We start from the raw sequence: 144,179 nt of genomic DNA, 5'->3' as shown, positions 1-144,179 counted from the left end.
TCATACTTCTTACACATTTCTTTTTGTTTATCAACGATACATCTCTTCAGCTCATTGTTTTTTAACATCACCTCCTTCTTTGTTGTCTCCTACAGCCACTAATTGCCACCACCAATGCCACTTGTAACAGAATCACTGCAACAATAGAAGATTAGGATAAATGTAAATTTGTACTTAAAGACTGCTTGGAAGTAATGAAGAAGATTGATTTGCACCTTGCGTTAAAGTTACACTATCAGATTAATCATTCTGCTGTAAATGAAAAGATCATTAAATCAATAATGTCAGCTTTTGTCCCTCCTGTAACCTTTGTCAATTCACAAACCCTAAATCTGACCCCATTTGAAATATGTTGTATCTGTGTGCAATAAAATCAGACTAAAAACAGAATATCACAGCTGTTATATCCTAATCAAAGAATATCTTTATTATTCTATTTTTACAAGTACGAAAAGTCAAAGAATTTTGATTAAAGTCAACCCTTTATAAAGTAGTACATGATGTGGGGCCAACCCTGCCCTAAGTGTTGCATATTTGTGGATCTGAATATAGATTAAAGAATAAGTTCACCTTCACAAAAAAAAAAAATGCACATATTTTTCCAAAAAAAAAATACACATTTATGATCTTTTTCCTGCAAGAGCCTGGAAAGCATTGCACTGGCGAATATGGGTGCAATGTGGGCTACTGCAAACCTTTCAGGCCATACCTCCTGTATGGGTTTTATGTTCAAAAGCCAGAAGACATGTCAAGGGACTACGAGAGTGCTCATTAGCGCTACCGCAGCCTATTGAAACTAAGAGTTTGTCTGTTTGACGGTACTTGTAATTTATTCATCCACAGGAATCCACAGCAATCTCTGCCCACACAGCTGCTCTTGTTTTTAGGAACAGGAGCAGGAGCTGGCTCCTTGGGAACAGAAGCTGGAACATGTTACAAGTTCCACCCTAATTACTTATGAGACGTGTAAAATAATAGCAAGAGAATGGTGCACCGACCTAGTGCATTACCAAAATAACTTTAATTTCAAATTAAAAGCAACAATTGTTATACTCACATACATATATCATATACACATAGGCATAGCATATCAAGTCTGCTATATTCAGGTCTGCTATAGTCAACCAATAGTGTGGAAGGACCAGACGGCGTCTCTGACGGCTGATGCATTTTGAGGGAGAACCCTCTTCTTCAGAGCCAAAGTAGTGAAGTAGTAGATTTTTACATTATGCACCTCCAAGCTTACCACTCAAGCGCAGGAGAATAGTTTTTGGGAGACATGTAACATGCTCCAAAGGTGAACTTATCCTTTAGGTGGGATAATCCTTGAAAAGTTGTACTGTTGTAATACATGTGAATACCAGCTGTCTGTGATAAGAAAAAGGTACAGCTTTTGGGCTAGTATCAATGAACTTTTGTTCACCCCAGAACTGCCTCTCTTTATACAAAATAATAGAAATGTGAAAGCGACTGGAAGCTGGTTAGTGCAGCTTAATAGAAGGGCCAACAAGGAGGTTAGCAGCAGGTCAAATACAACGGTAAATTAACTCTGAATGGTTATAAATATGTCTCAAACTGATCTCAAATGCAATGTAAATGCATCTGGAAGCAAGCTGCGTTTGCCCATCAACCCAAGCCATTTAGCACAAAGTACCAGTATGTAGTTATATAACCCATTTGTCAATTACCCAGTTTTGCAGGCAAGAATACAAATTGTATACAGAAACTGAGTGGTCAAACATACAAACTTTTTTTTTTTACCACTGTGTTAACATTTTAAATGGCTTTAAAAAAAAAAGTGTAATAACTAAGAAGTTGGATGCAGGGTTTAGTGTAGCTAAATCACTTTTGACAGTTTTAGCACATTTTTAAATGGGGTCTATACTGCAAACCAAACAAAGGTAGGATGAAGAGGAAAGGGGTATGGAGGGAAAAAATTGTCTAGATGGGACAGGTCTGAGCAACAAATGGATATCTGCACTCTGCAGCATAGTTTGCGAGCAAGCATGGATAGATGTGCCCTTGTGCCCTTAAAGTGCTAATATATGAGTTATTTTATGACCCGATCAGACATTATGACTGTAAGCATGAAAAAAGGGCAGTCCAGAAAGGCTGCAGTGCTTCCTTGGGAAACCTACTGAACATTAGACCAACATACAGTAAATATAAATTGGGAAAAAATGGGTAGAGGGAATTAGTGGGACTTTATATGAGGTATAGGGGTGCCGTTCAGGTCCCCCCCTCCATCCCGGTTGAATGAAGAATAATAATAAGAAAATAAAAAAGGTAGCGGGACTTTATATATAGACACTCGGGAGCGGGAATAAAATTAATAATTTTTAATGGAATCAAATGATTATAGAGTTTCTGTATTCGAATAATTCAATGCATAATGCTATATATAAAATCATTCGTACAACTATTACAATTCATTGAAACCAAAAAAGATATACATACATACATGTTCCAACAAGGAATCAATACATAATACATAATGTAAAAACATTTAGAGCATGATTACATGATTTCCCCTACAGATTTGGTCCCTTTGTTTCACCATCATCTACAATGACACTCCTGCGGGACGTCGTCCATTCCTGTGTCTTGCCCGTTGCTACATGTCCCCTCAGCTCCCGTGCATGGCATGATTGGCTTGGCCTGTGCTTTTCGTGGCCACACCGCCACTGTGTGGACCACACATGTAAGTGCACAGGCGGTTCGGGTCCATCAGGGAGGACCCTTCCTGCCTGTTCTGAGTTTTTTCCTTTTTTTTTTTTTTTTTTTTTTTTTTTTTCTTTTCCCCCTCTATACTTTCAATTAAACATTTTTCCTTTCAATTTTTAGATTATCACTATGGTTCCTTGCTCCTGATGATAGGTCAAATACCTTGAAACGCGTAGAGCCAATATCAACCTAGTGTACATATTGATGCATTCTACCAGGCCGTTCCATAATAATTTGTTTTTTGCCCCCTATGATCTGTAACCCTCCCTTTTCTTTTTGGTCTCCAACTTTTCCAATTAATCATGTAATCATGCTCTAAATGTTTTTACATTATGTATTATGTATTGATTCCTTGTTGGAACATGTATGTATGTATGTATATCTTTTTTGGTTTCAATGAATTGTAATAGTTGTACGAATGATTTTATATATAGCATTATGCATTGAATTATTCGAATACAGAAACTCTATAATCATTTGATTCCATTAAAAATTATTAATTTTATTCCCGCTCCCGAGTGTCTATATATAAAGTCCCGCTACCTTTTTTATTTTCTTATTATTATTCTTCATACAGTAAATATAGTTATACTTTTTAAGTGTAAAATATTGCTTCGACCAGCAAGAGTTTACTATTTTAAAACGTTTACAAATCTTTCAGTTAGTGTGACTATTTGCTTATCTGTAACTTCCAGAATTCTATTACCTATTATTTGAGAATGTTCAATTGTAAATAATTACTTCCATCATTCAGTCTTAAAGTAACGGTTGAAAATTCCTGATTCTGTGCTATTTTCTGCAGGTGTTGAAGATATAAACAGAAGATGTTCCCCCAATGGCCACAGTGAGATCAATGTTTACAAATGTATACTTTTTTTGATGCAATCTGCATTGTAATGCCTTCTGTTCCAACTATTCTCTGATGTGGTCTTTACTGTTTATATATCCCTTTTGCAAAATTAGAAACAATATTGAAATAGAAGAACTAAACATATGGCAATACAACTTCTAAATTCCACAACGATGATAATTATGTGACAATGACTGATAAAAAAAAAAGTAAAAACTGACATTGTTCTAGTCCTTACTTCACATGCATAAACATTTTTTAAGGCAGAACTCCAGCTAAAAAGAAAACAATGAAAATTATATATTTTTTAAGGCAAAACTCCAGCTAAAAAGAAATACTGTTTTGCTCACCTTCAATTTTCACCTTCAATCAGGAGCTGTCCCCCACAGTAATTTCTTTTCAGCACTTGATGTCACTAATCTTCTGGGTTGCATTACAGCCAGTGTAATTAAATTTACTTCCTCTATGCCCGGGCTGTAATGTTCATGCTCCTGGGAGTGCATTATCTAGAGCATGGGCTCACATCGTTGTGTAAGTGCTATTTAGTGAAGCAGTAAGATTTGCCCACTGGCAAGGTGAAGGACCAGTGGCAGTTGGTATTTGTTTGGTTGGGGAGGATGGCAAACAACCACCCCCCGTGCGGCACCTCACCCCCCCTGCTGTCTGCCGGTCCACTGGCACTTACCCCATCTAGGCGGCAGGCACATCAGGCAGCAGTGGGGATCGGGCATCTGTGGGTACCTCGTGCATCGGCAGGCACATCGGGCAGCGGCGGGGAATGAGGCATCGGCGGGCAGCGGCCCCTGTGTCTTCTCCTCGCTTCTGCCGTGCATCTCCTCCCCTCCTCCTAGGCATCCAATAGGATCGTCTGTCCTTTCAGCCAATCAGATCATGGGTATCAGACACGCTTCCCCATTGGCCAGGAGGAGGATCAGTGTTCATCCTATTCATTTGCTGTTGTAACACCTGGGTAGGCTCATGGCACAATGCTCTGCGCCATGTGCCCACCCTATTTTGAAGCCTATTGGAGCCTCTGGCTATAATCAGGTGCTTCAAAAAAAACACTCTGCCGCTGTATTTCATGCACCCAGGGTCCTGAAAGGGTCTGGACACATGAATAGAGGGCAGCGGCCATGGACTGGATAGAGCATGGGGGTGGCCACCATGAATAAAGGGGGCCACTGGGAAGGACCTGTGACAAAATACTTTGGAAAAAAGGTATGTGTGTGTGTGTGTTTGTGTTCAAAGCAACAGTATTTTGTTGTCAACATTTTTTTCATGTTGTCTACATTTTGACTGAGCTCAGTCCGTCTTTCTCAAAAACTGGTCTTGAGGGTCTTGACAAGTCTTGAGAAAGACAGAATGAGCTCCATCAAAACATTGACAATAAAGTTCTGTTGCTTTGGTATATATTTGCTCCAAGATCCGTGAGTGCCTTTATTCCTGTTTTGGATTTGTATAGATGTTTCTTTGTGGGTGAGCACATGGGCAATTACCCCACACATGCAGTGGCTAACCTTGGGCATATATATATATATATATATATATATATATATATATATATATATATATATATATATATATATATATATATATATATATATATATATATATATGTATATGTATATGGATGGGCAGGGTTTTTTTTTTTTTTTTTTTTTTTTAAGTGGGACAATGTTGATTATCTAGAAGAAACAAGTTTTCTGTTGGGTTGTTAAAAGTATCTCATCTCAAGCTTACTGACCTTCGAGTGTTATAGACCCCTTTCTAATAAATACATTTGGAAAAGTTTAAAGGACTCTTCATTGAAAGAGAATTACAATGTAACATGATGAGATTCAACATTAAGACCGCTGAAGACTGATTGAAATAATGTGTGTTAACGTAGAGAAGAATTTTATGATTCATCCTTTTTGAGGTATAAATTATTTCTGTAATCAGAAAAACACAGTACAATTAGTTCAGTGAATTCAACACACAACTAAACGTATGACCTTTTATGCTTCTAGCTAATTGGATATGTTTATTTCATTAGCAATAATAAAAACATAAACCTATTCATCTTGTGCATGATTTAATGTCTTCTGATGTTTCTCTTGGCTCCCTAGGTAGACATTATACAGCACTGACAAATGTTTGCATTCTCAAATACTTTTAGGTGACATTCAAGCTTGGCAAGAATACTATTTTAATAAACTGAACACCAGCACAAGCAAAAATTAAATACAAAGCTGTTTTATAATATCTATAGTTTCTGTTTCACAAACGTGGTTTATTGATCATCATAGGCATATGCTTTATATATATATATATATATATATATATTGGAGACAGAAAGTATTCAGATCCCCTTCAATTTTTCACTCTTTGTTATATTGCAGCCATTTGCTAAAATCATTCATTTTTTCCTCATTAATGTACACACAGCACCCCATATTGATAAAAAAACACAGAATTGTTGACATTTTTGCAGATTTATTGAAAAAGAAAAACTGAAATATCACATGATCCTAAGTATTCAGACCCTTTGCTGTGACACTCATATATTTAACTCAGGTGCTGTCCATTTCTTCTGATCATCCTTGAGATGGTTCTACACCTTCATTTGAGTCCAGCTGTGTTTGATTATACTGATTGGACTGGATTAGGAAAGCCACACACCTGTCTATATAAGACCTTACAGCTCACAGTGCATGTCAGAGCAAATGAGAATCATGAGGTCAAAGGAACTGCCTGAAGAGCTCAGAGACAGAATTGTGGCAAGGCACAGATCTGGCCAAGGTTACAAAAACATTTCTGCTGTACTTAAGGTTCCTAAGAGCACAGTGGCCTCCATAATCCTTAAATGGACAACGTTTGGGATGACCAGAACCCTTCCTAGAGCTGGCCGTCCGGCCAAACTGAGCAATCGGGGAGAAGAGCCTTGTTGAGAGAGGTAAAGAAGAACCCAAAGATCACTGTGGCTGAGCTCTAGAGATGCAGTCGGGAGATGGGTGAAAGTTATAGATAGTCAACCATCACTGCAGCCCTCCACTAGTCGCAGCTTTATGGCAGAGTGGCCCGACGGAAGCCTCTCCTCGGTGCAAGACACATGAGAGCCTGCATGGAGCTTGCTAAAAAAGGACTCTAAGATGGTGTGAAATAAGATTCTCTGGTCTGATGAGACCAAGATAGAACTTTTTGGCCTTAATTCTAAGCGGTATGTGTGGAAAAAAACAGGCACTGCTCATCACCTGTCCAATACAGTCCCAACAGTGAAGCATGGTGGTGGCAGCATCATGCTGTGGGGGTGTTTTTCAGCTGCAGGGACAGGACAACTGGTTGCAATCGAGGGAAAGATGAATGTGGCTAAGTACAGGGATATCCTGGACGAAAACCTTCTCCAGAGTGCTCAGGACCTCAGACTAGGCCAAAGGTTTACCTTCCAACAAGACAATGACCCTAAGCACACAGCTAAAATAACAAAGAAGTGGCTTCACAACAACTCCATGACTGTTCTTGAATGGCCCAGCCAGAGCCCTGACTTAAACCCAATTGAGCATCTCTGGAGAGACCTAAAAATGGCTGTCCACCAACGTTTACCATCCAACCTGACAGAACTGGAGAGGATCTGCAAGGAGGAATGACAGAGGATCCCCAAATTCAGATGTGAAAAACTTGTTGCATCTTTCCCAAAAAGACTCATGGCTGTATTAGCTCAAAAGGGTGCTTCTACTAAAAACTGAGCAAAGGGTCTGAATACTTAGGACCATGTGATATTTCAGTTTTTCTTTTTTAATAAATCTGCAAAAATGTCAACAATTCTGTGTTTTTCTGTCAATATGGGGTGCTGTGTGTACATTAATGAGGAAAAAAATGAACTTTAAATGATTTTAGCAAATGGCTGCAATATAAAAAGAAAAAGAAGTAGAGAAACAACAGAAGTGGTAAGAATAAGGTAAGCGTATCTCTGCGGTAGTCTTCCAGAACCTGCTCCCCACCACTGTCTCTGTATCAATCTGTACATCTGTGCAAATATCAAAGCCATGGGTCCCAGATCCTCGCAAATTTAGATTGTTTATCTAGTAAGATGCTAGCCAGTTTCTCATAGAATATAATCCATGAGAGTTTGTTCTTTGTGACCACCAGTTGAACTACTGGACATCTCCATGCCTTGGCAATTGTCATTTTTGAATATAAGAATATAGAGAATATTAAAGTCTGGGTATGTATAGGGGCAAAAACAGTAGAAATTGCTCCTGCGCTCAGGTGTCCAGTGACTATGTATGTGGTGCGACCAACTTTATAAAGTAATGCCTGACGTCTTGCAGCCCTCCTTAGAATAATGGGTATTCATAAACTAAAAAGAAACAAGAAAAGAAGGAGGGCGCACCGACCTAGTGCATTACCACTGGTAAAACTTTATTAAAGCATTAAAACAGCAAGATGTATACTCACAAACGAGCTATCAAAAAAGGCTTTGACAAGGGCGCAGATGCGCTGTTCTGAAGATCGACACACCAGGACCTAATGTCGAGAGGGTCAAACCGATAGGAATGGCTGATGGCTGATGCGTTTCGGGGGAGCACCCCTTTCTTCCGGGCCTGAGCGGGCAATGGCTGATCTCTCGTAGTTGCCTCTATATATATGTGTGTCTGTGTCTGCAAGGCCCAATTGATAGTGACGCCCACCAATAGGAAACGCCCACCCATATAGACTTCCCCTCCCTGGCCCCATTCCTCCTAGGTGTGACCCTTAGCCCACCAACTAGAAACCAATACTAATTATTGTTGTTGTTGTTTAATACATGCTGAACCAATACATGTGGTACCGTCAGCATAAATCATAAATCACAAATGCCCAGGACAAACAATTCCAAAGGGAGGTGATCCGACGTACCTTGCCTCCTGTATGTTGCCCCTATAATGGTCCTTTGTTGTGGGCTGGTGTGGGGAGATGATAGGGGGCATCGCAGGCTCCCGGGAGCCATAGAGACGCTGTTGGCAGCGTGTGGAACGCATGCCCATGCTCAAGGGACCAGGAAGTGCGGGTACTTCTGCGTTCCACCTGCAACTTCCGGCCAGTCACGGCGTAATTTCCCCTTCCACACGCGTCATAGGACGCTGTGTGTAAGGGGCGTGGCCCGGAAGCGCAGATGTGTTTGCGTTCCACCCGCTGCTTCCGGCTGCCGTGGGGTTGCCTTGGTGTAGCTTAGTTACTGATGAAGTGTGTGCGCGCGCCTCACGCTACCATCCCTGTCTGCTATCAGCTGTCCCCTCCATTGGAAAAACCCAATCTTGTACCAGGCACTGGTTATACAGGGGAGGCGGCATACTAACCAGGGCTGGAAACAGCTCACAGGCACACATAAACCATGGAATTTGCCCAAAAGAGAAGATAAAATTTAAAGCTAAAATTAAAATTAAAAATATAAATAATAGAAAATAGATAAATTGGTTAAAGATCAAATAATTATGCTCGATACAGTCCGCAGAAGCATCCATCCAAGGTGAAGTAAATTATATAATGTAATTCGATAGAATATCTTAAAATAAAGGATCGTAATATACAGGATCATACAATTTAGCCATATAAGTGAAACTAAAAAACAAAAAACACAATAGTACAAAGAGAATAGACCATAGAAATAGATTACAATAAATAGATAAAAGGTCTACATATGAATGCAGATTCTCTTAAGCCTATACCATTAATAACACCATTAAAGGACAGCGATAGGGTATAACCACTGAGGGGCTAGAAACGTATCATCTGTAATTGGCTCATTGAGGAGCACCTTTCTTGCATTATTGCTTAAATTGACAGGTGTCACGGTGGAGAGAAGTGTGAATATTCTAATCCAGAACTACCCTACCTTGGGGTAGGTACATGTATGGTACATGATGCCCTCCTGTCCACAAACCTGAAAACAGAGGAGGGGGATATCCTGGTATATATCCAGGTGAGTCTGAAAGGGACCAGGCACCACCTAAAGAGGACCTTATAATTCACCTCAACCAAAGCAGTGATGAGGATGCCTTTATGTATTCTTTCCACCCACTTCATCCAGTCACCTGCTGATATCTCCATACCAAAGTCTGCTTCTCATGCCAGTTAGTGTGACAATTATGTAGGTGATGTAAAAAAAAAATGATCTAGCTTCGAGTTGCCCCCCTTGGAACCTGCATCCTGTACACATCTTGATTTGGATATTGTACTCAAAGGGATATCGTCCATTTGGCTTTTGAGAGAACAGATAAAGGGAAGTATGTGATGCAGGTGGTATACTTCTGAGGGTGGCAGCTCGAGTGTCTGAAGAAAATCGTCTGGATGTCTGACCCCTATACAAACTAGAAAACGGTTGTTAATTCAATATATTCCCTTACATAATGTTACGTTACTATATGTTGTATATTTGGACCCAGTGGGAACAAGGGACTATTAAAGATGGGAAGGACTGGCATGAGATTGGACCTAAGTGGATATAATTTGCATGTCGTGTCCCAGAGTCAAAGGTAATAAGGCAGGGTGGGTCATATGGCTCTGTATTGTTTGGGATGAAGCCGCATAAGTAGATCTATAGGTTGTGGGAACCCGATTGTGATTCAAGCCCGACTTAGTCGGGTTTGTTAGATGAGGCATATATTTTGAGTAGTTGAGCCGCTTTGTAGTATTGCATCAAGTGCGGCACACCCAGGACCTCTGAGGATTTATCAGTGTATAATGTTTTGAAGGGCACCCTACAACCCCTAGACCCTCAAATAAAATAACATGCCCTGTCTAAACCCCACTCCATCCCAATTGGTCCGCAGCAATGAAATCATATTTAATGCCCTTCTGATTTGGTCCTGCTTGGCACCTCAGCACAAATCCCATTTGATCCATGTGGATGTAAGATTCTAGAAACCAATTAATTCTTCTGGCATACATTTTTTGCTAGCAGTTTTAAATCATTATATTTCAGAGAATCGGGTTTGTAGTTCATTACTAGGGATGAGCTTCGCGTTTGAGTCGAACCCATGTTCGACTCGAACATCGGGTGCTCGATCATTCGCCGAATTGCGAACGTTATGGACCGTTTGCACCAAATTCGTGTGGCGCGTCATGGCCCATAATTCACTGCAGCATCGCAGTGCATTGCTGGCTGATGATTGGCCAAGCATGCACTATGACCCGCATGCTTGGCCAATCACAGCGCCGTCAGTAGAGAGAGCTGTAATTGGCCAAAGCCAGGGTGGCTTTAGCCAATTATGGCTCAGGGGATTTATAACACGCCCCACACTATATAAGGCAGCCTACACGGCGGCCCTGTGTAGTGTGTTCCAGCGTGCTTAGATAAACAGAGAGACAGTGTCATTTCATTTGAGTTAGTTAGATTAGGCAGGACAGTGAGTGAGTCAGCTGCACTTACAATGTATTGTGTATGTATATGCATCACAGGTGTTGTGTATGTGTGTGTATGTATGTATGTATGTATATATATATATATATATATATATAATATATATTATACACTGTATTCAGTTTAGCTAGATCCGTTCCTGTTATCTTTCTACTGACAGGAAGGCTTGTCTTGTTACAGTATTTACAGCTACCTGAAGAAAATTGCTGGTGTTCTTTTGATCCTATTAGTACCACAGTCAGGCAGCTAGACTATTTAGAGTTAGTGTAGTGCGTCCTCCTCACAGTGTTTAGTTAAAGCTACAAGTTAGTTTAGTGTGACCTCTGCACAGTGTTCAGCTAAAGCTACAAGTTAGGGTAGTGCGTCCTCCTCACAGTGTTCAGCTAAAGTTACAAGTTAGTTTAGTGTGACCTCTGCACAGTGTTCAGCTAAAGCTACAAGTTAGTGTAGTGCATCCTTCTCACAGTGTTCAGCTAAAACTACAAGTTAGTGTAGTGCGAGCTCTGCACAGTGTTCAGCTAAAGCTACCTGTCGAAGGTTGGTGGTGTTTTCCTGATCCTATCACTACCGCAGGAAGCTAAATAAGCTACAAGTTAGTTTTTTGTGAGCTCTGCACAGTGTTCACCTAAAGCTACCTGTAGAAGGTTGGTGGTGTTTTCCTGATCCCATCACTACCGCAGGCAGCTAAATAAGCTACAAGTTAGTTTTTTGCGAGCTCTGCACAGTGTTCACCTAAAGCTACCTGTAAAAGGTTGGTGGTGTTCTCATACTACAGGCAGGCAGTTGATTTTGCTAATTGCAGTATTAGTATATAATATATATATATATATCTCCCAGCTTAGTGCAGCTACAGGCCATTAGTATATCTGGAAAGCCAACAAGTTGAGGCAGACTGTCACAAGCCAATAAAAGAGGGCAAGCAGGCTCTGTGTCTAGAGGCAACAGTGTTGGTCGTGGAGACGGTGCATCCTTATCAGCACGTGGCCGTGGGACACGCTTGGCCTTGTTGAGCCGCAACATGCGGAAGATTTGGTTGAGTAGATGACCAAGCCGTCCTCATCCTCTCTCACCCATGCTCAGGGTACTTTGGCAAAGCAGCTGCCAACGCGGCCTCTTCCCTCGGCTCAATGGCATCAGTGACTCCTTCCCTAGCCCCACCATGTTCTCCTGAGGAGTCCCTCGAACTGTTTGACCACAGTGTTGGGTACATGCTCCAGGAGGATGCCCAGCGTTTAGAAGACTCTGATGATGATACTGAGCTAGATGAAGGCAGTAACATGAGCATGGAAAGAGGGGGTGCCCAAGAAGGACAGCAATCTGGCAGTCATGCTCCCCCTGCTGCAGCATACTGCCAGGTTTGCTCCAGTGATGAGGAGGGAGGGGATGAGGTCACTGACTCAACGTGGGTGCCTAATAGGAGAGAGGAGGAGGAGGCACATCACCAACGAGGCAGGATGCCCACCAGGGGCCAGCCTAAGGGCAGCACACTGACTGCATCACACCCCAAAGCTCCGCATGTGCAGGGCGCTGCTGTCTCTGTGCGTTATTCCAAAAGTTATTTGGCGTGGGCCTTTTTTGATATGAGTGCATCAGATCGCACCGCTGCTATTTGCAACATATGTCTCAAGCGTATCTCGCGTGGCCAAAACATCTCCCGCTTGGGCACCACATGTTTGACCAGACATGTTGACCTGCCATGCAGTTCGTTGGCAAGCGTATCTAAAAGACCCACACCAAAGAACAAAGAGGACCTCTCCTTGCTCCTTATCAGCTGAGATCTCCAACCCCACTATACCTTCAGTCCTCTCTGAGACCTGCACTGAGAGGAATGAAGGTGTAGAATTAGGTGTGTCACAGCCAAGTACTTGTGGGCAATCTGCTTTCGGTACACCGACGTCAGATTGTACCAGACATATTTCCCATGCCCCAGCTGCTGCACTGCCGAAAGAAGTTCGCTCCCAGCCATCCACATGCCCAGTGGTTGAATGCTAGCTTGGCAAAATTGCTAGCACTTCAACTGCTGCCTTTTCAGTTGGTAGACTCTGCCCCCTTCCGTGAGTTTGTGGAATGTGCAGTTCCTCAGTGGCAGGTACCCAAACGCCACTTTTTCTCACGGAAGGCGATTCCGTCTCTCTACCGGCATGTGGAACGCAATGTCTTGGCCTTGCTGGACAGGGTGGTCAGCGGTAAGGTGCATATTACCGCTGACTCATGGTCCAGCAGGCATGGACAGGGATGTTACCTAAGTTTCACCGCACATTGGGTGATTCTGCTGGCAGCTGGGAAGGATGCAGGACAGAGTGCAGTAGTGTTGGAGGTTGTTCCGCCACCACGCCTCCAAAATGCCACTACTAATGATTGTGACACACCTCTCTCCTCCACCACCTCCTCTTCTTCTTCCTCCATGGCCTCTTCCTGTGCTTTGTCCTCAGAACCAGCGGTGCTCTGTAGCCGTTCAAGGGGCTAAGCAAGTATACAGGCCAAAAGATGCCATGCAGTGCTTGAGCTGGTGTGATTGGGGGACAGGAGCCACACTGGGGCAGAGGTTCTGTCAGCTCTGCAGGGGCAGGTTCAGAGGTGGTTGACGCCACGCCAACTTAAGGCAGGAATGGTGGTTTGCGACAATGGCACCAACCTCCTCTCTGCCCTCCGACGGACAAATGACCCATGTGCTCTGTTTGGCTCACCTCCTTAACTTGGTGGTGCAGTGGTTCTTGGGCAGGTACCCGGGCTTACAGGATGTCCTGAGGCAGGCCAGGAAAGTCTGTGTGCATTTCTGCCTATCATATAATGCCAGTGCTCTGCTGGCAGACCTCCAAAAGGAGTTTAACCTGCCCAAGAACAGCCTAATCTGTGACATGCCCACCAAGTGGAACTCAACGTTGGCCATGCTGCAGCGGCTGCACACGCAGCAGAGGGCCATCAATGAGTACCTGTGCGACTATGGCACCAGGACAGGGTCAGGGGAGCTTGTTTTTTTTTTCCCCACACCAGTGGGCCATGATCAGGGATGCATGCACTGTCCTGTCACCATTTGAGGAGGCCACGTGGATGGTAAGCAGTGACAGTGCATGTATCAGTGACACTGTCGCCCTTGTCCACCTGTTGGAGCACACGCTACGTGGAATAATGGACAGGGCACTTGAGGCAGAACAGAGGCAGGAAGAGGAGGACTTCCTTAGCTCTCAAGGCCCCCTTTATCCAGACAGTGTTCCTGCATGCCCGCCGATCACACAGGAAGAGGACGAGGACAAGGAGGAGGAGGAGGATTGTGTCAGTATGGAGGTGGAGCCTGGCACCCAGCATCAGCAGCAGTCTTTAAGGGATCAGTCCCAAGAAACACATGGACTTGTACGTGGCTGGAAGGAGGTGGCTGCGGACCATGTCGTCCTTAGTGACCCAGAGGACTCCGGATCGAATCCCTCAGCAAATCTACGCTGCATGGCCTCCCTGATCCTGCAAAGCCTGCGAATGGATCCTCGTATTCGTGGTATCAAGGAGAAGGACCAATACTGGCTGGCAACCCTCCTTGAGCCATGTTACAAGGGTAAGGTTGCGGACCTTATCTTGCCATCGCAGAGGGAACAGAGGATGAAACATCTTCGGGAGGCCTTGCAGAAAGGTCTGTGCAATGCGTTCCCAGAGACTGGGAGGTTACAAACTCCTGTTTCTGGACAACGTGTTGCTGAGGCTTCGGTCAGTCAAAGAAGGAGCGGTGGAAAAGGTGGCCGTCTGACCGATGCGTTCAGACAATTTTTTGGTTCGCAGCCCCAAGGTATGATTGATTCCAGCAACCATCGCCAGCACCTGTTTTACATGGTGCAGGAATACCTAGGGGCAAGATCTGACTTGGACACCTTTCCCACCGAAAATCCTCTGGGTTACTAGGTCTTGAGGATGGATCACTGGCCAGAGCTTGCACAGTATGCAATTGAGCTACTGGCCTGTCCTGCATCCAGCGTTCTTTCGGAACACACATTCAGTGCTGCTGGAGGCTTTGCAATTGATCACAGGGTGCGTCTGTCCACTGACTCGGTCGATCGACTGACCTTCATAAAAATGAATCAGTCTTGGATCACCACCAGCTACCAAGCACCTGATGCTGATCTAACCGAATAATTTTTTTTGAAATCTCAGATCCCTTCAAAGACTGCCTATGCTGATGCTGAGTGACTATCATGAGTAATTATCCTCTTCCTCCTCAATGATCACGCTGATAGCTTGTAAGAACATTTTTGGTTCTGGGCGCCACCACCAGTGCCTAAGGCCCAATTATTCAGCCCCTGTAAAACAGGGGCATGTAATTACAATTTTTGATGCAATACTTTGCAGTAGGGCTCGTTACTGCGTTCCAACTAGAGTATCTGTGAGGGGTTGCAGCGTTGTGGCATCAGCACCAGTGGCTAAGGCCCAATTTTTTAGCCCCTGGTTAACAGGGGCATGTAATTACAATTCTTGATCTAATATTTCACAGCAGGGCCCTGTGAGGGCTTACAGTGTTGTGGCCACAACAACACCTAAGGCCCAAATTTCTGCTGAGTATATAGGGCAGGCCCCTACTGTCAAACATTCAACTTACAAACGAGTCATACTTGCAAACGGAAGGAGACAACAGGAAGTGAGATGAAATCTACCCCTAGGAAGGTAAATTCTCTCCTGTAATACCCCGTACACACGATCGGACATTGATCAGACATTCCGACAACAAAATCCATGGATTTTTTCTGACGGATGTTGGCTCAAACTTGTTTTGCGTACACACTGTCGCACAAAGTTGTCAGAATTTCCGATCGCCAAGAACGCGGTGACGTACACCACATACGATGAGACTAGAAAAGGCCAGTTCAGAACCAAGCGCAGTGAAGGGTTAGTGTGTGAGTGTGGCGCTGTCCTAATTCATAGAAATACTTGGTAAATCGTGTGTAGCCAAATCCCATATGTAAAGTCGCATATATAGTATAGACCAAAATTGTAAATAAAAAATTCAACGAAAATAAAACCAAACATAAAACAGCAAAGTGACCCCCTTTGGAGTGTGTAGGTGTAACGTTGTCCTAGTTTAAAAAATACTTTATAAGTCGTGTGTAGCCAAATCCCACATATAAAGTCGCATGTGAATTATAAACAAAATATAAACAAAATCGCATATAGCAAATTTAACGGCTAGGTTGGCCCCCTTGAAATGGGGGAGTGGGAAGGGGAACAGGGGATGAAATCAAAAAATGACTTTAGCCAAAACTATTGTATCCACATAAAAACCCCATATAGTGATTGATTTAAAAGTCTTTGACAAACATAACATTGCTGAATAATTACATAGGTTAAATCGTGACTAGTGCTCAGTGCAACTTAAGTGAAAAACTTGACATCTTTGTAAAACAAGGCAGGTATTTGTATTTATCTTGGTGACCAGGTGCTCGTGTCTTGTGATCATGCGGGCACTCACCAGCTTCTTTAACCCCTGCGGGGGTAATGCGCAGTCATAGTGTATGCCACTGTGCGGCAATCCACAGGCTGTTTCTGGGTCACGGTGACGTTTTAGGCAGCTTCTTTAACCCCTGCTAAGACACGAGCACCTGGTCACCAAGATTAATACAAATACCTGCCTTGTTTTACAAAGATGTCAAGTTTTTCACTTAAGTTGCACTGAGCACTAGTCACGATTTAACCTAAGTAATTATTCAGCAATGTTATGTTTGTCAAAGACGTTTAAATCAATCACTATATGGGGTTTTTATGCGGATGGAATAGTTTTGGCTAAAGTCATTTTTTTATTTCATCCCCTGTTCCCCATCCCCCTCCCCCATTTCAAGGGGGCCAACCTAGCCGTTAAATTTGCTATATGCAATTTTGTTTATATTTTGTTTATAATTCACATGCGACTTTATATGTGGGATTTGGCTACACACGACTTATAAAGTATTTTTTAAACTAGGACAACATTACACCTACACACTCCAAAGGGGGTCACTTTGCTGTTTTATGTTTGGTTTTATTTTCGTTGAATTTTTTTATTTACAATTTTGGTCTATACTTTATATGCGACTTTACATATGGCATTTGGCTACACACGATTTACCAAGTATTTCTATGAATTGGGACAGCGCCACACCCACACACTAACCCTTCACTTACCTTCTGTTTTTTCCACCTTGGTGGAAATCACATCTGTAGAGGCAGCAGTCCTTTATGCAATTTCTTCCATTGTTTCCATTTTCTTCCATTTTCTCCACTTTTTTCTCCACTAGGACAACGTTACACCTATACACTCCAAAGGGGGTCACTTTGCTGTTTCATGTTTTGGTTTTATTTTCGTTGAATTTTTTATTTGCAATTTTGGTCTATACTTTATATGCGACTTTACATATGGGATTTGGCTACACACGATCTACCAAGTATTCTATGAATTAGGACAGCGCCACACCCACACACTAACCCTTCAGAACCAAGCGCGGCACCCTTTGGGCTCCTTTTGCTAATCTCGTGTTAGTAAAAGTTTGGTGAGAGACGATTCGCGCTTTTTCAGACTCGTGGTTCTTGTTCGTTCGTTACTGTTTTTCAGGTTGCTCTTCACAAGCCTTGCTGTTCTTCAGTGTGTTCTGTTACTTCGTTCTGAGCAGCCGACCGTTTTCTAGCCATGTTGCATATACGTACTCCTCGTAGAGTTCGTGCTGTGCGGGGGCTTGGTGTTGGGGTCCTGACCTTGACACAAGTCCAGTCCATGAACAGGGTGGGGAGGAGTTCAGGGACCAAGAATTGGTTGCTTCAGCGTGACCAGTTCTGTCACATGCCTTTGCTCCGTGAGATCCGTGAGAATAATCCTGATGATTTCAGGAACTTTCTCCGGATGATAGACCCCATATTTCACCGTTTGTTGGCTTTGCTGACCCCTTATATTAGCAGGCAGGATACCTGCATGAGGCAAGCCATCACTCCGGAGCAGAGGCTTGTCGCCACCCTGCGGTACTTGGCCACAGGGAGAAGCCTGCAGGACTTGAAGTTCTCGACAGGCATCTCCCCCCAGGCTCTGGGGATCATTATCCCAGAGACCTGTTCTGCCATCATACAGGTCCTGCAGAAGGAGTATATTAAGGTAAGATTTTTATCCTTTAATATCACATTTTATTGTATATAATGTTTGATAATATATTTTATTTCTTTCCTCATTCCCTAATTACCATGATTGTAATATGCTGTGAATGTCCCCTTTGTCCTCATGCATGCTGGATTTTTATGTAATTATTATTTTGCTCCTTCATACATATTTGCCTTCACTTACCTCCCCAGCATGGTCTACAGGCCCTATATTCACCTCATGTAGTCACCTAACAATGTATTTTGTCAGCTCCATAGTAGTGCTTTACCCCAAACACCCTAAAATTTAAGGAAATGTGATTGGTGCTTAAAATTCATGCCGAGTTCTAGAGGCTTTTTTTTTGGGGTCCCCAAATCATTTGGAACCCTCCCCCCAACTGCTAAGTCAGCTGATACCAATTCTCTATTTATCCTCAATCATCTATCTGCTGACTTTGCCAAACCCATACACACTATACCCACCTCTTTAGTGGTCAGATTTATGGATGAATTCCCCAAAGCATGTAGTGCAAGGGCCTGCCTGAATACTTTCAAATGGTACTGTTTAAGGTTTTTGTATACTATTATTATCTTGCTAGCTAATAGCAGAATGTCCGAATGCACTAAAATGTGTACAGCGTGTATTTATATCTTCTGTATTATGACACTTTTTACCTGTCCAGTGGGCTGCCAATAGTGTAACTAAGGAGGGGCTGTTCAAAGTAATACCCATTATTTAGGCATTCATCTCTCAATGAAGTGGAGAGGGTTACCTGTCCAAGAGTTCCCCCCCCTATAATGTTAGAAATAGGGGTTGTTAGTCGGCTTATTGACTGCAAGTTGTGCCACATCCAATAATAAGATATTCGAGCAAAAAGAAGAAAGTTCCCCTAATGGTGGACTTTAAAGGCACATATATATAAATATAGGAGAAAAAGTATAGTATATAAAAAAGTCATTTATTCATTTCAGAAACATCATAAAAACATCAATAACAATATAGATATAGTGACTCAATTAAAGGAATGCGATTTATGCATTTATACATATGTTGGATATTGGTACCAATGTATTTGCACCCGACGCATTTCGGAGTGTTTATCCTCCTTCTTCAGGGGTGGATGTAAGTTATAGCAAGGGTTTATTGGTAATATGTAGACTAACTTTGCATTCCAAAAAAGCAGTTTAAAAGCAAAGGCGCTGACACTGTCTGCCCATCCAGCGTGTTTCCCGATTGTGATAGATACGGGTTGATTATCATACCCAAAAACTTAGTATTTCATGCGTAGCAAGTAAAGATGACTAGGTATAGGTGTGTGTAGATAGTTTGATTCCTCATAAATCAGAGGAAAAAGAGCCCACATATATGGGGCATAAAGAAATTTTGGATCTGAGATTCCACTGAGGCCAGATGCGGGTCCTGGTCCAGCTATTGTAAGGGATACAAAAGAGAGTGATGAAGGTGACTGGTGTAAGTTATGTATCTTGAGTAGTTTTCGTGTAGGTTTGTTTGGCATCAGCTCAGACCGACAGCGTCCTGCACACAAGAGCGGACGCTACCCACATTTGTAACCTCACACATAGTCCTCCTCCTCCAGGTCCTACTACTCCTCCTCCTCCTCCTCCTCCTCCTCCAGGTCCTACTCCTCCTCCTGCCACATCTCCAACACCAGAGCCACAGCCAGGAAGGAAGTGTGGAAAGAAGACCAGAGAGTGATGACCCTGGGTCCAGTCTAGTCTGGCAAAAGATGCAGCCTCTTGTAGTACCACAGACTGGGGACACAGATGTCATCTGCTGCTTTCTGGATCTCTGGGACTTCTGGACCAGACTGCACTCCCTTAGATATGGACTCCTCAGGCCACCAATTTTGCAGGAAAAGATTTGATGTCTGCCCTGGGGGTCCAAGGCTTCGCCAATTTCTGATGTTTCTCCAGCGTTGCCTCCCTCTTTGTTTGGTTCTGAGCCCTTAATAAAGGATTTTTTGTTTCAATTATACTCGCCTATGTGTGTTTTTCTTAAAAAAGGACAGTTTGTGAGGATTCAGGTACATTTCAAAAATACAATGTGAAATTAACAAGGGACACCAACACCAAGCAACCTTCTTGAGATTAAATAATACAAGATAATAATGGTGTTGTGGTAACTTGACACACAAAACACACACAAAAATATTATGGAGTAAAACTAAAAATAAAATAAAACAAAGATCAGCCTTGAAAAAAAATACAAACCCAAAAACAAAAAAAAAAAACAGCCTTGAAAAAAATAAATAAATAGAACAACAAAAAATAAATTTTGTCAGATGTGACAAATCCAAATATATTGAGGGAATCACGATAAATAATAAAGAAAGAAGTTTGTGAGAAGTCTGTGTGAATATGAGCAGCAAAACTACTTCATTCTTCTCACTTTATAAAGAAGAAGAGAGTGTGCTGTATTAAACCATTTTTTACATTGCAGCGTGACGAAAGTGCTGTATCCATTGCAAACGCTAATTTTTCCAGGCCGAGCTGTTCTGTCTCGGAATTTCTTCTGAGCATGCGTGGCACTTTGTGCGTCGGAACTGGCCACACACGGTCGGAATTGACGCGATCGGATTTTGTTGTCGGAAAATTTTATAGCCTGCATCCCGAACTTTGTGTGTCGGAAAATGTCCGATGGAACCCACACACAGTCGGAATTTCCGACAACACGCTCTGATCGGACATTTTCCATCGGAAAATCTGACCGTCTGTACGGGGCATAAGAGTTAATATGGGAAAAACTTTTCTCCTTTCCACTGATGCTTTATCACCAATCCTTGTTTCACAAAAAAACCCAAATTTTCAAAAAACATTTGTCATTGGGACAAAAAGTGAGGTGAAATCTTCTGAAGAGGAGCACAGACAGCAAAACAAATGTCACAGGGGTGATAACCCTTCCCTATGTTTTCCAAAAAGCTTAAAATAGATTTTTTAGCTGGAGCTAAACACGTTAAAAATGTACCAGTTCAAAATTACAAACAGATTCTACTTAACAACAAACCTACAGTCCCTGTCTTGTTTGCACCGCCTGTATACTGCTGTTCAGAGTATATAGGGCCTGGTGGCCCCACGCCTTTCCTTTTTTTAATTTAGGTGCGGGGTTCCCCTTAATATCCATACAAGACCCAAAGGGCCTGGTAATGGACTGGGGGGTACCCATGCTGTTTGTCTCACTGATTTTCATCCATATTGCCAGGACCCGACATTACATTAAAGCCGCAAGCAGTTTTAAATGACTTTTTTTCCTTTAAAAATGACATTTTGTGCAGGGACTGTTCTAAGCACGGGAAACACGCGCCACTTTACAGGCATACTATAGACACCCCCCCAGGTACGATATTTAAAGGAATATTTCACTTTTTTTTTACTTTAAGCATCATGAAAATCACTGCTCCCGAAAAAACGGCCATTTTTAAAAGTTTTTTTTGCTTTGATACATGTCCCCTGGGGCAGGACCCGGGTCCCCAAACCCTTTTTAGGACAATACCATGCAAATTAGCCTTTAAAAGGAGCACTTTTGATTTCCAATGTTCAAGTCCCATAGACGTCAATGGGGTTCTAACGTTCGTGCAAATTTTCGGTCCGTTCGCAGGTTCTGATGCGAACCAAACCAGGGGTGTTCGGCTCATCCCTATTCATTACGTTACTATGATCCTTGTTAGGTTTAGGCAACACGCAAGCTTTGTTAGATTCTGTATCGAGTGACATGCCTTCTCGTAGAACATTATAGTATTTTTGTAAATGTGGAATCTAAAATAGGGGAAAATTTCTTGTAATATAATATGGAGAAGCTGTAGGAGCCCAGCACTTTAGCTGGTTGGGCCTGTTTGATAGCTTTCTGCCACAGTGACCTTTTCTGTGTCTGGGGAGTATAATGTTTTTAATAATATTGGGACAGTTGTAATACCAGGGTTTTGGGTGAAAGCGCAATTGGGCCTCCACAATTTTGGAATAGTCCTGTAATGTGGGCGTGGGGTGAGTTTCTTGGCTAGTAACATTCCAGGGCAGTCTGCCTGAGTATTTTATTTTATTATTTATTTCTACTTATAGTATATAGTGCTGTCAATTTACACAGCACTTCACACATACAGCATGTGTAGTATATACTGTATATCAGCAGAATCCTCAAAATTTAACTTTGTATCAGGCAATTATGCATGGGGTACAAAGGATCCCTTCACCAAACTATAGGTTGTAGAGCTACCCCCACCCCCTCCCCTGAAAATTCTGCCACATTATGTCAAGGCTGAAAGAGCTTCTGTTAATTTGTAGGGTGGATTTACTAAAGTCAAATAGACTGTGCACCTTGCAAAGTGCAGTTGCAGTCTACAAGTGCAGTTGCTCCAGAGCTTAGTTTAGGAGGTAAAGCTTCACTTTGCAAACAATACCCAATCACATGCAAGGAAAAAAAAACAGCATTTTTGCTTGCACATGATTGGATGAATGTCAGCAGAGCTTCTGCACATTTACTAAGCTTTGGAGCTTAGTAAACTGCACTTTGCAAAGTGCACAGTCTATTTGCCTTTAGTAAGTCAACCCCATAGTGTCATCAACCTGAAACCTGCTGCAGACAGGATCTCCAGCCAAGAATTTTTGCAACAGATTTATGAAAAAAAAGGGCATTTTGAGACAAAATACCAAATACCACCACTATTTGTACCCTTTTTAGAAAAGGTTACATCATTCACTGAAGCTGTCACTTAAAGTGGAAGTAAACTCTGCTGTAACTTTTTTCTTTTTTTCTTTTTTTTCTTTTTTTTTACCTGCAAAGTAAAGGCATAATGTGTATTGCATACTAGTACATTATGTGACACTTACCTGCAAATGAAGCCCTCTTCATCCCTGCTGACGGCCGCATCCATCTTCACCGGTCTTCCTTCCAGGTCTGTGGTCTCCGGCTCTGTGATTGGCCGGAGCCGGGTGATGTCACAGCACATAGCTCTGAAGAAACGGCACCAGTGGCCGTTCCTTCAGAGCGTGTGCGCCGATGATGTAATCGGCACAGTATTCAATACATATCTCCTGAACGATGCAAGTTTAGGAGATAGTTACAGTACCTATAGGTAGGCCTTATTATTGGTTTACCTATAGGTACAAACATTAGAGGGAGGTTTACTTCCTCTTTAAAAAAGAGCAAAATAACAAAATTAACAGTTCATCTAATATGCTTAAGTAGGAAATCTGGAATGTAACATTTTGTGGTCTGGGCTAAAGTGCATTGCCAAAAAAAAAAAAACATTATTTTTAATTTCCTCACTTTTCGAAAAATTGTGACAACAAATTACAACTTCAAAAAACTCACCATGCCTCTTACCTTGGACTGTCTACTATTCAAAAAAAGGTAATTTGGGGGATTTGGGGGAAATCAGATAGGCCAGCAGTATTAATAATTTTTCAGATATACTGAGTATATACATAGTTTATGGACTTTATAATTATGTGGACTTTCCTACAGACTAAATAATATACACTGATTTGGGTTATTTTTACCAAAGAAACGTGGCAGTATACATTTTGACCTAAATTTACGAAGAACAGTTATTTATTTGCAACATTTTATAATAATAAAAGAAGAAAATGCATTTTTTTTACAAAATGTTTGGTCTTTTATTTCTTCATTTAGCAAAAAATAAAAAACCCAGTGGTGATTAAATACCACCAAAAGAAATCTCTATTTGTGTGATTTTTTTTTTTTCTTATGGGTGCAGTGCTACATGACCTGCAATTGTCATATAAAGTGTGACAGCACTGAAAGCTGAAAATGGCCTGGGCAGGAAGGGGGTGAAAGTGCCCTGTACTGAAATTGTTAATGTATCACAAAAAAGTAACTGCCAATAAAATTCCCTGTAGACTGGAATTAATAATCAAACTTGTAGTTTATCTCACCAAATGAAATCAGAGATAAGAGACTGAAAATACAAAAATAGCATTTTCATGATTTTAAAAATAACAAATACACACTAACATAAATAGGGAAATACAAGATTTTTTAAGTTGTTAAAGTTACAATTAAGCAAATACAATTATTAAAACAAAGCTAGATAATTCTTATTGAAATTTCAGTTATGAAAAAATGTGTTCACAGAATAGAAAAAGAATGTATTGCAAAGCAAAACAGCGTCAGATAAAAGAGCGTTATGTAAGTCTGGATGGCAAACAAAGCATTAAAAGGTCAGTTTTATGTTGCAGGCCAGTTGGGAGTAGTTCATAATATAGCTGTAAAGCAAAGCTTCCCTATCTCTAAACCATGTCCTGAGACATGCAACAATAAAGAGCCATATCCTACAAGCTGTTCACAATTTTTGAAAACTGCTGGAGGCAAAATGGAAATTCCAGGCAAAAGAGCTATGGACAAACTGCAATGGAATAGAATAAAATATATCACTGTATTAAAAAACTCAAGGCATTTTTTGTCATGATTAATTAAACTAAGCTGAACAATGATTGTGTCTCACTGGTGACAATGGGTACATTAATTATGTCTCACTGGTGACAATAAATATCTTTTTTGTTGGACAAATTAAAAAAATGCTTCTAAATGAAAACACAGACAATTTGACAAATGCAGTATTAATCATTTATACCTGAGCTTAGATTGTTGTGTAGCAGAGGGCAATGTAAAGTGTAATTTCTCCTTTTGAGCACGAAAACACACTTGGAATAAAAATTTGCATATAAATAACATTAATAATAGTCAAGGCTGCTGATAGAACAGTCTACCTGATAGGACCCCCCCCCCCTTTCAAAAATATCAAAATGCTATTTTTGCTACAAATACATACAAATAAATCATTATTAGCGGGCAAAAGTACAACAAAACACAGTTCCACCTAAATCTAAACAGATAAAACTGTGTGTGAATGAGGTCTTGAGGCTCATTCACATGGATGCTGTAGCCTGTACAGTTTGAATTAGTGTTTTTTTTATGTGGCTGGAGTTGTGTGCAAGTAATCTATGTTACTTTATGGGAAAGCAGCAGCTGTATGAAAACAGCCGAGGGTCCTAATTTGACAGGAGTGTGAGTGCAGGTCTATGGCCCTGAAGACAGATAGTGTGCATTCAGGACCATTCACCTGCACACATGTCAAATTAGGACCTGCGACTGTGTTCATATAGCTGTTGTGTCCGCATAGAGTAACAGGCAGCTCCAGCTACACGACAAACTGTTCATTTATGCTGTATGGGCCAGAGAACCCAAGTGAATGAGCCCCTATTTATGTGTTTTTTTACAATTTTATGTATTTTTTTTTTTTACAATTTTATTTTGTATTATTTTTTACTTTTTTCAACAGCCCTGTTTGGGGGGGGCTTTGATAAAATATTAGGAGTCTCAACATTTATCAATCACATTCTTTGCAGCCTCAACTGCACAAAAAGAATGAAAATGAATATCTCTGTACATTGCTTCCTGTTCATTCACAGACTGAGGCATAGTTATCCCAGTTTACTATGCTTCTTTCATCAATGAACATGGTAAGTGATCGGTACCAATCACTCAGTGTATTCAATCGGAAAAGCAAGAGGTTGGTAAATATGACATATTTACCGGCCTCAACCCGTTCTACATCCTGAAACAATCCCCTGTGTCCTGCAGCAGCTGGCGGGAAGGAGAGAAGGAAAGCCGGCAGTTCTGCAGGGGGACCAGGGGGGCTTGGGCAGCAGAAGGAAGGGAAACCTGGACAGGAGAGGGTGACCAATGCAGCAGGTATGGCATGTACTACCGATCACCTGTAGCTTCCCCTTGCAGCAGCTGTAAGCAGATGGAAGGGAGAGGAGGGGGGCACTACGCCATTTAAAAAAAAAAATTGTATTGCCGCCAATAGTATTGTATTGCCAGCAATTTCAATGTCATTTTTTTTTCTTTAGAAATATCAGATTTGCTGTAGTAGGTTTCATACACTGTACAGATGCGCCGCTTTACAGGCAGATTCAGGCCCCATTCACACTAGCGCGTTTTTTGATGCATTTTGCATTTTGCAGAAATGCACGGGAATTTTTTAACATGGGTTCCTATGGAACATGTTCACATCAATGCTTTTTTGTATCTCTGCGTTTTTGGAAAGGGTCGGGGACTTTTTTTCATGCAAAAAGCAGCGTTTTGCATGTAATGGTTTTCAATGGACAAGCATCAAAAACGCAAGTGCACCGTTTTTGCAGCGTTTTTGATGCGTTTTTGGTGCGTTTTTGGTGCGTTTTTGGTGCGTTTTTGCCGTTTTTTTTTTTTATTTTTTTTTATTTTTTTTTAAGACTGTAAAAAAAAATGAAAAAAAAAAAAAAAAAAAAAAACGCAAAACGCAAATCGCGGCAAAAACGCCGCAAAAACGCGGCTCAAAAACGTGGCAAGCATGAAAAAAAAACCTTCAAAAACGCTCAAAAGCAACATGCATAGGTGTGAATCGAGCCTAAGGGGACACCCAGGCACTATATTTATCCGCTTCAATACCAGGCACTTTCACCCCCTTCCTGCCCAGGCCAATTTTCAGCTTTCAGCACTATCACACTTTGAATGACAATTGTGTGGTCATGCAACGTTGTACCCAAATGAAAGTTTTATCATTTTCTTCTCACAAACAGAGCTTTTGTTTTGTGATATTTAATCACCGCTGGGTTTTGCTAAAAAAACTAAAAAATAAAGAAAACGTTTTTCTTAGTTTATATCAGTAAATTTTGTAAATAAGTAATTTTTCTCCTTCACTGATGTGCGCTGATGAGGCTGCACTGATGGGCACGATAGCCTGAACTGATAGACACTGATGAGGCGACACTGAAGGGCACTGATTAGGTGACACTGAGGAGAAGGTATTACTATTCTGCACTGATGGGCATTGATAGGTGCCACTGATGGGCACTGAAAGATGGCACTTATAGCCAATGATAGGTGGCATGGATAGGTGCCACTGATGGGCACTAATGGGCGTCACTGATGGGCACTGATATCCTGCACTGATGGACACTGATGAGGCGGCACTGAAGGGCACTGATGAGGAGGCACTAATATGCTGCACTGATGGGAACTGATAGGTGGCACTGATGAGCACTGAAAGATGGCACTTATTGCCAATGATAGGTGACACGGATACAGTCTCCCCTGTGAGGAGATGCCACTGATTGGCTCTTCTTCCCTCACACTTTGTCAGTGTGAGAGGAGGAGAGATGAAAAATGGCACTTCCGTGTTTACATGTGATTGGCGACACGTCATATGGCGGCACCCCAGAACAAGAGAGGATCCTGCTCGCCATCATTTTACAATGCGGTAGGCGGGAGGTAGTTAAAGGAATTTTTCATTTTTACTGTTTCACTTCTCTGCTCCTGTAAAAATACAAAATTACAAAACTTGGGTAGGTAGAACAGTAAAGAAGTATACAGTATTTTAGGCTGTTTGCTTGGAGTTCAACTGTTATCTGATGCCTGACAGGTCTTTAATGATTTGTAAAAAGTGATTTGTTAAAAGTAACAGAATCAGCAGCTATCCTTTTACTTGTATCTTCGTAGATACCCTCAGACCACATCATTTCTATGATACTTACTTTTCCTATGAATTTTCAAACCATCTACTTACTACTATAAAGACAAAATGTTGTCTAGAGCAGTACAAGGTCATTCTGTTGTACTTCTGCAGGTAGAAGACAAACTAATCAAAGAATATATGTATATATAGATATATATATAGATATATATCTATATATATATCTATATTTATATGGTATATATATAAAATATGCAATATATATGTATTCATCCTAAAGATGGAATTCATAATCAAGTAATAATAAAGGTAAACTTTGAATGCTTTGCAATCCAAATGTCAGTTATTTACTGAGCATGGGTTGGATTGGGATCCCACCTGAAACCCACTCCTCTTTAGTTCACCACAAGTTTATTTTAAACAGCCAATTAAACCAATTAATGGCTCCAACCATTAATTGTCTTAATTGACCGTAGGCAATCAAAGGAGAAATAGCTGCAATACATGCTGGGTGATCCATGTGTATTCCCCAAAGTTTCACACACCTTGTGGTGATGATATGCACATATATTTACACACAAATATATCAATGCACATATACATAAGAGAAAACACCATACAATACAAAAACAGTAAATAAAAGCAGGTATGAAAATGACAATCCAGGTATGTGGGAAAAAACCCAGAAGAGAGGAAAAAAGAGATAAGGGAAAAAAGGCACTGGGAGAGGCATTCTAATGTAAATGCAAATCCAGATCCCACCTCAGTTTTAACCCCCAGCGATCTACTTTTTAATTTAAAGATCCACCATGCTTCTCTCCCCAGTAGCCTTCTCTCCCTGTCACCTTCTCTGGGTAAGTGAGACAAACGTTCTATTCCTCTCAAGCGAAATGAGGAGAGATCACCCTGATGACATTCTCTAAAGTGACGTGTTGCATTCGAGATATTTCTAGCATTTGGATTATTTGTGTCACAATAATGTTCCCCTATATGGGATCTCAAAGGACGTGTGGTACAGCCTACATATTAGAGGCTGCATGAAATACAGGTGATCAGTTAAATTACATAGTTTGTGCCACATTTAATATATTGCTGTATATTCAATTTTTCATCTGTAGCTGTGGCAATAAACGTTTTACCCAATACACACAAATCAGAGTACCTACAGGTTTTTGTGTTACACCACTAAAGTGCCACCAGACCAGTGTATGTCAGAAACAGAATCCCTTTTCGCTGCCACACCAGTCCCAGTGTTACCAGACAAGCGTAAGTCAGCAACTGTGTTTCTGATCGCTATAACGCCAGCCCCATGTCACCAGACCAGTGTAAGCCAGCAACAGTGTTCTTGATTGCTGCTACACCAGTCCCAGCATCACCAGACCAGTGTAAGTCAGCAATAGTGTACTTGACTGCTGCCACACCAATTCCAGTGTCACAAGAATAGTGTAAGTGAGTAACAATGTTCCTGTTTCCCACCACATCAGTCCCAGTTTCACCAGACCAGTGCAGCCAGCAACAGTGTTCTTGATCACCACTACAATAATTCTGGTGTACCCAGTCTAGTGTAAGCCAGCAACAGTGTACTTGCTTGCCACCACGAACATTTTATTGTCACCAGACCAGTGTAAGCAGGCAACAGCGTTCCCGATCGTTGCCACACCAGTCCCAGTCCCACACCAGTGTGGCCAAACTAGTGTAAGCCAGCAATAGTGCTGGATTGCTGCCACATCAATCCCAGTAACACCAGACCAATTTTAGCTAGTAAACAGTGTTCCTGACTGCTGCCACACCAGTTCCATTGTCGCCAGAACATTGTAAGCCAGCGACAGTGTTCCTGATCACTGCCAAACCACTACAGTGTCACCAGGCTAGTGTAAGTCAGAAACAGTGTTCCTGATCACCACCAACCTCCAGCTATAGGTGACCCTACACTAAGCTATATTCCCTAACCACTTGTACAGAGATAAGCATTACAGTACACTGTTTTTTATACAGTGTTGGTATTGAAAAAGTCTCACTGTTTTTATATCCCCATACTCCAGAGAAGGGAGAAGTAGAAGAATGTGTTTTGGGGTGTCATGTTAAGTATGCCCATGCTGTATGTAAGTAATATCTTATTCAATTTACAACTTTGTGTAAAAAAATATTTTCTGCTAGACTGCAACAAAGTCTCACGTATGTGGTATCCCCATACTAGCAAAAAACTACAATTTCAAAAAACTCAACATGCTTCTTTCTAAATACATTGAAGCATCTACTTTCCAGAATTAGGTCACTTTGGGGGTGTTTTTACTGTGCTGGCATTTTACAGCCTCAAAAAATAAGCTAGACAGTTGGGATATCAGGGTTGAAATATTTCAAATATATATAAATACTATAGTGTCACTATAGGTTTCTCACAAACTAAATAATATACACTTGGGTACAGTGTTGCATGTCAAACTATCACAGTGGTAAAAACTGAAAATTGGCCTAGACAGGAAGGAGTTTTAACATACCAGTTCTCAGATGGTTAAGGAGAAGTAAGTTCAGTTTCTAAAGGGGCACAGAATAATAGCGGGGCAAAACAGAATGAAAACTCAAAATCTTAACCAACTGGGACTCAAAGAAGCTATGTGTTTGGTGTACTGAAAGTTATGAGTTTGCTAAAGGTGTTCTCCAACATATCTAAAAGCTGTAGTTCAACTTAGGGCCAATTCAAATCACAAAACTAAAGAAAACTGTTTTTCTTTTAATTTTCTGTCTTTTTTTCTTTATATCAAAAAAAAAAAAAACAATGGTGAAGTATTTGTCTTGAAAAATTATGTAAAATTAATTTGGGTACAGTGAGGCATGAACAAGCTATTTTCTGTCAAAGTATCACAGTGCTGAAAGTTGTAAAAATGGACAGGAAGGAAATTTAACATGCCGGTCTTCAAGTGGTTAAGGAGAATTAGGTATAAGTGCAATTGCTAAAGGGGAATAGAATGACAAAGCAGAAAAAAACAAATTCTTAAATTCTTGTGCTGAAAGTTGTGAGTTTTCTAGAGGTGCCCACTAACATATCTAACAGCTGCAGTTCAGCTTAGGGCCCATTTACAAATATATTGTTTCCAATAGGCCTAGTTCACACTAACATGTTGTGGTAGTGTGCACTGCATGAAAATTGAACCTGCTTAATTTATTCAACTATGCTGCATTTGAACTTTACCCACAACAAATTGATAAACTATGTTCTTTAGCAAGGAACATACATTCCACATTAATAATCATGCTACCAAAGTTAGTGTGCGTCGTAAATTGCCTCCAGTATTCCTCCTTTTTCTTCTTGGTGGAGGCTGCCATTTGGTTCAAGACCAGAGCATCCACTTCCTTATTGAGAACTCTCCTTCTCTCCTTAGTTTCCAAAACTATATGTCGCTTTCTGTAATTATAATTTGTGCATTTCCAGCTTTGATTGTATGTCTTGGCTCAGCTGCAGAAGCTGACAGTGCTCAAGTTCACAGCTGCCCATGGCCATGCAGTGATAGAAAGGAGAGAATATCAGGACCCTATCCTTGTATGTTTAAAGCTGGGTACACACGCTCAGTTTTTTTCGTTCAGCCCAGCGGGCTGAATGGAAGAAAACTTGAGAGCTCGCCATACTAACACAAGCGATGTTAGTGCGGCAATCTTTCCTGCTGTGCTATTGTGTTCTGACAGGGGGATTGGTTGCTGATCAGATGCTGGTTTTCCAGAATGTCTGTTCGACAGAAGTGGGTTGTGAGACTGGCTTCTGTCGTCCGGTTCCTGCTGAATCTGAAGCTTAGTCTCTTTTTTGTCTCCCTGGCAGGAGAGTTTGTCCTTTCACCTCCAGTATTTTTTTTCTCATATAACACTTCATATAATGGCAATAGTAGTGCAGTTAACAACTATCATGCAACTAGCAAATGTGAATAACAATGTGATATGAAAATAATAGAAATCCCAGGAAATAACAACCCCCCCAGGATCTGTGCCAGTTTCTGCATTAACAATCACCAGCCTTACTGTCAGTTTCCGCAATAATAATCCCCAGCAATGGTGTCAGTAGCCGCAATAACCTCTCGCATTGGAGTCAATTTCTACAATAATAACCCCCAGCATTGGTGTTAGTATCATAACCAGTGAAAATTTCCAGAATAAAAACTCCCAGCATCTGTGCCAATTTATGTAATAATGATCCCCATCACTGGTGTCACTTTCCGCAATAATAACCCCCAGCATTGGTGTCAGTAGCTGCAAAAATAACCTCCAGCATTAGTGCCAGTTTCTGCAATAATAACCCCCAGCATTGGTGTCAGTTTCCACAATAATAACCCGCAGCATTGGTGTCATTTTCCACAATAATAACCGTCAGCATTTGTGCCAGTTTCTGCAATGATCCCCAGCACTGATGTCAGTTTCTGCAATAACCACTTAAGCACCGAGCCTCTTTCTGAGATTTGTTGTTTACAAGTTAAAAACATTTTTTTTGCTAGAAAATTACTGAGAACCCCCAAACATTATACATTTTGTTTTCTAACACCCTAGACAATAAAATGGCGGTCTTTGCAATACTTTCTGTCACACCGTATTTGCGCAGCGGTCTTACAAGCGCACCTTTTTTGGGAAAAATACACTTTTTTGAATTAAAAAATAAGACAACAGTAAAAAGTTAGCCCAATTGTTTTTATATTGTGAAAGATAATGTTGATACCCAACATGTCACGCTTCAAAATTGCACCCGCTCGTGGAATGGCATCTCCATAGGCGATGTTTAAAAAATTTTACAGGTTGCATGTTTTGAATTGGGTCTAGGGCTAGAATTATTGCTCTTGCTCTACTGATTGTGGCGATACCTCACATGTGTAGTTTTAACACAGTTTTCATATGCAGGAGCTACTCACGTATGTGTTCGCTTCTGCACACAAGCTCGTCGGGACTGGGCGCGTTTACATTTTTACTTTTCTTATTAATTTTTTACCTTTTATTTTTAGTTTTTTACACTTTTTAAAAAAAAAAAAATTGTCACTTTTATTCCGATTACAAGGAATGTAAACATCCCTTGTAATAGAAAAAAAGCATGACAGGACCTCTTGAATATGAAATCTGGGGTCAAAAAGACCTCAGATCTTATATTTACACTAAAATGCAATAAAAAAAATTGTCATTTAAAAAAAATCATTAAAAAAAATGGCCCTTTAAGTTTTGACGTTGCTTCCCCTCTGCATTGTTATGGAGACGGGTCGGGGTCATCTTCCCCTCACTCGTCTCCATACCTAACAGGAGACAGGACGCGATCGCCTCCGCCGCTGCCGATGGTGTGGAGGGCACCAGAGCATGGCGGGAGGCCCTCTCCCGCCGCCGATAAAAGTGATCTTGCGGTGAATCCGTCGTAGAGACCACTTTTATCTTGTAGCGGACCGCCCGCTGAAGCTAGCTGCTGCCATAACAACGATATCCTCCTTTAAACAGCCGACGTAAAACTGTGGCGGGCGCTCCGTAAGTGGATAATAACCGCCAGCATTGGTGCCAGTTTCTGCAATGATCTCCAGCATTGGTGCCAGATTCTGCAATGATCCCCAGCACTGGTGCAGTAGCTGCAATAATAGCCCCAGCATAGATGGCCAGTTTCCACAATAATAACCCCCAGCATTGGTGTCAGTTTCTGCAATAATAACCACCAGCATTGGTGCCAGTTTCTGCAATGATCCCTAGCATTGGTTCCAGTTTCTGCAATGATCCCCAGCATTGGTGCAGTAGCTGCAATTATAGCCCCAACCTAGGTGGCCAGTTTCCACAATAATAACCCCCAGCATTGGTGTCAGTTTCTGAAATGATCCCTAGCATTAGTTCCAGTATCTGCAATGATCCCCAGGATTGGTGCAGTAGCTGCGATAATAACTCCCAGCATAAGTGGTCATTGGCATTATGCTATTTTAAAACCCTGCAGAATAAAGGAGCTAGTAAACACTGACACTGGCCACCAGTTCAGCACAAGGGGTATTAACACTGCCATTGATCACTAATGCATTAGTGACCAGTGGAAGTTAAAGTGGAGTTCCACCCACTTTTACAACTCTTCAGCATCCCTCACTAAACTGTGCACTGTAAACGAATTGGATATTTTTTTTTTTTCTGAGCACCTACTGTATATCTGCTGTATTCATTTTTCACTTCCTCCTCCCTGGCCGTGGCCCATCGCATCATTTCCTGTTTGCAATGCCTTCTGGGAAGGGGCGGCAACTTCCTCTGACACTGCCGTTGCTATGGAAACCTGACCTGAAACCTATTACACTGCTTGCGCTGCACTGAGCATGTGCGAGATCTGCAAGGATGAGATACAGGAAGAAATACAATCTGGCTTCAGATGCCCACACTTAAGATGGCCACGGCCTGCTGTAAGTTTATAAAATAACAAACTACTGCTATAAACTAACAAAACAGACCTTAGTTTACAGACTAACTTTACTAGAATACATTAAGCTTGTGGATTATAGGGGTATTTTTATTTAAAAAGTGCAATTTCGGCTGGAACACCACTTTAATTAAACCCTTTGTGCTGCATTAGTGGCCAGTGTCAATTAACCCATTCAATGTAGCACAAGGGGTTAATTAACACTACCATTGATCACTTGTGCTAGTAGTGCCAGTGGCAGTGTTAATTAACCCCTTTGTGCTGTATTAGTGGTAAGTGTTAATTAACCCCTTTTGTGTTACAGCATGAATGGGTTATTTAACACTTGCACTGGCCACTAATGCAGCACAAAGGGGTTGATTAACACTGCCACTGATTACTAATGGCCAGTGTCAGTATATAAAATTAACCCCTTTGTGCTGCATATTACTGGCTAATGGCAGTGTTAGTTAATTAACCCCTTCACCCCAATCACAAAACCCACCACACAAGGCATTAAACAGTCCAGAGCACTGGAAAAACCTTATGGCTGAGTCACTGGAACATAACACTGTTAAGCAACATATAATCTCCTCTGTCTGTCATTGCTCACTTACCTAATCCAAGCAACATGCACGCTCCCTGGTGGTGCCTCTCTCTCTTCCTGTCCCAGCCTATGAATTACATCATGTCAGAGGCGGGGACTGACAGAGAAGTGTAACTGATGTCTACTAGTGCTGAGTGTACAAGCGCAGGGAGCGTTCCAGCACTCAGCACCCCACTGCAGCTCTTCGAGGACACTTTGCAGGGTCTGACTTTGGCAGTGATCTGTGTACCGATGTGCATGTTCAACCGCCATCGAGCAGACTTTAGCCCGCATTGCCTGCACTGTCATCACTTCACCCCCCCATCCCTGTCCTGGCCCTGGTGTCACCCCTCTGGCGGGTGTCACCCAGGTGTGGCTCACACCCCCTGCAGCCCCATAGCGACACCACTGGTCAGCTCTCCTGCTTTTCTTTTCTTCCCCCCTTATCTGTTGTTCCATCCCCCCTCAGGGGTTGAATAAAAAAACGTACTTGATTCCCCTATCCACACACTTGATGCGGATGAGGGAATCCTCCCATTGAGCTGTTGTTGTCTGACAGTGGGGAGACTTCCCTATGGTCAGAATACACTGATCAGCCTTGCTGGCTCTAGTCGGCAGCAGTGATTGAGTAGAAAAAAATCATCAGGGCAGTTATACAGAAGTTGTATAGTAGATTGACTTCTATACAACTTATTTGTCCTTACATTTATCAAAATTCCTCTGGTCCATGCTGAACTGGCCAAATTTCAATCCATATAATTGGCTATGGGTTAAATCTTACAGCTGCCAGCAGGTCGACCTCTAGTGGCTCACTGATTTTAGACACAGTGCCGAAAATAGAAAGCAATGTGGGGTTGTGAGGAGCAGGATGAGACACTGTCTTACTGGATTTGAAACGTCATAGGCGCATATTTTTAATGTTTTATAAAAGGGCCAGTCTGAAGTAATCTCTCAGGCCTTAATTTTCTGAATAAATTTCAATTTAAATGCAGCACTATGCTCTGCAATGCTCTGCAATGTGCTACTACAACACATTATGAGGAAAAAATATATTTTGGATTCTGCTGGGGACAAAACACCCACAGATCAATGCAACATCAACACAATACATTGCATTAAAAAAATGGATGTCATTGCACGTCACTCGAGTGCATTTAACGCACAGTTAAATGCTACGCTAAGTGCAATGTCTGTTGTATGAATCCAGCCTCAATAAAAAAAAAAAAAAACACAGATCTTGATCCTCTTTTTGCAACATGAAAGAAGTGATCAATCAGAACTCCAGCAGATAGTAAATGCTACTTTATTAAGCTACTGTAAAAACATTATCGACCGCTACATTGTTTGGCCAGACTCTGTCCTCAAGTAACAAATGATGACCCAAATTGGCCCCTATGTCGTTACCTATAGCAGAACATAGTAACATATAAAGCCTTGGACAGAAATAATATTTTACCAGCTTTCCTCAACTTTAAAGACTTATGCTGGCCATACACGCACAGAATTTCAGCCATTTGCAGATTGAACGATTATTCATCGGTCGAAAGTGAATTGCCCACTAACTGACAGAATAAACTTGTTTCCAAGATCATTTCCATGACTGTCGTTACCGTTGGATAACAATAAAAACATATATAAATTATAAAAGACAGAATATTCTTATCCTTTTGATTACAACATACACATATACACTTTAGTTGAAATGGTAAAAGTTTTCATTTCAGATCCATCGGCATTAGCCGGGCCCTTGGTTGAAATTGTTGGCAAAGTTGGGTCCACTAACGGCACAGTTGTTAAATGATCTTTCTGAAAATGACCAGTTTCGGATGAAATTCTGCGCGTGTATGGCCAGCATTATAATAAGAAATGTAGAAAAATATATAAGATAAATGCAACCAGCAATACAAATATAAATACAGATAAGCATAATAAATAACACTTGCATGTATAAACAAATCACAATCAAATAACCAGGAAATACAAAGTCTGCAGAATAAGCAAGTTCATGTCCCATCTAAATGTTAACCCAGTCAGGGAATGTGTGTCCAATATTGTAACCCAAGATGCCTCCCATTTAAACTTTTTTTTTTATGGTCACACCTTACCATCTCTGTCCTTGAAACAGAAAATATGTGGTATCTCCTCCAGGTATGGTTAAAAAGCACTTAATAACTTTGGATGGTTGTAAATCATCAGGATTACTCAAGGCCCATAAATGTTCCTAAATTCTTTTTTTCTTTTTCAAAGATTTGTACATCTCAAATATTGTATATTGCAACGCTGACATGTAATTAAAAAAAATGTAAAAAGTAAACTCTAAATTGACTTTTTAGGCACCACAGTGACACAATTATCTAAAAAATAAATATAGTAGTTTATTGACACAAAATTAGGTTCAAAATTAACAAACAAAAGTTTACAAATAAAATTGCTATCATTAGATGCTAACTCCATTGCGCATGCGTGGGTTTTTGGTGCATGCGCAGCATTGGCGGCCGGGCTGGATGACGGCACATTGGTGGCAGTCGGCGTTGGGCATCCCGACCAGGACACGGGCAGATATAAGGCGTGATGGCGCCTGTACAGCTCATGCTGCCTGGGAGAGCAGACAACAGGAGCGTGCTTCATACACATTGCGGGCTGGTATGTCGGATCTTTAAGATCTACCAATGAGATTGTAGGCCACACCCACCCACAGCAACTTTCCCCAGATACAATTTAACTAAATAATAACACAAACATCCTTTTCTTGGCAAAAAATTGGCCGCGACACCTTTATTGGTTTTAAACAATGTAATATTTCATAACTCTTTTATTATATCATAACTTCATAAATCCAGCAAACAGATTTCTATCTGCTCAGTTATTAGAACTCGAGCAGTAGCAGAATTTAAATATAAACAACAGTCATTCCCAGAATCCAGGGTGACCCTACCACATAAGAGGTGTTCGCGACTGGGGCGGGAGGGAGCTTCAATCTTCTTGCTTGGTCCAGTGGGAAAGAGGAAGAGCCCTTCTCTTGCTAACCCTTTATAGCCTATCCCCACATTCCAGCATTTTCCCTGCACTCTGATTGGTTCCTCCCAGATACCTCAGCTAAACTTCCTTAAAGGGGCAGCCACCCTAAACTACCTATAACTTTAATGCTGCTAACTTAAATGACCTAACTGTGGTGGGGAGGCTACAACCTCAAGAAAGTTGACCCATACTGTGCCCCCTTTTTCATGAGATTGTGGGCCACACCCACCCACCCAACAACTTTCCCCAGATGCAATTTAACTAAATAATAACACAAACATCCTTTTCTTGGCAAAAAATTGGCCGCGACACCTTTATTGGTTTTAAACAATGTAATATTTCATAACTCTTTTATTATATCATAACTTCATAAATCCACCAAACAGATTTCTATCTGCTCAGTTATTAGAACTCGAGCAGTAGCAGAATTTAAATATAAACAACAGTCCCCACAACGCGGGCTTGAGCATCAAGCCTGCCCCCCCCACTGCCGCTGCCACGGCTCTCTCTATACTGTACTGCAGACTCACATTGAATATATCCAGACCCACATCTGATAAATGAACTCCATCAGGCCTGTACAACCCTGGATAACCACCTTCGAGGTCCACATGCCAATAAGCCAATCCATTAATCAGGGGCATAAATTTTTCAAGAGCCCTTTTGACTCTTTTCCTAATTTTTTCCACAAAGAGCGCCACGAAAGCCAAGGGACTATCTCAGAAAAAACTAAAGTTGTACCTGGGGAAGTAATACAAAAGTGATGGAGATACCGTTTGATCATGAACAACAAATTTAAAGTCCTAAGGTTCCCCAAATCATTACCCCCTAAGTGAATAACCAGAATGGATGGCATAGGCCATATTTTACACAACCTCGTTAAGTGAAAGTTGAAAGTTGATACCACTGAAGGCCTCTTATGCCTTTCCAATGCAACGTAAAAGAGTCCGGCTGCAGGGACAAATTTGTTGAGTAACTGTGTTGAGCCACTCTCTTTCATGCCCAGTATATAAAGGAATGTCCCAGAATCCAAACTGTGTGGTGAATACCTGAAATTCAAACAAACAAATTAGGTCTAACATATAAACGGAAACAATGGGACTTCCACCTCCCCATTTCCTTAATGTCAAATTCCGGGAACCCTAACCAGGCCACCTCAGAAGCTGTGCCTATCCTAAATGAGTGGGAGGAAAATTTGAGGTGGGTTAAACCCATCTGTACCAAGCATTTCTTAAAAACTGCATCAAACTGGAATTTCATAAGCGGCATTGAATTAACAAGAATAAGAAAAAATATGTCATCATGCTCACGCAGGTTGACCCACCTGCCCTTGCCCCATTGATCAGTTTTGGAATGCTGCAGCCAAATATGCACTCTCGAGTGGTCAACCACCACTTGCTCATATCAAATTCCTGAAGCCCCTTGCTTATTAGCTGGTACTAACTCCGAGATACAGAAAGCACCAAAAAAGGCTAGCACAAAAGCCGTCTTGAAAAGTAATGCTTCATAAGTAGAAAAGCAAACAATTTCAGTAACCCTGCAATGGCCACTAAGGATGTCCAAGGAGATAGGTCATTGACTATCTGAGACAAAAGTCAACCTCTTGTACCCCTTCAGTGCCTGTTTAATGGAAAAATAATATGTACAAGGTTGCAAACCCAGTAGTCGAAAGAAAAATGAGATGCCAGCCAGCGTTTTTGTCACATGACTACATGAAAAGTGCTGCTGCATTAACTGGGATAAGAAAGCCAAAACAGTTTCTTCAGATGGTTCTCAGAAATGAAAACCTTCAGCGCTGGCAAAGGACAACCAGCTTCTCCAAGCCGCTGAGTAACTGGACCAAGTCTTGGGAGCCAAGGAACCCTGAATAGCTTCTGCTACCACAATCAAATCACATCCCATAGGTGGCCTGGGCACGGGATGCCTGTCACATCCGCCTCTAGAATCAAATCCGGAAACGGTCCATCTGCAACCAAGACAAAGAATCAGCAACATTATTCAGAATCCTGGGAGTATGCTTAGCTTTCAGCCAAACATTAAATTTGAGGCATCTAAAAACCACATGTCTTAGCAATTTGATCACTAACCATGAACTGGACGAAAGACAATTAACCACATAGAGCACGCCTTTGTTGTCAGTCTCCACCAGAATACGCCTATTTGCAAAATCCAGGCCCCAAAGTTCTAAAGCCACCAAAGTCGGGAATAACTCCAACAAAACCACATTCTAGGTGACACCCATCCGAACCCACGACTCAGGCCAAACTGCACAGCACCATGCGTTCTCCAGATAACGGCAAAGCCTTTAGATCCTGCAGCATCCTTAAACATTGGAAATCTGAGGCCATCACAAATTCAGACTGGAAAAAAGACCGTCCATTATAACATTCCAGGAAACTAGCCCAAACCATCAAATCCTCTTTAAGAGGGCTAGTCAATATAATGTGATTCAGCTGGGATTTCATACCAGAAATTGCCAAGTAGAAAAAATCCTGCCCATAATTCTACAGGCAAAGGTCAAGATCCCTAACAGCGATTGCATCTCCTTCAACCATATTTTCTTCCTTTTCAACACCCAAGCAATCAACACTTCAATTTTCTCAATTTCACCTCAGGCAAATTAAACTCCATCATACAAGTATCAATTTCGATGCCCAGAAATTCCATCGTCGTGCTGGGCAAGCATGTCTTTTCATCCGCTAGAGGAACACCAAATTCCCGAGACATAGCCTGAAATGACAATAACAGATGAAAACAACTTGAAGAGTCAGGCGGCCCGACAAATAAAAAATCGTCCAGATAGTGAACCACACTATCCATACCAGATTGAACACAAAGAACCCAGCGCAAAAATGTGGAGAACGCCTCAAAATAAGAACATGACAGCGAACATCCCATAGGGAGACACTTATCAAAAAAATATTGACCATCAAAGAAAAAAACTAAGGAATTAAAAGCTGATGGGGAAATAGGCAGGAGATGAAAAGCTGATTTTATGTCGGCTTTTGCCAACAATGTTCCAGGGCCGAATGACCTAAATTTCCTCACTGCATCCTCAAATGTCGCATACGAAACTGAACATAAACTCCCATCAATATCATCATTCAATGACTCCCATTTCGGAAAGGACAAATGGTGAATGATGCGGAATGTATTAGGTTCCCGCTTAGGAACCACTCCTAACGGGGAAATATGAAAATTACTAAAAGGCAGATGCTCAAAAGGCCCCTCAATTCGCCCTTCCGCAAGTTCCTTGACCAATTTATCTCTCACCACTTGTGAAAACAGTTGTACAGATTTAAAATTTTCAACCATTTTACACCCAGTTCCCAAAAATGAAGGTAAAGGAAAACCGTTAGAAAATCTTTCAATGTGCAAACATGCCGTCTCCTTGTTTGGGTAGCTGTCCAGCCACGGGCGCATTTTTCCCAGCCTCACAGGCGTGCAGGCTTTTGGGAAAAATATCCCTCTGTGCTGGACCAGAACTCACAGCAGCCTTCCGCTTAAAACACTTTGCTGCTGGATGTGCTCCAGCACGAAGTGAACATTTGTGCTTGTACTTGCACAATGCATTCCAGCGGCATTGACCTTCATTGAATGCAACAATTGAATTCCTAAAGGCTGTATTGGAAGGGTTAACCGTGGACTGTTTAGGAGTCACTGGCTTCTGGGGCAGTATCAAATTGAGCCAGAGCCCCACGTCCTTCATTCCCCACCTAAGTGACGGGTGTATGGACAATTTTTGACAGAATGACTCGTCATAATAAAACCAGCCCAGGCCACCAAAATTCTTATAAGCCTCTAAAATATGGTCTAGATGCTGAAAAAGGCCCCCATCACGATTCTGGGTGCTTTGCTGCCATTATGCTCAAATAGATGCAGTAAGCTTGCAACCAATTATTAAATGACCTGGTCATCCTCGCTCCTCTCTTTCCCCCTCTTCTCTGATCTAACCGTAAACTCTTTATGAGCCGGCAGGAGAGAAAGAATAACCGTCACACTCAAATGATACCCCAGGGGAGACATCTCGCAGGGCATAGCGTCTTTCATACAGGACTCAGGGACATTAACCCTGACAGGCGCAGCTGTGTGCAGTGGCTCAGGGACTACATTTGCATTCTGCATACCAACACTAAAATCAGACTTAGAACGGTGCTGAGCTGCTTAACTGACAGGAGGATTAGAAAGTACAGCAGTGTGAGGGTTAACTGGCATAGAAGTCAGCAAACAGAATAAGGGACTAGAGGTCATAGGCCTAAAAAAGAAATATTAAAAATCAATCAAAGAACCTTACCTGGGTTGCTATTAATTTGGATAGGACTAGTAGGTCTGAGGTTTGAGTTATAAGCCCCAAATTTTGCATGTACAAAATGCCTCTTCACCTTGGATCCACAGCAGGGTATGCAGAGAGTGACAAAAAATGTGTGGAGCTTTTCCAAAATGAAAAAATAGAAAAATAGAAAAAACACACAACACGGGCATTTTTTTGCAGAATAGCAGGACATGGCAAGGTGAGGACAAAGCATGGGTGTGGGGACACAGGCAGACGCAGACACCCACCACCACAGTTAGACATAGCAACCCGAGTTACTAGCCAAATAGTGGCCTACAGCCTATCTGGGCAACCACCCATCAGATAGTGTACCACCCAGTGTGCTAGAGAAGGTCCCCAGGGTAACAGAAACCAAAGCCCCATAAGCAATATGCTTACATAAGAAGTAATTGCATGCCTTGGGTAATCCTGTAATAGTAAGTAGGCGTGGACCAGAGGATCTAAGATCTGAGGAATAAATAAAAAGTAATGGGTAAGTCTATGTATTGAGACTTCAAGCGCTGTATCAATAATACAGAAAGATGCGTGAATATCACCTTAATTAGGAGGGGCTAATTACTCACTTACTCACTGGCTCAAGGAAAAGAAAAAACTGCCGTAAAATACAGACTGTATAAAGCAGGCAAAACAAGACCAGGCAGTATAGTATGAAAAAAGTTTTAATGAAAAATTGATTAAAAACTATATGGAATAACATCCATGTGTATATTCCAAAACCTTCCAAAAATAAGACAGCACAAGACAAGACATATAGCTATTCTGCACCAGCTGGTTGTATGCACACTTTTGAAACTGTGATACACCCTTGATCACTTACTCATCAATATATTATAGGTACTATTTGTTGGTACTTATTGTATGTATTTTTATCCTAGAGTACTTACCTGAAGCTCCTGAAGAAGTGCTTACTGCGCAAAACATGTAGAGCATGGAGCATTGGGCTCTCCTATGGACATCAACCCACACCAGACCCATCATTGATACTGTTGCTTATATGTACTTAAAGTGGTTTTAAAGCTACTCTAACATGTATGCACCATCAGCGCTGTCTCCTATTGCAGTATCCTCCTCTGTGTGTGTGTTCTAAAAAAAATAAATGCTATAAATACCTCATTTCACAGCCGAGATCCGCAATCACATGACTGAGCAGGGCTGCGGATAACGGAGGCACTTAAACTGGCCACGGTGTCAGGGCTCAGCAGCCATGATACATTGTGGTCAATTTACATCGGGAGGGTAGAAACTGGCAGCATCAGCCAGGTTTTTTAGGTGTTACAGGGGGCCAAATGACACAGCACAAGCACTGTGTCATACAATATTATACAAGGTCTGCTGCACTACTTAATCTTAAATATTTAAATAAACAAATAGTCCTTCAAAGCAGCCAGGACAAAAAATGGATGAACACCAATATGAAAGAAAAATGGAAAAAAAGTGCTGCACCTTTTTTCCACTATGTTATATAACATGCTTTAAAGATCCATTTTTTTGGGTTAACATACGATTTACATTATATGCTGAATTACAGTATGGCCCCAATGTGATTGTGGTGATGCATATCTTCTTTAGCTTCTTTAGCAGGGATGAGCCGAACACCCCCCCCAGGTTTGCACCAGAACATGCGAACAGGCAAAAAATTTGTTCGAACACGCGAACACCGTTAAAGTCTATGGGACTCAAACATGAATAATCAAAAGTGCTAATTTTAAAGGCTTATATGCAAGTTATTGTCATAAAAAGTGTTTGGGGACCCGGGTCCTGCCCAAGGGGACATGGATCAATGCAAAAAAAAGTTTTAAAAACTGCCGTTTTTTCGGGAGCAGTGATTTTAATAATGCTTAAAGTGAAACAATAAAAATGTAATATTCCTTTAAATTTCGTACCTGGGGGGTATCTATAGTATGCCTGTAAAGGGGTGCATGTTTCCCGTGTTTAGAACAGTCTGACAGCAAAATTACATTTCAAAGGAAAAAAAGTCATTTAAAAGTACTCGCGGCTATATGAATTGTCGGTCCGACAATACACATAAAAGTTCATTGATAAAAATGGCATGGGATTTCCCCACAGGGGAACCCCGAACCAAAATTTTTAAAAAAATGGCGTGGGAGACCCCCTAAATTCCATACTAGGCCCTTCAGGTCTGGTATGGATATTAAGGGGAACCCCTCGCCAAAATTTTTTAAAAAAATGGCGTGGGGTCCCCCCAAAAATCCATACCAGACCCTTATCCAAGCATGAAAATAGGGGGGGTGAGAGAGCGTCCCCCCTCCTGAACCGTACCAGGCCACATGCCCTCAACATTGGAAGGGTGCTTTGGGGGACCCCCCCATGTTGATGAGGACAAGGGCCTCATCTCCACAACCCTTGCCTGGTGGTTGTGGGGGTCTGCGGGCGGGGGGCTTATCGGAATCTGGAAGCCCCTTTAACAAGGGGACCCCCAGATCCCGGCCCCCCCGTGTGAAATGGTACCCCTACCATTTCACAAAAAAAGTGTCAAAAATGTTAAAAATGACAAGAGACAATTTTTGACAATTCCTTTATTTAAATGCTTCTTCTTTCTTCTATCTTCTATCTTCTTTCTTCTATCTTCTATCTGTCTTCGGTTTCTTCCTCCATCTTCTTCTTCTTCTTCCTCCGATCCTCTGCTTCTTGCTCCGGTGTTCTCGTCATCTTCCTCTGCGGCGTCTTCTTCCCTTCTTTGTGCTCGGGCCACTCCGCATCCATGATGGGAGGCTCCCGCTGTGTGACGCTTCTCGTCATCTGACGGTTCTTATATAATGGAGGGCGGCCACCCGGTGACCCCGCCCCCCTCTGATGCACGGGGACTTCCCCAAGGCTTTCCCTGTGACATCAGGGGGCGGGGTCACCGGGTGGCCCCGCCCTCCATTATATAAGAACCGTCAGAAGACGAGAAGTGTCACACAGCGGGAGCCTCCCATCATGGATGCGGAGCGACCCGAGCATGAAGAAGGGAAGACGCCGCAGAGGAAGATGCCGGACGAGAACACCGGAGCAAGAAGCAGAGGATCGGAGGAAGAAGAAAAAGAAGATGGAGGAAGAAACCGAAGGAAGATAGAAGAAAGAAGAGAGAAGAAAGAAGAAGCATTTAAATAAAGGAATTGTCAAAAACTGTCTCTTGTCATTTTTAACATTTTTGACACTTTTTTTGTGAAATGGTAGGGGTACTTTTGTACTGGACAAGGGCCTCACCCAGGCAAGGGTTGTGGGGATGAGGCCCTTGTCCTCATCAACATGGGGACAAGGTGCTTTGGGGGGACCCCTCAAAGCACCCTCCCAATGTTGAGGGCATGTGGCCTGGTACGGTTCAGGAGGGGGGGCGCTCTCTCTTCCCCCCTCTTTTCCTGCGGCCTGCCAGGTTGCGTTCTCGGATAAGGGTCTGGTATGGATTTTTGGGGGGATCCCACGCCATTTTAAAAAAAAAATTTGGCACGCGGTTCCCCTTAAAATCCTACAGGTCTGGTATGGATTTTGAGGGGGACCCCAACGCCTTTTTTTTTTTTGGCGCGGGGTTCCCCTTAATATCCATACCAGACCTGAAGGGCCTGGTATGGAATTTAGGGGGACCCCCACGCCATTTTTTTTTTTAACTTTGGTTCGGGGGTTCCCTGTGGGGAAATCCCATGCCGTTTTTATCAATTAACTTTTATGTGTATTGTCAGACCAACATTTCATTAATAACCGCGAGTAGTTTTAAATGTCTTTTTTTCCTTTGAAATGTCATTTTGCTGTCAGACTGTTCTAAACACGGGAAAAATGCGCCCCTTTACAGGCATACTATAGACACCCCCCAGGTACGAAATTTAAAGGAATATTACACTTTTATTGTTTCACTTTAAGCATTATTAAAATCACTGCTCCTGAAAACTTTTTTTTGCATTGATCCATGTCCCCTGGGGCAGGAACTCAGGTCCCCAAACACTTTTTATGACAATACCATGCATATAAGCCTTTAAAATTAGCACTTTTGATTTCTCCCATAGACTTTTAAAGGGTGTTCCACGGCTTTCAAATTTGCCGCGAACACCCCAAATTGTTCGCTGTTCGGCGAAGTTGCGAACAGCCGATGTTTGAGCCGAATATGAGTTCGACTCGAACTCAAAGCTCATCCCTATTCTTTAGCATCTAATGCTAGGAATTTTAAACTGCACTTTTGTTTGTTAATTTTTAACCTAATTTTGTGTCAATAAACTACTATATATTTTAAGATAATTGTGTCACTGTGGTGCCTAAAAAGTCCATTTAGAGTCTACTTTTCTAAATTGTCTTCAATTAGGATGTGGCGCCTGTTGCTTTTTGCATCCACCACACCACCCTGGTGTGGGGTGTGGGGATGCTCTTCTTTAAATGTAATTGAAGAAAAAAAACACGTAGGGTGTTACAATTAATTACATTCTTAATGATAAACTTCTTATCCAAAAGAGGTGAACTACTTCTCAAAATATTTACAGCATGCACACATTAACAGACAAATCTGGGGGCGTGGCTTAGCAATGGCCGAGTGAGGACACGTTTTGAGAGAGCTCCTGGCCATCCCATTCTGCCCCGCTGAATTGACAGTAATACTAGCGTGAAAGAGAGGCATGATAACTACCAGACACTACTGAACGAGATCGACGGCTGGAGGTAACCGTTCCTCTACCCCACAGAGTGGCATTCAGCGGTACTTCCGAGGCACACAGAGAGTGTCGCCGGTTGCCATTCTAGCAGCGCCACGTGCACTTCGCCTGGCAGAGGATACTACATCAGACTTATTAGGTTCTCCCACCTCAACTGTTCACACAGATTTTTCCCCAGAGACACCGACTACCTTCCCCACAAACATGGATGACACATCTCCACGACCAAGCGGAGTGCCTGACGATATCCGTGCTCTCCTGCAGGCCCTCCCGATCAAGTCAAATATAGAAGGCCTCTTCCTCCGCATTGAAGAGGCACACAGCAGAGACATCCAGGAAGTCAGAGCAGATATCAACACACTTACGGATCGGGTTGACTCTGGAGAAGCTACGATTTCCTCCCTAATGCATTGGATTGCAGTACTAGAACGTTCCCAGGAATCTCAAGTGACCACGGCTGTCGACCTACAGCTTAATTTAGAAGATTTAGAGGACCGTAGCCGACGCAATAATCTTCGGCTACGGGGCCTCCCGGAGGCTACCGGAGCAGAGGACCTGGCGGCTACTGTGACGGCTATCTTCCAGGAAGTTCTGGGCACCGCTCCACCGTCGTTGGAGCTAGACCGAGTACACAGAGCCCTGGGACTTAAATCGACTGATCCAGACAGACCACGGGATGTGCTCAGCAGGATACACCATTATAACCAAAAGGAACTTATCCTTCACAAGGCATGGGAACACGGAGCCATAGAATTTGATGGCGCCACAAGTAAGATTCTTCCAGATCTCTCTAGGGCCACGTTACAGAGAAGGGCCAATGGTGAGACCCGTTCTGGATTTGGCCAGATGACAAGACTGCACATACCATTGGGGATACTCCTTGACAGTCATCTTCCGCAAAACAGCTGCTTCCTTCATTTTGCGCACACCCATGGAATTACCGTCTCTCTTTGCTTTCCTGGGAGTGGAACCAATCCAGGTACCTAACTGGCTGACTATCATGCCTCGTGCCTCAGGCCGCTCGGGTTTCTCCATTCAACAAAATTACCAACTGTCTTGGCGGCTACAGTCTAGAAGAAGAACCCGGTCACCCTCTGCTGAGGGATCCCGGGAGTCATGATCGCTACACCTGTGAGTTGCCCTACTATGGAAATCCGTACACATCCGATTTCGTTACCCCTGACCGTTGAGTTCTATTATTCCCCACCATGGCCTGGCTAGAGCCACATACACCTTGCATGACACACCGGAGAGAGTTGATGCACCAACCTGGGATATGCAACTTTTGACCCCCGGACCTATGTTTACTGCTGCAGATGCTCCTTTCTGGTTGACAGAGCCCACCACGGTAACTAGGACATGACCCGTGATCGTTGTGGCAGAGACCTTGAACCACGCTGAACTGGGACTAAAATGGAGAAGTAAGTACAGGCAGGCATAGGGGAACCTCCGACACACAGTTCCTGAGGTAAGACTTATATACACTATACCGGTGCACGGACAAAGTAGAATGCACTTTGCATACCTCGCTGGATGCTGTGCCCAGAAGACACTTCATTATACCAGATCATTTTATTAACTGGCACCAGAGATGATCTGAATGAACAATGGAGGTTACTTTTATGCTTGCCATATAGACATCCAGGTTTTTTTTTAAGATGTTCTTCCGTACTGTGTCTCCTTAGTAACTGTCTTACTTGCTTTTACTGGGGTGTCATTCCTCCCCCACCATCATATATGTTATACACACTCTGTATCGCCACATTAGATGGGAGGGAGAGGGAGGATGTGATGTCCCTAATATGGAGATCCCTCTGCTACCTAAGATAGGGAATTGGAAGAGAAAACAGGTAGGATGTAATTCCGTGGGTCGTTTCCTCCCTCCAATCATGGCACCCACCCAGAAGGGAGAAAATATGTTATTCCTTGTCTGCGGGGTTAGCACTTTACGAGGGGTATATACACTGGGGTAGTGTGCTTTACCCACACTTTAACAAGGGGGGGGGGTGAGGGGTGAAACCCTCTGCATGGAACATTCCAGTGAATAGCCCAGGATTGGTTATCGCGACAGCAGTTAACATCTCTCCCGCTTTTTTCCCCACCATTATATAGAGGGGAATCTTAGCTACACAACTAGCTGAAAAGAACATGGTTAGGAACTTCCAGTTCATATTTAGTTCATATAAGGGGTTGTTCATATTATGATTATTGTTACTGTTTTGTTCTCTACTTGGGATGTGTCAGAATAATATATACTAGTACTATGTAACAAGGGGTACTTACCACATTTGTTTTATTCCATTTTAGCCTATTTTATCTTAATTTTCCTTTTTTGATCCCAGCCTACCTACTTTTATTTGATTACCATCATCATGTCTGTTTATGCATAACACATCGCAATAGGGGCGAAGGGGGTGGTTAGCGAGCACCTCGCTGATCACTTCTTTCCACAAACCCACATAGGCCTGTGCTCGATTACCAGACGTGTCCTGGTGAGCGTCTCAGCATTTACAGTGCTACTTTATTAGATTTTGAATACAATACCCTCTTTTAACTACTACTAACTACTATTTTAACTACTATTCTTTTTTCTCTTTCAACCTTTTCCTTCTTACTGTCTCCATTTTCCCCTTTCTTCTAGTTTCACCTTCCTTTCCTCTCTTCTGCTTTCTTTCCCCCCTCCCCTTCCCTTCCCTGTTCCCCCTCCTCCTCCCTTTCCGGAACCTTGGGGTCATGGAGGCAGTGAATGTTCTCTCGCTTAACGCGAAGGGCCTAAATGTACCGGAAAAAAGGCGCCTGAAGACTGATCTGGCATTCATTCCGGAAACACACTTTAAGGGAGGTAATTTTCCCTTATTGAAAAACAAATTCTTTCCGATGGTGTACCATTCCAGCAATGGAAATGCAAAATCTCGTGGTGTATCCATTCTCATTTCCCGCTCCGTTCCTTGGGCCTGCGAGGATATGAGAGCGGACCCAGAGGGGTGCTTTTTGTTCCTCAGGAGCACAATTGGAGGAGTGGAGGTGACCCTGGCCAACATATAAGTTCCAAACAGTGGACAAGACCACTTTATCACTAAAATGACTGACATATTGTTAGAATTCTCTAGAGGCCAGGTATTACTAGGTGGAGATTTCAATGTTCCGCTAATTCCTGACTCTGAGGACACATCGACGGGACATTCCTCAATCAATTAGGAAACGCATTGTGCGCTCACTTCATAAAGCACAGTTAATTGATGCATGGAGACTCATCCACCCCACTGAAAGGGATTACACCTTTTACTCAACACCAAATAAACAATATTCGCGGATTGACTACTTCCTAATCCCTCATTCCCAACTACATGCAATTAGGGACTCATCAATTGGATCCATCACATGGTCTGACCATGCCCCTGTTCTATTGACTTACGCCCTGACTGACATTTTCACTTCCAAAATGAGAACCCTTGAGATTAAATGAGAGCCTCCTTCAGGACTAAGAAATACTTCAAGACATGGTCAGGGAGTTGGACTACTACTTTCAAACTAATGATACTCCTGAGAGTAATCCTGGCATTGTATGGGAAGCTCACAAGGCAGTGATTCGCGGAGTACTCATTAAGCATGGCGCACGTATTAAGAGACAGCGTTCGGAACAGATGACGTTGCTTTTGAACCAATTGAACCTCGCTGAAGCCCGACACAAACATGCCCAGACCCAATCTCTAGAGACCGAAATTTTGATACTACGTAAGAAAATTACAGACTTGATGCAATTTCGAGCTAAGGCCGCAATTCAAATTTGTCGTTGAGTATCTTATGAATCCAGAAATAAATGTGGTAGACTTCTAGCCAGGTCGCTGAGAGATCAAGTTTTAGCTAATTACATACCTCATATTACGACATCCTCTGGCCAGAAGACCACACTCCCACGTAATATAGTCGGAGAATTTAAGGAGTTCTATGCGTCTCTCTACAATCTGCAGACCCTAGCTCCCCCTCATTCTCGGATAGAAGAATATCTTTCCAGTTCAGGCATGCCCAAACTGTCCGTAGAAGTAGGAGAACTACTTGATGAACCAATTACCATAGCAGAGATACAGTCAGCAATAGGGGCTACTAAATTAGGGAAAGCTCCTGGGCCGCGCCGCACAGTACTATAAAACCCTGCTTCCGTCCCTTGAGAAATTTATGCACAAATTCTTCAATTCACTAGGCTCTGATGTAACATTTCCCCGAGACTCTTTGGCGGCACATATCACAGTAATCCCCAAAGAAGGGAAAGACCCTGCCCTTTGTGGGAGCTATATGCCCCGTACACACGGTCGGACATTGATCGGACATTCCGACAACAAAATTCTAGTATTTTTTCCGACGGATGTTGGCTCAAACTTGTTTTGCATACACACGGTCGCACAAAGTTGTCGGAATTTCCGATCGCCAACAACGCGGTGACGTCAACCACGTCCGACGAGACTAGAAAAGGCCAGTTCAGAACCAAGCGCGGCACCCTTTGGGCTCCTTTTGCTAATCTCGTGTTAGTAAAAGTTTGGTGAGAGACGATTCGCACTTTTTCAGACTCGTGGCTTTCAGATCGTTTTCTGCGGTTCAGTTTGTGCTTGTGGGTTTGTATCTGCTCTTCAGTGCGTGCAGTCAGTTCGTATCGGAGTTTTCTGTGCGATCTTGCCTGCTCGTTGCTGTTTTTCAGGTCGCTCTTCACAGGCCTTGCTGTTCTACAGTGCGTTCTGTTACTTCGTTCTGAGCAGCCGACCGTTTTCTAGCCATGTTGCATATACGTACTCCTCGTAGAGTTCGTGCTGTGCGGGGGCTTGGTGTTGGGGTCCTGACCTTGACACAAGTCCAGTCCATGAACAGGGTGGGGAGGAGTTCATGGACCAAGAATTGGTTGCTTCAGCGTGACCAGTTCTCTCATATGCCTTTGCTCCGTGAGATCCGTGAGAATAATCCTGATGATTTCAGGAACTTTCTCCGGATGACGGACCCCGTATTTCACCGTCTGCTGGCTTTGCTGACCCCCTATATCAGCAGGCAGGATACCTGCATGAGGCAAGCCATCACTGCGGAGCAGAGGCTCGTCGCTACCCTGCGGTACTTGGCGACAGGGAGAAGTCTGCAGGACTTGAAGTTCTCGACAGGCATCTCCCCCCAGGCTCTGGGGATCATTATCCCAGAGACCTGTTCTGCCATCATCCATATCCTGCAGAAGGAGCATATGAAGGTAAGATTTTTATCCTTTAATTTCACAATTTATTGTATATAATGTTTGCTAATATATTGTATTTGTCTCCTCATTCCCAAATTACCATGATTGTAATGTGCTGTGACTGTCCCCTTTGTTCTCATGCATGCTGGATTTTTATGTAATTATTTTTTTAGTCCTTCATACATATTTGCCTTCACTAACCTCCCCGGCATGTTCTCCTGGCCCTATATTCACCTCATGTAGTCACTAAACAATGTATTTTATCAGCTCCATAGTAGTGCTTTACCCCAAACACCCCCTAAAATGGTTTGAAATGTGATTTGTGATTTAAATTCAGGCAGAATGCCAGAGGCTTTTTTGTGGTGTCCCCAAATCATTTTTATTAACCCTCCCCCCAACTGCTAAGTCAGCTGATCCCAATTCTCTATCTATCCTCAATCATCTATTTGCTGACTTTGCCAAACCCATACACACTATACCCATCTCTTCTGTGCTCAGATTTATGGATGAATTCCCCAAAGCATGTAGTGCAAGGGCCTGCCTGTATACTTTCAAATGGTACTGTTTCAAGTTTCTGTATACTTTTATTATCTTGATAGGTAATAGCAAAATGCCCAAATGTGCTCAAATGTGTACAGTGTGTATTTATATCTTTGTATTATGACACTTCTTACCTGTCCAGTGGGCTGCCAATAGTGTAACTAAGGAGGGGCTGTTCCAAGTAATACCCTGTATTTAGGCATTCATCTCTCAATGCAGTGGAGAGGGTTACCTGTCCAAGATTCCCCCCCCTATAATGTTAGAAATGGCCCATGAGAGGGGGGGAGGGGGAATATGATAGGTGTACCTTATACTTTGGTGTTGTCAAATTCCCCTTAATAAATGTTATCTGGAGGTTGGCCAAGAATGTTTGTGTCTAATCTGCTTGCCGTATTTATGTGCAAAAATAGTATTTTTTTTTTGTTTTCCTCAACAGTTTCCTTCCACGCCACAGGAATGGCAGACTGTGGCCTCCCACTTTGCCCAGCGGTGGGACTTTCCTAACTGCGGAGGGGCAATTGATGGGAAACACGTCCACATCGTCCCACCACCCAACTCGGGGTCGTGCTATTATAATTACAAGGGGTTCAATAGTATTGTGATGTTGGCGGTGGTGTCGGCTAATTACGACTTCCTGTATGTGGACGTGGGGAAGAATGGCCAGATGTCCGATGGTGGAGTCATCGCCCAGACGGAGTTTTACAGGCATCTCCAGAATGGCAGCTTGGACTTGCCACCTCCAGAAGACAATGTGGAAGGACTCCCATTCGTCTTCGTTGTGGATGAAGCATTTGCGCTGGGGGACCATCTTATGCGGCCATTCCCGATGAGGACCCTCACCCCAGAACAGAGGGTTTTTAATTACCGGCTGACCAGAGCCAGAAGAGTGGTGGAGAACACATTTGGAATCATGGCCAGCCGGTTCCGCCTATTTCTGACACCCATCCATATGGCGGAGTATAAACTTAATCATATAATCTTGGCGTGCTGTGTTCTACATAACTTTTTACGCCAACATTCTGCCAACTATGCTGGCTCAGTTGGGCCTGAGGCCGGAATTCTACATGAAACAACCCTGACGGCGCTTTAAAGTGGCCGTCCTGGCTTGCCCTCCCTGAGTGCCCGTGATGTCCGGTTAAGATACCTTGAGTTCTTTGCGGGTAGGGGAGGCCATCAATATGCCAGACAGTTTGGGAAGCCTTGCTTGTGTTTGTTTTAGCTGACCCTGACAGCAATGTGGGGAGTCCTGAAAATGGCGTGATTGTGTAACCTTATACAAAGCATTGTTGGGTGTTATTTACTAAAGGCGTAGACACTTTGCACTACAAGTGCACTTGAAACTGCACTGAAACTGCACTTGTAGTGCAAAGAGGATTTGCCCTTAGGAAATAACCCCCATTTTCACAGAAAACAGCAATTACATCACCACAAAAGTGTTGTAGCGTTGAGACAATAATCCACACATTCTTGATAACAATCTTTTTAATACCTTCACAATCACATGTGCATTTAGAAAAGTTTTTTAAAACAAACCAACATATTTGTTGTATAACAATTTTTGGGGTGGCATTATCAAAAATAGAAATGTCCATTTAAGTTAAAACAGGCATGTGTAAAACCAACAAGAAACACACAAATCTTGAACTTACAAAGTTCACATATGGTAAAACTTGAAGGCAATATCAGACATGAGTATTTAGGAACTGTGTTTGATATTGCGTTCAGATGGGGTGAAGTCACACCTTGAAAAGCCAAATTTGGAAGATGCACACCAATTTACGAATGTCAACATGTGCTTGCTGCCATCATGGGGGATCAAGGGAGGTGTTTTGGGGGAGCAACCCCTTCCTCACAGCTACGTTATTATTGAGGAAGGGATTGCACCCCCAAAACGTGTCCATTGATCTCCCGTGATGGCAGATAGCACATGTTGGCACACTGTGTGCATCCTCCAAATTTGGCTTTTCAAAACATCGCTAAAACATTTTTAAGATTGTAGCACACAAAAAAACAAAGTGATTTTGAGGGGTTTTAAATTCGCCTCAAAACATCAATGATGTTATTATTTTTTTTAATAACATCATTGATGTTTTTCTTGAGGTTTTCCAATTGTAAATTACACCCCATGATCTCCCTGATCAGGATCTGGGCACTTTCTGATGTGAAAGGATCTGGATCCACAACATCACGATCACCTAAAAAGAGAGAAACCAAACAAAAACAGGTATCAAAAATCTGCCGGCATCCATCTCTTACCTGAGTCTGTGGTCGCAGACACTCACCTGTTGTGGTGTCAATTTCCACCACGTCTTCTTCCTCCTCCTGCTCAGCTTGGGTTGGGGGTATTTCCCCTTCTTCCAGAGGTGGGGGGTCTGTGGTCTCCTCGGATGAGGGGTGTCCTCCGAGTCTTTTCTCCGCTATGTAAAACAAAAATGGTATAATTAGCACACAGATATTTGATGGCCGAAATCTAAAGATGAAACATTGCTTGGAAGTGGGGTACAATTGTCTATTTGGGCAGAGTTCCAAGATGTAGCATTTTTATTGTCCTTTGTCAAGCTTCAAGACTTTACCTGCTTTGTACAAGCTTCACAGATGGAGACCCCCCTATAGTATACACTGGAGCACCTGTGTGGGCCCACTAATAAAAAGGGTGTTCTGGTGTCCCACACTAGTGCTCCAGCGTCCAGATGTGAAAACAGCTGCTGAGTGTCCTCTCCTTACACAGAATCTAGTTTGCATTTCATTCTAGTAACAAACCCATCTACACAACCAAATATTTTGCATCCAAGTAGGCCCTAAAAAATGTAGGAAAATGCATATGGCCTAAACAATGGTGTTTTAGAGGCCGAAAAAAAAATGTTTGATACGAACGAATAATGGGCCCATGAACATTAAAGTTGCCATTTTAAACTGTGCAACACTTAAGAAAAGCATATGGAGCAGCACGAACGTAATAAAGACAAAAAGAATAGGAACACAGCACAACTACTTACTTTTTTGCAGCACTCTCCGGATCTTTCTGTACTGCTCGGGCTCTCGTAATTTCTGGTCCGACCACCACTTCCTGAGCTGATCTTTCGATCGTCGTACCTCGAAATTCCAGTGCAGACTTTTGACCACTTTCGCCATGATCTTGGCCTTTCTGATATTGGGGTTGGGGTAAGGTCCATACTTTCCGTCATAGTCGGCCTTCTTCAGGATGTCGACCATCTCCAACATCTCCCCAAAGGACATATTTGTGGCCTTAAATCGTCTCTTTCTGGATCGGGACGTTTCCGGATCCAGGCTTTCCTCCTCCTCGTTGCTATAATTAGCACGCACCTGCTATGACTCCGCCATGTGCTCTTCACCCACTGCGCTGAACGAAAAGGGGCGTGGAATAGACTGGAAAGAATGTCAGGGGCGGGCGGAGTTACACGCATGCGCAGTGTGTATAAAGCGTAACACGCGTGCATAGTACGTACAATCTGTGAGCGGACGAAGGAGTATTGGAGGCGCCGATCGTGATAACGAAGGTAAGAGCCAAACTTGGGCCTATACTGCTTCTACATTGAGGCCTATATTGTAACAGGATTAGGAGAGTTTTGCCTGACATTAGGGTTTGTCTTGTGTTGTGTCTTGCAGTGAAAATGGATATCTTGAACGATACGGACTTCATGGCAATATTCATTGACATGTTCAGGGAGCTGCCTTGTCTGTGGGAGATCAACCACCCACATTATAAGAACCAAACAAAGAGGAAGGCAGCACTGGATCAATTGTTGGAAATTGTGAAGCAGATGATCCCCACGGCAGACATCACCTATTTGAGGATCCTAATTGGTGGCCTGAGGAGCACATATGTAAGGGAGCGCTTGAAAGTCCAGGATTCGCAGAGATCCGGGGCAGCAGATGACATCTATGTCCCCAGGATGTGGTACTATGACAGGCTGCATTTTCTGGCAGGCCAGACTGAACCCAGGCCAGCACTCTCCAGTCTTCCTTCCACGCTTCCTTCCCCCCAGCTGAGGCTTCTGACGCCCAACCTGGGCCTTCCAGGCAGCAACATGTGGAGGAGCCCAGCTTGAGCCAGGTATAGCATTCCTCTAAATAGTTCAGGTTGTCCAATCAATGATGTTAACTAGATGTTCGTTCGGAGTACTAATTTCTGATTGTGATTGATGATGCAAAAACTAAAACCATGTCCCTTTTTCATACAAAGGGAAGTCTCAGCCAGGAGGTGGCCGGGCCGAGCAGGCTGCCTGATATGCCGTTCCCTCCCCTGAACCTGCAAAGAGAAAGTGGCAGGAAGAGGAGTACCCTAGAGGAGGCTGCCATAGGCCTCTTGTGGAAGGCTACAGAGGCCCTGGGAGCACCACACACTGTGGAGGAGGACTTTGCTGCCATAATTGCCTGTAAAATGCAGCGGATGGGGGAGGGCCAACAACTCATGTGTGAGTCATTAATTTTGGAAGCTCTCAATAAGGGGTTGAGGGCCCAACTAACATCTGATAACCATATTTGTGACCTCACACATGGTCCTCCTCCTCCAGGTCCTTCTACTTCTCCTCCTCCTCCTTCAGGTCCTACTAGTCCTCCTCCTCCTCCAGGTCCTACTCCTCCTCCTGCCACATCTCCAACAGCAGAGCCACAGCCGGGAATGAAGCGTGGAAGGAAGACCAGAAAGTGATGACCCTGGATCCAGTCTGCTCTGGCAAAAGATGCAGACTCTTGTGGTACCACAGCCTGGGGACACAGATGTCATCTGCTGCTTTCCGGATCTCTGGGACTTCTGGACCAGACTGCACTTCCTTACATATGGACTCCTCAGGCCACCAATTTTGATGTTCAAGAATTGATGTCTGCCCTGTGGGTCCAAGGCTTCGCTAATTTCTGCTGTTTATCCAGTGTTGCCTCCCTCTTTGTTTGGTTCTGAGTCCTTAATAAAGGATTTTTGTTTTCAATTATACTTGCCTATGTGTTTTTTCCTTCAAAAAGGACAGTTTGTTGGTGAGGATTCAGGTACATTTCAAAAATACAATGTGAAATTAACAAGGGACACCAACACCAAACAATCTCCTTGAGATTAAATAATACAAGATAATAATGGTGTTGTGGTAACTTGACACACAAAAAACACACAAAAATATTCTGGAGTAAAACTACAAATAAAATAAAACAAAGATCAGCCTTGGAAAAAATACAAACCTAAAATCTAAAAAAAAAAATGCCTTTAAAAAAAAAAAAAAAAAAAAAAAAAAAATTTGTCAGATGTGACAAATCCAAATATATTGAGGGAATTCCGATAAATAGTAAAGAAATAAGTTTGTGAGAAGTCTGTGTGAATATGAGCAGCAAAACTACTTAATTCTTCTCACATTATAAAGAAGAAGAGAGTGCGCTGTATTAAACCATTTTTAACATTGCAGCGTGACGAAAGTGCTGTATCCATTCCGAACGCTAATTTTACCCGACCGAGCTGTTCCGTCTCGGAATTTCTTCTGAGCATGCGTGGCACTTTGTGCATCGGAACAGGCCACACACAGTCGGAATTGACCCGATTGGATTTTGTTGTCGGAAAATTTGATAGCCTGCTCTCAAACTTTGTGTGTCGGAAAATCCGATGGAAAATGTCCGATGGAGCCCACACACGGTCGGAATGTCCGACAACACGCTCCGATCGGACATTGTCCATCAGAAAATCAGACCGTGTGTACGGGGCAATAGACCAATTTCCCTACTCAACATTGATCTAATAATTTTCACGAAAATACTTTCTACCAGGATCCAACTCTACCTCCCCTCCTTGATTCACCTAGACCAAGTTGGCTTTGTCCCGACCAGAGAGGCCAGGGACAACACAATTAAAGTCCTTAACTTCCTACACATGGTCAACAAGAATAAAATCCCCTGCATTTTCTTAAGCATGGAAGCGCAGAAGGCCTTTGACAGGGTGAATTGGCAATTTATGACATCTGTTCTGGATCATATAGGTCTGGGCAACACCATGTTACGTTGGATAAAATCAATATATGGTGATCCCTCAGCTCGTGTCCGAACCAACGGGATACTATCAGATCCCTTTGGGATTAAGAACGGAACACGCCAAGGGTGCCCTTTATCCCCGCTTCTTTTCGCCCTGTCTTTGGAACCGTTGCTGTGTACCGTGCGAGCCAATCCAGACATCACTGGAGTGGTTATGGGGGAATCGCATCAGAAGATCGCCGCGTACGCGGACGATATGTTGTTCTCTCTTACCAATCCATCGATCTTGCTCCCAAACCTCCTAAACAAATTTAAAACATATGGTAATCTCTCAAACTTGAAGATTAATTTCAGCAAATCCGAAGCAATGGGTATAGGAGTCTCCCCACGTCAACTCACAGTCCTCCAAACCAGTTTTAAATTTAAATGGACAACCTCAGCTCTAAAATACCTTGGCATATATATCCCCCCCAAAATTTCACAGCTTTTGCCCCTTAATTTTCCCCCTCTGTTGGCAGATGTTCGGGCTCTGCTTGCCAAATGGCAAACCGGACTACATTCGTGGTTTGGGAGATGCAATATCCTTAAGATGTGCATTCTCCCTAAATTCCTCTATCTTCTCCAAGCCCTCCCGATCCAAATTCCCTCTAGTTACTTTTAACAGACCAGAGCCTTATTCTTCGATTTCATATGGGCCCATAAAAGACCCAGACTCAACAGAAGACAGCTTATGCTACCCAAGCAGTATGGGGGATTGGCAGTACCAGATCTTCGCAAGTATTACCAAGCGACTCACTTAACCAGACTTATTGACTGGAACCGTCACCAATCCACGAAACTATGGACCAGTTTAGAACAGACCCAATGTGATATACCCCTGAACAGGGCCCCTTGGTGCCATTACTCACTACCAAAGACATGAAGAATCATCCCCTGATAGGTATTACTACACAAATATGCTCGACTCTATTTGTACGATCCGGGCTTGTCTCACTAAACTCCCCACTTTGCTCGATATTAGGAAACCCAGAGTTTGTTCCAGGTCACACGGACCCTATCTTTTACGCACTGAGAACGGCAGGATATTTTCAAGCCTCCCATTTCATTATAAATGGTAAGTGGCCATACGTGACGGATCTTATGAATATAGATGGTCCCTTTCACTTGGATTTTTGGAGGGCTCTTCAACTCTGTAATTTCCTTAAATAAATGCCCCTTCCCAGTAGCTCTGACCAAACTCTAACCACTCTGGAGACCTATTGCTCAGAAGATAGTGCTATGCCCCACACATTATCGGTCATCTATCAATTGTTGATCACACCACCAGATGGCCATCATCTCCGTTGCCTGGATAAGTGGGAAAGGGATCTACAGTGCACCCTTACGACGCGTCAAAAACAAAACAGCCTCCACTTCACATATAAATCCTCAATTTGCTCGAAGACGCAAGAGACCAACTATAAAATAGTTAAAAGGATGGTACAATGCCCCTGCAAAGTTACAAAAGATCTTACCCTCTGCCACGGACCTTTGCTGGAGATGTCAGAGAAAAAAAGGAACGAGCCTCCACATTTTCTGGACCTGTCACATATTGGAGTTATATATATAGTTTATGGCTCAGGAAAGTAGAGGAAATCCAAAAAATGGAGGTTTTAATCCTCATGGCCCGTCACCAAAATGAACGGTTCACTAAGACGTGGGCCATCTGGAATATCTTCTCAGATGAAGGCCAGACCCTTTTGGCGAGAGATACACCAGATTAAAAATGTCCCATTTCAGATTGCCTGATAGTCGAATCGGACTATGGATGTCGGTGACTTTACCATCCGGTGCTCTTGTTCAGAGAGGGATGCGCGCACTGCCTCGGTGTACCCCATTTCCTCCCCACCCTTCCTCCCCACTCCCCTCCACCTCCCCCCTATTTCCCTTTCCTTCATACTTTCTACTCACTCTTTTTCTTTACTTCTCTCTGTTTCCTTTCCCTGTTAGTGCTAGTGTGGGTGAATGGGGCGCTACTTGGTGCCCCCATGACCTACATAGTTCTATTCTTACACTAAAACTGAAAAAAGGAGCAGGATTCACGAAACCACTTGATGGTCCAAGTGAAACCTCAGAAGTAGGTTTTCCTTCTGCTGCAGCTAAGATTACAGATGGTACTGTTCCTGTTACCAACGATTATTATATTATATTCTCTTTATAATTATATTTTTCATTCATGTCAAGGTATAATGCTAAGTTCATATTACACTAGGACAGTGATGGAGAACCCGTGGCACGCGTGCCGCTGCCGGCACGCCGAGCCCTCTCTGTGGGCACGCCATGAAAGGAGAGCCATTAAATGAGAAAAGCACACAGTGAAAATCGAATCGTCCGCACCGCAAACTACATCTCCCACAGTTCTGTAGGCGTGACAAAGAATAAGCACCCGGGGGTGACGTGCGCACGCTAATCCAATCATAGAGGCTGTCTCATCCACACAGCACCCACCATCAAACAAATCAGCGGTGGCGTGACTGGTAGAACACACGGCTGGGATCAGAGGAGACTTGCGGGCGGAAATGAGCTGCCGGAGAGACTGGAGACAGATAAGATCAATGTGGAGTGGATCCATTATTTCCCTGCATCTAAACATCTCCAAAGTAAGCCTTTCACTGTTAAAGTTTATTGCTTGTTTAACGATATGTAAGGATCTTCAAAAAACTAATGCCGCGTACACACGGTCGGACTTTTCGTCTACAAAAGTCCGACAGCCTGTCCGACAGACTTCCGACGTACCTTCGGCGGACTTGCGGCAGACTTTCTTACGAACGGACTTGCACACACACGACCACACAAAAGTACGACAGCCTAGTACGCGGTGACGTACACCAAGTCCGACGAGACTATAAAACGGAAGTTCAATAGCCCGTACGACACCCTTTGGGCTCCTTCTGCTAATCTCGTGTTTATCTCGTGTTAGTAGAAGTTTGGTGAGAGACGATTCGCGCTTGTGAGACTCGTATTTTTCAGTTCGTTTTAACTGTTGTTCAGTCTGTGCTTGTGAGGTTTGTATCTGCTTTTCAGTGCGTTTGGTCAGTTGGCATTGAGAAATCTTTGTTTTATTGGCCGCTCGTTCCTGATTTTCAGGTCGTTCTTCACAGGCCTTGCTGTTCTTCAGTGCGTTCTGTTTAGTGCGTTCTGACCAGCCGACCGTTTTGAAGCCATGTTACCTGTACGTACTCGTCGTAGAGCTCGTGCATTGTATGTGCTTGGTGCTGTAGTTTATTCTTCAGCCCAAGACCAGTCCATGAACAGGGCGAGGAGGAGTTCATGGACCAAGAATTGGTTGCTTCAGCGTGACCAGTTCTGTCACATGCCTTTGCTCCGTGAGATCCGTGAGAATAATCCTGAGGATTTCAGGAACTTTCTCCGGATGACGGACCCCGTTTTTGACCGTTTGTTGGCTTTGCTGACCCCCTATATCAGCAGGCAGGATACCTGCATGAGGCAAGCCATCACTCCGGAGCAGAGGCTGGTCGCTACCTTGCGGTATTTGGCCACAGGGAGAAGCCTGCAGGACCTTAAGTTCTCGACAGGCATCTCCCCCCAGGCTCTGGGGATCATTATCCCAGAGACCTGTTCTGCCATCATACAGGTCCTGCAGAAGGACTATATTAAGGTAAGATATTTTTCTTTTATTAGCATCACATGTTCTTTTATGTAATCTTTGATAATGTGATGTATTTCTTGCTTCAAACACTACTTACCATCATTGCAATATAGTGTGAATGTCCCCTTTTTATCCTCACACATGCTGGAATTTTTTACTGTTATTTTTTGTCATGCATGTATATTTTCCTTCAATAACCTTCCCAGCATGAAGTGATGGGAACATATCCACCTAGTCTACTCATTTGGAATGTATTTTGTTTGAGTGTATTTAGTGTGCTGCTAATGAGCAATTATCTAGATTTCACAAACCCCCCCCCCCCCCCCCCCCCACCTAAACTCACTCCAAATAGTGTGCTGCTAATGAGCAATTATCTAGGTTTCACAACCCCCCACCTAAAATCACTCCAAATAGTGTGCTGCTAATGAGCAATTATCTAGATTTCACAACCCCCCCACCCCCCCCCCCCCCCCACCTAAACTCACTCCAAATAGTGTGCTGCTAATGAGCAATTATCTAGATTTCACAACCCCCCCACCCCCCCCCCCACCTAAACTCACTCCAAATAGTGTGCTGCTAATGAGCAATTATCTAGATTTCACAACCCCCCCACCTAAAATCACTCCAAATAGTGTGCTGCTAATGAGCAATTATCTAGATTTCACAACCCCCCCACCTAAACTCACTCCAAATAGTGTGCTGCTAATGAGCAATTATCTAGATTTCACAACCCCCCCACCCCCACCCTCGTTAAAATTTGCTGGAATGTTCTGTGGTGTTGATTTGTCTAAAGCAAATATATGTTGCACTTTGCAAAATGCATGTGCACTCTACAAGTGCATTTGTTCCAGTGCTTTAGTAAATGAGCAGAAGCTCTTCTGATTTCCATCATCAAATCATATGCAAGCCTCAAAGTGTTTTCATTAATTGCCCTTGCATGTGATTGTGTACTCCTTGCAACATGAATGCCTTTTTACATTACCTCATTTACTGTAAGCTGGTTAGCAACTGCACCTGCAGAGTGCGACAACTGCAGTCTTGTAGCCTTTTTAGTCCCTAAATTCCTGCGTGTCCTAAAAGTAATTTTTTTTAGGGATTTCACAACCCCCTAAAATGTAATCAATGTTCCATCAGAGGGGGTGAGCAATCTGATAAGTGTGCCTTTCCATATTAGTTATTCCAGAACAATTAAATTATTGAATGTTATACTGATGCTGGGGAATAATGTTTTTAATTGTCTAATTTTCTTGCAATGTTAGCTTCCAAATTAATTGATTTTGGTTTTCTTGTTTGATTTCCCAGTTTCCTTCAACGCCACAGGAATGGCAGACTGTGGCATCCCATTTTGCCAGCCGTTGGGACTTTCCCAATTGTGGAGGGGCTATAGATGGGAAACATGTCCACATTGTGCCACCACCCCATTCGGGGTCATATTATTTTAATTATAAGGGGTTCCACAGTATTGTTTTAATGGCGGTGGTGTCGGCACACTATGATTTTTTATATGTGGACGTGGGGAAGAATGGCCGGATGTCGGATGGAGGAGTATTTGCCCAGACGGAGTTCTGCCAGCGTCTCCAGAGTGGTGGCCTGGGATTGCCACCTGATGAGGATAACGTGGAAGGACTCCCCTTTGTCTTCATTGCCGATGAAGCCTTCGCTCTCAGCAAGCACCTCATGAGGCCATTCCCCCAAAGAACCCTCACCCCGGAGAGGAGGGTTTTTAATTACCGGCTGGCCAGAGCTAGAAGAGTGGTTGAGAATGCGTTTGGAATTCTGGCCAGCCGGTTCCGCCTGTTTCAAACAGCCATTAATTTGGCGGAATACAAACTTAATTTTATCATTTTATCGTGCTGCATTCTGCACAACTTTTTAAATAAGCATTCTCCAAATTATATAGGCACAGTTGGGCCTGAGGTCGGACAAATAGAAGCCAACCTTACAGGCCTGGATACTGTCCGTACTGGCTTGGCCCCCCAAAGTGCCCGTCAAGTTAGACAGCAATATGTTAATTATTTTATGGGTAGGGGGGCCATTGCAATGGGCCAGGATATATAATTTTTGACAATAAAAAAATTATTGATGAAATCTTGCATTATATTTATTGCTTGCCTTTCTTTTGGGCTGTCTCCTAGGTTATGGTCGAGCAGTTGTAGTGCCAACTGTATTGTAATTTTAAATGTCTAAATAAGCTCCATTGCCACTGTAAACAACTTTTTTACAATTATAACTAAAATGATACTGAGCCTTGAAATAACGAACCACACATTTATTTAATTCCTATAAGGAGATGTTTTTATTAATGGTTGTTATGCATTCAGTTCTGCATTTAGTATAAAATGTTCATAGACAAAAATAGAATGATATCTTAATAATGTAGCAAAATATAATTATATCTAAATATTTATACCTAATCCACAAAAAAATATTTTTGGCTTTTTGATTTTCACAAACAGGCTTTTTTTTTTGTTTTGGGAAAATCAAGTTTTGTTTTGTGTTTTTTTTTTTTTTAAAGCAATTTTTTTGTTTATGTTTTTTTTTTATCAAGTTATTTTTGTTTTTATTATTTTTTTTTAATAAAGTTTGTATATTAATTTTTTTTGGTTTTTTAAAATCAAGTTTTTGAATTTTTTTGGTTTTTTAAAATCAATTTTTTTAATTTTTTTGGTTTTTTAAAATCAAGTTTTTTAATTTTTTTGGTTTTTTAAAATCAAGTTTTTTAATTTTTTTGGTTTTTTAAAATCAAGTTTTTTAATTTTTTTGGTTTTTTAAAATCAAGTTTTTTAATTTTTTTGGTTTTTTAAAATCAAGTTTTTTAATTTTTTTGGTTTTTTAAAATCAAGTTTTTTAATTTTTTTGGTTTTTTAAAATCAAGTTTTTTAATTTTTTTGGTTTTTTAAAATCAAGTTTTTTAATTTTTTTGGTTTTTTAAAATCAAGTTTTTTAATTTTTTTGGTTTTTTAAAATCAATTTTTTTAATTTTTTTGGTTTTTTAAAATCAAGTTTTTTAATTTTTTTGGTTTTTTAAAATCAAGTTTTTTAATTTTTTGGGTTTTTTAAAATCAAGTTTTTTAATTTTTTTGGTTTTTTAAAATCAAGTTTTTTAATTTTTTTGGTTTTTTAAAATCAAGTTTTTTAATTTTTTTTTTTGTGTTTTTTGGAAAATCAATTTTTATTTTTTTGTGGATTTTTGAGGTATTTACGAGAAACAGCCCTCCTTTTTTACATTAGGTTAAACAGCCATTTATGTTCTGCCAAAAAAAAAAAAAGAGAAGGCCCAGAATGGGGTCAGCAAAACAGGAAATGAAGGACATGATTGATGTTTTGTTGGGGTTTAAAAAAGGGCATTTAGATTCGACCCAAAACATCAATCATGTCCTTCATTTCCTGCTGCATACGATCCAGCCGATTCCGCATTTGATCGATCTCCCCATTCCAGGCCATGATTTGAGCAATTAGCCGTTGGGCACTGTCTGTGGTGAAATAGTCACTTGGACCTAAAGTGGAATGAAAAAAAAAATATGTTTAGAAATATGCACACATAAGTTTACCTTACCATAAAGCTGGTGTCTCAAACACTGACCTGGTGGGGTGCCCATGTCGCATACTTCATGAACATCCTCGGGGGTGGCGCTGTTGCTTGACTCAAGCACAACCAGATCACCTAAAATAGAGTAGAAAAATTACATAAAATAAAAGGCAGCCATGCATAGATTACCGTAAGCTGGTGTGTCAGACACTCACCTGGTGGGGTGCCCATGTCGCCCACCTCTCCTTCCTCCACATCCTCAATGGGACTTGGGCTTATTTCCCAATCATGTTTTGCTTGGGGTGGACTGTCTTCTGGTTGTTGGCTGAGTGATTTTTCCCCTATGTGAAACAAAAAATTATTAATCTAATTAGCACACAGATATTTTAGGACATAGTAATTTTCCAACATTTGTAATGAAGTGGTTTGTGTAGAGTTCCTATTTTACCTCAATATTTAAAATTAGAAAGACATATCGGATAGATAGATATCAATATCTCAAAATATAGTTAATAATCTTTTGATCTCTCTCTATATCTGGAACAAAATCTCTAAATATCTAACTAAATGTAAAGCCAAAAAATTAAGATAACTTCAAATCTTCAAAAAGAATGTTTTACATTTCTATATCTATCTATCTACCTATCTCTATATTTCTCTCTCTCTCTATATATTTCTCTCTCTCTCTCTCTCTCTCTCTCTCTCTCTCTCTCTCTATATCTCTATATCTATATCTATATCTATCTCTCAATATATATATATATATATATATCTCTCTCTCTCTCTATAGTTATATATATATATATATATATATATATATATAGTTATATATATATATATAGTTATATATATAGTTATATATATATATGTATATATATATATATATGTGTATATATGTATATATATATATATGTATATATATATATGTATGTGTATATATATGTATATATATATATGTATATATATATGTATATGTATATATATATATGTATATATATATATATATGTATGTATATATATGTGTATATGTATATATAGATATATATCTATAGATATGTAACGAGGTTTCTTAAAAGATCGTTTAAAACGATGAACAAAAAATCGGATAGGAAGGAAAAGCACATGGAGCAGTATACAAGGTAATAAACACAAGAGAAAAACACGACAAGTACTTACTTTTTTTAAGAACTTTCCGGATACGTCGGTATTGATCCGGCTCCCTGAGTTTCAGGTCAGACCATCTTTTTCGCAGTTGATCTTTGGAGCGCTGGACCCCAAAAGATGCCTGCAAAGTCTCCACGACCTTCGCCATTATTTTGGCCTTGCGCAAATTTGGCCGTGCGTACGGCCCATAATTGCCATCATAGTCGTCTTTGTGAAGAATGGCCACCATCTCCACCATCTCTTTAAAACTCATATTAGAGGCCTTAAATCTAGGCCTCATAGATTTCGCTGACGTTCCAGCCTCCGGGCTGTCTCCACTACCTGAGGTCGTCAACATTTCAGGTGTCTCCGCCATTCTTTAACTCCACTACGCGCCGTAACAAAAAATGGGCGGAGAACATGAGTTAAAATCGAACGTCAGGGGCGGGCGACGCAGGCGGAGTTTCACACATGCGTAGTGTATAAAGAGGGGCCTTGCGCACGTGTCGTACGTACGTTCTGTGCGTCGAATTAGGGGGCGGAGAACATGAGTTAATTTCGAACGTCAGGGGCGGGCGACGCAGGCGGAGTTTCACACATGCGTAGTGTATAAAGAGGGCCCTTGCGCACGTGTCGTACGTACGTTCTGTGCGTCGAATTAGGGGGCGGAGAACATGAGTTAATTTCGAACGTCAGGGGCGGGCGACGCAGGCGGAGTTTCACACATGCGTAGTGTATGAAGAGGGCCCTTGCGTACGTGTCGTACGAACGTTCTGTGCGTAGGTGATAGTAGACCAGGACGTTACAAAACGAAGGTAATTTTAAATATATTTTTTTTTTTGGGTTTTATGGTCATGACTTTGTAGCAAGCGGCCTATATGGCTTGATAGATTGATGAGGCCTACATAGGGAGAAGATGATGAGGGGTTAGCCGAAACCTATAATAAAAGTGTTTTTTGTCTTGTGACTTCATCTTTTCCAGATATAATGAATCCCCTATTTAAGGATCCAGAGTTCCTTACATCTTTTATTTCGAAATATCGAGAGATGAGGAATTTGTGGGAGGTGAAACACCCTCAGTATTATGCTAAGCATGTGAGGAAGTCAACGCTGGAGAGACTTCTGGCCTTTGTCCAGGCGACCATCCCGGAAGCAACAATGGAGACATTGCTCAAGAAAATTGGGGGCTTGAGGAACATGTATAAGAGGGAGCATAAGAAGATCCAGGAATCAAGGAGATCAGGAGCATCAGCAGATGATGTTTATGTACCCAGGCTGTGGTACTATAATCAACTACGTTTTCTGGATGACCAGAATGAAGCCAGGCCATCACTTTCAACCCTTCCCTCCACCCTTCCCTCCACCCCAGCAGAGGCTGATGAGGAGCAAGCTGGGTCTTCCATCCTGGATGAACCAGATATGACCATCTGGAGTCAGGTAAATTATTTTAACAAATATTTACTGTACTAATATTAATGATGTTAACTGGATGTTATAATTGTCTAAAATAATTTGGCACTCAAAATTGGGTATACATATCAATTGACAGTAGTGGCTAAATATGTTTGGCACCTGCTTGAAATAATTAGGGTGTCTGATTAGACTCTTTTATTAAAGAGAAGTATTCACATTGAATTTGCTATTCATGAGAAGCAAACTGTGTGTCATTGATGAACCCCAAAAAATATACTCAAACTATTGTCCTTTTTTTATACACAGGATGAGTCCATCCAGGAGGAATGTGGGGAAAGTGGCAGGCAGGAGGAGACCAGGCCCATGGACAGCCTGGAGGAGGCCGGATTCACCATCATCCTGGAGGAGGCTGGGCCCAGTGTCAGGCAGGAGGTGGCTGCTCCCAGTGAGGTGGCTGCTCCCAGTGAGGTGGCTGGGCCAAGTGAGGTGGCTGGGCCAAGTGAGGTGGCTGGGCCCAGTAGGAGCCTGACCGAATCCCAAGTGCCTCCCCTCCACCTTCCCAAAAAAAGGGCCAGGAAGGGGATGGTCACACAGGACGCATCCCTGCGCCTCATGCAAGAGGCCACCCGTTTTTTAAGGAGCCCCCCCGAAGCGGAAGAATCCTATGGCTGCTACTTAGCCAGCAGGCTTCTTCAGATGAATAGGGAGCAGCGCCTCATTTGTGAGCGCCTATTTGGGGAAACAATCCATAAGGGGCTGCAGGGCACGCTAACACAAAACACCCAACTACATGAGGCAGCCCCCCCTCCTCCTCCTCCTCCTCCTCCTCCTCCTCCTCCTGCCACAACTGAAACACCAGAGCCACAGCCTCAAAAGAAGGCTACAGGGAAGGCTGCAGGGCAGCGTGGAGGAAAGGCTGCAGGGAAGAGAAGAAAATGATGACCTGGGTTCAGTCTGGTCTGACAGAAGACGCAGGCTGTTGTAGGACCACAGTCTGGGGACATCTAGATCATCTGCTGGTGCTGTTGATCTCTGGGATTCTTGGACCAGATTGTGCTCCCTCTTATATGGACTCCGCAAGATCCCAATTTTCTGGTACACCGACTTTTTCCAGCGTTGACTTCCTCTTTATTTTATTTTGACCATGAATAAATGGATCATTTTTTGAGTTTAGCAAAAGACTTTTTATGTTTTTTCTTTGAAATCATTGATTTTACACACAATGTTAAATTAACAAGGGACAACAATCTCATTGAGTTTGAAAAAAAACACACCAAAAATACATTACTAATGTTAATAATGTTCAAGTGGTAAGTCTTGAAAATCCAAAAATTTACGTAACCAAAAACGGTGCTTTGGGTTAACTTTATCTAAAAACTAAAAAATAATCACTATAAAAAAAAAAAAACAGAATAATGGGTTCTTTGTGGTAACTTTACAAACCTAAAAAAAAAAAAGGGGAAAAAGTATTATTAGTATGGAAACATTGTTTTTAAAATGCATACTATATCATTCATGAGATCAAAGAGAAAAAGAATCCAGAAATCAGTTTGGGAGAACTCTGATTATGAACAGCAAAACACCTTCGTTCTTTATAGAGCCTTCGTAAAGAAGAAATAAAATGCGCTGCATTCAACGATCACAGATTTTGCAGCGTGATGAATGTGCTACCTACAATACGAACACTAGTTTTACTAGACCGAGTGCTTCCGTTTAGTTTTTGCTTATGAGCATGCGTCGTTTTTTTGTCCGTCGGACTAGCATACAGACGAGCGGACTTCGGGGTCCGTCGTACTTACGACGTAAAGATTTGAAGCATGCTTCAAATCTAAAGTCCGTCGGATTTGAGGCTAAAAAAGTCCGTTGAAAGTCCGGAGAAGCCCACACACGATCGGATTACCAGCCAGCTTTAGTCCGTCAGCGTCCGTTGGACTTTTGTAGACGAAAAGTCCGACCGTGTGTACGCGGCATAATACAAACCAACTCACGGCAATGCTGACTTTGTGCTCTGTACAGTTACAGATTTTACTCAATTTTGCAAAATAAAGGTGTTAAGTTGGTGAGTATATGTGTCAGGTAGGTGAGTGCATGTGTCAGGTAGGTGAGTGCAATGGTTAGGTAGGTGAGTGCATGTGTCAGGTAGGTGAGTGCAATGGTCAGGTAGGTGAGTGCAATGGTCAGGTAGGTGAGTGCATGTGTCAGGTAGGTGAGTGCATGTGTCAGGTAGGTGAGTGCATGTGTCAGGTAGGTGAGCGCATGTGTCAGGTAGATGAGTGCAATGGTCAGGTAGGTGAGTGCATGTGTCAGGTAGGTGACTGTAATGGTCAGGTAGGTAAGTGCATGTGTCAGGTAGGTGAGTGCAATGGTCAGGTAGGTGAGTGCAATGGTCAGGTAGGTGAGTGCATGTGTCAGGTAGGTGAGTGCAATGGTCAGGTAGGTGAGTGCATGTGTCAGGTAGGTGAGTGTAATGGTCAGGTAGGTGAGTGCATGTATCAGGTAGGTGAGTGTAATGGTCAGGTAGGTCAGTGCATGCTGAGCACAACGCATTCCTGATCTCTGCATTCTGAGCGAATCTGGTCCCTTAGGGCTTATTCAGAGGGATGATCAGTCCCCTCCTCTGTACAGAGCCGCTGGCAGGTTTAATTCTGTGTTGGCACTTTGAAAGAAATAAGTTGGTTTTGCGTCGCGGTTTGGGCACTCGGGCTCAAAAAGGTTCGCCATCACTGCACTAGGATATCTTTTCCATGTATGACTTTGAGATGATGTATTTCGTGTGTCTTTGCCCATTCTATAAATAAAGATTTGAAAAAAAAAAAAAAAAAAACAGACAAATCTATAAAAACCCACACTACAAAGGCATGTGGGGCATGATTTCATTTGGTAAATCCCCATTTTTGTGAGAGCTCACACTGCAAAATAAGGGTCTTGCAGCTCACACATCGGATGCCCCCTTTAAATATCATGATGCTACTCCTAAAGATCTTTAGCCTCGGTTCACACTGGGGCGACTTGTCAGGCGACCTAGTCGCCTGACAAGTCGCCTCCCGTTCTGTGCTATGGAACCGTTCTAATCGGAGCGACGCAAGTCGCTCCGACTTAGAAAAAGGTTCCTGTATTACTTTGGGGGCGACTTGGGGCGACTTGCATAGACTTCTATGCAGAAGTCGTCTCGCAAGTCGCCCCGGCAGTCGTTTGCAGGTCGCCTCGCTGAGGCGACCTGCAAGTCGTGCCGCCCATGTGTGAACCGAGCCTTAGAGTATCATAATATTCTACACTGTACTGTGTACAACGTAGGTAATCATTGGCTTTTACTCAGGTGCCTGGCTGATTTTCTTTTGGAAGGAAATATGCCAGTCAGTCAGTCATTCATCCCTGTTCTTGAAACTACAGTATTACATGTTTTCTGCAGCATTCAACGTCCATAAACCCTGGCCTGCAGTCTATCCTCCAATCTCCACATGTCTTACAAAAAAAATCATATGGTCAGCTGTATTCAATTTAGCAGAGATACATTCATCCATAGGAATTAATTTAATTGTGTGCAATTAGTGGCAGCTATGTGCTTTAAAAATGTTGTTGCCAGAGCATGGTTTACAGTAAATATGTGTAGGAATGTGTTCATGGTCATCAACATAAAGGGTCAAAACACATAAAAAAAATGTCTTTGATTAAAGTAATTAGCTTTAAAATGAATAATAGATGTGTTAGAACCTCTCCAAATAACCAAAAGGAATTGAGAAATATATTGCTTTACTATAAATGTGATGCTTAGTGCTAAGAGGATGAAACAGTCCCCCATCTCATCCTGGCAATATATGCAATATTCATTACAAAAATGGGGTTTTGGACCCCACTTTTTAACATGGATCAAAGCATTATATAATAAACCCAAAGCCTATATAAAATATGCTGGATACAAATCTGAAGCCTTTAATATCGAAAGAGGTACCCGACAGGGTTGCCCATTATCTCCCTTATTATTTGCCCTTATACTCAAACCCATGGCCCAATACATCAGAACAAACCAAACTATAACTGGCATTGAAGTAGGAGGTATTACACACAAATTATGTATATTTGCAAACGATATATTACTTTTTCTATCATCACCACAGGTCTCTGGTCCTAACTTAATACCAGCTCTTGATGGATTTGCAGCCCTATCCGGCCTTATGATTAATCCTAAGAAATGCCTAGCGCTTAATATTTCACTCACAAACATGGAATTGATCCCGGCTAGGGCTGCACTCCCATTCACATGGGCAGAAAAATCAATCCCATATCTTGGAATTCACTTAACAGCATCTCATTCTGACTTATTCTCAACCAATTATCCTCCTGTATTAAGACAGATCACAAATCTAATAAAACAATGGTCGCAACTTCCTTTATCCTGGATAGGGAAGATTAATGCAATCAAAATGACTATTCTACCCAAATTGCTTTATCTATTCAGAGTCCTCCCTATTCCAATTCCTTCCTATTTTTTGAGAATAGTACAAAAAAGAGCAACTTCGTTTATATGGGGCTCTTCTAAACCACGTATACCTATACACACACTACATCTTCCCAAAAATAAAGGAGGCCTGGGATACCCTAATTTTACTAACTACTACAGAGCAGCACATTTGGCCAGTCTGTCCAAATACCATGCAAAACAGGAAATCCCATTATGGGTATTTATAGAAGCTTCAGAAAATGACCCTCTATTAATATCAAATTTATTATGGCTTGATCCTAAAGACCGCTTTAAAATTCATAATCCCATAACTAAACACTTCTTATCTCTCTGGGATAAACTAAAAACCAAATATCAGTTACAATCTCCACACAATCCTCTCCTTTCTTTTATCAGAAATCCGGCCTTTTATCCGGCATGGATCTACCCAAATTCTTTTAAAGCTTGGACAACATCAGGCATTCAGACACTAAATGACTTCATAGCATCTAAATCATTCCTTTCATTCCCATCGCTTAGAGAAAAATATGATCTACCAAACTCTGAGATATTTAGATATCTCCAAATCAAAAATTTCTATACACCATTCCTAAAGGGGGATACACCATTATCCCAATTATCCATTTTTGAATCAATCTGTACAAAAGATCCATTTGCTAAAGGTACAATTTCATCACTTTATAATCAATTATATGGAGTAGCAAATCTTAATAGACCCTCTTACGTTCAGAGGTGGGAGGAGGACCTGGGACGAACTTTAGAAGACACGGACTGGTCTAACATATGGCTCACATCTAAGTCATCTTCACCCAACATCTTAGCACTGGAGACAAATTATAAAGTCCTAACTCGCTGGTACCTTGTACCCGCTAGAGTGGCAAAATATTCACCTAATACCTCAGCTCTTTGTTTTCGAGGATGCCCAGAAATAGGCACATATTTACACATATGGTGGACGTGCCCAGTAATCCAAACCTTCTGGAAGGAAGTCTTCGTGATTGCATCTAAAGTATTTAAAAAAATAATACAACCAGATCCATATTTAACTTTACTTAATCTAAAACCGGAATGGTTAACACTCTCTCAATTCAAACTTATGATCCAACTAATAACGGCTGCAAAACAAACAGTGGCCAAGGCATGGAAATCTCCTACATTGGTACTAGCAGAAACAATTCACAGAATGAATAATACAATGTCCCATGCTAAGATGGTAGCCATCGATCAAAATCAAATTCCAAAATTTGAAAAACTTTGGCATCCTTGGATAAAACAACAGTTCCTGTCAAACTTCAATGACTCTGTCCTGTTGCCATGGTAACAGATTAAATGACTTACAGAGACACCCATTCTAAGGCTTCAAAAAGAACTAAAAAGAATAATAAACTGACGAGCGGGACAACCTTGTGGACCATACCTCTACCTTTCAACCCTTTTTCTTCTTTCTCTTTCCTTTTCTCCACCTTACGATTAAAGCTCATTATCAGAATTTATTTGACCTATATACACTCTACTTGTAAACAATATGTATAGTAGGTATAAATCATTTAAATACCTACAAAAGTAACTAAGGAAATGATATATATCTTTAATTTAGGTTTACGTGAACCCAATGTTTAATATTTGAAATTTCATGATATTTACCTATATAAACCCTACTGTAAAACAATAAGCTTACTTTATAGATCCTTGTAAACTTACTTTATGTATCTTTATAACATTGTATACTCAATAAACTTCTTTTGACAAGGAAACAGTCCCCCATCTCTCACTGAGGTATACCTGTATACTTATTGGGATATTGGAGCAAATCAATGCAACCATAGGAGGAACACCGAAGGGTCTGCCCCCCCCATGGAGGATAGTAGAGATCTCGGATGTTGACTGCTATTTATTCATAGAATTGAGGTGAGAGTTTTGGGAGACTATAATATTGAAGAAGCCATACTAGGTCAATATATGGACACTCTTATCTGACAACTACATGTTCAAGCTTTGACAGCAGCAGAAGCTTTATTTATTCATTTATTTGTTTACAGAAGAAGACTTTACCATTATTATTTATTTTTGATTATTTTTTATACACGGTGTCATTTATTGACACTTTTTCACTTATCTCCTCTATTTAGGATATTTTGGAAGCATTTACTATATGTGATTCACCATCACTTATCTATTGCACACCCATGTAATATCACATATTGTGTATTATGACTTTATTTAGATGTTTATTAAGATACGTTTATTTATGCATAGTGTTACAATCTATTTAGTGTAGTTACTAATATCAATTGGCACGAGATCACCTGATTCACCTTAAACAGTTTGAGTGGTATGTGACACACTTAGAGATTTTGCTGCATTTTGATTTTACACCTAGTTCTGCATTAGTTTTGTTTACTGTTCCTTGCTAGCGTGAGAGATTTATCTAACACTCTACTAGCAATACTCTCTCCCTGTTTTTAATTCTAAAAGCTTCTTTTTATATAGTAGACTGGTTAGACCACAGTGTGGAGGAATCTTTTATATGTCAATTTTGAAATTGGCTGCTGCAGAATGGTTGTAAATCAGATACTGATCAAGATTGTCTAGCAACAAAAGAATCAGGTTTAGAAACGATTGAACACTCAGATGTGTCTATGAACTCCCTAGGCAAATCACCAAAATATTTTTCTGCCAAATAATATTATTGAACAAACTCTGCACATGGATGGCAGTATCTTTGCTTTAAACCAAATAACAGCCTCAGAATTTTTACATTTATACAATAGATCCACTTCTGCAATAGATAATACTGCAGATTATAGATTAATCACATTATCTGAAACTATTTCTGTTTTTTCTTTATGGATATATGCACGTATCACCTGTACCACTGTCACAAATATATTACCTGTTGTTACCTATTACCTATCTAAAGCAAATCTTTAACCTATTGTTCCACAGACATGCAAGGCTCAACTGTTATCTGTAGTTGTGCTGGTACCTGGAGTCCCACTAATTAAATATCTGTTTCTATCTGGCTGCTGCCCAGAACTGGGACCTATGGGTATAGCTGCCCACACCTGATAACTAATGTAGTCTGCTATGCAGCAAGGTTTGTGCCAATCTGTTAAGCTGCTTCCATATTTAAGCTGTGCTGATGTGTACAGAATGACTAGGTGTCCCAGGAGCCGCACATCAAGTCCAGACCTGCTGTATGATAGTGAATGGCAGTCTCAGCCTGGACCCTTGACAGGTAACACCCCCAATGTGTCATATAGCAGGTCTTGACTTCGATGTGCATCTGCAGGGATACCTAGTCACTCTCTACCATTGCTATCTAGCATAGACAAGCTTATTTCCGTGCCAGCACTCATAGCTGTGGACACAGGACTTCATTCACATACAGCCTGAGCAACATGTATCCTTGGTTTTAGACACAAGCAAAAATAAAACTTTTTTATATCTACTTTTTTCAGAAAAGATTTCAGAGTACAAGGCTTAAAAGATGCTCATCATCCCCAGTCATAGTCATCCTTATACATGTCCATAGTTTCCCATGTGACATGTATTTCTTGTCTCAAAATGATCAGCTTCATCATTGTGGAAAATTGTAATTCAACTCTTCAAAATTCTTAGCAGAGGCCATTTTTTTTCATAGCCCACACAGTATCATAGCCTCTGACACATATTCCTTAGGTTATTTGTGTCTCACTACAATCAAGCTTCCTCAGACAAAAGATTCTGAAGTTCATAAAAATCTCTTCTCAATTCAGACAATTCATCCAGAAGCCAGGTTATTCAATTTCTGTGAGCAGTCAAGGATATTGTCCAAATTGTCCATGGTGAAAATATCCTAAACAACTAAAAAACATTGTAAATTTACCCTGTAGCTCTTTGTACCAAGCCATTATAATCTACAGTCTCTTAATGTTACAACTGTGCCAGCAGTATGAGGAGGAGAAACATCCTTCAAAGCAAATTAATACAATTTTCTTTTTCAGCTAGATTACATGCACCATCATTTCCATTCATAATTTCATCAATGTCATATCCTCAGAACAGCATGCACTATGCACCAAGCATATAATTGAAACACCATCTTGTAGTAGCTGTGGGGATACTCATGTAGGACACTGGAATACATGCATTAACAGCTTAGACACCTCAATGTATCTCCATCCCTCACAGGGTGAACAAATCACAATCCTCCACTTGAAACATAACAGAAGTGAAATGACCGCCACTCCAGCAAAAACTTTACTGAGCTATTGCTATGTGCTATTGTACACATTTCTGATAGACTCTATCCTTTCTTTCAAACAACAAAGACCCAAAATGGGCCATTTCAGATTATTTTGCATAAGGTGTTTATCATTAAAAAATGTCATTAATAGCATCACCTGACATGTAATTTATTTAATCACATGTCATGGTTGCAATATACAATATGTGTGATGCAGGGACATGCAGTCAGGGGAGGCAGGTGATGCAGGGGCATGAACATTAAAAAATGACAATAAAATCAAGCTTTGATGGTCGTAGCCCTGAAAACTGGGGTCATAGAGATCATAGAGGTCATATGGGGGGTATGTAGCCTAAGTGCTACCCCACCACTGGTAAAAATGTGGGGCTCCTAGAACCTATGGTTCCAGAGATATGGGGCTCCTTTTTGCCTGTCAGAAACTAAATACAGAGAGGCCACTTTAAATACAAGCTGACACACTCTGTTTGCAGTAGACTGAGAGGTTGAGTTCACAGTGCCTCTCACTTTTTGTCAGAGGCACTGAGCTCAATAAACAGCTTGGAGTCTTGGATCAATGGTAAAGTACCATTGGTCCCAGATGTCCAAAAAAATGCTGCAGTGGAGGCACGCCTCTCACTGCAGTGTCATAGAAGGGGCATGTGTCTAAAAGACAAATGCTCCCTTCCAGCCCAGCCCTCTTAAAGCGGGAGTCTGGCGACCAATCTTTTTTTTTTTTTTTTTTTTTTTTTTAGGTCATTGAGACACTTTGCTAACCCCAAAATAATACTCACGGTTTGGGTGTAATATTTCTGCCTCTGTCTGTTTTTGTACTGAAGAATAACTTAAAAAATGTGATGCTGGCTGTTTCCATCTTGCTTGTGGGCATGTGACGCCCACAAGCATTTGATTTCCTGGATGCGGTGAATGCTGTTCATTCACAGCTTGTTCACACGCATGATCATTGTTTCCGCACTGAATCCTGGGAAGCCTGACACTAAGCTCCCAGGAGACAGTGCGGCGCCGGGGAAAGGCAATAAACACGCCTACTCCCATGGGAGGAGAGACAGGAAGTGCCACAATAAAAAACAATATAAAGGTGATTACAGCGATACAAATTTTTTTCGTGCGGCATTTGAACATCTATGCAATTAACTGAAGGGGGTAAGATTAAGTTAAAAATTTGAGTGGAACCCCGCTTTAACTACAAGGAAAAAGCATGAGTTTATGGGTATAAGATTTACCCACAATCCCATGTTTTTCTCACACAGTTAAGAGGGAGAATGAGAATCTGCTGCCTGCTGAAAAGGTACTGTTATATTCAAGCTAAATCATATATTTATATGCTATATGTTATAACATAATAATTTATTATTTATCTATTTACTGTGATATTACTGGTTGGAAGTTATAACTTCAAACTTCAGTAAATTGTCCGTTAAGTCACCTGCTTGAGTACAGATTTTGAAAATATAGTAAATTACCTTAAAAAAAAATATAATAATTATTTGTATATTACTTATGGTAATTAACCCCTTGCCACCCAGGCCAATTCTGACACTTCTTTCCTACATGTAAAAATCATATTTTTTTTTGCTAGAAAATTACCCAGAACCCCCAAACAGTATATATTGTTTTAGCAGACACCCTATGGAATAAAATGGTGGTCGTTGCAACTTTTTATGTCACATAGGTACGCATAATGTGAAAGATGATTTTATGCCGAGTAAATAGATACCTAACATGTCACACTTTAAAAGTGCGCACGCATGTGGAATGGCGACAAACTTCAGTACTTATAAATCTCCAAAGGAGACGCTTTAAAAATTTTTACAGGTTACATGTTTAGAGTTACAGAGGAGGTCCAGTGCTAGAATTGTTGCTCTCGCTCTAACGTTTGTGGCGTATGTAACCTGTGTATATCTGGCTCTGATACTAGCCAGTGCCTCACCAGCCACTGACCTCACCGCATGTCCCTGGTGTGATGTATATTTTGGCTTTGTGAATTGTGGAACATTTACAGGACTTCAGTAAGCCTAAAACTATATACCTATATCTAATTCCATGCTCAACTTCAGGAAATCTAAAAATTCCTCCCAAGCTGTTCATTTAAATCTAGTTGGGAGTAAAAGCAATCTTCCCCTCTCCTGGAAGACAGTACTCCCCCCAGGCTCCAGCAGGGGACTGTCCCCTGGCATCATGCTCACTGCAGAACAATGAACACTGCACTGATCTTGATGACGTCAGGACCGTACACTGCTCGAGCATGGAGGAGAAGACACTGCAGAGTAGATCTTCTTTTCTATTTTTTTCAAATTTTCAAGTTTCCTGGAGTTGGGCTTTAAGAACTTCCTAACGATGCATAGATGCAATACCACAGAATTTGTGTTCCAAGGAATAGCAAACCATAATTTGTGAATTGAGAGGTGGGGATAATAGGAAAAAAATATGAGACGTTTTGAAGCATGGCATTGAACACACATTCTCCACATGGTTTATATTTTTTTTATAACTTATTTTTAAGTTTTATTGTATAATAATACAAGACAGAGCCAATTGGGCATAACCTGGCTCAAATGAGGCGCAAATGAAAAAAAGAAAAAAAAAACAAGCCATCAAAACAACTTAACAACCTGATACACTCAGCTCCAATTCAATAAGGGGAAAATGATAAATCAAAAAAGACACCACTTGCTCCCATCTATAGCTGGCTATCGCAGTAAGAAGCATTGGAAGGCTAACAACAGGTACAAACAAGGCCAAGGATAAATAAATTAAAAAAAAACAAGCTTAACTTACTGACCAACCCACAGACAACCAAATGATCTGTCTAACAGTATGCGTTAAGAGCAGGGATTTAGTCTGCACACATTTGCAAATGCATGTGCAAGCCACAGAGCCTCGTCAAGGCACCCTGGTATCTGTGGTACCTAACACTAACTTATAAGTGGAGGCACATGCATTCTGATGGATAGGTGAGAGCAGGTGGACTGAAGGGGAGCCACCCCTTCCTAAAGGTACAGGGGCACACTGAACACCCAGCATATAGCACAATGATGATAAATCAAAACTGACACTTTAACAAAGGTTGTAGTATCCACATCAGAATATAAACACTCTTTACTATAGATCTGTTTTGTGCATATTAGGCTTTCGCAAAACAATTCTACCCCTACAGGAGTCAACTGTGCACATTAATACAGTAGTAGTCAGTCACTAATCTAAAGAGGGCTTCTCAGGAGAGACATTAGTAGGGTCTAAGTTAGGCCAAAAATCCCACACCTTTGCAAACTTTTTTGGGTAACCCCAGGAAGTATATGTAAACTTATAAAGTGGAAAAGCTGATTTTTTAACTAGTAGCTTCCAGAACTCTAAGGTGGGTGCTACAGCAGGGGCTAGTGGGTTAACAAGGCCTAGTATGCAGATATCTATCTACAGAGGGATTTGAATAGTAGTTAACTTAGTAGATAAATCTTAAAAGGCCTGCCCAAAAATTTGTATCTGGGAGCAATTCCAACACATATAGGCATAGCTAGTCAGGTCATCCATGCACCTCTAACAGCCAGGTGAGGCAGAAGGATATATCTTATGCAACTGCTGGGGAGCGAGATTTATCCTATGCAAAATTTTGAATTGTATCAGTCTGTCTCTGGCAGAAACTAACTCATCCTTCAAGAGAGATTCCAGCCCAGATGAGGCAAGAAACACTGCTGATATGCCAAACTGAGCATGATATGCATAATGAAAGATGTGGGTATGACCTGGGGAGATCATATTTCTGTTTCAGAGTGTCCAAGGCTTTGAAATATCCCCTATCACAGATCTGACTGAGATATGTAATCCCCTCTGTAGCCCCAAGGGCAGGATCTGGTATTAGGAAAAACTGAGGGAGTGTGGATTTAACCAAAGGGAGTAAAAGGGGATCCTTGACTAGGGGCATTAGATGTTGACAAATTTACTATATTTTAAGTTTGGATTTCTGCTTTTATAGAGGTTGGGAAGTGGAACATTTCCCTCACTACATGGAATATTTCTCAAGGACTCAACGTAGCCCAGGTGTGCGGCCAGCAAAACTACAGAGGAATTAGAGTCGTTCGATGTCAACCAGTTATACGCATGAAAAAGGAGAAATAAAAATTAGGACAGAGGAGTCAAACTGTCTAAAATATTTTTGCGCGAGCCAGACAAGGCATAGTATGGCAAAGAGTAATTTTATTTTCACCAAATTGAATAATGCCTATGAGAGACAAGGGCAAAATGTCCCATGCTTTAATTTTTTGTTTCATGGTCTGTAGCTTTCGTAAAACGCTAGGTTTACAGAACTCAGAGACATTGAGGAAAAGAAAATGCCCAAGTATTTAAACTCACGCGTCCATTTCAAGGGTAGGCTCAATTGGCAGCCTAATGGGCTTTAAGGTCTATGGAAATGAATTAGGACTTATGCCAGTTCACTTTCAATCCAGATAATTCAGAGGAGTCTAAGAGCTTTCTCAAGGGGGGTCCTGGGTCCATAAGAAAAAGGATGAGATCATCCACATACATAACTAGTTTTTTTCTGTATAGGGCCATCAATTCCTGCCACCTGAATTGAGCGTCTAATCACCAAAGTGATGGGTTTCATCATTAGGGCAAACAGTGCTAGGGAAAGGGGACACCCTGCCTTGTCCCCCTCCCACCAGATTTAATCTGTGCCATCAAGAACTTACAATATCTCAATTCATCTACAAAAACCTTGCCCAAAGCCCATGACCTCTAACAGAGAGGACATACAAATCCAATCAACAGAATGAAATGCCTTTACAATGTCTAATGTGACCACTGCTGTAGCTGTAAATGTGTGAACACCCTGCAAAGGTTGATGTCAGTTGACTTACCAGGCATAAAACCCATTTGAATAATATATCGATCAAAGGGAAGGACTTTTTATTAACCTAGTGGCTAGAACCTTAGTCAATATATTCAAGTCATAATTCAGCAATTAAATAGGCCTATATAAGGCACATTGCTTTGTTTCTTTGCCTGGCTTGTGTATTAATACAATATGGGTCAAGACCTGGAACTGAGCCTGTGACCGCTGCTGTTTCTGGTGACATCTCTTCTTGCTGGGCCACCTGAGATTCTGGGCAGCACCCTGTCAGATACCCTGGACAATCTTGCCGTGTGCCTTGTTTCTACCGAACCTTGACCTAAGCCATGCCTTTGCACTTTCTGTTTGCCAAAATGTTGCTTACTCTCCAGCCAATATCTCACTCTTTTAATTTCCGCTATCACTTGTTCCTAGACTACGCTTCTGCTTGATCTCTACCTGCGATATCTGCTACTGGACCCCAGCTTGCTCACCTCCTGGTAGGGTGATCCTGAGGACCGTAACCTAATACTAACATGCAGCAAAACCCATGGCCACCATCAGGAACTCTGGTGAACACCAGATCTTCGACTCTGCACCTTGGATGAGCCCGTGTCATTGCCAGGGAAACCTGCTACTGCACTTATCCAGCTAGTCGGTTGGAGCCTCTTTATTGTTATAGCTACTGGTCACTGAGCTTGACCCTTGACCATGACAATGAGCTTGTAACATGGAGGAAGGTAAATTCTTACAATCCCTACACCCCACATATAAGTAGTATAGCTTAGGCACTAGATCTCCTGCAAGTAACTTATACCATTCTCTCAGCAGGCCATGAGGTCCCAGGGTTTTGTTATTGGGGAATGAATGTCTGGCTACCTCAGTTTCAGTAATAGAGATCTCCTTATCCAACTCACAGACCTCGGCCACTGATAAAGAAGGCAAAGATAAATCCATCAAAATCTCCTTTAGGGTGGAATCTGAGGGAGGAGGAAACTGGTTGTATATAGAACTATAATAGTTCTGAAATGCACCAAAAATACCTACAGGATCAGAGATTACTACCCCATTAGGTAAACAAATCTCAGGGATCATGGTTTGAAAAAGGAATGTAGCCACCAAATTAGCTAAGAGGCTGACATTTTTGTTCCCTGACTCAAAATCTTACCAGCCAGAAACGTAGCATCTGTATGAGTAAGGGAAGTGAAATAAAGGGAAAGGTTTCCCCTTGCCTGTGGAAAATGGAAATACAACTCAGTAGTTGGAAAAGCTGAAAAAACAGCAGTGGATTCACCAATAGCTAGATTGAGATGCATACTAAGTTCTTGCTGTTTTAATCACAGAGATACACTCCCCTTGTACACAGGCTTTGTAGGCAACCCAGACTATAAAGAGGGAGATGGAATATTCATTATGTTCCCAGTACTGCGTGACCTTATCAGACATATATTCCTTGACCCTATGATCCTGGATCCATTTGGATGCCATTATCCAACAGCCAGGTAAATAGGAAGCTGCACAAATGGAGCAAGCCCAAGAAGGGCTTTAAAGAATGTTTATGCAAATTCCCCCTGGTTATCCCCCTCAGCCCCCCTGGGAAGCCAAGAACATGGACCTTATTCTGGCTCAACCTATTTTCAGTGTCATCGGATTTGACTACAAGTACTTGTACTGTGTATTGTATATCAGCCAGGGTACCTGATTGTTGGACAGTACGTCCTCCATGGTAGAGATGTTATGTGCAAAAGTACTAATTTTATTTTTTCTGGTTTGACTCCACAGTTTCCTTCAATGCCACAGGAATGGCAGACTGTGGCCTCCCAGTTTGCCGAGGGGTGGGACTTTCCCAACTGCAGAGGGGCAATCGATGGGAAACATGTCCACATCATCCCACCACCCCACTCGTGGTCATACTATTTTAATTATAAGGGGTTTCATAGTATCGTGTTGATGGCGGTGGTGTCGGCGACATATCAGTATTTATATATGGATGTGAGAAAGAATGACTGGATGTCGGATGGTGGAGTCTTTGCCCAGATTGAGTTCTACCGACATCTCCAAAGTGGTGGCTTGGGATTGCCACCTGCTGAAGAGAACATGGAAGGACTTCCATTTGTGTTTGTCGCAGATGAAGCATTTGGTCTGGGTGAACATCTGATGAGGCCATTCCCCCAGAGGACCCTCACCCCGGAGAAGAGGGTTTTTAATTACAGGCTGGCCAGAGCCAGAAGAGTGGTGGAGAATGCGTTTGGTATAATAGCCAGCCGGTTCCGCCTATTCCTTATGGCAATCAACATGGCGGAGTATAAACTGAATCACATAGTGCTAGCATGCTGTATTCTACATAATACTTATTTAAGGAGGAATGCTTCAAATTATGTGGCCTCAGTTGGGCCTGAGGCCGCAATTCAGGACATAAATCCAATGAAGGCTCTGGAAGCTGGCCGTCCTGGCTTGGCCCCCAAAGCGCCCGTGATGTGCGGCAAATGCTCTGTGATGTGTGGCAAAAGTATCTGGACTATTTTACAGGTAGGGGGACCATTGCTATGCCAGCAAATTTTTGATTATTTTCCAAAATTAAAAATTATTTTGATCTGAAATCATCTTGAGTTTGATTTACTGTTTGTGTTTCTTTTAGCTGTCTCCTAGGTTCTCCTAGTGCACTTGTAGTGCCAAGTGGATTTTGCTTTATTAAATAACCCCCATTGTCACTGTAAACACCAGCTTAATACAAAAACTGGTAATGAGCATTGAAAGAAGAAGCCACACATTGTTGAGTATAAAAACTTCTACTCCGTGCACATTCACACGTAAAACATTTTTCCATCAAAAATACATCTTTCTTTAATTAAGTTTGACATTTTTAGCTTTATATTTTGCCTTAACAGGCATGTTTCAAACCATAACATACACAACTCTGGAACTTACCTTCATCAGATGGGGTGATGTCACTCCTGTAAAAGCCAAATTTTGAAGATGGACAAAAATTGGGATTCAAAATGGGGATTTCCCTCCTGATCCCATGCCTAATGTCAAAATGTGCTAGCTCCCATCATGGGGGATCAAAGGAAGTGTTTTGGGGGTGCAACCCCTCCCTCTCACCTACTTGAGTTGCGAGGAAGAGGTTGCACCCACAAAACACGTACATTGATATCCCATGATGGCAGATAGCACATGTTGACACACTGTGTGCATCTTCAAAATTTGGCTTTTAAAATGTATTAAAACTTTAGGAAATTTCTCAAAAAAATTCTAAAATGGTGTCATTTTGTTGTTATTTAGATTCTTCCTAATACATCAATCATATTCTTCAGTTTTTGTTCAACATCATTGGTTTTTTGCTTTATGATGTCTAAATGCCGACTACACACCATTATGTCCTGGATTAGCATTTGTGCACTTGCACTGGCGAAATGAGGAGATTGTTCTTCCACAACATGCACATCACCTAAAATCAAAAAACACACCATGTATTGTAAATATACAGGCATACATCTATTACCTGAAGCTGTGGTCTCAGACACTCACCTGTTGTGGTCACTATTTCAACCACGTCATCCACCTCTCCTTCCTCCACATCCTCAGGTTGTGGTGTGCTGAGTTCCCCTTCTTTAGGAGGTGGGAGGTTCGTGGTGTCCTCAGACGTCACGAGTCGTTTCTCCCCTATGAGAATTAAACAAAAGGTATACTTAGCACTAGGGATGAGCTTCGTGTTCGAGTCGAACCCATGTTCGACTCGAACATTGGCTGTTTGGTCGTTCGCCGAATTCCGAACGTTATGGGCTGTTCGCGCCAAAATCGTGTGGCGCGTCATGGCCCATAATGCACTGCGGCATCGCAGTGCATTGCTGGCTGATGATTGGCCAAGCATGCACTATGACCCGCATGCTTGGCCAATCACAGCGCCGTCGGTAGAGAGAGCTGTAATTGGCCAAAGCCAGGGTGGCTTTGGCCAATTATGGCTCAGGGGGTTTAGAACACGCCCCACACTATATAAGGCCGCCTGCACGGCGGCCCTGTGTAGTGTGTGTCCCGGCGTTGAAAGAGAGATAGCTAGACAGAGAGACAGTGTCATTTCATTTGAGTTAGATAGATTAGGCAGGACAATCAGTGAGTTAGCTGCACTTACAGTGTATTGTGTATATATATATGCATCCCAGGTGTTGCATATATATATATACACACTGTATTCAGTTTAGCTAGATCCGTTCCTGTTATCTTCTTACTGACAGGCAGGCTTGTCTTGTTACAGTATTTACAGCTACCTGAAGAAAATTGCTGGTGTTCTTTTGATCCTATTAGTACCACAGTCAGGCAGCTAGACTATTTACAGTTAGTGCAGTGCGTCCTGCTCACAGTGTTCAGCTAAAACTACAAGTTAGTGTGGTGTGTCCTGCTCGCAGTGTTCAGCTAAACCTACAAGTTATTTTTTTGCAAGCTCTGCACAGTGTTCATCTAAAGCTACAAGTTAGTGCAGTGCGTCCTGCTCACAGTGTTCAGCTAAAACTACAAGTTAGTGTAGTGAGACCTCTGCACAGTGTTCATCTAAAGCTACAAGTTAGTGCAGTGCGTCCTGCTCACAGTGTTCAGCTAAAACTACAAGTTAGTGTAGTGAGACCTCTGCACAGTGTTCATCTAAAGCTACAAGTTAGTGCAGTGCGTCCTGCTCACAGTGTTCAGCTAAAACTACAAGTTAGTGTGGTGCGTCCTCCTCACAGTGTTCAGCTAAACCTACAAGTTAGTGTAGTGAGACCTCTGCACAGTGTTCATCTAAAGCTACAAGTTAGTGCAAGTGCGTCCTGCTCACAGTGTTCAGCTAAAACTACAAGTTAGTGTAGTGAGACCTCTGCACAGTGCTCATCTAAAGCTACAAGTTAGTGCAGTGCGTCCTGCTCACAGTGTTCAGCTAAAACTACAAGTTAGTGTAGTGAGACCTCTGAACAGTGTTCATCTAAAGCTACAAGTTAGTGCAGTGCGTCCTCCTCACAGTGTTCAGCTAAACCTACAAGTTTTTTTTTGCGAGCTCTGCACAGTGTTCATCTAAAGCTACAAGTTAGTGTAGTGCGTCCTGCTCGCAGTGTTCTGCTAAAACTACAAGTTAGTGTAGTGAGACCTCTGCACAGTGTTCATCTAAAGCTACAAGTTAGTGCAGTGTGTCCTGCTCACAGTGTTCAGCTAAAACTACAAGTTAGTGTGGTGCGTCCTCCTCACAGTGTTCAGCTAAACCTACAAATTATTTTTTTGCGAGCTCTAGACAGTGTTCAGCTAAAGCTACCTGTAGAAGGTTGGTGGTGTTTTCCTGATCCTATCACTACTGCAGGCAGCTAAAAAAGCTACAAGTTAGTTTTTTGCAAGCTCTGCACAGTGTTCAGCTAAAGCTACCTGTAGAAAGTTGGTGGTGTTCTCATACTACAGGCAGGCAGTTGATTTTGCTAGCTGCAGTATCAGTATATAAATATATATATATATATATATCCCAGCTTAGTGCAGCTACAGGCCATTAGTATGTCTGGAAGGCCAAGAAGGAGAGGCAGATAGTCACAAGCCAATAAGAGAGGGCAAGCAGGCTCTGTGTCTAGTGCTGGTCGTGGAGAAGGTGCATCCTCATCAGCACGTGGCCGTGGGACATGCTTGGCCTTTTTTTTGGCAGCTGGCCGTGTTGAGCCGCAACATGCGGAAGACTTGGTCGAGTGGATGACCAAGCCGTCCTCATCCTCCTCATCCTCTCTCACCCATGCTCAGGGTACTTTGTCTGGCAAAGCAGCGGCCTCTTCCCTCGGCTCAATGTCATCAGTGACTCCTTTCCTAGCCCCACCATGTCCTCCTGAGGAGTCCCTCGAACTGTTTGACCACAGTGTTGGGTACATGCTCCAGGAGGATGCCCAGCGTTTGTAAGGCTCTGATGATGATACTGAGCTCGATGAAGGCAGTAACACGAGCACGGACAGAGGGGGTAAGTGAAGGGTTAGTGTGTGGGTGTGGCGCTGTCCTAATTCATAGAAATACTTGGTAAATCATGTGTAGCCAAATCCCATATGTAAAGTCGCATATAAAGTATAGACCAAAATTGCAAATAAAAAATTCAACGAAAATAAAACCAAACATGAAACAGCAAAGTGACCCCCTTTGGAGTGTGTAGGTGTAACGTTGTCCTAGTTTAAAAAATACTTTGTAAGTCGTGTGTAGCCAAATCCCACATGTAAAGTCGCATGTAAATTATAAACAAAATATAAACAAAATCGCATATAGCAAATTTAACGAGACCCCCAGCCCCCAGAAGAAGACCATTTCTACACAGGGAAGACAGAGACCCTCAAGGTTGGAAACCCTTCAGATTCCCAGAAAGGAATCGAAACAACAGATACCCCTACAGGGGGTGGAACCCAAGAAGTACCCGAGACACAGAAGCGGGAATGAGGAACAGAGCACCAGAAGAAATGCAATAGGGAGAGAGAATGGACCAAGAATACAGAATGCAGAGAGGAGGAAGAGAAAACGGACCAGAGGAAAGAGAGGAGGGGCAAAGAAAAAGAAGGCAAGAGTATTAGGTGGTGGTATCTTCAACTTAAGCGAAGCGACCTTCAACAAAGAAGAAATGAAGACACTTGACCTGGGACTTAAGTATGCTCCAGAGAAATGCCTGGACCCTTTTGAAGCATATATCAACCTGCAAAAATTCATTAGAAAATTAAACATAAGGAAATTTTTTGCAATGAAAGGAGAAAATAAATTACTCACGGAAAAAGAAGCCCCAATTTATAAGCACTCGCAGTTTAAGAACAACTCCGTATTCAATCCCAATACTCAACAGAATGAAAGCCTTACAACTTTTAAAAAGATGGTGGAACAAGATATAAGAAAGCTAAAACCAAAGAAGGTAAAAGCAAAAATCTGGAAGACCATCAAAGAAATAGAAAAAAATAAAAATATCGTCATACGTCCAGCGGACAAGGGCGGTGGACTTGTTATCCTAAACAAAAAGGATTATGAATCAGAAATGGAGAAACTGCTAGCTATTCCTAACACATACAAAAAGCTAAGGGGCAACCCGAAGGCAGAATATAAGAAGAAGCTCAAAGCTTATATACAGAAAGGAGAGAAAAAAGGAATCCTACCTGAAAGACAGTAAACAGCTGATTAAGGAGTTAAAAAATTTCAACATAAAGGAGGAAGACATACTTGTGACTATTGACATCAACTCCCTATACACTAACATCATACAATCAGGCCTTAGCGGAGCAGAATGGGCATTACACCAACAAACCAATATGAAAGAAGAACAAATAAAATACATATTAGAAGGTTTAAAGTTAGCCATGAGCCATAACTACTTCTGGCATAAGGGAGACTTCTACACGCAAGAGAAGGGAGTGGCCATGGGGGCTAAGTATGCCTCCAGTGTAGCCAACCTGCTCCTTAACAAATGGGAAGAAGAACAAATCTATAGTACCAATAGGCCAAATATGAAGCTATATAGATGAAATATAGATGACATCGTTGTAGTATGGGGAGGCACAGAAGAAGAACTACAAGTATTTCTCGAAGAAATTAACCATAACATCTACGGTTTAACTTTCTCTGGTAACTGGAGTAAACAAGACATAAGTTACCTCGACCTCCAGGTATACAAAGAAAATGGGCAGCTTAATATAAAAACGTTCTTCAAGAATACAGACAGAAACGGCTACATACCAACAAGTAGCTGCCATCACCCGAAGTGGATAGGTAACATCCCAAAGGGGCAATTGATGCGAATACGCAGAAATTGCAGTAGCATCACTGCAGATGTCTTAATCAACAGGTTCACCGATAAAGGATATAAAAGAAGGGACCTATTATTATTGAAACAAAAAGTGAAAAGTATGGATAGAAACGGGCTGATAGAAGGAACACAAAATTCACGTAAACAAGAAAAAAAAAATAGAAATATAGGCTTTGCTTTCCTGACAGGATACAACAAGCAATATAAAACTATGGAATCAATCATTAAAAAATATTGGCCAATTCTCCAATCAGATCAGATTCTTAAACCAATATTACCAAACAAACCTATTTTTATTTACAGGAAGGCCCCAACCCTTAGGAACAAACTAGTGCACAATGCCCTTGACCCTCCAAAACAAATTAAAATAGGGAATAACCTTAGAGGCTTTTATAAATGTGGTATATGTTTACCATGTAGAGTAAGTAAGAAAACAAGTAAAAAAACAACTAAATTTAGGTCGACATCTAATGGAAATGAATATACCATCAGGGACCTGATCACGTGCAATAATACACACGTCACTTATGTATTAGAATGCCCGTGTCGGAAACAGTACGTGGGGCGTATAACTAGACAATTGCACATAAGGATCAGAGCACACATTACAAATATAAAAAAACGGGTTTAAAAAGCACTGTGTATCCAGACACTTTAGAGACCACCACAACAGGGACCCCTCAGGCCTTGTTTTTTATACTATTGATAAATTCAAAGGGCACTGGAGGGGCGACAACAAGAAAATTAAAGTGTCGCAAAACGAAACTAGATGGATTTTCCAGCTAGACACACTACAACCATCAGGAATGAATATAGATGTCGACCTAAATTGCTTTCTTACTAACTATTAGTACTACCAGTAAACTACCACCATTAGTAAGCTTAATCTTTTTTGACGTGAAAAATAAAAAAGGTTCCTGACGTATGACATTAATTTTAGGCTCCATGATGACACAAACACCATCTTCCCTCGGTCTCCTTCCCACCCCTCTTATTTTATCCCCCTTTTTATCATTTTTTCATTTTTATTTTAATTTTATTATTACATTTTTATAAATTTTTTTCATACTTAGTTAACTTTTTATTTTACAATATTGCATGTACATAGTGACATGCAATTTATGTTTAGTACTTTGGAGCAATAAATATTAAACATTTCTATGTATATGTATTTTAAATTTTATATTTTATATTTCTATGTATAATTCGTCAGGTATACTTAATTATACTGTGCGAATAATTAATACTGCCTCTGCCTATGATGATTCTTTACGGGTTTATCTTCCATCTTAATAGAGTAAATCTGTGGCTCAGAGTGACACATACTCGAACGGAGAAGTTTTTTCGTACGGGGTCACCGTATAATCCAAATATACCCCGCACATTCTACAAGAAACGGACTCAGGCATGTTAAATAACCTATAGCCTACATGGATCTTGCAGAACCTACAAGAAAATGGCCGCGGACTTCGGCCTGCAAAATAGCATATACCTATCAATTGCTCTATTGGGCTTCGGTCTCCAAAATGGCCACGGATTTCCCTTTGTTCTATTTCCTGTTTTTACAACACTAGGGATATCCCACTAAAGGTTTATACACATGGCTCCGGTCTGCAATAGCCACATGCAAGATGGCCGCGCAAAAACCTAAGGGAAAATGGCCGCCGGAGGTTTCCGGTGTGCAGGCATGCAGCACATCGCACAGTATAAAAGGAGGGGAGGTGACGCAAAGGGGGCACGCTCCAGTTGACATCCCTATGACGAAACGCATAGGGCGTGGCCTATTTTGACGCTTTTGCATCATCTCCCAGAGGATCACCAACTTAAATCTGATGCTCTCCTGTTTTGATGACATTTGGTTGCCTATTATAAACTGCTTAAATGTGAGTACCATTCTGTCATCTGCGTTCAATAAAGAGTGTTTTATGGTTTTACGCTATGGAATCTCCTCTTTCTTCTCTTATGCCTAAAACGTCACCGTGACCCAGAAACAGCCTGTGGATTGCCGCACAGTGGCATACACTGTGACTGCGCATTACCCCCGCAGGGGTTAAAGAAGCTGGTGAGTGTCCGCATGATCACAAGACACGAGCACCTGGTCACCAAGATTAATACAAATACCTGCCTTGTTTTACAAAGATGAAGTTTTTCACTTAAGTTGCACTGAGCACTAGTCACGATTTAACCTATGTAATTATTCAGCAATGTTATGTTTGTCAAAGACTTTTAAATCAATCATTATATGGGGGTTTTTATGCGGATGGAATAGTTTTGGCTAAAGTCATTTTTTGATTTCATCCCCTGTTCCCCTTCCCCCTCCCCCAATTCAAACCTAGCCGTTAAATTAGCTATATGCGTTTTTTTTTATATTTTGTATATAATTTACATGCGACTTTACATGTGGGATTTGGCTACACACGGCTTACAAAGTATTTTTTAAACTAGGACAACGTTACACCTACACACTCCAAAGGGGGTCACTTTGCTGTTTCATGTTTGGTTTTATTTTCGTTGAATTTTTTATTTGCAATTTTGGTCTATACTTTATATGCGACTTTACATATGGGATTTGGCTGAACACGATTTACCAAGTATTTCTATGAATTAGGACAGCGCCACACCCACACACTAACCCTTCACTTACCTTCTGTTTTTTTCCACCTTGGTGAAAATCACATCTGTGGAGGCAGCAGTCCTTTATGCGATTTCTTCCATTGTTTCCATTTTTTTCCATTTTCTTCATTTTTTTTGCTCCACTAGGACAACGTTACACCTACACACTCTAAAGGGGGTCACTTTGCTGTTTTATGTTTGGTTTTATTTTCATTGAATTTTTTATTTGCAATTTTGGTCTATACTTTATATGCGACTTTACATATGTGATTTGGCTACACACGATTTACCAAGTATTTCTTTGAATTAGGACAGCGCCACACCCACACACTAACCCTTCACTTACCTTCTGTTTTTTCCACCTTGGTGGAAATCACTTCTGTGGAGGCAGCAGTCCTTTATGCGATTTCTTCCATTGTTTCCATTTTTTTCCATTTTTTAATTTTCTGTTCCATTGCACGGATACACCACTCATATTTCATTACGGACAGAGGGGGTGCCCAAGAAGGACAGCAATCTGGCAGTCATGCTCCCCCTGCTGCAGCATACTGCCAGGTTTACTCCAGTGATGAGGAAGGAGGGGATGATGAGGTCACTGACTCAACATGGGTGCCTGATAGGAGAGAGGAGGAGGAGGAGGCGGCACATCACCAACGAGGCAGGATGCCCTCCAGGGGCCAGCCTAAGGTCAGCACATTGACTGCATCACACCCCAAAGCTCCACATGTGCAGGGCGCTGCAGTCTCCGCGCGTTATTCAAAAAGTTCTTTGGTGTGGGCCTTTTTTGAGACGAGTACATCAGATAGCACTACTGCTATTTGCAACATATGTCTCAAGCGTATCTCGCGTGGCCAAAACATCTCCCGCTTGGGTACCACATGCTTGACCAGACATATGTTGACCTGCCATGCAGTTCGTTGGCAAGCGTATCTAAAAGACCCACACCAACACAAAGAGGACCTCTCCTTGCTCCTCATCAGCTGAGATCTCCAACCCCACTATACCTTCAGTCCTCTCTGAGACCTGCACTGAGAGGAATGAAGGTTTAGAATTAGGTGTGTCAAAGCCAAGTACTTGTGGGCAATCTGCTTTTGGTACACCGACGTCAGATTGTACCAGGCAAATTTCCCTGCCCCAGCTGCTGCACTGCCGAAAGAAGTTTGCTCCCAGCCATCCACATGCCCAGCGGTTGAATGCTAGCTTGGCAAAATTGCTAGCACTTCAACTGCTGCCTTTTCAGTTGGTAGACTCTGCCCCTTTCCGTGAGTTTGTGGAATGTGCGGTTCCTCAGTAGCAGGTACCCAAACGCCACTTTTTCTCACGGAAGGCGATCTACCGGCATGTGGAAGGCAATGTCCATGCCTCGCTGGACAGGGCGGTCAGAGGTAAGGTGCATATTACCGCTGACTCATGGTCCAGCAGGCATGGACAGGGACGTTACCTAAGTTTCAAGGCGCATTGGGTGACTCTGCTGACAGCTGGGAAGGATGCAGGACAAGGTGCAGTAGTGTTGGAGGTTGTTCCACCACCACACCTCCAAAATGCCACTACTAATGATTGTGACACACCTCTCTCCTCCACCCCCTCCACTTCTTCTTCCTCCATGGCCTCTTCCTGTGCTTTTTCCTCGGAACCAGCGGTGCTCCGTAGCCGTTCAAGGGGCTACGCAAGTACGCAGGCCAAAAGATGCCATGCGGTGCTTGAGCTGGTGTGCTTGGGGGACAGGAGCCACACTGGGGCAGAGGTTCTGTCAGCTCTGCAGGGGCAGGTTCAGAGGTGGTTGACGCCACCCCAACTTAAGGCAGGAATGGTGGTTTGCGACAATGGCACCAACCTCCTCTCTGCCCTCCGACAGGGACAAATGACCCATGTGCCCTGTTTGGCTCACCTCCTTAACTTGGTGGTGCAGCGGTTCTTGGGCAGGTACCCGGGCTTACAGGATGTTCTGAGGCAGGCCAGGAAAGTCTGTGTGCATTTCTGCCGGTCATATAATGCCAGTGCTCGGCTGGCGGACCTTCAAAAGGAGTTTAACCTGCCCAAGAACCGCCTAATCTGTGACATGCCCACCAGGTGGAAGTCAACGTTGGCCATGCTGCAGCGGCTGCACACGCAGCAGAGGGCCATCAATGAGTACCTGTGCGACTATGGCACCAGGACAGGGTCAGGGGAGCTTGTTTTTTTTCCCCACGCCAGTGGGCCATGATCACGGATGCATGCACTGTCCTGTCACCATTTGAGGAGGCCACGAGGATGGTGAGCAGTGACAGTGCATGCATCAGTGACACTGTCCCCCTTGTCCACCTGTTGGAGCACACGCTGCATGGAATAATGGACAGGGCACTTGAGGCAGAACAGAGGCAAGAAGAGGAGGACTTCCTTAGCTCTCAAGGCCCCATTTATCCAGACAGTGTTCCTGCGTGCCCGCCGATCACACAGGAAGAGGACGAGGAGGAGGAGGAGGAAGATTGTGTCAGTATGGAGGTGGAGCCTGGCACTCAGCATTAGCAGCAGTCTTTAAGGGATCAGTCCCAAGAAACACATGGACTTGTACATGGCTGGGAGGAGGTGGCTGCGGACCATGTCGTCCTTAGTGACCTAGAGGACTCCGGACCGAATGCCTCAGCAAACCTACGCTGCATGGCCTCCCTGATCCTGCAAAGCCTGCGTAAGGATCCTCGTATTTGTGGTATCAAGGAGAAGGACCAATACTGGCTGGCAACCCTCCTTGATCCACGTTACAAGGGTAAGGTTGCGGACCTTATCTTGCCATCGCAGAGGGAGCAGAGGATGAAACATCTTCGGGAGGCCTTGCAGAAAGGTCTGTGCAATGCGTTCCCAGAGACTGGGAGGTTACAAACTCCTGTTTCTGGACAACGTGTTGCTGAGGCTTCGGTCAGTCAAAGAAGGAGCGGTGGAGAAGGTGGCCGTCTGACCGATGCGTTCAGACAATTTTTTAGTCCGCAGCCCCAAGGTATGATCGGTTCCAGCAACCATCGCCAGCGTCTGTTTTACATGGTGCAGGAATACCTAGGGGCAAGATCTGACTTGGACACCTTTCCCACCGAAAATCCTCTGGGTTACTGGGTCTTGAGGATGGATCCCTGGCCAGAGCTTGCACAGTATGCAATTGAGCTACTGGCCTGTCCTGCATCCAGCGTTCTTTCAGAACGCACATTCAGTGCTGCTGGAGGCTTTGTAACTGATCACAGGGTGCGTCTGTCCACCGACTCGGTCGATCGACTGACCTTCATAAAAATGAATCAGTCTTGGATCACCACCAGCTACCAAGCACCTGATGCTGATGTAACTGAATATTTTTTTTTGAAATCTCAGATCCCTTCAAAGACTGCCTATGCTGATGCTGAGTGACTATCCCTGAGTAATTATCCTCTTCCTCCTCAATCATCACGCTGATAGCTTGTAAGAACATTTTTGGTTCTGGGCTCCACCACCAGTGCCTAAGGCCCAATTTTTCAGCCCCTGTTTAACAGGAGCATGTAATTCCAATTTTTGATGCAATACTTTGCAGCAGGGCTCGTTTCTGCGTTCCAACTAGAGTATCTGTGAGGGGTTGCAGTGTTGTGGCACCAGCACCAGTGCCTAAGGCCCAATTTTTCAGCCCCTGTTTAACAGGGACGTGTAATTACAATTTTTGATGCAATACTTTGCAGCAGGGCTCGTTTCTGCGTTACAGCTAGAGTATCTGTGAGGGGTTGCAGTGTTGTGGCACCAGCACCAGTGCCTAAGGCCCAATTTTTCAGCCCCTGTTTAACAGGGGCGTGTAATTACAATTTTTGATGCAATACTTTGCAGCAGGGCTCGTTCCCGCATTCCAACTAGAGTGTCTGTGAGGACTTACAGTGTTGTGGCACCAGCACCACCACCACCACCAAAGGCCCAATTTTTCTGCCCTTGTTCAACAGGGGCATGTAATTACAATTCTTGATCTAATATTTCACAGCAGGGCCCATTTCTGCACCCACCAAGAGCGAGTGAGGACTTACAGTGTTGTGGCACCAGCATCACCACCACCACCAAAGGCCCAATTTTTCTGCCTTTGTTCAACAGGGGCATGTAATTACAATTCTTGATCTAATATTTCACAGCAGGGCCCATTTCTGCGCCCACCAAGAGCGAGTGAGGACTTACAGTGTTGTAGCACCACCACCAGCACCAAAGGCCCAATTTTTCTGCCCCTGGTCAACAGGGGCATGTAATTACAATTCTTGATCTAATATTTCACAGCAGGGCTCTGTGAGGGCTTACAGTGTTGGGGCCACAACAACACCTAAACCCCAAATTTCTGCTGAGTATATAGGGCAGGCCCCTACTTTCAAACGACTCCTACTTGCAAACGGAAGGAGACAACAGGAAGTGAGATGAAATCTACCCCTAGGAAGGGAAATTCTCTCCTGTAAGAGTTAATATGGGAAAAACATTTCTCATTTCCACTGATGCTTTCCAATCCTTGTTCCACAAAAAAAACCAAATTTTCAAAAAACATTTGTCATTGGGACAAAAAGTGAGGTGAAATCTTCTGAAGAGGAGGACAGACAGCAAAACAAATGTCACAGGGGTGATAACCCTTCCCTATGTTTTCCAAAAAGCTTAAAAAAGATTTTTTGGCTGGAGCTAAACATGTTAAAAATGTACCCGTTCAAAATTACAAACAGATTCTACTTACCGTATATACTCGTGTATAAGTTGAATTTTTCAGCCCCTTTTTTGGGGCTGAAAGTGCTCCTTTCGACTTATACACGAGTCACCGCCGTCTGCCTACATGATCAGCGTATCATGCAGGCAGACGGCGGCCAGCGTGTGATACAATCTACTCGGCAGCGGCTCTCACAGTTCAAAAGCCGCGCCTCCTTGTCTGTGATAGGCAGTCAGTGTACAGCCTATCACGGACATTCTCTCATCCTCGTCCGTGGTATGAGGATGAGAGAATGTCCATGATTGGCTGACCGCTGACTGCTGGGAAATTGAGTTTTTTGGACGAGGAGGCGGCGCGGCTTTTGAACAGTGAATGGCCGCCGAATACTACATGGTGATCGGTCTAGAGTGGTGCACAGAGAATGCACAGGACACAGGTAGGATGCACACACACACACAGACACACAGACACATGCACACAGATACAGACAGATACACAGGACACAGGTACATGACACAGGTACATATACACATGACACATATGCCCAGGACACATGACACATATGCACAGGTCACATGACACATGACACATATGCACAGGACACATGACACATATGCACAGGACACAGGGAGGTATACAGTTGCAGATGGGCATTGTTGACCCTCTTTTTCCACTTACAGTAGCTGTGCATTTCTCACCCTCGTCTTATACTCGGGTCAATACGTTTTTCCCATTTTTTTGTGGTAAATTAGGGTCTCGACTTATACTCGGAATGACTTATACTCGAGTATATACGGTAACAACAAACCTACAGTCCCTGTCTTGTTTGCACCGCCTGTATACTGCTGTTCAGAGTATATAGGGCCTGGTGGCCCCACATCTTTCCTTATTTTAATTTGGGTGCGGGGTTCCCCTTAATATCCATACAAGACCCAAAGGGTAATCAGTTTTAAATGAGATTTTTTCCTTTAAAAATGACATTTTGTGCAGGGACTGTTCTAAACACGGGAAACAAAGGAATATTAAAGGATTTAAAGGAATATTTCACTTTTTTTTTTACTTTAAGCATCATTAAAATCACTGCTCCCGAAAAAACGGCCGTTTTTAAAAGTTTTTTTGCATTGATACATGTCCCCTGGGGCAGGACCCGGGTCCCCAAACCCTTTTTAGGACAATACCATGCAAATTAGCCTTTAAAATGAGCACTTTTGATTTCGTATGTTCGAGTCCCATAGACGTCAATGGGATTCTAATGTTCGTGCAAATTTTCGGTCCGTTCGCAGGTTCTGGTGCGAACCTAACCGGGGGTGTTCGGCTCATCCCTACTTAGCACACAGATATTTGAGGCCAGAAATAGGAATATGAAACATTGCTTGGAAGTGTGGTACATTTGTCTGTTTTGGCAGAGTTCCAAGCTGAATACATGATTTTTTTCCCTTACCAAAGCTGGAATACTTACCTTTTTTGGACAATATTCACACATGAAGACACCCCTAGTATCTCCTGGAGCACCTTTGTGGGACACCCTAAAAAGTTTGTTCTGGTGTCCCACACTAGTGCTCCTGAGTCCAGATGTGTAAACAGCTGCTGAGTGTCCTCTCCTTACATTACACTGAATCAAGTTTGCATTTCATTCTAGTTACAAACACATCTAGACAACAATATACTAAACGTATTTTAATACAAATAGGCATGACCAAATGTAGTTAACCCTGTATCTGCAAAAAACATTGTATTATTAGTGGGCGAATGAACAATGTTTACTATGACCGATTACTGTGCCCACGAGCCTGAAAGTTGCCATTTAAAACTGCACAACAGTAAAGAAAAGCACATGGAGCAGCATGCAAGTAGTAATAATAATAGGAACACAGGACAAATACTTACTTTTTAGAAGCAGTTTCTTGATCCTTCTGTACTGATCCTGCTCTCTCATTTTGAGGTCTGACCAGCGTTTCCTCAATTGCTCCTTGAAACGTCGTACTCCAAAATTCCGGGACAGACTTCTCACAACGTTAAACATGATCTTGGCCTTTCTCACATTTGGGTTTAGGTAAGGTCCATACTTCCCGTCATAGTCGGCCCTCTTCAAGATGTCCAGCATCTCCATAATCTCTACAAAGGTCATATTTGAGACCTTAAATCTCCTCCAGGATCGTGACATTTCTGGCTCCGGGCTTTCCTCGTCGTTACTGGAATTATGCACCTGCTGTGTCTCCACCATGTCCACTCCCACTGCGCCGAAAGAGAAGGGGCGGGGAATATTCTAGAAAGAACGTCAAGGGCGGGCGACGTGGGTGGAGTTTCACGCATGCGCAGTGTATATAAAGCGTAACGCACGTGCGTCGGACATACGATCTGTGAGTGGAGGAAGTGCCGATTGTGAGAACGAAGGTAACATTTTAACTTGGGGCATCAGTGGCCTATACTGCTTCTAGATTGAGCCCTATATTGTGATAAGATTATGAGAGTTTAGTGTGACAGACTCACCCGGGACAGAGGCTATTGGAGGGGATTGAATGTGAGCCTCTTGCCAACAGATTATGGGCCCTGGATTTTAAGGGAACAATACTCTGCAAGGTGAATTATAAACCCAGTCTGATCTGTACTAATCAGACTCAATCATGTATATACCATATTTATCGGCGTATAACACGCACTTTTTTCCCCTTAAAATCAGGGGAAAATCGTGGGAGCGTGTTATACGCCGATCCCCGCTATTTTGTGATCTATCGGAGCGATCGCCGCGATCGCCACTGACATTCACATAGCGTGTATTTTTAAATATGGCGCTGCGGAGTTCGGAGGGACTCGGCGGCGCTCGTTCAGCCGAACGAGCGCCGCCGAGAACACAGTGGCTGGGCGGAGCCGAGATACACATAGCCGAGGGTTCTCGGCTCTTCTCGGCGCCGTTCACAGTCCTGCCCAGTCCCGCCATTGGACCTCTGTTATGTCCATCATAGGGACTGGGCGTGACTGTGAATGGCGCCGAGAAGAGCCGAGAACCCTCGGCTATGTGTATCTCGGCTCCGCCCAGTCACTGTGTTCTCGGTGGCGCTTGTTCAGCTGAACGAGTGCCGCCGAGTCCCTCCGAACTCCGCGGCGCCTTTTTTTAAAAATACACACTAAACTTGTGTATGTCGGCGGCGATCATGTACACTGGGGACAAGGCTGCACTGACCACTGGGGACAAGGCTGCACTGACCACTGGGGACAAGGCTGCACTTGGGCAAGGCTGCACTGACAAGGCTACACTGGGGCAAAGCTGCACTGACAAGGCTGCACTGGGGCAAAGCTGCACTGACAAGGCTGCACTGGGGCAAAGCTGCACTGACAAGGCTGCACTGGGGCAAAGCTGCACTGACAATTCTGCACTGGGGCAAAGCTGCACTGACAAGGCTGCACTGGACACTGGGGCAAGGCTGCACTGACAAGGCTGCAGATGGACACGATAACACTGCATTGATGGGCATTTAAATGTAAATTTTTTTTCCTTAAAATTCCCTCCTAAACTTGGGGTGCGTGTTATACGCCGATAAATAGGGTATGTATATATTGTATGTTGTCTCATTCTGTTGTGGACTCTTTGCTGTGGTCATTTGGGATATGTGTCCCTGTAGAGGGAGGGGGGATTCCTCCAGCAGCCCCCCTGCTGATAAGACTGATTCATAATGCTGGGACAAATACTGTTAATAGATGCTGATGTCAATTCCAGCCACCTGTCTGTCTGTTGCCTGCTAGAATGTGTTTATTGTAAATAAGTCTATTATGGGATCTAAGAGTCATTAGATCCCCATTGTTGTTTGTGTTAATTAACTCTGCTATTGTGTAAGGAAGAGTTCTGTGTTGATTTGTGATAATGTTGATTGTGTTTTCTGAGCTACAAGATGGCCAGTCTGGCCTAAAGGTCATGACTGAGTCATCTAGGCTGTCTAAAGGGATTAGTTAATTAGCCCATGTTAATTAGGTTTCTGGTCACAGGTGTATGTTCAGAGTAATATGAGAAGGAGGTATGCAACTCCTCTTTTACTGTATAAAAGAGCCTGTATTCCTTTCAATAAAAGTGAGATTCCTGATTGAACTTACATACAGCCTGCCTGGTGTTTGTTCTAAGCTATCACAACTGGATTCGAACGGCACATAGCTGTAGTTCTAATCCGGAGCATCGGATGACCGAACAATCAGCTGTTGCGATCTGCAATCTGATTCAATAGCCGCAGAGGAGTGTCGGGAGAGTGGAACCGAGCAAGCGGGGGCTCGTTACATTTAGCCTGACATTAGGGCTTTTCTCTTGTTTTTTTGTCTTGCAGAAAAAATGAATCTGTTCAAAAAGCCTGAGTTTATGAGCCAGTTTATCGATAGGTACAGGGAGCTGCCCAGTTTGTGGCAAGTCAAACATAATTTATACCATAACAGACCAGCTAGGAAGGCAGCACTGGAGAAACTGTTGGAATTTGTGAAGACGGAGGTCCCCAACGCAGACAGTGATTTTTTGGACAGGAAAATTGGTAGCTTGAGGAGCACATACAAGAAGGAGCGTAATAAGGTTCTGGCATCCCAGAGGTCAGGAGCAGCAGCAGAGGATGTGTATGTACCCAGTCTGTGTTACTACAACAAAATTATTTTTCTGGAACTCCAGACTGAAGTGAGGTCATCACTTTCCACACTTCCTTCCCCCCCAGCTGAGGCTTCTGAGGACCAACCTGGGCCTTCCATCCAGGAAGAAGTGGAGGAGCCCAACTTGAGACAGGTATAGAATTTTACTACATATTTCTTGTCCTAAAATTAATTATGTTAACTAGATGATATTATTGATAAGAAATTAATGATTGAACAAAAAGTGTTTTACATATCAATAGACAGTAGTGGCCAAAAATGATTGGGACAAGAATGAAAAATGCTGAGGTTAGAATGATAGTCTTTTCTATTTCTTAACATTCAATTTGCAACAGTCATGAGCTGAAAATTGTGTGTGATTGATGAAGCAAAAACTAAAACGATGTCCCTTTTTTATACACAGGAAATCCTCGGCCAGGATGAGGGTCTGGAATGTGGCAGGCAGGACGTGACAGGGGGAAGTGGCAGCCAGGATTGGGAAGGGGGAAGTGGCAGCCAGGACTTGGAAGGGGGAAGTGGCAGCCAGGAGGTGGCCGGGCCCAGTGGACTGACCCAATCCCAGGTCCCTCCCCTCCGCCTTCCACCCAAAAGGCCCAGGAAGAGGGCCCTCATTCGGGATGCTCATGTGACCCTGAGAGACCCCCCCCAGCATTCAAGAGGGCTATGGCTGCATAGTAGCAGCGAAAATTCAGGAGATGGAGGAGGGCCAACGCCTCATCTGTGAGAACATCATTTTACAGACCCTAAATAAGGGTTTGAGTGGCCAACTGACACAAAATACACACCTTTCTGAGTTCGTCCATCCTCCTCCTCCTCCACCACCTCCTGCCACAACTCGACAAACAAAGCCACAGTGTGCAGGGAAGCGTGCAAATAAGACAAGAGTGTGATGGCCTGGGTTCAGTCTGGTCTAACAGAAGATGCGGGCTGTCGTAGTACCATAGCCTGGGGACATACATGTGGTCTGCTGCTGTTCCTGATCTCTTGAAGTCCAGGACCAGATTGTGCTTCCTATTGTATGTACTCCTCAGGCTACCAATTTTCTTTTTCAAATAGTTGATATGTGCCCTGGGGTCCAAAGGCTTCGCAAATTTCTGCAGTTTCTCCAGCGTTGCCTTCCCTCTTTCTTTTGTTATGACCCAGAATAAATGGTAATTTTGTTTTCAGCAAATACTTGCCTATGTGTCTTTATTAAAAAAAGGACAGTTTGTTTGTGAGCAGGCAAGTACATTTCAAAAATACAATGTCAAATTAACAAGGGACACCAACCTCCTTGAGGTTAAAAAATACAAGATAATAATGTTGTTGTGGTAACTTGACACACACAAAAAAAAATTATGGAGATAACTAGAAAATAATTTTAAAATAATCAAAAAAAAAAGGAGATCTTCATTTAAATAAAAAAGGAAAGAAAATCACTATAAAAAATAATTCTAAACACTATTATGGAGAACTGGCTTTAAAAACTAAAAATATTATTAAGGATATTACAAGAAATAATAAAGAAAAAAGTTTGTCAGAACTCTGTGTGAATATCAGCAGCAAAACAACTTAGTTCTTCTAGTATTATAAAGAACAAAAGAATGGGCTGCATTAAAAGATCCAAAAATTTACAGCGTGACGTGTGCTATCTCCAGTACAAATGCTAGTTTTACCAGACCGAGCGCTTCCGTCTCGTACTTGATTCTGAGCATGCGTGTTTTTATGCGCGTCGAAATTGCCGATAGGAACTTTTTCTGATGGAAAAATAGAGAACCTGCTCTCAATCTTTTGCTGGCGGGAATTCTGCCAGAAAAAGTCCAATGGAGCATTCACATGGTCGGAATTTCCGACCAAAAGCTCACATCGGACTTTTGCTGGCGGAATTTCCGATCGTGTGTACGCGGCATTACTCAGTATTATGGCAGACAGAATGATCAAAGTGTTGTCTGCCAGTGGGTTCTCAGACAGATGTGCATGCTGTGCTGTGCTCTCCACCACCTTCACATCTTGGCCAGGAGAGCATGGAGTTTCCCCCCTCCAAGATGATGTCGGGGCTCACAGCCAGAGCTGCATGCTGCTGAGCTGCATATTTGGGGGACCCAAAGCAGTCAGGATAGGGATGCCAGGCTTTAGTGCAGGAAAACAAGGTGAAAATAACCTTGACAAGAGGATGCTAAGAGAATATCAGGAGCTCCACTCCTACCCCTGTTTGCCCCGATCTACATCCCGGCAACGCCCCCTCAAATTGTTTAAACTTTAAATGGGATTTAAATTTTATTCTTATGTCATTATTTTTTAATATGCTGGTTTTGTGATTGTTTATACTAGATTGATATTCAGCTCTTAGGTGAAACTATATAATTACTCCAGCAGCTGGAACTACTCCACCCACCCGGGTGGGTATCTTACCAGTAAGTATAAGTAAACCAAGCTGGTATCTCCGGGTGGAACCCCCCTGACTGCTTGGGGCACCCCCCCTTTTCCGCTCCCTGGGGCCCACATCCATGTCTGCACAGGATTCTCGAGGGACGAGCATGGATGGTTGGAAATACTCTCCTACATACTTTTTCTCCTCTCTTTCTTCCTTTTTTATTAACCCCCTTTCCCCTTTTTGTTTTACAAATACAGTTTATGCATTTACAGAAACATTATCTTCCTCAGGGTATGTTTAACTGATGACCGGGACCTGCATACAGGACTATAGGTACTACCACTGCGTTGGGCACGCGCTCTCTTAGACCTCTTAGGCCTCCTGGTCGATCAACCAGCTAAGCCTAATGTTTGATAATTGCAGGATGCACTCACGCAACCTTCAGATGACTGCTGATGCTTTCTTATTTCCCACCCCTCTCTCCTTCTGTGTTAGTCTTATCCCACTATCCCCCCTTGTTTTTGTGTTTTTGAGCTTCGTATTTTTGCATTGTAACTTTTTAAACCTTAATAAAAATTGTCAATTACAAAAAAAAAAAAAAAAGTATAAGTAAACCAGCACTTCAATTTTAACTTAATAATACAGTCCCATTTCATCAGCCTTATTTTTACTTTAAAAAGTTATTTTAAGATTTCACGGAATCTTGTGACACTTAATGCATGTGAGGATCAAATAAAGCTTTTTTAGCGCAATCCAGGTGTCCGTGTTTTCTTCCTTTCAGTCTGTGCTCTTCCCCTCCAGAAGTTATATATAATGAAAAAGAAAAAAGCAAAACCATATAGTATAATACATTCGAAACCACAATGTATTGGTAAGTGATTGTGCTCACATTTATTGTGAAATAACTCTTCACCATGTGGTTTCTCCACCAAGTGCCTTATCCCACAAGCAATATACTCTTACCAAACTCTGTTGCTCTAAAGTATTTATTTATAACTATATTTGTATTGCTGGCAGTATTTATCTGTAATGTTTTTTTTATATTATGTTTTTTGTTATGATGACCCTAAGCCCTTGATGTTAAAGTAGAACTATAGGCAAAACTTTTTCTTTCATTTTGGATAGAGCAAGGGAGAGTTATAACCCCTGTCAGATTTTTTTTCACCAACTGTGTCCCATTACAGAGATTTCCCTTTACATCCGGTCCCATAGCCAAACAGGAAGTGAGAGGAGATCACTGCAAATTAAGGTAATTTCTTGGGGACCCCTAGGTCACCAAAACTAGTGTCCCCATTGGAAGATTTCCCCTATTACTTTTTTGGGGACAACCAAAAATTTGTGATTTTCTTTTACTTTCATTTTCAATGATAATGGTAAACAGGACATATAGAGAGGGTGAATCTCTTTAACGGGGGCACAGGCAGCAATAACAATTAACAGGTGTTCTAATCCTTCTACACTCTATCCAAAATAAAAAAAAAAGTTTTGCCTTTAGTTACACTTTAAGGGAAGCTGTTAGGTGTATATTTTTAAGCTTTGACTTCACATGTTACATTTTTGTTTCTGTGTGAGTCTTATATGTTACCATGTTGTGATTTAGGCATCTATATTGGGACCATTTTGGGTTATTGTTTTTGTTGTTTGAAAAAGGAGTTAGCTTTTGCATCTGCTTTTACAGTAGCTTAATAAAGTACTGTTTAGTATCCGCTATTTTTTTCTCTCATTTTTTTTATTTTTGTTTAGTTACTATCTGCTAGACTGACGATCATTTTACTTCCTTTACTTCAGCCTAAATTCCAAAGCTGGCCACTCATGTTACAATCTAATGGCACAGTCTGTAGCATTTTATTTAGACTTGCCAGAAGCTATGTATTGTGAGGGCCTACATAAAAAATCTTCACAATGTATGTTCAGTTAAGCCTTGTACACACGATCGGATGTTCGACAGGAAATTGTGTGATGACAGACTGTTTGCCTAAAATCTGACCGTTAGTACGCTCCATCAGACAATTGTTGTGCAACTTTCAGCCAACAAATGTTGGATGGCAGGCTAGTAAATTTTGGCGGACAACGGTCTGTTGTCAGATTTTTGTCTCGTCTGTACACAAGTCCGTTACACAAAAATCTAAAATACAAACACGCTTGCTCAGAAGCAAGGACGAGCAGGAAGCGGTTGGTCTTGTAAACTAGCGCTCGTAATGGAGAATCAACATTTGTGACGTGTCAAATTATGAAATGTCGAAATGCAGCGCACATTCTCTTCTTCTTTAATGGGATAATAATAAAGCTGCTTTGCTGGTGATACTGATAGAGTTCTGCCAAACATATTTTAAAAGGCTTTTTTTTCTAGTGATATCAAGAATAATATTATTATGCTTGTTTTTTTTTTTTGTTTTTTATTTTTTGGGCAAGTTACCACAACACCATTATCCCGTAGCTTTTAAGATCAAAGATACAACTATGCTGGCGTTCCTTGTTAATTTTACCTTGTATTTTTTTAAATGTAACTATCTACTCCCAAACTGTCATTTGAAGTAAAACATATAGCCAAATATTATTCTACACAATTTTTTTATTGTGCATTAAAAAAAGAAAACAAATTAAATTAGAGATATTATCTGCCATCCAAATATAAAGAACTTAACCAAAAAGCGCATTCTATGCATACAAAAATATAGAAAATATAACAAATAAAATCATTATTCCAAAACAATAAAAAAGGAAATTAGTAATTGGTGAAGGGCTGAAAGTCCCCAGTCCAGTAGCCTTGTTGGGGGTTTTGCCACTGTCCGCCATGCTGCTGTGGTGGGTGGGTGGGTGGGGTGGCTGTGGAGGTGGTGGAGGTGGGGCCTCAAAATCTGAAATGTATGTTTTTTCAGAAATTTGGCCTCTCTCCCTTGTTGAGGAGCTGCAGGATCAGTTCCTCACACCTTCTTCTTTGCTCAACAACCATCTCCCTTAATTTGTTTGCCGTCAGACACCAAAATGCCTCAGCCGCATTTGGGTCTGTCCGGATGGCAGTAGTGGCATGGCTGAGGAAGGCAGCTCTGGCCTTGTCTAGATTTCTGCTCTTCCTGGCCCTTTTAGCAGGAGGGCATAGGGGAGGGATCTGGGACTCTGTCTGGCTGCTGGCCACGGACTCCTCCCAACTGACACTTTCCTGTTTTTGAAAATGGGACATAATTTTTATTTTTGGTTAAGGTTTGGTCATCAATCACACACAATTTTGATCTCCTCACTGTTGCAAATAGAAAATACTATCATTCTGACCCCAGCATTTTTTATTCTTGTTCAAATATTTTTTGTCACTACTGTCTATTGATATGGAAACCACTTTGCTAAGGCAGAAATATTTTAACAATAACGTCTAGTTATTATCATTGCATTTTTGGATACAAATATGTTCAACAATGTTATACCTGGGTCAAGCTGGGCTCCTCCACATCTTCACCCTGTGCAGCAGGACCTGTGTGGACCTCAGGAGCCGTGGCCTCAGCAGATGCCGAAGGGAGCATAGACAGCGATGGATTGGGTTCCGTCTGATCGGTCAAAAAACGCAGGCTGTGTAATACCACAGCCTGGGGACATATATGTCATCTACTGATGCTCCAGATCTCTGTGAGTCCATGACCTTGTTGAGCTCCCTTTTAAAAGTACTCTTCAGGTTTGATATTTTGTTTTTGACATAGCTAATGTCTGCTCTGGGGTACAAAGGCTTCACCATCTCAAGCAGTTTCTCCAACGCTGCCTTCCTCAAGATTTTATTTGAGTAGTCTCGACCTTCCAGAGACAGGGCAGCTCCCGGTACAGGTCAATGAATTGGGGCAAAAAATCAGGCGCAGTAAATGTAGTCGTGATAAATGATGTGATGCCTGCAAGACAGAACACAAGACAAAACATAATGTCTGGCTTAACTCATAAGCTCGTCCCAATCTAGGCCTCAATCTAAGCAGTATAGGCTACTAACCACCTATGCCCCAATTTCCAATTGTCCTTTCGTTTTCTGGCTCCTTTCGTGTGTTGGCGATGGCGATCGTTTGTCCGCCACTCCAAGATCGTTCCTACGGCCGTTCCATCGACCGTGCGTTATGACTTTATATACACTGCGCATTCGTGAAATCCTGACCTCAGTGAGTCATGATGCTGGGGCGTGACCATCTTTCTTCTGCATGCGACACACACGGCGGAACACTCAGGAGGGACAACATGGCGGATTCGGTGGATTCCAGGCACCCCCGTGGTGGTGGAGCTCATAGGAGGCACAAAGTAACCTCCATGAGCAATGATGAGATGGTGGAGATGGTGCGCATCCTAGAGAAGCACGGTTACGACTATAAGCTGCTCAATTACGAAAGGTCAGCATTTTGGAGAAGGTCATCGCCATTTTGTAGAGTGATTTTTCAGTGGAACAATCAAAGGACCAAATCAGAAAATGATGGTCTGATCTCAAACACCGTGAGCAAGACCAGATGGAGTACATACATCAAATCATAAAAAAGTAAGCAATATTTGTATCTAACCAATATGTATATGTGTAAATTAGCTGTCTGTATATGTTCTTTTTCCAAGTAGCTCTAGAGAATTATATATAGGGTTATCTAAAATCTTTGTATGACTTGATATTCGAAAGATGAAGGTAAATATAAAGCAGATATGAACATTCTTATTTGGTCATGTTTTTGGACATTTCTTTATTTTTGTAACTCATTTTTAAATCTTCTTTCCTCAGAGAGGCACCAAAAAAGGAGGCACCAGCAAAGCCACCATAACGCACAAAGGGAGGCTACCCTCGCTCGGGCCCCAACAGGGGAGGCAAAAAGGGCATCTTCCCCGCAAAAACGTAAGTGACAACTTAAAACACACTCATTTAGCCACCGACAGGGGTGCTTTTAGGTGGGCCAAAGGCCATGGACTTAGGTCAGAACTTAAGGGGTAAAGAACACTTTCTGGTTGCTGCCTCATCAGTGCCCATTAATGCAGCCTTGCCAGTGTAGACATGGGTAGAGGAGAGCCCCCGGGGATCACAGTCACACAGAGTCATGCCTGCTAGGATGATCATCATATATCCCCTCTCCCATAGGAGACAAGAGGGGTGGGGGGAAACTGCTGGACTTTTTAAATGTTGGCACTTGTGCAGTGTTTGCCCTCTGTAAAATGACATCACCATCCCTTTTCTATGCATTTTTCACAGGAAAACAACTAGAGCGCAGCATGGTGGAGTCAACAAGTCAGGAGCAAACATTGACATTAGACCAATGGCAAGGTTGGTCAACTAATGTAGCAAAATGGATGCTAGAAACAGATGGGACGTGGGGTGGCTTAATGAATGGTGTATTGTTTCTTTTTAGAGGAAATAGAGTGTGGTGAGCTCACCCAGGATGTTGTTTTGGAGGCATGGGATCTGACTCCTGGACCCAGCAGAGACGTGAGTCACACTAAGGGCCAAAAAGACCCAGGAGAGGAAGAAATTTGGGAGCCTCTTGTTTGTTTGGACATCAAAACACTCAACATGGATACGCATTTGAAGCCAAACACCCACTCCACACATTAGCAAAGTATGTAGTGCATTAACATTGCGAACGAATGGAGAACGAAGAGGTGGAAGGAGCTGGCAGTGTTGCTAGGCACCCGAGTTTTGGAGACCCAGGCACCAGGGCCAAGATTAAAGAGTAGTTGCAGTGTGTACATTCCTAGAAGTGTAAGTGTCTGAAGGGCAAGCAGGTTACAAGCAAAAATAGACTGGGTAGGTAAGTATTTACTGAATTTTACCATAACTCACTATGTAGAACCTCAGCCACTTGACCATCGTTACCTTAATACTTCTTACTCTTCTTACTAGGTCATGATCTTCCACGATGTACTATCTATACTAGAATGAGTGCAAATATGTTGCATTGTTTGAAGGATCTGGAGCAAATCAAGGAGGCTGCCACTGCTTTACAGCAAAAAATCAGAGATTTTGTGGACATGCTTGCCAAATTTTAATTTCCTCTTGCCTGTTCTGAAGTTTTTTATTCCACTTATTGGCTCCTGTTTGCCCTTTTTTGTTTAACCACTTGCTTACTGGGCCCTTAAACCCCCCTCTATCCAGACCAATTTTCAGCTTTCAGAGCTGATGCACTTTGAATGACAATTGCGCGGTCATACAACACTGTACCCAAATGAAATTTTTATCATTTTTTCCCCACTAATAGAGCTTTCTTTTGGTGGTATTTGATCACCTCTGTGGTTTTTATTTTTTGTTAAAAAAATGTAAAAAAACTGAATTTAAAAAAAAAAAAAAAATTTTATATTTTGTTATTAAAAATTTAAAACAGGTAATTTTTCTCCTTCATTGATGTACGCTGATGAGGCTGCACTGATGGGCACCGATAGGCGGCAGTGATGGGCACTGATGGGTGGCAGTGATGGGCTCTGATGGGTGGCAATAATGGGCACTATCAGTTACACTGATAGGCAGCACTGCTAGGTGGCACTGATTGGCACTACTGGTGGGCATTAATAGCTGGCACTTGTGGGCACTGATAGGTGGCACTTGTGGGCATTGATAGGTGGCACTTGTGGGCACTGATAGGCGGCACCGTGGGCATTGTTAGGTGGCACTGTGGGCACTGTTAATTGGGCACAGATGAGGCAGATGTGCCTCTTCCACTTCGGGACCGATGTCCCTCACATCTGAGCCGGTGATCGGCTTTTTTTTCTACTCACGCTGTCAGCGTGAGTAGAAAAAAAAGCCGATTACCGATCTTTTGTTTACATCATGTGATCAGCTGTCATTGGCTGACAGCTGATCACATGGTAAGGGGCTGGGACCTGTAGCGTGCACGCACAGGGGAGGCCATCATATGACGGCCTCCCGGGAATTCAGGTCCGCGCTGTGGCCGTCATTCGGCCATAGCGCGGATGTCAAGTGGTTAACATGTTTTTCGGACTTGGAAACGTGGAAGTTTAGGGACAGAATAGTGCACCACCAGGTCATGTTTTCCGTATTTTCCTCAGTCTAAAAATGACTGTGCGAATTACTAACAGTGAACATGACAACTTCACCTGTGCCAGGTTCTACAAAACATGACCTGGGTTTGCATCTTGAGGAGAAGAGTTGGGAAACACTGCCCTAACTCATGTGAATTGTAGTTTTTCAGTGTTTTTAAGAATATAAAACCCAAAATTTGAAGGTGCTCCCAAATTGCGCCTTAACATTCTTATTTCCCTCATGATCCCATGCCTAAAATGTGTGTATTTCCATACATCTAGTTTGCCAAAAGCCACAAAACACACAGTGGGGGTTATTTACGAAAGGCAAATCTACTTTGCACTACAAGTGCAAACCTCAAGTGCAAGGTACACTTGAAATTGCACTGAAAGAATTGTAGTGCAAAGTGGATTTGCCTTTCGTAAATAACCCCCATAGTTCCTCTATTCATAAGTAACCATAAGCAGAGTGAAGATCATGCGTTGAAGAAAGAAGTCTGGCTCATCCATCATAGGGACATAGAGAGTAACAAGAGGCAATTAACCATATAGAGGGGAATTTACTAAGACTGGAGCAGCCACAATCTGGAGCAGCTTTGCATGATAACCAACCAGCTTCTATGTTCTATATTTCATTTTTCAAAGCTGCTTACTAAACCCAAAACCAAAAAAATTAACATATTGCAGCTTACCAATTCTCAGATGTGGTGGCTGCACTTGTTTTTTTTTTTTTTTTTAGGCTATTTTCTCCTCTGTTTTCACCTGTTAATCTGTACAGTAACACACCTCCTTTATTAGAGTGCCTCCACTTTGGATGAAGGAGAACAGGGGCGCCTTTGGACAGCAGTATTGTCATTCTTGGGGGAGGGGAGTGTTAGATGTATTAGCAGATTTAGATACACAAACAAATTGAAGCCAAACTCCAGATCACGTTGCAATTACATAAGCAGTTACAGCAGCATTTTTTTTCTTTTGGGATAATGCCGTGTACACACGGTCGGACTTTTCAGCTACAAAAGTCCGACAGCCTGTCCGACAGACTTTTGACAGACTTTCGACGGACTTTTGGCAGACTTTCAACGGACATTCTAACGACCGGACTTGCCTACACACGATCACACCAAAGTCTGACGGATTCGTACGTGATGACGTACACCAGACTAAAATAAGGAAGTTGATAGCCAGTAGCCAATAGCTGCCCTAGAGTCGTTTTTTGTCCGTCGGACCAGCATATAGATGAGCGGATTTCTGGGTCCGGCGGAGTTATGATGTAAAGATCTGAAGCATGTTCCAAATCTAAAGTCCGTCAGATTTGCGACTGGAAAAGTCTGCTGAAGGTCCGGTGAAGCCCACACACGATCGGATTGTTCGCTGGATTTGGTCCGTTGGCGTCCGTCAGACCAGTCCGGTCATAAAGTCCGACCGTGTGTACGCCCCATAAGGGTTTTATATCAATAAATAAAAGCTGATCATTGTAACTGCCCCTGTCAGCAGTAAATGGTTTTTTTCAACTATCAAACTGCTACATTTGCAGGACAGCTTGTTCTGTTAAAAAACAACAGACTAACTGGCTGGATCACTAGGTGAAAATAAAGGAAAGAAAGCCTAAAAAAGAAAACAAATGCATCCATCACATCTAAGAATTGGTAAGCTGTAATATAGTAAATATTTGCTTTTGGGTTTAATACCTAACTGAACATACCTAACTGATTTAGATACACAAACAAATTGAAGCCAAACTCCAGATCACGTTGCAATTACATAAGCAGTTACAGCAGCATTTTTTTTCTTTTGGGATAAGGGTTTTATATCAATAAATAAAAGCTGTTCATTGTAACTGCCCCTGTCAGCAGTAAATGGTTTTTCTCAACTATCAAACTGCTACATTTACAGGACAGCGTGTTCTGTTAAAAAACAACAGACTAACTGGCTGGATCACTAGGTGAAAATAAAGGAAAGAAAGCCTAAAAAAGAAAACAAATGCAGCCATCACATCTAAGAATTGGTAAGCTGTAATATAGTAAATATTTGCTTTTGGTTTTAATACCTAACTGAACTAGCTTAGAAATAATAGGCAGAGGTAGGAGGGGATTATAACGGTGCCAACAGAAAAATAAACAATAGATACTAAAAATAACAATTTATTTTATTACATATATATAGAAAAAGGACAAATGCATATAGGGAGTTATTTACGAAAAGGCAAATCCACTTTGCACTACAAGTGCAGACTACAAGTGCAAAGTGCACTTGAAATTGCACTGAAATGAAGTGCAGTCGCTGTAAATCTGAGGGGTAAATCTGAAATGAGGGGAAGCTCTGCTGATTTTATCATCCAATCATGTGCAAGCTAAAATGCTGTTTTTTATTTTCATTGCATGCCCCCCTCGAATCTACAGCGACTGCACTTCCAAGTGCACTTTCAGTGCAATTTCAAGTGCACTTTGTAGTCTGTACTTGTAGTGCAAAGTGGAGTTGCCTTTCATAAATAACCCCCATAGTGTACATATAAAATTACAGCAAATGTGGTACATATAATGAAAAAATAGAACAGTACAGGCCTAGATATTATAGGCCAATGGTGACATGTAATCAATTCCTACATGTTTCGCCAAGGCATTGGCTTCCTCAGGGAAATTATTTAGGCCTGTGACAAAGACTTTAAAAGGAACAAATGGAAAGCATGAGATCACAATACAGATCATTTTTCAATTAGATACAATAGAGTAGTCAAATAAGCATTTGCTATTGAATGTATGGCATGATAACCCCTCCACCCACATGAGGGACCTATCCCGGAAACCCACATACATACCTATCCACTCCCGATGGGAGCTGAGCAAGGGAAAGCACCCCAAAAGGGAGCATTCAGAGACCTAGCAATCAGAGGTAGAAAAATATACCTGAAGGATTGTTGAGGTGTCATGACACGGGATAAATTTGGGAAAAAAATAGAAAAATAGGGCTAACATAGCCTCAATAAACTTACAAATATACAGTAAAATCAGTATACAAACACGCAGGGGCGCCTTAAACAAGTGTGTTACAAAATAGACTGTAGTTGATCAGTTCGAACGAAGATCATTCAGATGTACATAAACTGTAAGAAGAGGAAGAAAGGGGAATTGCTAAGTACAAAACTTAAAAAACTGATTGCCTGTATTGCTAAACATGATGGAGATTGACCGATATAAGCTTACCATGATGGTATATGGGACAGGAACAGCAAACGCCAACACTGTGTCCAGAAAGGATACTTAAGTCACACACAAAGAAGATATCCGCAATAGTCAGCGGCAAACGTCCAAAGCCTATGTGTTTTAAGGAATGTACGGCCACAATGAGCATCAAGGTGTAAAAAATAGTGTACATGCATGCAACGCTGTATCCTGGCCTAGGCCGACAAGGCCCAGGCCTAGGGCAGCACTTTGCAGGGGGGCAGCATGGAAAGAGTCCTCTCTGGCTTGCGCTACACTGTTATGCCCCGTACACACGGTCGGATTTTCAGACGGAAAATGTGTACTAGGACCTTGTTGTAGGAAATTCCGACCGTGTGTAGGCTCCATCACACATTTTCCATCGGATTTTCCGACACACAAAGTTTGAGAGCAGGATATAAAATTTTCCGACAACAAAATCCGTTGTCGGAAATTCCGATTGTGTGTACACAAATCCGACGGACAAAGTGCCACGCATGCTCAGAATAAATAAAAAGATGAAAGCTATTGGCCACTGCCCCGTTTATGGTCCCGACGTACGTGTTTTACGTGACCACGTTTAGAATGATCGGATTTTCCGACAACTTTGTGTGACCGTGTGTATGCAAGACAAGTTTGAGCCAACATCCGTCGGAAAAAATCCTAGGATTTTGTTGTCAGAATGTCCGAACAAAGTCCGACCGTGTGTACGGGGCATTAGTGTAGCACCAGTCTTATGGGGCGGACTGGGCTGAGAGGCAAATTAGTCTAGCGCCCCCATAAAGCAGCCATCCTGCTTCCGGTATGCGGACGGCTGGCATTCCGCAACTGTGTGTGTGGGGGGGGGGGCGCCACTTCTAATTTTGACTGTCCTATCATCCTGGACCACAAACCTTCCTCACTGTGCTATATATGTTTTCTGCTGCACCATTAACATGGTTATATCTTCTTAGTCCTCTCCATAAAATGATCAGAACTTTGTCCTTAATCGCTTGCCGCCCGCCGGCCATCATATGATGGCCAGGCAGCACGGCTCTTGTTCTGGGCAGGCGTCATATGACATCCATCCATTTAAACAGGGCATGCGCTTGATTATGTGCGCGCAGCCCTGTACCTTCGGTGGTGGCGTGTCACGGAGACACTGCTCGCCAGCGAGGGAGGTGAACAGCCATTAGGTATGGTGATGAAGTCACAGCCGATCACAGATGGTACTGCCCCACTTTGCACTCAGAACTAGTGTCCCCACTCGAAAATTTCAGGGCGTGTCTTAAACAGCAAGGGGTGTGGTCTTGACAGGAAGGGGTGGGTCATATTTAAATTAGGGGGTGCACAAGTTTAGTCAGGCCTAGGGCAGCACAAAACCTAAATACACTACTGCATGCATGGCAAAGAGAGTGAGCATTTGAACATACCACAGTCATATACAGCAATGGTGCAGGTGCCCCTGAAGTCCAGCAAATAGATATGTGAACTGGCTGGCTATATAAGGGGGCTTATATCGGTCAATCTTCATCATGTTTAGCAATACAGGCAATCAGCTTTTTAAGTTTTGTACTTAGCAATTCCCCTCTCTTCCTCCTCTTACAGTTTATGTACATCTGAATGATCTTCGTTCAAACTGATCAACTACAGTCTATTTTGTAACACACTTGTTTGAGGTGCTCCTGTGTGTTTGTATACTGATTTTACTATATATTTGTAAGTTTATTGAGGCTAGGTTAGCCCTATTTTTCTATTTTGGGACTATGTCTATCCCAAATTTATCCCGTGTCATGACACCTCAACAATCCTTCATGTATATTTTTCTACCTCTGATAGCTAGGTCTCTATATGCCCCCTACAGCCATAGACGCGGTGCAGTTTTGGTGGCCCCTTTTGGGGTGCTTTCCCTTGCTCAGCTCCCATCGGGAGTGGATAGGTATGTATGTGGGTTTCCCGGGGTAGGTCCCTCATGTGGGTGGAGGGGTTATCATGCCATGCATTCAATAGCAATTGCTTATTTGACTACTCTATTGTATCTAATTGAAAAATGATCTGTATTGTGATCTCATGCTTTCCATTTGTTCCTTATCTAGAACCATTTTAAGTCTTTGGCACAGGCCTATATCATTTCCCTGAGGAAGCCAATGCCTTGGCGAAACATGTAGGAAATGATTACCTGTCACCATCGGCCTATAATATCTAGGCCTGTATTGTTCTATTTTTTCATCATATGTACCGCATTTGCTGTAATTTTATATGTACACTATATGTGTTTGTCCTTTATATATATATATATATATATATGTAATAAAATAAATTGATATTTTTAGTATCTATTGTTTATTTTTCTGTTGGCACCGTTATAATCCCCTCCTACCTCTGCCTACTATTTTTACCAAATTGGAATGAGGTACCATATCTGTTGAGGATTTACTAGCCACACCCCTTTCGAGCTTAGAAATAATAAGTTGGTGCCTTATAATGTCATGTCTCCATCCCCTATTTGCATATTCAAAGAACTAAAAACATTTTTTTATGGGACTTTAAATGAGGTACAACATTTGCATTAAAAGATTTATTGAGCAATAGATGAAAATCTTTTTACATAAGAACGATAAGCTGATTCTTAGATACTACCGTGTATTGGCATAAGTCAACATAGTGTTCATATAATGATACATATACAAATTCCACTCTTCCAAGTTTTCTACAAAACATAATGATGGTTACATCATTTAGCTCAATGCGTTTCGTGACAATCATCTCACATCTCTATGAACAGAAGCCCATTGTAATATCTGCAAACCAAAGAACAGCTTCATAGAATATGTTCAAAAATTCCCTCAAAACAGGGGGAAGGGCGGAGATGATGTGATATTTATACATATAAATGTCCATTATTAGAACAATACTTATAAATCAGCTATATAGCAATCTAAGATAACACTTCCAAGGGAAACCACCACCACCAGGTGTCTGGCTCGGGAGTTGTGGGGGGAAAGACATGGCACCTCAATGGGAAAATCGAGGAGCAGTACCTGAAATTGTATGCATGGGATTAGAAAGCCTTTTACCCATCAAGAACAGGTAAAGGAGCCCACTAACCGTGATATAATATAATATAAATATTTTAGCAAGTAATTCCATTTGCTGATGCACATGGTCACTATTTTCACTAGGAGCACAAATTCTGGCTTTCTCTTTTTTCCTGTAGGTTGCACTTTCTGCACACAGATTATTTTGTCTGTGTTTAGTAGGCTCCTTCACCTGTTCTTGATGGGTAATAGGCTTTCTAATCCTATGTTGTTGTTAAAAAAAATGTAATAAATAATAAAAAATGAAACTGTAAAAAATAATAAAAATAAAATTATAAGAAATAATAAAAAATAAAGTAATAAAAATATAAAGCTTCTGACATTGTCCACTGCCCTAATAACACCGTCCACTGCTCTACTGACTGACACCATCCACTGCCCTACTGACATCGTCCACTGCTCTACTGATACTGTCCACTGTTCTACTGATACTGTCCACTGCCCTACTGACACCAACCTCTGTCCTATTGACACTGTCCACAGATCATCCAGTGCCCTACTGACACTGTCCACACATTGTCCATTACCCTACTAACACTGTCCACTGCTCTACTGACTTACTGGTGGGTTAATTTCATATTTTACAGTAACATTGGTTATATTAATCTAGGCATATTGTATTAGTACAAAAATGCTTTTGTTTTATTTAACCATGTCCCTTTCACCTATCACACTGTTAACACATGTTGGCCACACCCACTGTTCCCTGCAGCATGCTGCTCGCATTGTATTACTACTTTCCTTGGGGCACCAAAAGGTGTCCCAGGCAGTGGCAGCTGGTGCTCCATTTTTTGGGGAGGGTGGCAACAAACCCCCCACCCATAATGCCCACTCGCCCACCTGCTCACACACCAGCCCCGCTCACCTGCTTGCAAGCCTGCCAGCCCCGCACTTACCCCATCCAGATCATGGTGTGGTTTTGGTGGCTTCCCCGGCTTCTCCTCCTGGCCAATCCAGTCTTAGGACCCACTTCCTGTCTTGATTGGCCAGGAGGAGAAGCAGGAAGACAATAGCAAATCAACATTCGCTAATGTCACAAGTGGGTGGGCTCAGGGCACAGTGCTCTGCACCCTGAACTCACCCTTTTTGAAGCCAATTAGAGTCTCCAGCTCTAACCATGTGCTTCACAAAAAAAAAACCTTGTAGAACTCTTTTCGTCCAGCAACCTGCATGGAAATTAGGGGCTGGTGCATAGATATTAGGGTGGTCGCACCCCTGCGCCCCTTATGGATGAGCTGCCACTGGTCCCAGATCTTTTACAATCCTTTAGTGTATACTACAAAACCAAAAAAATTTCCATGTGCCACTAAAGTTTTTAGGGGTTTGGCTTAATGGAAAGGTAGCCATGGCATGGTTCAAGCCTCACATCTGTGGCAGATTGTGGTGCCGCCGCTACAAAAGAAGAAAGCGCACTTTACACTTCCATGGCTTGGCCACATACCCTTCACCACAGTTATTTAGATAAAAATCCTAGCCTATGCCCCGGTCAAGTACAGAAATGCTCACATCTATAAAGCCCTAAGTGGCAGTTCATATATACAGATGAAGATAGATTCTTGACTTAAAGTAATTCCAAACTCTACAGGTTTTTTACTTTAATGCATTCTCTGTATTAAGGTAAAAAAAACCTTCCACAGTCTGTTTCCTCCTCCCTCCCCTGACATGTATCAAACTCCTCCATCAATCTAGCTCTGTACCTGGCTGCAGGTCTTCTCTCCCTTTTCCTGTTCTCACAGGCTTTGCTGAGAACAGCGGGATCCATTGGTGGGTCTGTCCGTGTCTATTTGTCCATGGCCTGGCTCGGGAGCGCTTGCCTCCAGCACATGTGCCCCCATAGCAAGTGGCTTGCTATGGGGGAACTTGGAAGCAACATATAAAATGTCCAGCGCTCAGGCTATTGTTGGAAAACAAAATACAAGAAGTATAAAAGGTATAAAAGTTTATGGTTTTTAATGAACCAATAATGAGCCAGTGGTTAGCAATAGTCCAAAGTAACAATATTTACTGCAAAAGAACCAGGTTCAGAGGCTCTGTTTAAAAACAAAAAAGCACACGATAAAAACTATTCAAAAATTACAGACTCTTGGTGATGTTGTAAGTGATCAAATAGACATCAAAAAGGTGACAGAGGCATCAAACAGCAGGAGGTTACCACCGGAGATCCATCTAATGAAAGTATACGGAGACTGCTGTGTAAAGTGTGAAAGCAAACATATGGGCTCAAAGCAGGTGAATGGAGGCAAGGTGGTGGAGATATGTCAAAGTACTCACAGGCAGGTAAGAGGGCTCAGAGCTGCCTCATATGGTGAAGACCTTGGCGCCATGAGGAATAACCGGGCTGAAATAGAAGTGAAGTGGCCGCCGTGTGGAGATGTGTAGCTCCGCCGTGCGGAGAACAGCCTGGCCGGAGCTGTGTGTCGATGGAGGATGACGTCAGCACAGGGGAGCCGCTGTAGCGTCTGAGAAGTAAAACGGAACCGCTGCTAGGCTGGGACGTGTCTCCACAGAGGTGAAGTCTCATCAGTGAGACCTGGTGACACTGCGCTGAGGTCGGAACTGACACTGAGAGGCCCTCTGACGGGGGAATTGGTGGCGGCAGGCTGATGGAGCTCACATCAGCCTGACCTGCCTGGGGAGATGGCCAACAGTCATATGAAAAAATGGATATTGCAATGGGTAAAAAAAAAGATGGGGTAGTGAAGATGGTGGATTTGCAGGAAATGCTTGCTGGTGAAAAAAGCGGCTTCACAAACAAAAAAAAAAAAAAATTGAATGGATGAAAAAATCGCAGTGAAGAACTCAAGCTGGGGCCTCTGCCATGTAGGGGGGGGGGGGAGAGAGGTTGCCTTGACGACGAGTTTCGCGCATGAGCGCTTTGTCATAGTCAAGGAAAATAGGCAACTCGCAGGGTTTAAATAGGTGAGTGGGGATTAAGGGGAGGGGAAAGGGGAGGGGCTTAATGGAAAAAAAAAAAAAAAAAAATGAAATAGGCACAGGGAAGAAACAAAGATCTCCAATGTTAACCCCCTCAGCTCCAAGCAATTTACCAATGGGTATACGTGCCTTACTTCACATAAAAGTATGAAAATAAACACAATATATAACCAAGGAACACATAGTTTATACTTCAACATAAAAACTTAACATTTTTCTATAAAAAACATAATCAAACATATTAAAAACCTATTAAAATCAATATTAACCCAGAGATGATCTAAAAGGTATATGTATAGACTCTCATTAAAATTACACAAAACTACATGTTTCTAGTTCTTCGTTCAACCCCTTGGGGGCAAGCGAGTCAAACATGTAGATCCAAAAGACCTCACGCTTGCACAACAGGGAGAATCTTTCATTATTGGTTAGCGTGCCTTTGGGGATAGTTTCGATAACAAAGACCTCCAAGAACCTGATGTCCTTGTCATGGAAACGCAAGAAATTACGGGGTACACTATGTTCATCGCACCCCTTCGAAATTAGTCTGCGGTGGTCACCTACTCTAGCCCGTAAGGCACGAATAGTCCGGCCAATGTAGACCAACCCACAAGGGCAACGCAAAACATATACAACAAAATCTGTAGAACAGGTAATGAATTGTCTAATCTCATATTTTTTGCCTGTATTGGTTGTGATGATATTAGTGCCATGAGTGATAAATTGGCAAGTAAGGCACCCCTTCTTTTTGCACTGGAATATGCCCTTTCTGTCATGAAAATAGGACCTGATATCAAGGAAAGATTTGGACGGTTTATTTGTTATTTTACTGGGTGCTAGCAAGTTTTTTATGGTGCGTGCTTTACGGAACGTCACTTGTGGGATCTCGGGTAGCACCGGGGCAAGGCGTTGGTCCAGATGAAGAATACCAAAGTGTTTTCTAACTATATTAGAGATGGATTTGTAATTCTCATTAAAAGTCGAAATAAATCTGACTGTCTGATTGGTTCTTAAATTGTCACTCGAATGCTTGTCTCTAATAGGGGGATTCAGATGAGACAGGAAAGCGTCATTAATAAGATCAGGTGGATAACCTTTCTCTTGGAATTTCTTAGTCATCACTGTTCCCTGTTCAACATAGTCTTCCAATTTCGAGCAATTTCGTCTAAGTCTATAAAATTGGCCACTAGGGATATTGCGTTTCCATACTGGGTGGTGGCAACTTCTAAAATGAAGATAGGAGTTGCCACTTGTTGGCTTAACATGATTTCTAGTGAGAATCCTCTGTTGGTCATGGAATAGGACCAAATCTAGGAATACAAGTTCCTGAGAATCTATAACATGGGTGAAAGCCAGACCAAGTGTATTGGAGTTACAATGGGCCACGAAGGAGGAAAACAACTCTGGGCTCCCACTCCAAATGACCACAATGTCATCAATGTAGCGCCCAAAAAAGACAATGTGTTCAGCAAAAGGATTGTTAGCCCAGATGTTATGTTCCTCCCAGTAGCCCATAGTGAGATTCGCGTAAACCGGAGCAAAATTCGCTCCCAAGGCGGTACCTCTACGCTGCAGATAGAGTTGTTCTCCAAACGTAAAGTAATTCCGTCTTAGGCAAAACTCGGTGGCTCGTACCAGGAATTGTGACTGTAACGAATTGAAATCGCCACTCTTGGTCAAGAAATGTTGAACGGCTCTCAAACCTATATCATGGGGTATTGAGGTATATAGAGAGGACACATCGAGAGATGCCCACCAGTAGCCCTCTTCCCATGAATAGTTCTAAAGGGCAGTGATTACATCATTAGAGTCTTTAATATAGGACTGTAGCTGGCACACAAGGGGTTGGAGACAATAGTCGATGTACATTGACAAACCATTACTGAAGCTATTTGTACTAGCTACAATTGGTCTCCCAGGGGGGTCCACCAAGGATTTGTGGACCTTTGGGAGATGGTAGAAGTAGGGGGTACTGCATTCAGATGGTAATAAGAATTGTCTTTCTTTATTGGTAAGTACTCCATTATGCCACGCTTCTTGGACAAGCGACTTTAATTCTAGTTGGAATTCTGGAAGAGGATCAGACTGTAGTTTCAGATATGTATCAGTGTCAGCTAACAGTCTGCTGGCCTCTTTGATGTAGTCGGTGCGATTTTGTATCACCAAACTTCCACCCTTGTCTGCCTGCCTAATGATGATTTTGGTATTGGACATTAGCTCTTTCAAGGCTAAATTCTCACATCTATTCAAATTCCGATGTTTCCGCCTACTAGGATTCTCACATAGTGATAGAAAATCTTTATATACCGCTTGGTAGTAGGTTTCAATATAAGGGCCCTTTGAATTAGTTGGAAAAAAAGTTGATTTGGGCCGAAAGGGAGTATGTATTACTGATGGTTCTAGACAAGCAGAGGGTACAAAGCCCTCTGTATGTCCTTCGGCCCATAAATCCTCTAGGGCCTGTAATGCCACTTCATCAAGTTCTACGGAAGATGTGCACTCTGGTGTCGGATCCTGTGTGGACGTAGCCTCTTTCCTATCTTTTTTATATAAGGCTAATGGGTTAGGGGCATAGTGACATTTTAGAGTTAGTAACCGTATAAAACGGTGTAGATCTTTGAAAAGACCAAACTTATTTGGGCCTATAGTTGGAGAGAAACCTAGGCCTTTCCGAAGTAGCATTTCTTCAGACGGAGTGAGAGTATGTGAGGATAGGTTATATATTTTTATAGTACTATTATTTCTATTGGTTCCGACCTCTCTTTTTTGTTTAGTCTTCCTAATGATTCCTCCTCTCCGTCCTCTTCTAGTTTTCTTTTCTCTTTGGACACTCCCTTTGGAGGAGAGAACTGAAAATTTGGAGGGTTGGAGTCCTTTGGGGATAAAGTACAACAGTTGGTATCCTGAGGATGAAGTTCGTCTCTAGTGTCTTGGGATTTAGGTCTAGCTCCCAACAGAATGTAGTTTTCCAGGTCTCGGGATAAGGGGCTAAAACTGTTATGAATGGGTAAATTGTATGCCAGTTTAAGTTGGGTAGTAGGTGGTGAAACAGTGGTCATCTCGTGTCTGTCAACAGACGGAATAAGCGGTACCATCAAAGAGGAGGATGACACTGAGGGGGAAGGATTCAGGTCTAAAATAGTGGTGGTCGGTACAATCCAACCTCTAGTAGCAGATATTGGTATGCTTGAACTAGTTGATTTGGAAACTTCCATAATTTGTGGATGAGGAATAGACTTGGGAGTGGCTTTCTTAGAATTATTAGAGTTGTGTTTTTTCGACTTTGTTTTTTTAGACTTAGATGTATTTATAGGTTTTGAACAAGTTGAATGTGCTACAATTTCATTGGCCCTCTGTTTATGGCGTTGCCAGTCAAATACCTGGCCATTGCCATAATCAAACAGGTCTCGTTCCAGCTTTTTGGTTTTCTTAAAAACCAAAGCGTCTTCATCCTTCTTGACATTTCTCTCAAGAACCTGAAGCCACTTCGGATATAAACATGAAGCACTAAATTCATGAACAGTGTCTTCTTTGTCCTTTACCTGTTGTGTTGCTAGTTCTAATTTTCTTTCTCTTTGTGAAATAAGAATTTTAATCCATTTGATTGTACAAAATTCTGCTAGCGATCGCCATTCCTTGTGGAGATCTTCGTCCAAGAAGCTGCATTGCTTCTTGATCCGAAGTCCTCTAGGGGTGATACCCAATTCTATATATTTCTTAAGAAATGCTAAATCCCACCATTGGGTCTGTTCATACTGTTTTGCATCTTGCAATCGTAAGAAGGCTTTCCTCATACGAATTTCGTAGGCTTCCGTATGTGGTCTTTGGGAAGAAGCACCCGTGGAAATTTCGTCTATTTTAGATCGAACAGTATTATTGTTATTTATATTTTCAAAAATGGCCTGTAGCCGATGTGTTCTCTCGGTCCCCATAATGAAGAAAAAAAAAAAAAAAAAAAAGGGGGGGGGGAGTTGGGATGGGTGTATAGTTGGATAAAATGGGACTTGACCCTCAATGTTACTCAGGGTGACCTTGCAGAGGCTGCCGGAGCACCAAAGAAAAACAGGGAAAAACACAGAGAAGAGTAACCTAGCGCCAGTGGTAGGTCACCCAGAGAATGTAACAAACATATAAAATAGATGTATGGCCTGTACCATCCATTCAAAAATTATTAATGCATATACAGGGATGAAACAGGAAACTAGAAACTACAATAAACATAATAGTAATATCCCGTGCTGCTAGACAAACTGTAATTGGTGAAAACAGATCATACCAGGAAGCAACATATAAAATGTCCAGCGCTCAGGCTATTGTTGGAAAACAAAATACAACAAGTATAAAAGGTATAAAAGTTTATGGTTTTTAATGAACCAATAATGAGCCAGTGGTTAGCAATAGTCCAAAGTAACAATATTTACTGCAAAAGAACCAGGTTCAGAGGCTCTGTTTAAAAACAAAAAAGCACACGATAAAAACTATTCAAAAATTACAGACTCTTGGTGATGTTGTAAGTGATCAAATAGACATCAAAAAGGTGACAGAGGCATCAAACAGCAGGAGGTTACCACCGGAGATCCATCTAATGAAAGTATACGGAGACTGCTGTGTAAAGTGTGAAAGCAAACATATGGGCTCAAAGCAGGTGAATGGAGGTAAGGTGGTGGAGATATGTCAAAGTACTCACAGGCAGGTAAGAGGGCTCAGAGCTGCCTCATATGGTGAAGACCTTGGCGCCATGAGGAATAACCGGGCTGAAATAGAAGTGAAGTGGCCGCCGTGTGGAGATGTGTAGCTCCGCCGTGCGGAGAACAGCCTGGCCGGAGCTGTGTGTCGATGGAGGACCCCCCTGGGAGACCAATTGTAGCTAGTACAAATAGCTTCAGTAATGGTTTGTCAATGTACATCGACTATTGTCTGCAACCCCTTGTGTGCCAGCTACCGTCCTATATTAAAGACTCTAATGATGTAATCACTGCCCTTCAGAACTATTCATGGGAAGAGGGCTACTGGTGGGCATCTCTCGATGTGTCCTCTCTATATACCTCAATACCCCATGATATAGGTTTGAGAGCCGTTCAACATTTCTTGACCAAGAGTGGCGATTTCAATTCGTTACAGTCACAATTCCTGGTACAAGCCACCGAGTTTTGCCTAAGACGGAATTACTTTACGTTTGGAGAACAATTCTATCTGCAGCGTAGAGGTACCGCCATGGGAGCGAATTTTGCTCCGGTTTACGCGAATCTCACTATGGGCTACTGGGAGGAACATAACATCTGGGCTAACAATCCTTTTGCTGAACACATTGTCTTTTTTGGGCGCTACATTGATGACATTGTGGTCATTTGGAGTGGGAGCCCAGAGTTGTTTTCCTCCTTCGTGGCCCATTGTAACTCCAATACACTTGGTCTGGCTTTCACCCATGTTATAGATTCTCAGGAACTTGTATTCCTAGATTTGGTCCTATTCCATGACCAACAGAGGATTCTCACTAGAAATCATGTTAAGCCAATAAGTGGCAACTCCTATCTTCATTTTAGAAGTTGCCACCACCCAGTATGGAAACGCAATATCCCTAGTGGCCAATTTTATAGACTTAGACGAAATTGCTCGAAATTGGAAGACTATGTTGAACAGGGAACAGTGATGACTAAGAAATTCCAAGAGAAAGGTTATCCACCTGATCTTATTAATGACGCTTTCCTGTCTCATCTGAATCCCCCTATTAGAGACAAGCATTCGAGTGACAATTTAAGAACCAATCAGACAGTCAGATTTATTTCGACTTTTAATGAGAATTACAAATCCATCTCTAATATAGTTAGAAAACACTTTGGTATTCTTCATCTGGACCAACGCCTTGCCCCGGTGCTACCCGAGATCCCACAAGTGACGTTCCGTAAAGCACGCACCATAAAAAACTTGCTAGCACCCAGTAAAATAACAAATAAACCGTCCAAATCTTTCCTTGATATCAGGTCCTATTTTCATGACAGAAAGGGCATATTCCAGTGCAAAAAGAAGGGGTGCCTTACTTGCCAATTTATCACTCATGGCACTAATATCATCACAACCAATACAGGCAAAAAATATGAGATTAGACAATTCATTACCTGTTCTACAGATTTTGTTGTATATGCTTTGCGTTGCCCTTGTGGGTTGGTCTACGTTGGCCGGACTATTCGTGCCTTACGGGCTAGAGTAGGTGACCACCGCAGACTAATTTCGAAGGGGTGCGATGAACATAGTGTACCCCGTCATTTCTTGCGTTTCCATGACAAGGACATCAGGTTCTTGGAGGTCTTTGTTATCGAAACTATCCCCAAAGGCATGCTAACCAATAATGAAAGATTCTCCCTGTTGTGCAAGCGTGAGGTCTTTTGGATCTACATGTTTGACTCGCTTGCCCCCAAGGGGTTGAACGAAGAACTAGAAACATGTAGTTTTGTGTAATTTTAATGAGAGTCTATATATATACCTTTTAGATCATCTCTGGGTTAATATTGATTTTAATAGGTTTTTAATATGTTTGATTATGTTTTTTATAGAAAAATGTTAAGTTTTTATGTTGAAGTATAAACTATGTGTTCCTTGGTTATATATTGTGTTTATTTTCATACTTTTATGTGAAGTAAGGCACGTATACCCATTGGTAAATTGCTTGGAGCTGAGGGGGTTAATATTGGAGATCTTTGTTTCTTCCCTGTGCCTATTTCATTTTTTTTTCCATTAAGCCCCTCCCCTTTCCCCTCCCCTTAATCCCCACTCACCTATTTAAACCCTGCGAGTTGCCTATGTTCCTTGACTATGACAAAGCGCTCATGCGCGAAACGCGTCGTCAAGGCAACCTCTCTCCCCCCCCCTACATGGCAGAGGCCCCAGCTTGAGTTCTTCACTGCGATTTTTCATCCATTCAATTTTTTTTTTTTTTTTGTTTGTGAAGCCGCTTTTTTCACCAGCAAGCATTTCCTGCAAATCCACCATCTTCACTACCCCATCTTTTTTTTTACCCATTGCAATATCCATTTTTTCATATGACTGTTGGCCATCTCCCCAGGCAGGTCAGGCTGATGTGAGCTCCATCAGCCTGCCGCCACCAATTCCCCCGTCAGAGGGCCTCTCAGTGTCAGTTCCGACCTCAGCGCAGTGTCACCAGGTCTCACTGATGAGACTTCACCTCTGTGGAGACACGTCCCAGCTTAGCAGCGGTTCCGTTTTACTTCTCAGACGCTACAGCGGCTCCCCTGTGCTGACGTCATCCTCCATCGACACACAGCTCCGGCCAGGCTGTTCTCCGCACGGCGGAGCTACACATCTCCACACGGCGGCCACTTCACTTCTATTTCAGCCCGGTTATTCCTCATGGCGCCAAGGTCTTCACCATATGAGGCAGCTCTGAGCCCTCTTACCTGCCTGTGAGTACTTTGACATATCTCCACCACCTTGCCTCCATTCACCTGCTTTGAGCCCATATGTTTGCTTTCACACTTTACACAGCAGTCTCCGTATACTTTCATTAGATGGATCTCCGGTGGTAACCTCCTGCTGTTTGATGCCTCTGTCACCTTTTTGATGTCTATTTGATCACTTACAACATCACCAAGAGTCTGTAATTTTTGAATAGTTTTTATCGTGTGCTTTTTTGTTTTTAAACAGAGCCTCTGAACCTGGTTCTTTTGCAGTAAATATTGTTACTTTGGACTATTGCTAACCACTGGCTCATTATTGGTTCATTAAAAACCATAAACTTTTATACCTTTTATACTTCTTGTATTTTGTTTTCCAACAATAGCCTGAGCGCTGGACATTTTATATGTTGCTTCCTGGTATGATCTGTTTTCACCAATTACAGTTTGTCTAGCAGCACGGGATATTACTATTATGTTTATTGTAGTTTCTAGTTTCCTGTTTCATCCCTGTATATGCATTAATAATTTTTGAATGGATGGTACAGGCTATACATCTATTTTATATGTTTGTTACATTCTCTGGGTGACCTACCACTGGCGCTAGGTTACTCTTCTCTGTATTTATGGGGGAACTTGGAGAAGGGGAGGAGTGGAGAACACTGACAAGGGGTCCCCAGAGGAGGTCCAGCACAGAATACCCAATCAGGTGCAATTAAAAAAAAAGCATTTTTGCTTTTGATTGGATGATGGAAATCAGCAACTGCACTGCAGAGTAGTTATTTTTGCAGATATAGGGGGATATTTACTAAAGGCAAATCCACTTTGCACTATAAGTGCACTGCAAGTGCACTAAAAGTGCACTTGGAAGTGCAGTCGCTATAAATCCAAGGGGGACATGCAAGGAAAATAAAAAACAGCATTTTAGCTTGCACATGATTGGATGATAAAATCAGCAGAGCTTCCCCTCATTTCAGATCCACCCCTCAGACTTACAGCGACTGCACTTCCAAGTGCACTTGCAGTACACTCGTAGTGCAAAGGGGATCTGCCTTTCATAAATAACCCCCATAGACATCCTGTTAGCTTGAATTGAAAAATATGGCCATTTTTCTTAGAGCTTCATGATAAACAACGATCATGTATCATCCCCATTCTAGTTTTCAACTAAATGAAAGCTAAAATTATTGACCATATCTGCATGCGTATGTATTAAATTCCTGCACAAGTTTCCTTTTATGGATATTTGCATTAACAAGCAGGTGTACCTAGTGACAGGGGAGAGAATATCAATTTCTTTCTTTTTTTTTTTTTGCTTTTGTTTACCTTCTAAATACTCCTGGAGATCTTGGGGGAGATATGCATGGAAACAAGGAAAGCATGTTTCTTTAACTATGACTTAAAAGCTGGCACAAAAGAATTTTATCCATGGCAAATTAGCAGAAATATTTAATTTTCTGGTCTGACACAGAACAAGAGTTGGTGGTTTATATTGGAAACAGCCACATGATGCTCCATCTTCCTTCCATCTTCTCCAGTGCTTGTTAAACCTCATAATGCAGGAAGCATTTGCAACCCTGCCCCATGCTCCAGGAGGCCCATGCAGCTGCCCTGTACACCTCGACAGGAGGGGCAGCTGGGGCAGTGGCATATAGAGGATCCAACCCTCTCCATTTTCCTCCTGCAGCCCCTGGAAGCCTGCTTCTCCTCCTCTACCCCCCCTCACAGGCATTCAGCGACCACAGAAGGAAAATGGAGGGGATCGGTTCCTCTATATGCCAACCCTGCCACCCCTTCTATGCAGGTCCTGTTGCCCCCAGGCCCCTAGTTTACTCTATTGGCCCCCCTCACCCCCAACAGCACTGCCAGGTTCCCCCCTCCCCTCTCCTGCCTGCTGCTGCAGGGGATGGAGAGCGGTACTGATCCCTGGTTGGACAGTTATGTTCATTCATAACTGAGGCATAGTAAACTGTGTTTACTATGCTTCAGTTTGTGAATGAACTGGAAGCTCTGTACACAGCTATTCCTGTCCATTCATTCACTGTGTCCCCAAACTCCTTTCTCTGGCTCAAAGGGGGAAAATTAGAACTCTGTTTAGATCCCTGATATCTCACCAAAGCTGCCAATGGGGCTCCTAAAATATAATAAAAAAAAAACCTGAACAAAATAAAATAAAATAGTAAAAAACTCCTGACACCAAGTTCTCAATGATTGCACTTGCAATCGGGCACTGGCATTCCGCCACCATGGGGGGCCCCAAGGCAGCATTAAGGGGGCCCACTGCAGAACATATGAAATAGTCCCACTGCAGTAAACATGTGCATTCGTTTTCCTTGTCAAAAGAAGTTTATTGAGTATACAATGTTATAAAGATACATAAAGTAAGTTTACAAGGATCTATAAAGTAAGCTCATTGTTTTACAGTAGGGTTTATATAGGTAAATATCATGAAATTTCAAATATTAAACATTGGGTTCACGTAAACCTAAATTAAAGATATATATATCATTTCCTTAGTTACTTTTGTAGGTATTTAAATGATTTATACCTATTATACATATTGTTTACAAGTAGAGTGTATATAGGTCAAATAAATTCTGATAATGAGCTTTAATCGTAAGGTGGAGAAAAGGAAAGAGAAAGAAGAAAAAGGGTTGAAAGGTAGAGGTATGGTCCACAAGGTTGTCCCGCTCGTCAGTTTATTATTCTTTTTAGTTCTCTTTGAAGCCTTAGAATGGGTGTCTCTGTAAGTCATTTAATCTGTTACCATGGCAACAGGACAGAGTCATTGAAGTTTGACAGGAACTGTTGTTTTATCCAAGGATGCCAAAGTTTTTCAAATTTTGGAATTTGATTTTGATCGATGGCTACCATCTTAGCATGGGACATTGTATTATTCATTCTGTGAATTGTTTCTGCTAGTACCAATGTAGGAGATTTCCATGCCTTGGCCACTGTTTGTTTTGCAGCCGTTATTAGTTGGATCATAAGTTTGAATTGAGAGAGTGTTAACCATTCCGGTTTTAGATTAAGTAAAGTTAAATATGGATCTGGTTGTATTATTTTTTAAAATATTTTAGATGCAATCATGAAGACTTCCTTCCAGAAGGTTTGGATTACCGGGCACGTCCACCATATGTGTAAATATGTGCCTATTTCTGGGCATCCTCGAAAACAAAGAGCTGAGGTATTAGGTGAATATTTTGCCACTCTAGCGGGTACAAGGTACCAGCGAGTTAGGACTTTATAATTTGTCTCCAGTGCTAAGATGTTGGGTGAAGATGACTTAGATGTGAGCCATATGTTAGACCAGTCCGTGTCTTCTAAAGTTCGTCCCAGGTCCTCCTCCCACCTCTGAACGTAAGAGGGTCTATTAAGATTTGCTACTCCATATAATTGATTATAAAGTGATGAAATTGTACCTTTAGCAAATGGATCTTTTGTACAGATTGATTCAAAAATGGATAATTGGGATAATGGTGTATCCCCCTTTAGGAATGGTGTATAGAAATTTTTGATTTGGAGATATCTAAATATCTCAGAGTTTGGTAGATCATATTTTTCTCTAAGCGATGGGAATGAAAGGAATGATTTAGATGCTATGAAGTCATTTAGTGTCTGAATGCCTGATGTTGTCCAAGCTTTAAAAGAGTTTGGGTAGATCCATGCCGGATAAAAGGCCGGATTTCTGATAAAAGAGAGGAGAGGATTGTGTGGAGATTGTAACTGATATTTGGTTTTTAGTTTATCCCAGAGAGATAAGAAGTGTTTAGTTATGGGATTATGAATTTTAAAGCGGTCTTTAGGATCAAGCCATAATAAATTTGATATTAATAGAGGGTCATTTTCTGAAGCCTCTATAAATACCCATAATGGGATTTCCTGTTTTGCATGGTATTTGGACAGACTGGCCAAATGTGCTGCTCTGTAGTAGTTAGTAAAACTAGGGTATCCCAGGCCTCCTTTATTTTTGGGAAGATGTAGTGTGTGTATAGGTATACGTGGTTTAGAAGAGCCCCATATAAACGAAGTTGCTCTTTTTTGTACTATTCTCAAAAAATAGGAAGGAATTGGAATAGGGAGGACTCTGAATAGATAAAGCAATTTGGGTAGAATAGTCATTTTGATTGCATTAATCTTCCCTATCCAGGATAAAGGAAGTTGCGACCATTGTTTTATTAGATTTGTGATCTGTCTTAATACAGGAGGATAATTGGTTGACAATAAGTCAGAATGAGATGCTGTTAAATGAATTCCAAGATATGGGATTGATTTTTCTGCCCATGTGAATGGGAGTGCAGCCCTAGCCGGGATCAATTCCATGTTTGTGAGTGAAATATTAAGCACTAGGCATTTCTTAGGATTAATCATAAGGCCGGATAGGGCTGCAAATCCATCAAGAGCTGGTATTAAGTTAGGACCAGAGACCTGTGGTGATGATAGAAAAAGTAATATATCGTCTGCAAATATACATAATTTGTGTGTAATACCTCCTACTTCAATGCCAGTTATAGTTTGGTTTGTTCTGATGTATTGGGCCATGGGTTCGAGTATAAGGGCAAATAATAAGGGAGATAATGGGCAACCCTGTCGGGTACCTCTTTCGATATTAAAGGCTTCAGATTTGTATCCAGCATATTTTATATAGGCTTTGGGTTTATTATATAATGCTTTGATCCATGTTAAAAAGTGGGGTCCAAAACCCCATTTTTGTAATGAATATTGCATATATTGCCAGGATACTGTGTCAAATGCCCTCTTAATATCGAGAGATAGAAAACATAAAGGGATTTTCCGTTTTTTAGCAATATGTGCCAATAACACTGCCCTGCGTATATTATCGCCTGCCTGTCTATTTGGCATGAAGCCTACTTGATCTCTATGTATTAATTTTCCTATAATGCTATTGAGGCGTTTTGCTATTATTTTTGCTAATAATTTAATATCGAGGTTTAACAGAGAGATAGGCCGATAATTCACACAGGAAGTATCATCAGAAAGGGGTTTTGGGATCATACAAACAATTGCCATTAGTGTTTCTTGCCGAAAAGAATGTCCATCTAGAAGTTTGTTAAAAGTTTCAGTGAGAATGGGAGAGAGTATTTCTGAGAATGTTTTATAGTATAAAGCCGAGTAGCCGTCTGGGCCTGGTCTTTTGTTAAGTTTTAGGTCTTTTATGGCGTTAGCAACTTCATCTATAGTTATAGGCTCATCCAAACTGCTTTTTTGATTCTGAGATAACTCAGGTAAGGTTATTTTTGAGAAGAAGGATTCAGCCTCTGTAGGATTAAATTCATTGTTTGTCTTGTATAAAGTTGCGAGATGTGAGTGAAATTTATGGACTATTTTAACTGGATTACAAGTGTAAACATTTTTTGATAATTTCAAACGTATTGGTTTGAAAGATTTGTTAGTTGAATTTAATGCCCGAGCCAAATATGTACCTGGTTTGTTTGTATTCATGTAGAAATTGTGTTTGGAGCGTTTGAGGGATTTATCAACTGACTCAGTGAGAAATAGATCGTATTCCAATCTAGATTTTTCCAGATGTGATTTTGTACTCTGAGATGGATTATCTTGAAATGATATGTACTCTGCATTAAAATTGAGTTCTAGTTTTTTTGCTAGATTTTTGCGTTCCCCTTTAAATAGTGCCATTTGTCTTTGTATTGTACCACGCAAGACAGGCTTATGAGCTTCCCACAGTGTTATTGGGGAGATGTCTGTTGTATTATTAATTGATATGTATTCCTTTAAAGCTTGTTCAATGGCCATCTGATGTAGCGGGTGTTTGAGCATTATGTCCGGTAAGTACCACGTTGGGTCATGCGCTTTTGGTATGGCTGAGGCTATAGTAGTGTATACTGCATTATGGTCAGATCACGGAATCGGAATTATATCTGATGCAATAATTTCTGGTATCATTCCTATTGTTAGAAAAATATGATCTATTCTGGTGAAGGTTTGATGAGGGTGCGAGAAATAAGTGAATTTCTTTTTCATTGGGTTACTTTCTCTCCACGAATCTACCAGATTGTATTTGGAAAGAAGTTGAGAAAAAGGTAATCTAGAGGTTATTTTGGATGGTGTAAAAGGTGATTTATCTAGAAATGGGAGGAGGACCTGGTTCGAATCCCCGCACATTATCACTGTTCCTATTTTGTGTGTATTAATCACTTGTAATATATGTTAGAGGAATGGTGTAGGTTGTTTGTTAGGAGCATAGTAGGAAATCACCGTGATTGCTGTATCCATTATATAACCCATGAGTATCAGGTATCTACCTTCTGGGTCTTTAATTTCTGATGATAAGGTGAATGGTGTGGATCGGTGAAATGCAATTAGAGTTCCCCTTTGCTTGGTACAGGCAGAAGCCGTGTAAATTTGTTGATAAAAAGGAGAGTCTTTGGTGAAGTGTGTTTCTTGGAGGCATACTATGTGAGCCTTCTTGTTATGGAAAGTACGGAAGGCTTTGGTCCTTTTTTGAGGGACATTTATTCCCTGAACATTCAGGGAAAGTATATTCAGTGGTGCCATGGCAATAGATCAAATAGTTTTGACTTACTTTTTGTTATGCAGAGCTGACTGCGCAGATCAACCTGTGTGGACTGAAGAGATGAATAGATAGAAAAGAAACCAGTGAATTCTGGAGTAAAGAGTAAACAAAAAACATATGAGATTAGATGATACATTGTATAAATTATTTTTTGCAAGTAATCACAATTTACCCGTGAAAGAGAATAAATATCTCTCTCAGGGGAATAAGTGCCTTCGTCACACTCCCACATAATATGGTTGGGAGAATGAGGAGGGCTAATGGGGTTACACGGATCTTCCGCTTACAGGAGAGAAGTGCTATGTCAAAAGGCATCAAAATGATGTTTCATTAATTGGAGTGCAGAATATAGTTTTTGTTGAAATTATTTATTCCAGGGTGGTTGTATATGGTTAGTCTTGCCCTAGGCTAAATAATTCAGTTAGAAAGGTACTGTTAATAACTTTGGTATTGATGAAGATAGTTTGAATTATTTTGGGATTTTAACCCTTTTAGAGTAAACAATTACATATTTTATTCATATGTAACTGTTTAGATATGTTAACTCATAAAATTGAGGTTGTATTGCTTCAGATTAGAATAAACAAAAACATAGTTCTAGGAACTAGTTAGGTAATAATATATTTGTTTTAAGAAAAGAAAGAAAAAGCTTCCATTACTTCTGGATTATTGAACATATTTGTCCTAAAAAGTAATAAATCTATTGTTATTACCTGATAATATATAACTGAACAAGAATTTCCTTATTTCACTTATATATTCTAAGGCTATATGAATCAGAAGTAATAAGAAATATAACTGGAATGTAACATGATCCCACACAGTGTGTGACTATCAGAATGCAGTTACATTCAGTTATAAATACAGATTTTTCATAGAGAACCATCTCTTAGTATAATAAATGAAGAGATATCAGGAATTAGGATGTCAGTCCATTGAATCTTCTTGGTCCATGGATGATGTGGCATAACGGCCTCTTTTGTGAGAATGATGATTCCCATTTTGTTCTGAAATTTTCTGGGTGCTGCCTGAAGGTGAAGATGAAGCCATTCTTCTGCGTGTGGGGGTGTTGCTGCTTGTGGGTTCTGTCAGATTTAATTTTAAAAGGGTTTGTTGTAGTTCATCTGCTGATCTGCTTCTGTAAATTGTACCTTGGTAGTTAAATCTGACTGAAAAGGGGAAGCCCCATTGATACATAATGTTGTGGCGTTGCAGTTCCATTAGTTGGGGTTTCATGGATCGTCTTTTAGTAATAGTAAGTTGGGATAGGTCAGCAAAAATTTGATAATTGTGTCCTTGAAAATTAAGTTCCTTTTTTTCTCTTGCAGCAATTAGTATTTGTTCTTTCGTTCTGTAATAATGAAATTTTGTGATTATATCAAGTGGGGGTCCATCTTTCTTTTTGGCTGTGAGTGCTCTGTGTACTCTGTCCAGTTCTAAACGTTCAATAGGGATATCTGGCTTTAGTTCTTGTAATAGAGCAGTAATAGTAGATTGCAGGTCTGTCACAGTTTCAGGTATTCCCCTTATGCGCAAGTTTGAACGTCTGGCTCTATTTTCGTAATCTTCGAGCTTAGTTTGAAGTATTAAATTCTCTTTTTTTAATTGTTCCAATTCTGTTATATTTTCTTGGGTTGTAATTTCAATTTCATCCATTTTTATTTCTAAGGCTGCAGTGCGGTTTCCCAGCTCTCTTATTTCTTTGGTTAGGCTTTTTGTTATTTGGTCTGAGGTTTGTTTTAAAGCCTTATGAAGCATCTTTTCAAATTGTAATAATATTACTGAGGATGCTGAGGAGGCTTGTGGAGAAGTTTGTGAGAGGATTTGTTCTGTATCTGACTCAAATGGAGAGTCTTGCTGTGACATTTTCTGTCTGTGAGAGCGCCCTGATGCTGTATCTTGTGAGGTGACTGGAGCTGCTTCAGCTGCAGTGAGTGCCTGTGAGCTCTTTGTGAGGTGATTTTTATTTCTGCCACGGTTTCCTCCCAGTACCATATTTCCTGCCCAAACTTTCACAGTTTGTTCCCTGGGGCAAAAAGGTTCAAATGGATACCTTTTGAGCCTGCAGGCTCCGCTTTGTCCTTCTCTTCTCTCCTCAGCGGTGTGGAGCTCTAACAATGCATGTCTGCTCCGCTAGGCTCCCGTGCATTCGTTTTCATCCAAATGCATTTTCCTCCGAATTTCTGGGATTTTCCTGTTCGTTGTAATAAACGATAACGAACGTGCAAAATCCGATGTCCGAAAGACCCGAAATTAAAAAATGCTTTATTTTCGTATCCATTTTATTTTCTTATCGTTGCAAAACAGTTTGATATAGATTGATAGGAGATTTGACATGACGGTGACAATAGAGATCTGTGTCTATCGAACCTGCAGTTAAATGTGCCTAAGCTAACTGTATTATTCCAAGATCATTCGACACAGAGAGAAAAGAATTAGAGACATGAAGATTTGACAAAGCAGCTAAAAACATACATTTACGGTCAAATGCTCCGCCCATAGGCTATAGAATTCTAATGTTGTTTGACTAGTAATAATAATTAATAATAATTTTATATATATATATATATGTAATAAAATATAATTCTACTATAACTTGTGAGTGGAGCATTCGACTTGAAATGTACGATTACGGCGTCGTACAGTTTAGCTGCTTCGTCGAATCTTCTTAGAACATCCAACAGACACCATAAGCCTTCAATTGACAGATTCGACCTTAATTAATTCGGATTTTCGGAAGAATGCATTTTCTAATGAATCTAAATAAATAAAATAGAATTTCGGGAGTAACTAAACTACTTACATTTTCGGACGAAACCGAAAATTCCAAAACGATATATTTCAGTGTGCACATGTCTACTCTGCAGGACTTTTATAAAGGGTCATGCGAGTAAAGGGCTGGGTGTCAGGGGGGCCCTTCATGGTTTCTTGCACCAGGTCCCTGAAGGTTCTTGTTCCTCCTCTGGCAGGGAGTGTTGATGGACAACTATTGAAAACAAAAACATTTTAAACTATGCTTGGGCTTTAACATAAACAAATATATTAAAACAACCCATAAAAAAGGTCTACATTAGTATTGAGCCTACTGTTCGCACAAATGCAAGTTCGACTTGAACATCGGGTGTTCGTTTGTTCTAAAAGAAACTGAACATATTCAAGCATCGCAGAGCGCCCCATAATGCACTGCGATATCGCAGTGCATTGCTGCATGATGATTGGCCAAAGCATGCACCTGACCTGCATGCTTTGGCCAATCACAGCGCGACATAATTGGCCCAAGGCACCCATAGCTCAGGGGGACTAAGTCCACGCACCACACTATATAAGGTTGGTTACATAGCGACCATGTATAGTGTGTGGACGGAGACAGTTTGAGCTAGATTAGGCAGGCAGGTTAGTTAGTGGCAGTGTAGTATATACAGAAGCTCACAAAAGTGAGTACACTCCTTACATTTTTTGTAAATATTTTATACTTTTTCATGCGACAACACTGAAGAAATGACACTTTGCTACAATGTAAAGTAGTGAGTGTACAGCTTGTATAACAATAACTCAACACACAGCCATTAATGTCTAAACTGCTGGAGACAAAAGTGAGTACACCTCTAAGTGAAAATGTCCAAATTGGGCCCAAAGTGTCAATATCTTGTGTTCCCACCGTTATTTTCTAGCACTGCCTTAACCCTCTTGGGCATGGAGTTCACCAGAGCTGCACAGGTTGCCACTGGAGTCCTCTTCTACTTCTTCATGATGACATCACAAAGCTGGTGGATGTTAGAGACCTTGCGTTCATCCACCTTCCATTCGAGGATGCCCCACAGATGCTCAATAGGGTTTAGGTCTGGAGACATGCTTGGCCAGTCCATCACCTTTACCCTCAGCTTCTTTAGCAAGGCAGTGGTCACAGAACGCATCTAGCACCTTGAGGCGATTCAGTTCGCATTTGCAGCGCTTTACAAATCATTCATTCATTCATCTTGGAGGTGGGATTGGGGTCATTATCATGTTTAAATACTGCCCTGCGGCTCAGTCTCCAAAGGGAGGGGATCATGCTTTGCTTCAGTATGTCACAGTACATGTTGGCATTCATTATTCCCTCACTGAACTGTAGCTCCCCAGTGACGGCAACACTCATGCAGCCCCAGACCATGACACTCCCACCACCATGCTTGACTGTAGGAAAGACACACTTGTCTTTGTACTCCTCCTCACCTGGTTGCCGCCACACACGCTTGACACGATCTCAACCAAATAAGTTTATCTTGGTCTCATCAGACCACAGGGCATGGTTCCAGTAATCCATGTCCTTAGTCTGCTTGTCTTCAGAAAACTGTTTGCAGGCTTTTTTTGTGCATCATCTTTAGAAGAGCCTTCCTTCTGGGATGACAACCATACAGACCAATTTGATGCGGTGTGCGGCGTATGGTCTGAGCACTGACAGGCTGACCACCCACCCCTTTAACCTCTGCAGCAATGCTGGCAGCACCAATACATCTATTTCCCAAAGACAACCTCTGGATATGACACGGAGCACGTGCACTCAATTTCTTTGGTCGACCATGGCGAGGCCTGTTCTGAGTGGAACCTGTCCTGTGATGTATGCTCTTGGCTACCGTGCTGCAGCACCGTTTCATATAGCGATAGACCTGAGACCTTGTAACACTAACGAGTCACATGACCCCACGGAGGGAAAATGGCTAATGGGCCCAATTTGGACATTTTCACTTAGAGGTGTACTCACATTTGTTGCATGCGGTTTAGGCATTAATGGCTGTGTGTTGAGATATTTTGAGGGGACAGCAAATTTACACTGTTATACAAGCTGTATATTCACTACTTTAGATTGTAGCAAAGTGTAATTTCTTCAGTGTTGTCACATGAAAAGGTATAATAAAATATTTACAAAAATGTGAGGGGTGTACTCACTTTTGTGAGATACTGTATATATACTCTGCATTTAGCGTAGACTAGATATTCAGCGTAGACTCTATATTCAGTCAATGCAGGCAGTGTAGTTTATATAACACAGTGGGGTCTATTTACTAAAGGCAAATCCACTTTGCACTGCAAGTGCACTTGAAAGTGCACTTGGAAGTAAAGTCGCTGTAGATCCAAGGGGGACATGCAAGGAAAATAAAAAACAGCATTTTAGCTTGCACATGATTGGATGATAAAATCAGCAGAGTGCCTCCCTCCTGAACTATACTCTCAACATGGGGAGGGTGCTTTGCGGTCCTTCCAAAGCATTGTACCTCTACCCATTCACCAAAAAAGTGTCAAAAAACTATAAACGACAGCAGACAGTTTTTGACAATTCCTAAAAAAAAAAGGTGTCCAGCGATGTCCATACATCTTCAATCACAGCGCTGGCAGAAAACAAAAACATAAAAACCCCGCTCCCGTCTGATGTCACATGATGTCAAAAGGGTCGGAGTAACCCAGTTATGTCACCGGGTGGCCCCGCACTTGGCTATATAACAGCTGTCACCATGATAAGGCTGCAGTCTCCCATGGAGGCGGAGTTTTTCCGTTTTCTCTTTTTTTTCTTGGGACCGTCGGCGCCGCAAATGAAGATGGATGGATATTGCAGGATACTTTTTTATATAGGCATTGTCAAAAACTGTCTGCTGTCATTTTTACTTTTTTGACACTTTTTTGGTGAATGGGTAGGGGTACAATGTACCCTGTACCCATTCACATCTGGGGTCCCCCTTGTTGAAAGGGGCTTTCAGATTTCAATAAGCCCCTGCCCACAGACCCCCACAACCACCGTGCAAGGGTTGTGGGGATGAGGCCCTTGTCCCCATCAACATGGAGACAAGGTGCTTTGGGGGGGACCCCAAAGCACCCTTCCCATGTTAATGGGCATGTGGCCTGGTACAATTCAGGAGGGGGGGTGCTCTCGTCCCCCCCTTTTCCTGCAGCCTGCCAGGTTGCATGCTCAGATAAGGGTTTGGTATGGATTTTGGAGGGGACCCCAGCGCCATTCTTTTTTATTTTGGTGTGGAGTGACCCTTAATATTCATACCAGACTCGAAGGGCCTGGTATGGACTGGGGGGGGGGGGACCCACGCTGTTTTTTTCAATGATTTTTATGTATATTGGCAGAATCCAGCAATACATTACAGCCGCAAGCAATTTTAAATGACATTTTTTCCTTTAGAAATGTAATTTGTTTGCGGTACTGTTATAAACATGGGAAAGATACACTACTTTACAGGCAGACTAAGGGGACCCGACCCCCCCCAGGCATGATATTTAAGGGAATATTTCATTTTTATTATTTCACTTTAAACTTTATTAAAATCACTGCTCCTGAAAAAACTGACGTTTTAAAAACTTTTTTTTGCATTGTTACATGTCCCCTGTGGCAGTACCTGAGTTCCCAAAAAACTTTTTATGGCAATAACTTGCATATAAGCCTTTAAAATGAACACTTTTGATTTTTCACATTCATGTCCCATAGACTTTAATGGTGTTCTCATATTTGCACAAATTTTTTGTCTGTTCGCATATTCTGGTGCAAACTGAACCGGGGGGTGTTCGGCTCATCCCTAGTCTACGTGTGATTGAATTCTTTAATTATATAGTCATACCTTCTTATAGGGCGTACACACGGTCGGACTTTGTTCGGACATTCCGACAACAAAATCCTAGGATTTTTTCCGACGGATGTTGGCTCAAACTTGTTTTGCCTACACACGGTCGCACAAAGTTGTCGAAATTTCCGATCGCCAACCACACGGTCACATACACCACGTACGATGAGACTAGAAAAGGCCGGTTCAGAACCAAGCGCGGCACCCTTTGGGCTCCTTTTGCTAATCTCGTGTTAGTAAAAGTTTGGTGAGAGACGATTCACGCTTTTTCAGACTCGTGGCTTTCAGATCGTTTTCTGCCGTTCAGTTTGTGCTTGTGGGTTTGTATCTGCTCTTCAGTGCGTGCAAGCAAGTTCCGCGTGACTTAGTCATTGTATTCTTGTTCGTTCGTTGCTGTTTTTCAGGTCGCTCTTCACAGGCCTTGCTGTTCTTCAGTGCGTTCTGTTACTTCGTTCTGAGCAGCCGACCGTTTTCTAGCCATGTTTCGTATGCGCACTCCTCGTAGAGTTCGTGCTGTGCGGGGGCTTGGTGTTGGGGTCCTGACCTTGACACAAGTCCAGTCCATGAACAGGGTGGGGAGGAGTTCATGGACCAAGAATTGGTTGCTTCAGCATGACCAGTTCTCTCATATGCCTTTGCTCCGTGAGATCCGTAAGAAAAATCCTGATGATTTCAGGAACTTTCTCAGGATGACGGACCCGTGTTTCACCATATGTTGGCTTCGCTGACCCCCTATATCAGCAGGCAGGATACCTGCATGAGGCAAGCCATCACTCCGGAGCAGAGGTTGGTCGCTACCTTGCGGTATTTGGCCACAGGGAGAAGTCTGCAGGACTTGAAGTTCTCGACAGGCATCTCCCCCCAGGCTCTGGGGATCATTATCCCAGAGACCTGTTCTGCCATCAGCCAGGTCCTACAGAAGGAGTATATGAAGATAAGATTTTTATCCTTTTATATCCCATTTTAGTGTATTTAATGTTTGCTAATATATTATATTTCTTTCCTCATTCCCTAATTACCATGATTGTAATATGCTGTGAATGTCCCCTTTGTCCTCATGCATGCTGGAATTTTATGTAATTATTATTTTAGGTCCTTCATACATATTTGCCCTTCAATAACCTCCCCAGCATGGTGTCTCTTGGCCTATATTCACCTCATGTAGTCACTTAACAATGTATTTTATCTGCTCCATAGTAGTGCTTTACCCCAAACACCCCCTAAAATGTTTGGTAATGTTATTTTTTATTTTAATTCAGGCAGAGTGGCAGAGGCTTTTTTTTGTGGTTTCCCCAAATAATTTTTAGTAACCCTCCCTCCCCCCAACTGCTAGGTCAGCTGATCCCAATTCTCTATCCTCAATCATCTATCTGCTGACTTTGCCAAACCCATACACACTATACCCATCTCTTTAGTGCTCAGATTTATGAATGAATTCCCCAAAGCATGTAGTGCAAGGGCCTGCCTGTATACTTTCAAATTGTACTGTTTAAAGTTTTTGTATCCTACTATTATCTTGATAGGTAATAGCAGAATGTCCAAATGTCCTCAAATGTGTACAGTGTGTATTTATATCTTTGTATTATGACACTTCTTACCTGTCCAGTGGGCTGCCAATAGTGTAACTAAGGAGGGGCTGTTCCAAGTAATACCCTGTATTTAGGCATTCATCTCTCAATGAAGTGAAGAGGGTTACCTGTCCAAGAGTTCCCCCCCTATAATGTTAGAAATGGCCCATGAGAGGGGGGGAGGGGGAATATGATAGGTGTACCTTATACTTTGGCGTTGTTAAATTCCCCTTAATAAATTCTATCTGGAGGTTGCCCCAGAATGTTTGTGTCTAATCTGCTTGCCATGTTTCTGTGAAAAAATAGTAATGTTTATTGTTTTTTCCTCAACAGTTTCCTTCCACGCCACAGGAATGGCAGACTGTGGCCTCCCACTTTGCCCAGCGGTGGGACTTTCCTAACTGCGGAGGGGCAATTGATGGGAAACACGTCCACATCGTCCCACCACCCAACTCGGGGTCGTACTATTATAATTACAAGGGGTTTAATAGTATAGTGATGTTGGCGGTGGTGTCGGCTAATTACGACTTTCTGTATGTGGACGTGGGGAAGAATGGCCGGATGTCCGATGGTGGAGTCATCGCCCAGACGGAGTTCTACAGGCGTCTCCAGAATGGCAGCTTGGACTTGCCGGCTCCACAGGACAATGTGAAAGGTCTCCCATTTGTGTTCGTTGCTGATGAAGCGTTTGCGCTGGGGGACCCCTGATGCGGCCATTCCCGATGAGGACCCTCACCCTGGAACAGAGGGTTTTTAATTACCGGCTGGCCAGAGCCTGAAGAGTGGTGGAGAACACATTTGGAATCCTGGCCAGCCGGTTCCGACTATTTCTGACACCCATCCATATGGCGGAGTATAAACTGAACCATATAATACTGGCGTGCTGTGTTCTCCATAATATTTTAAGAAAACATTCTGCCAACTATGCTGGCTCAGTTGGGCCTGAGGCCGGAATGATGCATCAAACCACACTGACGGCGCTTGAAAGTGGCCGTCCTGGCTTGCCCTCCCTGAGTGCCCGTGATGTCCGGTTACGCTACCTGGAGTTCTTTGCGGGTAGGGGGGCTATCAATATGCCAGACAATCTGTGAAGCCTTTTTATAATAAAAAAAAAAAAAAAAATTCTTGGTGGACATTTACTGCTTGTGTTTGTTTTAGCTGACCCTGACAGAAATGTGTGGAGTCCAGAAAATGGCGTGATTGTGTAACCTTATTATACAAAGCACTGTTGGCTGTTATTTACTAAATGCAAAAACACATTTCCCTACAAGTGCACTTGCAACTGCACTGAAACTGCACTTGTAGTGCAAAGAGGATTTGCCCTTAGGAAATAACCCCCATTTTCTCATAAAACAACAATTACATCACCCCAAAAACGTTGTAGCGTTGAGACAATAATCCACACATTCTTGATGAACAATCTTTTTAATACCAGCACAATCACATGTGCATTTACCCAAGGTTTTTCTGACAAACCAACATGTTTGTTGTATACCAATTTTTGTGGTGGCATTATACAAAATCAAAATGTGCATTTTATAGAAAACAGGCCTGTGTAAAACCAACAAGAAAGACACAAACCTTGATCTTACAAAGTTCACATTAGGTAAAACCTGAAGGCTATATCAGACATCAGTATTTAGGAACTGTGTTTAATATAGCGTTCAGATGGGGGGAAATCACCCCTGGAAAAGCCTAATTTGGAAGATGCACACAAATTTAACAATGTCAACATGTGCTATCTGCCATCAGGGGGGATCAAGGGATGTGTTTTGGGTGAGAAACCCCTTCCTCACCGCTACTTTATTATTGAGGTTGCACCCCCAAAATGCGTCCATTGATCTCCCATGATGGCAGATAGCACATGTTGACACACTGTGTGCATCCTCCAAATTTGGCTTTGGGAAAAATCACAAAAACATTTAGCACATTGTAGCACACAAAAGAAGAAAGTGATTTGGAGGGGCTTTAAACTCGCCCCAAAACATCAATGATGTTTTTATATTTTGGAATAACATCATTGATGTTTTGCTTGATGATTTCCAATTGTAAATTACACCCCATGATCTCCCCGATCAGGATCTGGGCACTTTCGGATGTGAAAGGATCTTCATCCACAACCTCACGATCACCTAAAAAGAGAGGAACCCCAAAATAATTTTTGTTTACAAAAAATGCCGCCATCCATCTCTTATCTGAGCCTGTGGTCGCAGACACTCACCTGTTGTGGTGACTAGTTCCACCACGTCTTCATCCTCCTGCTCAGCTTGTGTTGGGGGGATTTCACCTTCTTCTGTCCTCCGAGTCTTTTCTCCCCTATGTAAAACAAAAATGGTATAATTAGCACACAGATATTTGATGGCAGAACTATAAATAGGAAACATTGTTTGGAAGTGGGGTACAATTGTCTATTTTAGC

The sequence above is a fragment of the Aquarana catesbeiana genome, linkage group LG03 (assembly GCF_042186555.1).
Source record: "Aquarana catesbeiana isolate 2022-GZ linkage group LG03, ASM4218655v1, whole genome shotgun sequence".
NCBI lineage: Eukaryota > Metazoa > Chordata > Amphibia > Anura > Ranidae > Aquarana > Aquarana catesbeiana.
This window is presented reverse-complemented; position numbering follows the sequence as displayed.